Consider the following 143,552-nt stretch of genomic DNA (forward strand, 5'->3'; position numbering starts at 1 on the left):
TCCACAGACCACAAGAATTGCAGGAATTAACCCCTTTTGTTTACAGCCCTTAAAAAAGGATCCAGGGTGGGTCCAGTGGTGGAAAGGGAGAAGGCAGCAGCACCACAACCCAGCTCAAAGCCCTGAAAACACCAACCATGCACATTTGGAAACGTTTTGCACGTTCTAAATATAAAAGGAGATTCTCCTTTTTGTGTTTAAGTTGTCCTCATTAGGAGGAGCTGATTAAACAACTTATCTGGAGAGCCCAGTCCTGTAAACACAAGGCTGTTTGCTGGAGCAGAGGCTTCCTTCTCTCAGGGGGTTATTTTCCTTTCCTGGGATTGCTCATCCACCAGGGTAAACAGGTCAGGCAGGAGAGCTCCAATTCTCTGAGGCCAGATGGAATTTTTCACAGATCCACACCGAAGCAAGGCCCTTTCCACCATCTGAATGTTGGATATTGGTTCACTGCAGTGCTGTTTGTGTTGTCTTCCCATTCCCCTCCACTCCTCCCTTCCCTTTTTCTTTGTTTTTCCCCCTTCAGAATTATACCTAAATCCCTGGATTCCCAGAGAATCCAAACTCCAATTCTTTCACAGAAGGAGCAGCCCAAATAAATATGATTTGGGAGAAAAGCCACCCTCTCCTCCCCAGGCAGGGAACTCAGGGGTTTCCACAGCTCCAGCCGCTGTTCAGGGCTGATGTTGCCACATCTGTTTACACTGAGAACACAACGATTCACCAACATCACAGCCCGAGCTTTTTTTGCTATTTTAACTGAAGTTTAGGCTCTGCTGCTCCCACATGTGCCATCCACATCATAAATCCCTCAGGCAGAGGCAGCTCTGAGGGCAAATATCCAACACTTCTGCTCCAGAGCCTTCCACGCTGCTCTAAAATCTCAGCAATGACCCTCGGGTGTTTTATCTGGAGACTATTCCCTTTCATCCCAACACTTCCCTCCTGACTTCTGAATTAGCTTCAGATACAAACCTAATCTAAATGTTGGTATTCTCAGGCCACACCGAGTTTATTTTACGGTGCCGTCTCTCCCCCTGCACATAAATATACACATCCATATGTTTTTATACAAACACACACATGTATGGATTTAATTATGGTAAACAAAGGACAGCTGGATCCTCTGCAAGCCAACCTCGTGTGCCTGAGAAACTCTTGGAACCTGAAAAAGCAAAGGCACTTACCTCTGAGAAGAACGTGACTGATGTCATTTGTGTGAAACCACAAATATTTATTTTTAATGAAAAAATACTTAAAGTGTGCCACAGTGTCCATATATTCATTTGAATAGTAGTACAAAGATATGTATTTCTGAGAAAAAGTCTTAACACTGTAGAAAATAAATGTGGTTCTTAAATTATGTCAAAAGAAATCAGTAAAAAAGTAATGTTTTATACACTGGAATAAAATGAAACGATTAGAGAGAATAATAAATTATAATTACAGTATTTCAAATATTTGCCTCATGCTTTTTTTAAAATTTTTTTTTTTCTCTGTTCAGCATTAATTTCTAAATGTGCCACGTAGGATGGGCCCTCAGAAGCCAGCAGTCAGAATGGGCTTCCAATGTGGGGATAACTGGATGTGGAGCTGAATAAAGTCCTGGCAAAATGACACCACTGCTTGTTATTCACAGGTACATGAAACATCAGCACATGGCAGGTTTAGGTTTGTACTGAACATGTATTTTTTTTTTTTTGTTAATGAAAATCAATTTAGGTTTGGTTTGTTGTTGTTGTTGGTTTTTTTTTTTTTTAATCCACTTTTTTTTTTGTAATATTTTAATGAACTAAACAGCAATTATGGTCATTAACAAGGATGTCACCCAAGCACAACTGCTCACTGGATGCTACAATGCTGTCTTGGCTCTTTGTACAGTCCATGTTGACAGGAATTTGGAATCCTTTCAGGTCTAATTCAGCACTGCAAAACGTTGAAAACTATAAAGTGCTTTGAAATACAAATAACCTCTCCTCTTTAGAAATAGGAAAACCCCCCCAAACATGCACTTAAACCTGAAACCTCCGTGCCACAGGTCTCTGCAGTCAAACATCTGCTTTGTGCCATTGGTTTTTGAGGTTTCCTCTCCTGTCCCCAGTCAAAAATTCAAATGGTGTCTAAATTGGATTTGTCAGTCTCTTCTTGGTCTTGCTTGTACATGAAGGTGAGGAGGAAAAGGGCGATATCCAGAGATGACCAGTAAGCAGTGTGGGATGTGACTGCAGACCAGTACCTGCTCTCCACGAGACCTTCCCTGAGCTCAAAGTCGATCCTGTGCTCCAGTTCCACTGGAAAATGAAGGAGAAAAGCAACCAGAGGGATTGTCAGAGCTGCAAAAACACCGGAGTGCTTCGGGTTCTGATTCTGTCGCTGGACAAACAACACAATCTCTCTGTGTTTACATTTCACGGGGCACTCAACTAAATCAGGATTTCATAATATAGGAATACATTTCAAATGCACCTCGTGCATTTAGCACAAACCTAAGAGCGGTGCTGAGTTCAGTTTAAAAAAAAAAAAAGGAAACTAATTCTGCTCTTAGAGGTCTTTTCCAACCCGAATGATTCTGTGATTCTCAGCTTGGGAAAAGACAGGTTTTTTTTCAAGCAGCTGTTTTCCTTATAGTAACTCTATAAATATATTTATTTATACTTGTTACGCTAACTACAGAGAAATATCCAGCAAATGCTGAGGCCCCACTAGGAAACTTTTGGAAATAAATGAATTTCTTGCATTTTTAGTGTCTATACAAGGAGACTACACCCAACACTACAAGCCCTTCCTGCAAAGTCACCCCTCCACAGCTCTGCCCTTTTAATATCCTAATTATTCCAAGTATATTTCAGCAGTTACCCTTTTATTTCAATGGCTGCTTTGATTAATGCCACATCCAAAGCAATTACCACTGCATTTTAACTGGGCCAATGTTAACCTATTGCTAAGGCACTTCAGCAGTCAGAAAATCTCCACGAGGAGCAATAAAATAAAAAAAGACCAAAAAAAAAAAAAAAAAAAAAAAAAAAAAAAATCTAAAAGCCTGCTGAGCTACAAAAGCCAAAGCCCCAGACTGAGTCAAAAATGCAGCCGTTTATCAAAGGCAGTTTGAAGGAATTTTAATTCTTGGCTCGGGGAGCAGAGAAAGGGAGCATCGCACAAGCGCCGGCAGACTCGGCCCAGAGCTCCCTGTTTCCCCAGGAGCATCAAGCCCCACTTTGCAGCAAGGACAGGGAGCCAGAGCCTTGGAACACCAGCAGACAAGCAGAGTCATTTCCAAGAAGGAGAGTTTATCCAAAAAACCCCAGTGGCTGTGCAGGAAGGCCACTCTGAGAGGCCGTTACGGGAGCTTGGGCGGGAGCCAAACCCCAGCACAGCCCTCTGCGAGCAGAGCCTTTGGTGGGGATTGCATCATTCAGCTCCCAGCCTCTGCTCCACGCTCTCCTTCTATGGAGCAGGGATGGGTTTCCAGCAGGGAGGGATGTGGGATCCATGCAGGAAGCTCTCAGTGTGCCAACCCCCCCGAAAGGACCCCCTCGGCAGCTCCGTGATGTTCCCTGTCCTGCTTCTCCACTTCCCTCACGTCCAACCCAAAGTTTCCTGCCCTCAAACACTGACTCAGACAGGTTATCTGTTGCAATTAGTATGAACAGACAGCAATCCATCATGTGAATGCTGTCACAAGACATTTGTGACTCCCTCAATTACAAAAAAAAAAAAAAAAAACAAAAAAAAAAAAAAAAACACAAAAAAAACCCCTGTGTCCTGCAGCAGTGCCAAGGGGGAGCTCAGAAATAAATCCAAGGATGAATTTCCTGAGAGGAAGTACCTATGCTTTTCAAAAAACCCAGCTGCTAAAATTGCACTTTCTGCTCTGAGCAGTTCAGATCAGGACAAGGGCAGCTTCTGTTTCCAGTCATACGTGTCCTAAAAGCCAGATTGCTTCAGAATGGGAAATACATGGGGGAATTGGGAGCTTAGGTGGAAAAAAAGGGTTTAAACTGTCAGAGGGCAGGATTAGATTGGATACTGGGGAGAAACTCCTGGCTGTGAGGGTGGGCAGGCCCTGGCACAGGGTGCCCAGAGCAGCTGTGGCTGCCCCTGGATCCCTGGAATGTCCCAGGCCAGGTTGGACAGGGCTTGGAGCACCCTGGGATAGTGGAAGGGTGGAAGATGTCCCTGGCCATGGCAAGGGTGGGATGGGATGAGCTTTAAGGTCCCTTCCAACCCAACCCAGGAACAGATTCACAGAATCCCAGAATGGTTTGGGTTGGAAGGAACCTTTAAAATAATCTATTCCACCCCTGCCATGGCCAGGGACACCTTCCCCTATCCCAGGCTGCTCCAAGCTGGCCTTGATATTCAACGTTTATTAATTTACAGCAAACCCTGTCACGTGCAGTTATGGCATTTGCAGCCCCCCACCCCACTCCTCCCTGGATCCACAGGGTGGGCATCACTCACCTGTGGGTTCGAGGAATCCCGAGCTGCTGTGTGGCAGAGGTGGGGTCCCAACAGTCGTGGCCTTCTTCTCATCCCCTTCAGGTCCATCTTTTCCTGTCTCCATGGTCTGGGGGGTGGCACTGGACCGGCCAAACCTGGAGAAGAGCATCCCACCGAGGCCCTTCCCGATGCTCGCAGCTCCTGCATCCAGCACAGAGGGGAAAAAAACGACCCAAGATGCATCAATCAAACTGCAAATTAAAGTCCCTGCAAATTAAAGTCACTGCAGCACTGCAGTTAATTAGAGCTGAGGGATGGGAAACACTCCTGGTGCTTTCCCAGGGTGGGAACATCTGACTGGAGTGGGCTCTGTTTATCCCCAAACTCATCTGGTGTACAAGCAAAAGCTGTAATTTGGAAGCTGTATTTAGAGGGGAAAAAAAGATACATGAAATACATCTGCAGAGGGAAATCTGGTACTTTGAAGGATGTGTTGTGATTCCTCTTTCATCATTTCTAAAAGTGAGACAAAAATGCTTTCTAACAATGTTGGTGCCTTCTGCAATTAAAAACCCCAAAGCACATTTAAGACATTTCTATTATTATTTCTCTATTATATTCTTATTATTTCTTATATATTTATTATTTCTTATATTCTTATTATTTCTCTTATTATTCTCTTAGGTCCATTGCCCTAACAGACCTTTAAAAGTGTTACATCATCCTTTAAAAGGACTATTTTGGCTGCTCAGGAAGGGGGATATAAAAGTTAGAGTAGTTTTGTCCTGTTTTATCCCGACTCTGCTGCCACCTCATGGACAAGTCATTAAAGTTATTATAGAAGCCCCCCCAAAAAAGCCACTCTGCTCTGAAATACCACATATTTCTACTTGAGGAAAAACTGCTTTTATATTCTGATTTGATTGGGAAGACTCCTGGCACTAGGCTTCTCCCAAATCCCACACAGAGAGCTAAAGAAAAGCCTTGAGTCAACAAAAACTGCAAGTGCACGATCAAGTATAAGCTCCAGTGAAGGCAATTTAAGCTCACTTAAACCAGGGCTTATTTTGACTCAGAAAGCCAGAAAGGAACAGACTTTATATTAAACCAGCCTGAATTTCCTGTTGTAGAGTCATGAGTTAAAGGTAACTGCAATGGGTCACATGGTGTGATTTTTCTGCTATTTACCAATACCAGAAAATGGAATCAGAAGACAAGCTTTTATTTAGTTTTTTTTTGTCCCCATGAAGCAGAGTGAAAACTGTTAAATCACTGAATGTTACTTCAATAAGGGAGACAAAAAATAAGGCAGCAATAGCATGAACTGCATCATCTCCCCCAGGCTTTGACTCCAATGCATGTAAACTGGTTTTTGTTTCAAAGTAAATGTCAGCTGGGATTGAACCACGCCAGACACCTACAGAACTCACTGAAACCATCCTCTGCCAGCAGGGATTTTGGGGGCTGGAGTAGAAGATCTCCAGAGGTCATTTCCAACCTCAGCCACTCTTTGATTCTGTGCAAGGGACAGGAATAGAATGATGGAATAGTTTGGGTTGGAAGGGAGCTTAAAGCTCATCCAGTTTCAATTCCCTGCCATGGCAGGGACACCTTCCACTACCCCAGGGTGCTCCAAGCCCTGTCCAGCCTGGCCTTGGACACTTCCAGGGATCCAGGGGCAGCCACAGCTGCTCTGGAAAAGAGAAACCTCCCCATCCTCACAGAGAATTCCTTCCCAAAATCCCATCCATCATCCATCCCTGCCCTCTGGCAGTGGGAGCCATTCCCTGTGTCCTGTCCCTCCATCCCTTGTCCCCAGTCCCTCTCCAGCTCTCCTGGAGCCCCTCGAGGCACTGGAAGGAGCTTCAAGGTCTCCCTGGATTCTTCTCTTCTCCAGGTGAACAAGCCCAGCTCCCATCCCATCTCCAGAGCCGAGTTCCCTTAGGACTGCACCCCAACCCCAGGGAGCAGCAGAGCTCCCTGGGGATCTCCCATCCCAACCCAGGGACAGAGGGGACCTATCGGAGTTCTGGATGCTCAGATTTTCTGTGCTGACAGAGTCTGACCCCCAAGAGAGCTCTGCATTGACCTGAGGCTGTGGAGAAGCTTCCAAAATGGAATGGCAGAACTGGGATTGTGGGGGTGGAGTTTGAATAGAAGTGTGTGATGTCACAGGGTGGAAAACTCAAGAGTTTAAGGGTTTAGAATGCAGGAATAGATATAAAGCAAGATGGAGGTTTTAGGGTGGAGGCTGCTCCTTCTCCTCCTTCTCCATGGGTTTGGGTGGTTTTGTGTAATTGGATAAAAAAGTCCCCATTGTGGGCACGGGTGGTTGGTGATTGGGTTAAAAGTGAAAGTAACTGAGGTGTCATTTCTTAATTGGAAGAATTAATTAAGTTTATCCTTAAAAGGCCTTGTATAGAAAGACAGTTAGCCATTTTGCAGCTTGTTAGTAGGACACTGCAGAACTCACAACCTGTAGCACACAGCTAAGAACTAACAAACACCTGAGCCTGAACACAAAACATCGTCCCAAGCGCCTTCAATCCCGACCTCAGCAGAGGCAGAAAAAGAAGCCGAGAACTGGCAACTACCCAAAATGCTGCATGTCCCCTCCCAGCCCCGGGACAGAAGGGGACATTACCCAAAATGCTGGCTTTGCCAATGTTGGTGATGGACTCCCCGTAGTGGCGCCGCACCATGACCGGGGACGTGGTGGGGCTGGGCGCCGCCGAGGCGCTCTCGGTGTCCGGGGCTGAGGTAGGTTCTTTGCTGGGGTTGAGGAAACTTGGCTTCATGTGCTCGTAAGGGAGGGGGTTGGCCGTGTTGTACCAGTGGATCTGCACGGGTGAGATGTTGCTGTAGTGTTTCAGGATTAGGGGCTCTAATCTGTAGGCCTGAAAAGGGAATTCGGAGCAAAGATCAATCCTTGGGAGTCCAGACTGGGAAATAAAAAAAAAAAATCAGTTTTCCTTCCCATCCAGAGCTCCCTCCAACCTCAAATCCAGAATACCTCTCCGAAGCAAAGCCTAGAAGGTGACACAGTGGTGGGGTTATGGTGTGATGCACTTTTAGTTCCACAGCCTGGAAGATTTATCAGCTGCACAGCTGCTTGTGAGCTCACTTTTGCACATCTCTGCAACACCTGTATTACAACACTTGTGCTCCATGTTGTTACCAACACACAGGTTACTAACAGATGGTTTCACTGAGAGAACAAACTTCACGTAAAGTTAAGCTGATTCTAACACAATAAACAGGAATTGGCTGTGTAAATGTTTTGTTTGATGGCTCTTTGTTGATCCCTGTGCAAACCACGAGTTATGTTTATTTAAAAAATATTTTCCTGTTGATTATTTATTTATCTTTGTCCACTTAGATGTAGAAAAGCATCTTGCATTTCTTTATTTTAAAACTAAGTGAAGTTACTATTTGCAGAGTGGAACCAATTGTCCCAGATAATCCAGGAAAATTCTGGAGTAGCTGGAGCTGAACGTGACCACGTTTGGATTGAAGTCTGAATATACTTAAATTCAGCTACTTTAAATAGGAAAGTATCCCCAAATTGCTGTTGTACATGAAATTCCAAACCCAACTTGCATCAGAGAAGTTACCAAGGGGATGCAGATCAAAGGTTCCAGTAACTGATTTGGCAACAGCCAACATTGGCTGCTGTGGAATAAGGAAAAGGCAAAGCTACACCAATAATCCTCTCCCAAATACTATCAACAAACTTTTGCTTGTAGGATCCTTTGGGAAAAAAAAAAAAATCACTCTTTGCTTTTCTTTATTATCTTGTAAACTGCTTGTGAAGCCTTTTTTAACAGCAAAAATATCTTTGGACAGATAATGTTTTAATGGAAGCCAGGAAGTTAAACACAAAATCCTTGTCTGAAAAAGGATTATTTATTTAAATAAAAAAAAAAAGAAGAATCAGAATAATCCCGAATCTTATGCTTATTACTATGAAAAGAGAAGCAAAATAGATGTTATTTACAGCAATTATTTGTAGGAAATGTAATTCTACAGTTCCAAACCCCAAGCCATTGTATAATAACCATTAACAAATAATCCTCTGCTGGAACACACTGGTGTTGACTCACACACTTTGAAGATCCCACATTACCCCAGAGCTTAAAGCCAGGCAAGGTAAAAAAAGCCTGAGACTGCAATTAAAGACTCACCACTGGATCTGTTGGATGAAAAATGTTTAATAAGCGGTTACAAATCGTTCTGGGCAGGATGTGGTCCTGGCTGCCGCTGGTTCCGGGACGGATCCCACGCAAGGCCAGGAACACTGCCAGGGGGGATCCCATACAGAAGAAATTCTCAACCTGGGGAGAGATTTCACCCACGTTAATAAGGATGGAGATGATGTTTCCTACCACGGCTGGATTTGGTTTCTCTCTCCATTTGTAGGTTTCAATGGAGGGACTCAAAGTCTTGCTTGGTCCAAACACTGTAACATCGATAAATGAGGCTTAAACTGCCCTTGGCTGCTTGTTGAGAGTGCTAAAACCAAAAATCAAGTTGGATATTTGAACTCAGATATTGTAAATTCAGGTGAACCCGGTGGGAAGAAATGCTGATGTCTGCCTCCAGCTCAGAAGGCTGAATGATTTATTTATTATAACTATGCTATAATACAGTAATATACTATTTAAAGGAGATACTAAACATTACAAACCTACTTGTTCTAACTACCATATCTAACTCACAACTCGTGCCCCTCTCTGAGAGTGCAGCCACAGGTGGGTTGGATTGGCCACCAGGCTCAAACAATCCTCACCAGAATCCAACCCAGCAATCACCCCAGGTAAACAATTCTCCAAGCACATTCCACATGGGAAAAACAAGGAGCAGAAATAGAAATTGTTTTCTCTTTCTTCTCTCTGTGCTCCTCTGTGAAAAAAAAAACTGAGAGAGAGAGAAGAATGTGCCTGCCACACTCAGAGAGGTCCACCAGCACTGGAAAGGATGGAGCAAGAAGAGTTTGAAATGAATCTGATTTCCCCTGGAGCTTCCCAAACCTGCCAGACCTCCTCATTCTTATCCTAACCGAGTTCTCCATGATTTTCTTGCTACACACAGCTGGTGTTAAGTGAACAGAAGGGTGCTTGTCCCCAGTGCCACCATGTCCCAGGAGCAGGCACAGCCCACTGGGACACTCTGATGCCACCCAAAGCTGCTGTGACCTCGCTCTCAAGTCCTGCCTGCAACACCAACCGAGTAAATCTGAGCTGCCACGTCTGAGAAGTCACTGAACCTGCATTTTGGGGTCATTACAACCAACCTGAGGTCAGGATTCAACTCTGACCCCCCACTGCCAACCCTCAGGCATCGCCTCCTAAAACCATCCAATGGAAAACTCAGTGGTAAAAGACATTTCCCTAAGTCAAAATTACCTTTCAACCTTTATCTTCTTACTTGAAAAATTAATTTTACCATCGTTAGATGCTCAGCCAGCAAGAGAAATTGCTGAATTCTTGCTGAATGCACGTGGAGGATCCTTGGAATGCCATGTGCCTTCCCTGTATGTCAGCACATGGAATGAGGGCATAGGAATAATGGTCCCTTTCATCTCCTGGATTCCAGTGCTGCACAAAACATTCCTCCTCCTCTGTCTTGGCACTGGTACCACCCCTCTTCCTTCCAAAAGAAGTCCCAACTTGATGGAAAAAGTAAAAACTAGACCTTCAGCATGGTTATTCCATGTCCCATGCAGCACAGCACTGCTCTGTCATTACAATTGTCACTTGGTGCAAAGCTCTTTTCCTTTCCTCAGCCCAAGTTTTACACAGATCTTGTGTTTTGGCAGCTTGGACAAAAAGCTTTTTCATCTCCAAACACAACAGAAAGAGACATTCCCAGTGCAATCCCTTAAATTGAATAAGTAACCTCTAACCCTGTCCATCTGATATTCCTGTGTCAAGCATCTGAAAGGCACAATTATGTTTTTTTCTGGGAAAACCCTCAAAAGGTAATTGGTTTCAGTGGTTACATGGTGTGTGGCTTTTGTCCCACTGTTGTACCATCATTTCTATTGATAAACAGTGCTGGAGTCCCCATCCCTGTAGGGATTTAATGTGGATGTGGCACTTGAGGACATGGTTTAGTGCTGGACAGGTCTTTTCCAACCTTAATTCTGTGATTCTTAACCCCAAATCCTTTAAACTGCAGCCATTAGACTGTCAGTGCTGTTGCAAGGTGGCTGAAGATCAGGCTGCTGTATTATAAAACCTAGTGGGAATAGAAGATCAAAATCTTTCTAGAAAACATTTATTAATTTTGGTGCTTCGCCTGCAATCAGGAGTGGGGCATTCTCCTGTAAATGTTCAACAACAGAGGAGATGTGTTTATGAAATGACCTTTGAGAGAGCTCCTCTCCTGGTCATGATTCATAAACAGAAGACTTAATGAATTTATTTGTATTTTAAGCAGAAGCTGAGCCAAGCACTCATCCATTCAATTTAGCACTGCAGTATTTTCATAATTAAGAGGAAAAAAAAAAAAAAGCTGAATGAGTCAACAGAAGTGAGGCAGCAGAGCCCTTTTGTGCTGGGCACAAAGGGACATGAGGCACAGGCTGGACCTTCCTCCAGAGGAGTTTCTGCAGCCTTGGCTGAGTGAGAAGTGCTGAGGAACCCTGAAGTCTTTTGGGCCAGGACATTGCAAGGCCAGATTTAAATGGATTTCCATGTCAGTCCTAAGGAGCAACTGAGGCACATGCTGCTCTCCTCTTCCCTACCATGACTGAAATTCATCCTAGAACAAAGAATTTCCTGGTTTCATACACCAGAGGCTTGAAGGGGTTGGTGTCACACCATTCCCCATGCTCTTCTGCCCCTCACCCTTTAACCCCAACCCCTCTTACAAGGCTGGTGGGGAGAAGGCTGTGATTCTAAATCTTAAATTTACAAGGGGGTCTTGGCTCTGCTTTTAACTCCCACTGCTCCTGCTGGTCCAGCAGGTAATTCCATCATCCCACCTGAGGAGGAGCAGAGGAAAAGAGACAAAAGATCCCTCCCCTTCAAGTTCCCACTCTGGTGGCTTGTCCAGTATTTTATTAAGAGTGCAACACACCCCATATCTTCATGTTTTGTGGGGGTTTTCCTCCCCGTGGAGTCAATAATTTAATTTTCTCTAATATTAAGCATGAACCAAGCAAACTGCTGCATTTCTTCTTGCATTTGTCTTGCCAAAAACAACTTTGTGCTCGCTCAACATCAAGCTCAACTCTCCTTTACATGGCACCAGTGACTCTGTCCCACCCTGGGAACTCTTAGTTTTTTTTCAGTCCATAGGAGAGCTGGCATGAAGAGCCAAGGGATGGGTGGTTGGTTTCTGAACAAGGCTGTTCTCTTTCAACAAACCAGTCACCCTCAGTGAGCTGGACTGGTCTGCTGATGGGCAATCCTATTCCAGCCACTCTGCTGAAATCCTCCCTTGCCATCATTCCCATGGAAAGCTTCTCCCTCTGGAGCTCTGCCTCAAGCCATGGGAGTCACCAGGGTGAAGCTCCACAGAAACAAAACATCTCCCTGTCAGTAAGGGCAAGAAAAAGGAAGAACTGCAGTGGAAATGCTGCCTGAAGATTACAGATCCATCTCATCAATTTAGGTAGATAAAGTCACCTTTATCTAAAGTTTCTTCCCCCTTTCTATCCCTCTCTCCATCTAAAAAGCAACTGTCCAAAAACCCCTCAGTTTAAAACCAACTGAGTGAAGAATAATCTTTCCCAGAGCTGGGGGAGGACCAGCCTTGACTCCAGCTTCCTTGATGGGAGAGATAATAGCCTGACACATGCTTTCAAGCAGTGATGAAAAGGAGAAGGCTGTGACAACATGAATTATGGCTGGTTTCCTCTTTTTTTTATGGCTCAACATTGACCTTGGCTTCCAGGAGCCCTTCTGAACTCATAAGGAAAGAAAAATGGCAAGTTAAGAAACAAGAATCCATTTTATTCTCATCTATCATGTCACATTTTTATGGTTTAATACTTCAGGATGGAGTTGAGCAACTAGAAAGTGTTGCCCATCCCACCCAGGAGCTGGAAAATGCCTTCTCCCAAAGATAAGGAATTCTAGCAATTTGTACAGCTGATTAGCAAGCAATCTGCTTAGTGAGATTGAAAGTGTGCTAACTGTCAGAGCAGAATAATTTGGAAGGGAAATCCTCTGCTGGAGGAAATTCAATCAGATTTGCTCAGAGATGTGACATGTTAGAAGGAGTCCCCAAGGCAGATGGATTATTCAATGGAGTAGAAGTGAAGCTGTTTAAAATATGTGATTGATGTAATGTGCCAAATGGTTTTTACCTTCCCACAGAATTGTGTGTGTATAACAACTAGGTTTATGTATTAAAGATATTTATAATCTAGATATTCACATATATGTTTACATATAATTTCATATAAACATATCTAACAGAATCCCAGACTGGTTTGGGTTGGAAGGGACCTTTTAAAGCTCAGCTCATTCCAACCCCCTGCCATGGGCAGGGACACTTCACACTAGACCAGGCTGCTCAAAATGTATTACAAATAAAGAATTGCAATAAATAACAATAATCTATGAATACAGCAACATTTTTACATGTATGTACACACACTTCATCCAACATCCAAATTATTCTGCCAAAATCACCTCTAGAGACATGGGAAAAAATAAAAGTAAGCAGAATGACTCACACTGGAGGTGCATTTTTACAGCAAGCAGAAAAATTCAGTAGAAACCTCTCAAACATACATACCTTAAATTTTAAGACAGGTGGTTTTGATATGGTGGATGCCTTTAACTCATGTAACCTCTCTTCTATCTCTCTCAACCTAGAAAATAGAGATCTTTCTGAGATCCAATAAAAAATGCAGCTTTAACCTCTCTGATCCAAACAGGCATTCCTGTGGGGTCCAACAGTTTTGTCTGCTGGGAAGAGAGAGTGATGGTGTCAGTATTTCCTGGAGCAGCTCAATCGATTAAGAATCAGTGTCTGTCAATTCCTGTTTCTCTGGCCACAGAAGGAATCAATCAACACATGACAATTCCCCTGCTCACCAGCCCAAGCATCTGCCCACCCTCCTTCCTCAGGAGCAGCTGACTCACCTCCCGTTTCCGTGGTGATTTTGCAGCCAAATCACCTGCTTTATTTTGTTTTAAACCCCCCCAAACAACAACAAAGCCACAGGAAAAGGTCTGGGCATTGTGGAGTTCTGTATGGAGGTGGAATTTCTGGAGGATGGTGTCCCACCCTTTCAACTCCCATGAAAAATGCTGTTCACCTGCTTTTCTAGTTGGCCTGAATTAAAAAGGCAGCTACAACGTAAAGCACAAATATGGATGGGTAAAACTGTTCCCAGTCGCAGTGAATTCCAGAGGTTAGAGGATGTCAGCAGTCTATTTTCCATCATTTCACACTGAACTGCTCACTGAAGGGAGAGCCACTCGTTCTGTGCAGAAGTGCCAGTGTCAAATGATACCTGGGATTTCTGTGGAAGCACTTCAGAGGATGCCTAAGGAGCTGGAGCACGAGTGTGAAAGTGGCCATTTCTCCCTGATCATATGTTTGTCACATGCCTGAAGGGCCATCTTATCACTGCAACGCTTCATTAGGTTTCTAAACTTCCCTTTTCTCAGAAATCCTACACTGAGACCAGCCCTGCAGCTGACAGACACACCCTGCACCCATCCCCAGTGAGACACATCCTGACTCCCACCACAGCAGGGCTGCTGCTGAATCAATGCTTCCCAAGTACCACCAATACTCAGGTTGGTTTCAGGAAGGAACCAAAAACCTGTGATTCATGATTTGTCACGTCCCACTTGAACGACTGAAGTTGCTCATTTTAGATTCTCTAATGGGTGTCTCACAGCACCACAGTATCCCCCAGCCCTGGAAGTGTCCAAGGCCAGACTGGATGAGACTTGGGAGCACCCTGGGATAGTGGAAGGTGTCCCAGCCCACAGCAGGGGGTTGGAGCTGGATGTCTTGAAGGTCCCTTCCAACCCAAACCACTCCATGAAACTGTGTGGATTCAGAGCTCCCAGTGCTGTGTTTAGCATTTATCACCCAGCCCCAGCAGAAGAACACCAGCCACCAAAGATAACAGCCCTGGTGGGCTCTGGAAACACCCAGAGGGTGTTCTCCAGGGCTGTGGTTATCTCCTCTGATCCCTGGGAGTGGGGCATTACCGTTGTTTGGTTAGGTAAAGCTCCTCGAGCAAACGCCGCTCCTCGTAGCTCATCCAACTCTCCTCCAGCTCCTCCTCCTCCTTCTGCAGCAGCTGCTCATAGAGCCTGACTGGATTCCAGCCAGTCATGATGTCGTAGGTGATGACACAGCCCAGGGAGTGGGACACGATGGAGACCTTCCCTCCCTTCTCCTCGAACTCCGGGTTCCGGGAGCAGAAGAGGGAGTACAGCCGGTTCAGCTCCTGCTGCAGCCCCTTCACCAGCTGTGACAAGAGGGTGAGGACAGGGGGTTTAGTAGCCACATCTTATTGCTCCACTTGATGTTCAGGAACGTTCCCATCCCACACTGACCCGCTCCTCTTAAATCAGGCTGGGAAGATGAGCCCAACCCCACGGCCAGCAGCAACTGTCTGGCTGATGGTCACTGGCTCCAGAGGCTCATCCCTCCCTCCAGAGCCACCAGCAGCCACCACACAGGACATGAGGTGACCCTAAAACTGCTGCTCTGCACGGCCCAAGGCCTCAAATTGAAATAAACACTTCAACAAATGAAACACTCCAACACTTCAAACACTTCAAGCTGTGCTTGAAGTACTGAACAGAAGCCTCTGAGGTGAGCAACACCTGGTTTTCACTGGCACACCAGTGATTGCTGGCACTGTGGTTTTTCCCTTTTTGCTGGATTCTATTCCGTTTCCTGCAGCACTGAGCAGAAGAGCATTCCTCCTGTATCAAGAGGTTCAGCTCCTTTTTTAATTTAAAGAGGATGGAAGGAGCCTGAGCCACACATGACCTAGAATCAACTTGATGCCTTGTGAAGGCTGCCCTAGAACAGAGGCTGGGCAGAGTTAAAAGAATAAAGCAGGGATTTATTCAAAGGATCTCCTCCATGGATCCACCTTGGGCAGCACCAGAGCCCAGCCAGGGCTGCAGCCAAGAGGAACCAAAATGGTCCCAAAATGCACGAGCGCTCCCGGGGGCTCTCACTGGGATCAGCTCTGCTCCATTTGCACCTTGCAGTTCATTGTCCCATTCCAGCTTTAGCCCAGGCACTCCCATCCTGCTTGTTTTTCTCTCTCCAGCCCACGCTGTTTGTGCTCCTGGGCCTGAGCTTTGGATCATTTGTCCTTGGTGCCCAGCTGGAGCAGGAATTGTTTTGTCTCCCTGCCCTGTGCAGAGAGCTCAGCATCCCCTGATATGAAGCTCAGACCCACACACTGAAGCAGCACAGAATGAGAAAAATAGAAAAGCCAAAACCTGAGGCATCACATCTCTGCCATAACCTTGGCATCACCCTACTAAACAGCTCATACCCCCTTCTCCCTTCATCCCTGTGAGCAACAGGGGACTGGGAAGAGAGAAATCCACTAAAATGGATGTGCTCAGACACTGCAGTGAGAGCCTGGATGGGTTCTGGGAAAATATCCTCAAATTGCTTTTGGGCCTCAGTAAAACAGGCTTGAACTCATGAAGCTTTTCATTCTCCTCCCCACTGCCTGGCTGAAAGGAGAGGCAGCTTCCTGTCCTGCTTCCCTTCCTACACCTACACCTGCTGGAAATTATTCCCAAGGAATCAGAATGAAATGATGCTGCTAAAAAATGAAAAGCCTCATCCCAGGTAAGAGGACGATATGGGAGTAAAAAAGGGCAAAAAAGAGACAAACAGAGCCTGAATTTGAACATTTGATATAAACAATGCTTTAAAAGCCAGTTTTCTAGTTATAGGTTTCCAGGAGGGATTTTTGGGGGAAAGCAGGAGTGCAACATGGTTCTTAAACATGACAGACTAATCCTGTACTACTACAACAATAAACAAACAAACAAACAAATAAATAGCTGCTCCAAACCCTACACTGTAGGATAAAAAGGTACAGTGTTCCAGAAAGTATTTTAGAGAGAAACACTGGAAACCACGAAATTTGGGAACTGGCCAACAACAACAACAAAAAGCCACACAAAAAACCCCCAACCCCCCCCCCCCAAAAAAACCCAAAACAAAACAAAAAAAACCCCAACAAACAAACAAACAAAAAAACTCCCCCCAAAACCCCACCCCAAAATACATAAAAACAAACTAAAAAAAAAAAAAAAAAAAAAAAAAACAACCCAAAAACCAGCTTTGCCTGTGAAACTCAGCATGGAAACTCAGCAATGCTTCCAGGCTGTGGCAGGGAGGAGGACAAACAAGAGAGTGCAAATCATTCCCTTGTTAGCAAGAGGAAATTAAAGCTATGGAACATGTAATTTCAGCATGATTTTTCAAGAGCCTGAGTCATTACTGAATATAAATATGAATGGCACCAGAAGTGCCAGTGTTTGATACACATTTTACTGAGTGAGAATCCACACAACAAATCCTCTGCCTGAAGCACTGTGAGATGATTAACAGAGCCTTGCAGCAGCTTGGAGAAAGGAGTATCAGAACACCCCTTTTCAAGTATTTTTGACTGTGATGCTGCCTCTTCTTCCATTTGGGTCTGCACAGACTGTGGGCACAAACTTCCACATATGAAGAGGCAGAGGTTTCAGCAAGAGCTGGAGCTGAAAATGTCAATCAGGATGAGCTGTGGCTGGCTGGTATCCTCTCCATTTAAAAAGGTTTTGATTAAAACCCAGAACAAAATAGCAAGAATCAGTTGAAATCAAAGTGTTTGGGGATTCCTGCCAGGAATGGGTAAATAATCTTCTGGTATCATGGCATTTCCATTATAAATATCTGCTCTTGCAATCTGAGGGCATAAAAGAGAATATTTCTTGGAAAATCCTGGTTGGACACTGAGTCCAGCCCTGTTTTTAATCCTCCTCCTCCTTAAAAACTTGCTGTTACTGGGAAGTTCAGCACAAACATGGGTATTGTAAAAGCAGGTGGGAAGAAATGCTGATGTCTGCCTCCAGCTCAGAAGGCTGAATGATTTATTTATTATAACTATGCTATAATACACTAATATACTATTTAAAGGAGATACTAAATCTACAAACCTATTTGTTCTAACTCCCAAATCTAACTCCCAACTCGTGCCCCTCTCTGAGAGTGCAGCCACAGGTGGGTTGGATTGGCCACCAGGCTCAAACAATCCTCACCAGAATCCAACCAAGCAATCACCCCAGGTAAACAATTCTCCAAGCACATTCCACATGGGAAAAAACAAGGAGCAGAAATAGAAATTGTTTTCTCTCTCTTCTCTCTGTGCTCCTCTATGGAAAAATCCTGAGAGAGAGAAGAATGTGCTGCCACACATGAGCACAACTAAGAAATGGATTTCCAAATCGGCGCACATTTGCAATTTTGCAGACCAGAGTCCAAGCACTGAATTCAAGCAAATCATCTGATGGAGATCATTCCTAAACTCCAAACCCCTCAGGTAATTGTGGAGAGGAAGGTCTGCTGTGGGAAAGGCTCCAGATTTCCAGGCACTGGGAATGATCTGCTTTGCTGCTCTGCCAAAACCAGGAGCCCTCCACCTGCAGTGAGCACTTATGTGTGTTGCTGTCCTGCCAACAGTCCTGTGCCAGCCCTAAGATTAGAAACTGAACCTTTGTGGTGCAGAACAAGAAAAAAAAAAAAAAAAAGGAAAAAAATAAAAGGAACTTGAAAAAAAAAAAAAGTAATATTCATTTAAAGTCCCAGCTTAAAACCTGCTTGGTTAAGCAGTATATGAAGGTAAGGTAATATTTATTGGGGGATGGTGTTTAAGGTCTCTTCCAATCCAAGCCATTCTATGATTTAATCTTGATTTGCTTTCTTAGTCTTAAAAAAGTATAAAATATTCCAACTTGTGAAAAAAGTTTGAACAGGGTTTTAGCCCAGTAAATGCAACGTGAACTGCTTTCAAATCTTTTGTAGTTACAGCTCGATATGCCCATGTAAAAATACTTCTAAAACCACTAAGTGGCTTTACATTGCCTAAAATCAGTGAATTTTTGGTTGGATTTAAACATGAAAAATATGACTGCCTATCAAATTTTCTCTCCTAAATGGCATCACTGTAATCAATTTTTTAAGAGCTGATCTTTTTATGCACAGCTTGTCTTTCTACTCCCTCTGAAGGGTCTTAATTAAAGGTTCACTGTTAAATTAAAAAAAAAAAAAACAAACCCAAAACAAACAAAAACAAACCAACCAAAAAACCCAAATAACTCCTTCCTCAGCCTCCCAAACCCAGGACATCCAAGTGGCTGTTCCATGCATGGTTGGCTTGGAGGTAATGGGTGCCTCATCCTGAGCTTGCTGACAGCTTCTCCTGCTCCCACTGCAGCTCCATCCAAGGAATTCCTGCTGAAATCAGCCCTTTTCCCACTGCTTTCCCTGGTGGCCCCAAACCTCAGCACCTGCTGCTCCATGGGATCTATTATGTGCTTGGGAAGCACCTGAAAACAAGTTCTGGTTCTGCCTGAAAACAAGAGAGCAGGAATCACCCAAAAAATCCCAGGAATGGTGGAGACAGTGGAATGCAGCATAAGCAGACTCCTCTCTCTCTCTTTGCAGCTCCCCTGTTCCATCCTCCCTCCCAGTTCCCAGCTCATTTTGGGGACAGTGGGAGCTGTTTCTCCATCCCAGCTCTCCATGGGGTTTTCCATAAGCCTGGAGATTCCTTGGGTTCCCTAAGCCAGGGATTGTGGGGTCAGTCCCATCTGGGTCAGCAGAAATTGATGCCTTGTGAAAGCTGCCCTAGAGCAGAGGCTGGGCAGAGTTAAAAGAATAAAGCAGGGATTTATTCAAAGGATCTCCTCCATGGATCCACCTTGGGCAGCAGCAGAGCCCAGCCAGGGCTGCAGCCAAGAGGAACCAAAATGGTCCCAAAATGCACGAGCGCTCCCGGGGGCTCTCACTGGGATCAGCTCTGCTCCATTTGCACCTTGCAGTTCATTGTCCCATTCCAGCTTTAGCCCAGGCACTCCCATCCTGCTTGTTTTTCTCTCTCCAGCCCACGCTGTTTGTGCTCCCGGGCCTGAGCTTTGGATCATTTGTCCTTGGTGCCCAGCTGGAGCAGGAATTGTTTTGTCTCCCTGCTCTGTGCAGAGAGCTCGCCATCCCATAATATGGAGCCCAGACCCTCACACTAAAGCAGCACAGAATGGGAAAAATAGAAAAGCTCAAACCTGAGGCATCAGCCCCAACCCATTTCACCACCTCCTAAGTCTTCTCCCACAGACTAAACAAGCTCAAACACCTCCCAAAAGAATCAATGAGGCAGCTGTAAATTGAGTTGATGTTTTTCCCTGTCAGCTGCTCTGCTCCATCACCCCCAGCTCCTCCAGAGGGAGCAGGGAAATGCAGCACCTCCACCTGTCTGTTTCTGAGCACACCAAACACTGTAACAAAGGGAACAATTCCTATTTCTTCCAGAAAAGCTGCATCAAATCCCATCCTCCCAGCTGGCCCTCATTTAGCATCAGCCTGAGGACACTGGAATATTTCAAAGAAAGGGCCTGGAGTGAAAGGACAAGGGGGAATGGCTTCCCACGGATAGAGGGGAATATAGATGGGATATTGGGAAGGAATTCTTGGCTCTGAGGGTGGGGAGGCCCTGGCACAGAGGAGCTGGGGCTGCCCCTGGATCCCTGGAAGTGTCCAAGGTCAGGTTGGGCTTGGAGCACTCTGGGATAGTGGAAGGTGTTCCTGCCCATAGCAGGGGTTTGGAATGAGATGAGCTTTAAGATTCCTTCAAACCCAAACCATTCTGAGATTATCTCTCTCTATCAGCTGAAGTTTTGCCAATAAATCCTCCTTGCAGGAAACTCAAGCCTGCAGGATCAAGTTGCTCAGGAGGCAGCAGCTCATATTCAGATTAACTGAGGTTAGAAGCTCTCTGCCCTTCAGAAACCAAATAAAAGGCAGAGTAAGGAATGCACATGCATGGGGAGCTGGCTTGAGGGCCATGCAATTCCAGGGGGAAGCCAAAAACCAGAGAGCTGACCAAGGAGCAGGAGGCTGGACTTGATGAGGCCAAAATGCCCTTTGCTATTCCAGTTATGTGCCTGCCTGGCACATGGCTTCCAAGAAATCAAAAAATAACAGCCTACCCCATCCATTCAGGAATCCTGAATTGGCACAGGCCTGGGTTTTGTACAGATGGGGAGCCTGAGTCAGGTGACACGTCCCTGTCACCTCAGGCTGAAGGACACTGACAAAAAGGGCAGCAGAATCATGTCTTTTATCACCTCCTGGGTGTTGGGCAAGCCTGAACTGCTGGATCATGATGGGAACAAGAAATTGTGAAATGAGTGAGACACCCAGAGCTGCTGCCCTTTTGTGCAGAGCATTAACAGCATCCTGTGCCAGGCTGGAAAAGTCCAAACCTCTAAATTCCAGCACCAACATCCCAAGCAGCTGCTCAACCTCTGAATTCCAGCACCAACATCCCAAGCAGCTGCTCAACCTCTGAATTCCAGCACCAGCATCCCAAGCAGCCCAACCCTACTACTGAGGAAAAGCAGCCTTGAAGACACCAGCATAAATAAGCATGGATAGCATATTCCTGGCAAAGCAGAAGGAAACTGGGATGTGTGTGTGGACAAACACCTCCTGCATCCACACCAAGAAGATCCAGAACTCCATCCCCTGGTCCATTTTAGGGGCAGATTGTTGGGGTTGAAGGGGCTTTTCAGTGCACATCAAAATTACCAGTGTAGAAAATGACATTTTTCTCTCAATATCCAAGAAATGAGGGTTTTTTTTCAGGAAAACAAGGAGCAGAAAACCCCTGCAGGCACCTGAGCACAGCAGTAACACAGAGCTTGAGTGCTGCTCTTTTCTCTCTGCTGTCTCCTCACCCACTAAACAATCTTCCCACATGAACAGTTTGAAGAGAGATAAAAACAAGAGACAGGTACCTATGGAGAGGGAGTGCAGGACAGCTGACCTGTGCACCCCCTCCAGCCTGAAGAGCAGGACTGTTCCTGCAGGCTTTGTGGGGCAGGAACGTGAAGGAGATCTGAGGAACGGTGAGTTCTGCAAGCAGCTCTTCCCAAATGTGAAGAGAACTTCAGGAGGAAGTGCAAACTTGTTTGGGATTCAGCCAGCAGGCAACAGGAGCCTGAGCCAGCTGGAGGGGGCAAGAGGGTCCTTGAGAGCCAAGGGAGGAGCTGCAGCTCAAGGGTGGATTGGGAAGGATTGGGAGAGCAAAGATGAGGAGTTTTTGCTCCACGTGGCCCAGGAGAATGTGCCAGCAGAGCTGGTGAGGCTGCTGACCCCCAAGGAGACAACAGTTGTCACATTCCCTGATGGAATCACTGATGAATGCCAGAGGAGTGTCACAACAATAGATGAGAGGCCAGAATGAGCTGTGGCTGTGGGAACAGATGGGAAGGGCTCTGGCTCAGGGATGACACAGAAAAAGGATCTGTGGATCTGCCTGAGCCTCTCTCCCAGGACCCCTCTTGCTGTTGAAAAGCTGAGTCTAACCCATTCCTAACAAGTCACTGTGCTCAAGATGAAGTCTAAGATCAGGCACAGCTACTAAGCAATGACTTTATAAAGCTGAGAATACATTCAAGGGCAATCAAATTCATTAAATCAGCCATTAATTAAACCAGCCAAGCAGCTCCTTCACTATTAGGTTCAACAGGATATGCAAAACCAGACCCTGAAATAGTCTCAGCTTAAAATTTCCTGCTTCCCATCTTGTTTTCAGACACACCTGAACCAGCTGCCTCTCATTGCTGAAAGGAGTGCACAGGAGAATGGCATTTCCATTGCAAAACAACCCAAGAGGGATGAAAGCTCTGCTAAAAGTTAACACTTGTGCCAAATTTCAAGAGGTTAGTCCTTAATTCTCTTTTTAAATATATGTATAAGGACAAACCATGAAGCCATTCAAGGTCAGGACTCTGAGCAAGCTGTTCTAGTGGAAGATGAGGGATCTAGGGAGTGGAATGAGATTATCCTTAATTTCCCTTCCAACAGAAACTATTCCATGATTCTAAGGTGGACAGTGAAGTTTCTCCACTTCCATAGTGCAATATTTGCACTAAATCCTTAGAAATCTTGGGATGATGGATGGAAATTAACATTTATCCTGCACTAAAGGCATTTTCTGCCAAGACATATATCAATAATTTACAGAATTACAATTAGCCTGCAAGTAAGTAAGTACAGGGAAGATCAGTAAAAAAAAGGCACTTAACAGTATAATGAAGGTGACAACTCTGCATTTACTATGCAGCAATTGGTCTTTCTAATCTCTGCTGCAGCCATTTATTATTAAAGAAATATGAAGCTACAGTGACACAGATGTGAAACAAAGTCCCCCAGTGAGGACACTAAAACCCAAGATTATGTTACCCAAGATGGAGCAGCAAGGTCAGGGGCAGAATGTGGAATGTCTGCTCATTTAGAAATAGGCCTGTGTGCATCAGAATATCAATTTATTGCTTTTCCTTACATCTGGGCAATGCTTACAGAGGGATTTGGTACAGAGGAGGGTAGAGCAGAGTTCTCTCCCACAAAAACACCCCAGCTGGATCTGACTGGGATGTGCACGGGGCTGTGCTGAATTATTCATTAATGCCTGCCTGGTATCACATCACATGCCAGGAGGCAGAGGCACCTTTTGGTGCCACACTGGAGAAGAAACAATACCTGAAATCAGAGAGGGGGTCACCCACCACGCCCTGGGAGGGCTCAAATGAGCAATGCAGGGCCCCTGGCACAGCTCTGTGCTCTCCTGTGACACAGGAGACAGGACAAGGCTCCTTCCCCTGCGAGGAGAGAGGGGCTGCCACTTGCAAACCCCTTCACGAGCTGCTTAAAGAGCGGTCAGGTGCCGGAATCACCCCCAGATTGGGGTGACCCCGGGTGGTGGAAAAGTCTCTCCTCTAACCTGTGCCTTCAAAGAAAGACTCAGCAGTCTTCAGTCATCTGGTCTCAAGGCAGTTTATTGTGTGTTATCTCAAGGCACACACACTCCCTGGCATTCTCTCTGACTCCTTCTCCCTCTGCGTCTCTCTCCGTCTCCCTTTGTCTTCGTCTCCCCTGCCCAAGGGGCTGGTGCCATCTTTTATATCACACATTAAGTATTAAGTATTTATAGTTTTTCCCCAATGCCTATCACCTACATTGAACAGTGGCTTTCTACTCTAAACCAATCTGTGAGTGCCAACATCACCAAGAACATGGGGAATAGGAAGGAGAAAGAAGGAGGACAGGGCACGCCCAAATCCCCCCATCTTAGAACCTCTGACCCCCATGTACAAAACTCAGACCCCTCTGTACAAGGCCTAAAACCCCCCTGTACAGCACTCAAAAATCCTACCTTTTACTTTGTGATTACTTCTATTATAATATCTAAACTTTTGTGATTTCTTGTTCTTCCTGCAAAGTTGGTAAATTGTTCCATGGGTCAAACTCAAAACCACAGGGGTTTCTGGCTGCCTGCCAGGGTCTCAGAGGCTTCTGCCCTGGACCTGGAACATCCAAGAGTGTCTGAGGGACACCTTGGGTTCCGACAGTCAGGAGCTTTAAAGAAGAGGTTGTGATACTTCTACGTGGGGAAAATCCTTGAAAGGGGAAAGAAAATCCGTATGCAAGCACCGTGCCCCGGGTGCTCGCAGCCCAGAGTGCCAGCGGGGTCCTGGGGTGCTCCCCTGGCACTGAGGGGAGCAGGGAGAGAATTCTGTCCCTGCCTTGGGCACACGAGTGACCTGGTCACTGCAGGTCACCTGGAATGCTCTGCCAGCTCTGGGGCTCCCAGCAGCAGGAGGAGCTGCTGGAGAGAGTCCAGAGGAGCTGCTCCAAGGGCTGGAGCCAGGCTGGGAGAGCTGGGGGTGCTCACCTGGAGAGGAGAAGGCTCCAGGGAGAGCTGAGAGCCCCTTGCAGGGCCTGAAGGGGCTCCAGGAGAGCTGGAGAGGGACTGGGGACAAGGCATGGAGGGACAGGACCCAGGGAATGGCTCCCAGTGCCAGAGGGCAGGGATGGATGGGAAATTGGGAAGGAATTCCTGATGTGAGGGTGGGCAAGCCCTGGCACAGGGTGCCCAGAGCAGCTGTGGCTGCCCCTGGATCCCTGGAAGTGCCCAAAGCCAGGTTGGACAGGGCTGGGAGCCACCTGGGATAGTGGAAGGGTTCTCTGCCATGGCAGGGGGTGGAACAGGATGGTTTTTCAGATCCCTTCCAACCCAAACCAGGCTGGGATTCTGTGGCTGCTCTGAGCCATCAGCTGAATGGCAGCTTCCCTCTTCTCCAGGAGCTCACCACGTTCCTCAGTTTATTTCCCAGGGGCACAGGAAAGTTTAGTGAGCTCCTTTTGAGATCCCCTGAGGATTTCTGGGTGGAAAGCACTGGAAGTGCCCAGAGTACACAAAGAATTGTGTTGGGGTGACAAAGCAGTGAGCAGGGACATGAATTCTGAGCAATGTGTGGATCCTCAAAGACAAGGCTCATTTCTGAGCTGGAAGGAGCAAAGTGGCACAAGAAAAACACACTGAAAATGGGAAAACCACCCAGAAGAATGCTCCATCTGACACTGCTGGGTTAAACTCTGCCAAGTTAGGTCACAGAAAATAAAATGGGATAAGGAAGAGTAACTTGGGTGTAGTGTGGGAAACATTTCAAGGAAATCAATTTGATTTGATGAAAAAAAAAAACCAATGGAGTATTTTGTAATCGGATCTGAGCACGCTCCTTCTATGTCAGTTCTCCCAGCCAGGGGATGGTGATAAACCTGTAAAACTGCAATTCTCCTGAGCAATGAATTACATTTTCATGCACTGCTGGCCAGCACACCTGAACTTTACTCACTAATCCATTTCCCATAAGATGTCCACAGACATGCCAAGCCTCTAATGTAGTTTAGAAGTATCTGTTTTCAAGCTGCCAGAGAGATTTCCATGGCTTGCCACAAAAATTTGTGTTGGCTTCAGGCACACAAGAGACAGGGAAACCTGAGAGATGGTGGAGAGCCCTGATCAATGAACTCTGCATTACTGAGCAGGAAGGGAGGTACAGATTTCAGTTTGAAAATTGTGTTGCCAGTCTAAAGGACTTAAACACACCTAATTTGACATTAAATACCCAAGTAAGACTTAAAAGTCCCACCTTGCCCCAGTCTAACCATGCTCAGGGTACCAAGGCTGCAAAAGGATGAACACTACTCCATACATAACACAGCCAACACAGAAAAAAAGCTACAATCCCTGCAGAAATTAATCCCAAAACAGCCCCACAGGGCTCTTCCAGTAAGTGGGATACACAAGGGATGCTACTGGGGTGAAGCACTGTCCATGTTTTATGGGCTACTTCAATTATTCAGGTTGTTATGATTTATTCAAGGCTTATCATTATTTACAGGCCACTGTAATTTATGCTGGCTTTTCTCCTCTGGGTAATGGGGTCACTCAGCAGCTACACAGATGGGTCAAGGTAGGATGGGAGCATCCAGGATATGAACAGTGCCCTAATGAACCGAGTAATTGGGGATCATTTTGGTTTCCCTGCAAGGCAAGTGCACACAAATGCATTCACACTGGCCTGGGCACGTTTTGCTCGTGCTGCCATCCCACCTGTGCTCAGAAACAGCAGAAATGAAGTGACAAATACCCATGGATTTTGTCAAGAGGTAAAAAGAACCTCAGCTCTATGGACTCCCATTGCTCTAGATATGCAGAAATTCAGAACATTAATTCCCTTCCCATCGCTCAGCTGTTGATACAGAACCATTTTAGACATTTCTGCTCTGAATAAATGACATGGATTGTTGTTTTTGCTGTCTTCTCACTCTTAAAACTCTGATTCCTGTGGGTGACCATGACACACCCACAAAGTGTTAACTCCCTTCATGCAGGGAACTTTCCTGACATTCCCAAATCCAGATTTTTTTCAGCCTCCATGCCCTGCTCCAGTGAATTTCCATAAAACCACATTTCCCACTCTTACCTCATCCCTGTAAAGAGGGCTGGTGTAGTACATGATGTCCATGGCACTGCTGTTGAGCATATCCCGTAAACCCCGCACTTTGTCCGGAGTGATGGAGTCCACAGTGTCTGGGAAAAATATATTAAAAAAAAAAAAAAAGGGAATTAAATTACATCCAGGAGAATGATAAGATGGCAGGGACACCTTCCACTGTCCCAGGCTGCTCCAAGCCCCAGTTTCCAGCCTGGCCTTGGGCACTGCCAGGGATGGAAATGTTCAAAGTTGTGCAAACAAAACCAAAGGAAAGGCACAAGCAGAGAACACAGATGAGATTTCTGGGGAGAACTCTGCAGCTGCTGGAACAGCAGAAGAACAGAATCCTGTACCTCCATCGAGGGTCAGCTTTGATCTCCACTCCACTGGAAGGAATTCCACGTGTGTTGCAAGATTGGAAAAATACTTTTCTTCAACTTTTCTTGCTGTATCTCGCATCCTACAACAAAGAAATGAGTGTTTGCCTGTGCAGACGACTCTTGGCACAACACATTTCCTGGATTACTGCTTTTCCATCCCTACTGAAACATGTAATTCCCTCAATTTCAAGCTTTTATTATGAAATGCTTAAACTCCCATACAATGAAAGAATCCTGTGCATTGCATGCTCAGAAGAGTCTGACTGTATCAGTTTGGGCATAACATAATCCACCTAAATTCAATCCAAAGGTATCTGTTAATTCTGCTGGGTTTGGGGCTGACTGTGAAAGGGAAGGATTAGAAAATTAGAAAAGAATTAGAAAGTCAGAAAAAAGAAAATTAAGAATTTCACCTCTGCTTTGAAATCTAGAATCCACTGAAATCAACCACTTGATCAGTATAGACAGGAAGACAGTTCAGTGCTTTTAAACACAAAGAAAACTCTTAAGAATATGGCTTGAAAGAGCAGAATTTTTATTTCATTCTGCATACTGAATTGGAAGGCTTGAGAGCTCCAAGGGTGAGAAACAGGATCACTTGTGAGTGTTTCAACTTGCAGGAGCAGATGGAGAGGCTTTTAAAAGACTTTTCATTTTTACAGCATATCTGAGCATGAACATTGCTGCACCTCTCTCAAGGGATGAGAAAAACTTAAAATACCTCAACCCCAAAGTATCTCTCTGTTGTTTGGGGGAAAATGGGAATAATGGTAAGTGATGTTATTTTAAAAATATTACTTTATTTGTGTTGTGTGAAAAACCCATCATTGAAAAAGGAAAAGCAGCAAGAAATCAGACCAAATATTAAATATCCAGGCATTCTTTAATTAATGAGAACCTTTACCTTTGAACAGCTCATCTTTAAAAAAATATCCCAGAAGTAAACATAACCCATAAACACAACTGTAAAAAAAGCTTGTGAAAAATAGGAGAGATTTCCCAAGAACAGATTTCCCCAAGCAGCTGCAATTTGTAAAAATTAAGAACCACAAATGAACTATTTTCTCGTAGAGAAATCTCCATGACATAAACAAGAGGGACTTCTCTCCCTAAGTAAAGAAAGGCTATTTTAGAGGTAGTAAACTGACTAAAATTTTAAGTTTTATTTCCTTACATCATCAGTAAAAAAGAAAAGGTTGTAAGAGGAGGAAAAGTATCCTAAAGGTTTTGTTCTAATTCTTATTACTCTTTCTTTTAATTACTATTAATAAATATTTCTTTGTACCCTTTTAAAGTTTTAAACCTATTTTACTTGTCTTCTAGCCCTACCTCACAAGAGGAAGTAAATGAGTGCATTCTAGTAAGAACACTGATAATTAACCAACACTAAACCCACCACACTCATTAGTAACCAAAACATCTCAAAAATTAACAAACCAAAACCACTACAGGCACTCAGCATCCAAAGCAAGGAAGTGTTTTATTTTCCTTTCTTTCCTTTACCTGACTCCTGGCCCCAGCAGTATTCCTATTTTTGAAGATGAGCACAACAAACCAAATCCGAGTTCCCAGTTGCAAGCATCAAGTTTTTTTTATTTATTTCAATGTGTTTTTCACCCTATTTTCAAAACACCCCCCTTTTAAGCAAATTAATCATGTACCACATTTTTGAGAGAGGTGTTGAAAACACTTTTCCATCACTGACATTTATTTTCTGATGAAAGAAAAGGAAAAAAGGAGGAATGTGGAGAAAAAAGGGGGCAGGGAAATGAAATGGTGAAAGGGGGAAAGAAAAGTTGGGGAAAGGGGAAGAAAAGGAGAAAGGAATAAAAAGGGGGAAGGGGAAAAGGGGGAGAAAAAGGGGAGAAAAGGGGGAGAAAAGGGGGAGAAAAGGGGGAGAAAAGGGGGAGAAAAGGAAAAAAGGGGGAAGGAAAAAAAAGGGTAAAGGGGAAAAAAGGGGGAAGAAAAAAATGAGAAGAAAAAAGGAGGAAGGAAAAAAGGGAAAGAGAAAAAATAAGGGAAAGGAAAAAAGAGGGGAAGGGAGAAAAAGGGGAAAGAGAAAAAATGGGGGAAGAAAAGGGGGGAAGGAAAAAAGGGGGAAGGGAAAAAAAAGCAGGAGAAGGAAAAAAGGGGGGAAAGGGAGTGAAAAAGGGGGAAAGGGAGAGAAAAATGAGGAAAGGGAGAGAAAAATGAGGAAAGGGAGAGAAAAAGGAGGAAAGAAAAGGGAAGCAGCATCCTTGACATCCTTTTTTCCAAAGCAGTTACTGCAGGCCTGTGCAAACAGCCAAGAAATGCAACTGCTCAGCATCTCTATTTTTAAAGCCTGGTGTGATTGCAGTCCTAATCTCCTGGATTCTTGTCCAAAGAGATGGCAAAGGTTTAAATAAAGCAGAAAATCCTGCCCATGATAAGGGGAAAAAAAAAAAACTTCAGCAGGAGGATCTGCTTAAATCAGGGTTGATTTAAGGCTTGAGCTGACCCATCCTTACCAAGCACAAAACCCTCCCTGCCACCCCCACACACAACAGGACATGTGAGAGTCCAACTTCAGCATGGAAATTCTGGATTATAAAGGAAATAAAATTCCAGTGAATACATGAACGTTCCTGGAGTCCCTGAGTGAGCAGAATAAAGGAGATTTTTGAAAATGCCCACAGCTCCTCGGTATTGCCAAGTCAGCTTCACTTTCTCTGCATGAAGGAGGTGGTTTTGGCTGGGATAGAGTTAATTTCCCTCCTGGGAGTTGGTATAGCATGATTTGGATTTAGGATGAGGATAATGTTGATATTTTGGTTGTTTTGGTTGTGCTCACCCTAAATCAGGGACTTTTCAGTGTCTCATGCTCTGCCAACAAGGAGCTGCACAAGAAGCTGGGGGAATATGGCCAGACCCTGACTGATTTATTATTATTATTATTATTATTATTATTATTATTGTCTTCATAATAATCTGGATTAATTCCTCCATTATTATTATTATTATTTTAATGATTAATCAGTTCTCATCTCAACCTATGGGTTTTACCTTTTCCCAGTTCTCCTCCTCCCATCCCACTGCAGCAGCAGGCTGGGGTTAAAGCTTGACACCAGCAAAGAGGAATTCAGAAACAGTGAAATTAAGGAGGAAATTAGCCAAGCAGCAAATTAAAGCTGCTCAGCTTAAAAGCATAAAAATATTGCCTGAACAAAGCACAGAATTTTACACAGCAACAACTACTTGAAGTGAGGGAAATGGTAAATAACCTGGTTCTATTAGAGCAGGAAAAACCACCCACATTATTTATTATTATCAGTAGAAGCTGGAAATATTGTGGAGGAACACCTATTAGACATCCCTAAATCTTTAAATATATAAATACAATAACTACAGAGCTTTTTGCTGTTTGAAAGGGTCCAGTTCTTACTAGAGCTGTTCACAAACTGACTCGGAGAGGATTTTTTAAATAAAAGTCAAAGCAAGAAACAGGAGTTTGGAGAAAATAATGTGGCCTCGCAATTCTGCCAGACCTTTTGGGAAAAGCTTCAGGTCCCTCCTAAAAACTGTGCTGGCTTTGTGTCTTCATCCAGAACTTTGGAAATGCCAAGGCTGATTTGAGTCAGATGTGGGCTCACCTTAGGGAAGCTGAGGTTGTCCAGCTGTGCTCCATCACAAAGGTCCCAAATTTGTAAAATCCCAGAAGGGTCTGATTTGGAAGGGACTTTAAATATCAGCCAGTGCCACCCCCTGCCATGGCAGGGACACCTTCCACTGTCCCAGGCTGCTCCAAGCCCTGTCCAGCCTGGCTTTGGGCACTCCCAGGGGCACCCACAGCTTCTCTGGGCAACCTTCAACCCTCACAGGGCACAATTCCTAATTCCCAACATCCCATCCATCCCTGCCCTCTGGCACTGGGAGCCATTCCCTGGGTCCTGTCCCTCCATCCCTTGTCCCCAGTCCCTCTCCAGCTCTCCTGGAGCCCCTCCAGGCCCTGCAAGGGGCTCTGAGCTCTCCCTGGAGCTTCTCTCCTGCTGGAATGATCCTGCCCCAAACAGAAGCACTCAGGTCCATGAGAAAACCAAACTGCAGCTCTGCAGGTTTCTTCCCTGGGCCCCACAAAACTCATCCTGGTACAAGTGCACAAAAGCTCTGTTTCAAGGTCACCTGTCACCTCACGGGTGTCCCAGGCTGCCAGAGCTGCACTTACCCCCCTCTCATTATCTCCCAGCATCCATCTCCTGCTCCCAGGAATCACTGGAATTCCCAGTGCAACACACCCCATCTACATCCAGTGGCCCTGCACCACATCCCCCACCGATTTTGATCAGCAGTTTGACAGAAATTCTGAAGAAAATTGGGTGTAATTTCCAGGCAACGCAGCTGCAGACACGTGCAAACCCCCAGCACACGCACACCTGCTCATCTCTTCTGCTGCAAAGGTGAGGTTATTAATTCTTTTTCTTCTTCTACCTCTTCCAAATAAATTTCATTTAAAAATTTTATTAGATGGCAAATCCCTCTGCTCACTTGTTAAATTAGCACCAACTGAAGTCATAAATCCTCATCTAAACAGGCAGAGAATTCACCTGATGTTGAAATACTGACCCCAGAGCAACAATTACTTGAAGCTTTGCATTGAAACACAAGGAAACAACTCTAATTTATGGTTCTTCTAAGAAAAAAAAAAAAACACTCATGCACAGATGCAATGCACGCCTTAGAAAGAATTCTGACATATTGCTATTTTCCACGCAAGAAGTAATGGCCTGAAAATAGGTACTTTGAGATTCACCATGAATAAAATGTGCCTGGCTGCCTTTCTCTGATTAAAAGAATAAATAACAAACCCAGATTTTCACAGATATACATCCTTGCTTAATTGGAGTGTATTCCAGAGGTATGTTAACTTATTTAGAATTATTACTGCAGCTTTTTTTAAATCTCATGCTATCAGTTTTGTGTAGGATTTACAAATACTCCATTAAAAACAGGGGAGCTGCAAACTGAGTTAGCTTCAGCTACTTCCCAAATTTTGCAGAATGATGCTGATGTTAACAGAGCAAAATGCTGAAGAAAAGCCTGAAGAAACGATTCATTTTAATTTCAAGTTGTCTTTGCAGACTTTCTTCAGTCAGATGATCCATGAGAGAGAAACAGGGAATGGTCTTTAAGCCTTAAACGTGCCAGCTTCTTACTCTGAACTCCTGATCTCATAAAATCACAGAATCCCAGAATGGTTTGGGTTGGAAGGGACCTTAAAGCTCATCCAGCTCCACCCCCTGCCATGGCAGGGACACCTTCCACCATCCCAGGGTGCTCCAAGCCCTGTCCAACCTGGCCTGGGACATTCCAGGGATCCAGGGGCAGCCACTTGGGCAACCTCTTCCTCAGTTCCAGGGCCTCAGCATCCTCACAGTGAGGAATTTCTTCCTAATATTTCATCTAAACCTCCCCTTTGTGTCAGTTTAAAGTCATAACCCTTTATCCCATCACCCTGATTCTAAGAGAAAGAGCTATGCATGTAGGAATGTGTCCCCTGTTGATGGAATAAACAAGTTCCCCTTTGTCTCCTTAAAAAGGACAAAAGCCCAGAAGTTTCTCTCCTCAATTTGGTTAAAAGACACCTCATAAGACTTTAGGGACTTCACCTCAAACTTAAGGACAGCCAATTGGACAGAAGCTAAAAAGTCCCACCTGAGCAATTCCCTAGAAAAAGAAGAGAACAAAAGCAGTAATGGCTTTTGTGAAGTGTTTTAGCAGGAGCAAGAACCTCTTGCCCTGGCTGGGTTTTTCTCTGTAAAGAGCTTTTTTATTTTGCCTTTTATTAAAACTTTTTGTTCCCAACACTGTCACAGGAGCCATCCTGCTTCTTTTAAGGCACCTGAGGTAGCTGAGCTATCAAAGGTATAATGCTTATCTCTGAGAGCTTATGAGACCTGGCTTGAAGAGAAAAAGCATTATATGGGATGTTCCCTGGAAAAACCACCTCAACTCTGACTATTCCCTGCAAAGCCATGTGGATCCATTCCTGGATTTTGGTCACAGAACTGGGGAATGATGCTCTCAACCATTCCCCAGCTGGAAGCTGGAGTTCCCTCAAAGGGAGGGCAGCACTCACTGCCTCTTTGAGGAAATAATACCACTTTATTTATGAGGAAATTTAGGGCTGGTTTGGGCTAAGTTTGCTAAGCAGAAGTGAGCAATGAAAAAGGAGATGTGCTGAGAGATGAGGAAATGGGAGGGTGGCTCCTTCCCAAAGCTGAGCTGCACAAATGCCAACCCCAGCCTCGCCACGGGCACGTTTCAAAGAGCAGCTGCAAGCCTCAAGCCGTGTTCTGCCACTGCTGCTCTCAGAGAACTGCTGTGAGAATTGCTGCTCCACCACACACAGACTCATCCTGCTTCAGAGCAGAGATGGAAGCCCCAGGATGCAAACAAAGGAAGCATGACTGGGATCCACACCTCATCCTTTTGAAGATCAACAGGATTTGGCACGGTCAGAGGCACTGAAGCTGCTTTGCTGGTTGCTCACAGGATCCTGGGGCAATCCTGGGAGATCCAGGTGCTCCAGACTCTCCTCCAGCACTGCTTTCCCAAGGGCAGGAAGGTTTGTCTGCTGGCACAGAGCACTGCAGGCACTCCCTGTCCCTGCTGCCTGCTCCCAGCTCCACCTTCCAGATGGAATCCCACTTTTTCAGACCAGCTGGAGTGATGCAGCTTCCAGCTGTGATGGGGTGGGCAGGGAAAGGGCAGAAACAAGGCATGGGGGGAGGCTGGGAATGGGATACACCCAAATCCTGACCAGGCTGCTACAGCTCCTGCCCAACACGCAGCCATGGGTTAGGTAATAAATACACACAAAACAAGCTGTTCCAAAAGCATTTCATGCCCTAACTGTCACCTTTTACCTCTTGGCCTGAACTTCTCTTGCAAGACAGGCTCAAGGTGAAATCTGTAAGCCAATATTTACCAGCTGGGTGCTTAATTCGGAATTAAAACCTGCACCAAAGGATGAAAAGCAAGCATTTAATATGCATTTAATGCAATGCAAGCTTTTAAATGGAACATAAAGCTGCCAAATACCTGAAGAGCTAAAATTATAGGAAAGATTTTACAGGAAAATCTTCATTTGAGATTCCAGCAGCACACATTAATGCAGTGAAAAGCTTCTGAGAGGCTCTGCCCAGGCTCGCATATCAATGGAAATGTACCAAAATTGCTATTCCAAAGTAATTATCCTAATGATAATCCACAATTAAAATGCTTTCTAGTGGGACTTGCAATAAAAATGTAATTGGTGAATAGGCCAAGATGCTGTGCTTGTGCAGACAGCAATTTCTGGGCCGTGAACAGCAGCACAGACAAAAGTGATTTTGGAATCCAAAGAGGAGATTCAGACAGAGGCAGAGCCCAGAAGTGACACAACACTGCAGCTGCTCTGGAAAAGCACAGGAGAGTCACTTCACTCATTCCCCAAGCACAGGAGATGATGAAATTTAGTTCAGCCTAAAGGTCTGAACCCTGCCTAAGGCAGGTGAAAGGGCTGAGCTGTAGTAAGCACATTCTTCTCTCTTTCAGGATTTTTTAATAGAGAAACACAGAGAGGAGAAAGAGAAAACAATTTCTATTTCTGCTCCTTGTTTTTCCTATGTAGAATGTGTTTGGAGAATTGTTTACCTGGGGTAATTACTTAATTAAATTCTAGTGAGGATTGTTTGAGCCTGATAACCAATCCAATCCACCTGTGGCTGGACTCTCAGAGAGGGTCACAAGTTGTAAATTAGTTAAATATAGTAGTTAAAAAAATTATATAGTTTCAGTATCTCCTTTAAATAGTAGATTAATGTATTATAGCAGAGTTATAATAAAAAAATCATTCAGCCTTCTGAACTGGAGTCAGACATTATCATTTCTTCCCACCAAGTTCACCTGCATTTACAACACTGACCTTCACCTGGGTCAGGTAAAACAACAGGAGCTTTGAAGAGGAGGTTGGGAACATGGATAAGAACATTCCTAGAAGTGCAGAGGAGGCCACCAAGATGGGATGGAGCAGCTGGGATTGTCCAGCCTGGAGAAGAGAAGGATCTGGGGTGACATAAATGTGGCACTGAAGGGAGAGCTGCAGAGGGACTGGGGACAAGGGATGGAGGGACAGGAGCCAGGGAATGGCTCCCACTGCCAGAGGGCAGGGATGGATGGGAGATTGGGAACTGGGAATTCCTGGCTGGGAGGGTGGGGAGGCCCTGGCACAGGGTACCCAGAGCAGCTGTGGCTGCCCCTGGATCCCTGGGAGTGTCCAAGGCCAGGCTGGACAGGCCTGGGACAGTGGAAGGTGTCCCTGCCAAAGGAATGAGATGAGTTTTAAGCTCCCTTCTAACCCAAACCATTCCATGATTCTAAATTATACTCAAGATGTTGGAGTTCTGGATGCTCAGAATTTCAGACTTTCTGTGCTGACAGGCTCTGACCCCCAAGAGAACTCTGCATTGACCTGAGGCTGTGGAGAAGCTTCCAAAATTAACTGATAGCACTAAAATGAGGAGTGTGTGGTTTGAATAGAAGTGTGTAATATTACAAGGTGAAAAACTTAAGAGTTTCAAGTTTTAGAATATAATAATATATATAAAACAAGACAGAAGTTTTAAGACAGAAGCTAGTCCTTCTTTACCTTCTTCTTCATGGGTTTGGGTGGTAGAACCAACACTCAACATGTGTAACATCATCTCTCCCTCCCATTCACCCACAAATTCAACAAAACCACAGATCAACTTCCACGAAAAAAAAAAATACATTCCAAATAAAAATACATGAGTGTGTGCAGCAAAGAGACATCCCAAAGAGATTTGTTTTAAAGCTAACACTCTGCCTTATCACAAACCAAGGAATTCCAGGATTCTGCACCTGATGGCAAATAAAACCCCCTCCAATTAAGGACATTCTGCCATGACACCTTGGTTTGTATTAGGCAGAAATACAGATTGTAAAGCCTTCTCCCTTTAAAGCACCATCCCTGTGGTACCAACACAGCTCAGAGCTCCTGCTGGGGCAGCTGAATCCCTGCTCCAGCCTGGAGGAGGGACTGTCTCTTCCCAGACAAGCTCCCAGGGAATATCAGTGCTGACAGGAGCAGCTCCTTGCACCAGCTGCCGTGCTACATTCAGATAATAAATGTGTTTAACTACACAGAGAAGAAACAGAATTATGTCACATCCACCACAGAGCTGCTCATCCAAGCATCCCTAAGATGCACCTTTTGCATTTACCTACTCACAGGACACCCTGCAACCACAGCATCCAGCCACGCTAACGAGGGGATTGAGCTGCAGTCCTTAATGAAATTAGCATGGATAATTTGGATTTTCCCCAGACAAGGGGTCTGTTTTCAGCTCTGCAACCAGCAGGATGTGCCTAATGATGCAGCAGCATCGTGGGAGCTGCACCAGCTTCTTCTCAAGGTGCTAAACTGAGGACAGAACGTGTCAAATGAGCTCAGCTACAGGTTTCCTACTAAAAAATGTGCATTTAAAAGCAAAAAAAATATCCCACTGACATCTTCTCTCCTTAGTTTTGACTTGAAAGTGTGAATGGTCAAAAAAAAAAAGAAACTTTTCCTTATTAATTTTATTTTTCAAAAGGCACCACTGTGTCCCTAATGGAAAAGCACGTAAAAAACCACCCCAAAAACCAAACAGCACATAAATATCATGGCTGAAGGTGCTAACAGAAAGTGCCAGCATGGCTTGTGAGAGCTTGGCAGACATTCCTTCTGAAATCTCTCCCTGCAACATATGGGATGTTCCTCACTGATAAGTTTTAAGTCGTTATTTGAAAAAAAAAAAAAAAAAAAGGAAAAGAAAAAAAAAAAGATACTTCAATCTAAAATGATGCTTTAATTTGAAAATTTTGTGCAGAATGCACAATTTATGCCAATAATTAGCATTTTAAAAGGCTATGCAATGCTGTCTGGTATTTCTTGAGGATATGAGTGAGAATTACTGAAGCACATTAAATCTTGTGTCCCTTTTTGAGAAAGCATTTCATATGCTGGGCTGCCAATTAGAGCAGGACTTATGGAATGAACACCTCTGCACTGTGACCTGAGCTGAAGTTAATCCACCCATTTAACCCCTGTACCTATGGAAAATGGAGGAGGGAGAAAGATAAAGCAGAAAAATTGAATGATTCCAAGGCTGCAGTTTGATTTCTGGTCACTGTTAAAACAGCAGCTTATGCTGAGGCTATGTGCATTCCCAGTGTAACTCCATCCCACAAAAACTGAAGTTTTTACATTTATTTTGGTGACTAACTTTGAGCCAAGGGCTGTGGATCCTTTTTCTCTTTGCTTTGGATTTCTGGCTCTTCAACAACGTGAATAACAGAGCAGTGAAGTGGCAGGAAAGGGCGGGGGGGGGGAGCTGCAGGTTGGTGCTTTGAGGTGACAAATGACACACAAGTGACATCAAAAGGTGTACCCAGAGGAGGCTGGAGTGGCACAAAGAGCTGGGGGGACACAGGAGGTTGATAACACGACGGCACAGAGCACACAGGCACTGACCTAGAGTGACAAAGGGAGGGTGGCAAAGCTCCCACCACAAAATCCCAGCCATCCCAGCTCTTCTCACAGGAGCCACTGGGTTTGTCAGTGCTGAGGGAACCTGGAGCTATTTGGGACCTATTGAACCACCCAGATCTGTAATTAAGGCATTTTTAGCCTCCTCTTCCAGCTAATGAGGGATTCCTCAGTGCCACTTTGACCCCCACACAGCTGCCACCAGGACTTGATAAATTTTCTAAGACTCAAAACCATCTTTTCAGGTGCATAAAATCACAGATTGCTTTGGGTTGGAAAGGACTTAAGAGATCATGAAGTACCAACCCCTGGCATAAGTGAGGATGCCACCCACTAAACCAGGGCTCCAACCTGGCCTTGAACACTCCCAGGAATGGAGCAGCCACAGCTCTGGGCAACATCCTTCCCAAGAGCCATTTGCAAACCCAAAGCCATTCAGTGAAGAGATTTCACAGCCTTTTTGGTCACATTTTGCTTTTCAGCCAGGCTCTGTGCACAGAACTCCATGTGCAGTCTCACAGCTTCATTCATGGAGGCCTTCTGTCCTGTTAGGAATGACAACATTCCTGCATCCCCCCGTTCCCCCTCTTTCACAGGATGCAATTTGCTTGCCCACCATCCCAACAACCAGCTCTGAGAGATTCCACTCCAAAATTAACTTTCCAGTTCCACTTAATCAAAAATGTTCAGCTCAGTCCCTTCCCAGTCGTTACACACTGAATTCACCCGGGCACCACTGAGAAACAACACTCCCCAAATGAGAAATCTCTCCCTGCTCAGCAAAGCCACTGTGACAGATGAGTAATGCCATGACTGACTCTCACAATTAACAGACAAAAATCGTGTATATAGGTTAAGAAAAGTTCTTTTTTACCCCCTGAGTTGTTATCAAGGGACAGCTGGGGTTGGAATATTTGGGAGGGTTGGCTTGTCACTATGGTGACATCTGACCCCCAGTCAGGATTTGAGGAAGTCATCTCCACCACTGGACTGCAAAGAAGGGGTTGATGGACAGAATTTTGAGAGGGGCAAAAGGGTTAAAAGGCAAAACCTCCACTGTGTGGGTGAAAAATCCTTTCCCCACATGGTGAGGAAAAATCCTTTGCTCCCGGCACCGTAACCTTTTCTCTATTCAGTCTTCTGTTGTATTTTTGATAAGGTTTAATAAACCTTTCTGAATTTATGAAAAGTGAGTGCCTATTTCTCACACCACTGACCACAGGAGCCAGAATTTCACACAGAATCCTTCAGGCTGGAAAAGACCTCCAAGGTCAATGAGTCCAATTTCCACCTTGTCCCCAGCCCTGAGTGCCACATCCAGGAATTCCTTTGACACCTCCAGGGATGGGGACTCCAAACCTCCCTGGGCAGCCCTTTCCAATGGTTAACAACCCTTTCCATGGAGAAATTCCTGCTGATGTCCAGGCTGAACCTCCCCTGGTGCAACTTGAGGCTACGTCTTCTTCACCAGCTCCCCAAAAGCCACAAGTGCTGGTGATAAAATCAGAATAAATCTTTGCTCTTCTGGCTCACAGCTGCTCTCCCTAAGTTCATACATCCCAACTAACATAAAAAACAGAATCATGACTCAGGAGAAGAGGAGGAGAAGGAAAACAGGGAAACATTCAGCCCAAACCAAAGGCTCTGCTGTCACTAACATCAAGGCTGCTTCAAACATTCCAAAGCACTCACATGGCTGTGTTTTTGATGATCCTCCCTTGGTCCATTTTCTGCCCAATGCCATGCACAACAAACACGATGTGACTAGTCTGGGGTGGCTTGTCCTCTAATGTGGCTTCTTCTACATAGCCTCTGTGTAGCCTTGTCCCACTGCTTGAAGCTGCAGAAAGAACATTATCCCACATCAGTGACATTCTGCCAAGCTGCAGCGCTCTCCTCTGCTGACAGAAGCTTGGCTTTTCTCAGGCCAACACGTTGAAAATCAGATTATATAACACAGAATCAGAAAACCAAAGGATTAGCATCTATTTTGAAATATAGGCACTTTTAAAACCCTGAAAGATTCGAGCAGCCAGGTGATAGCAATAGCCATCTCCACTGCAAAGGGAATTAATTTCAGGTATGTTTTGAAGAACAACTCTTCAGAAAACAGTTGTGTAACTGTACACCTACTTTGACAACACAGAACCCTTCTCCTGGCTGTCTCAATCAATGAAATTCCTTCTGTCTCCACCTTATTCCAACAGCATGGAAGGATCATGGAAATGACCTGGCCACATAAGTGATTAAGTGTTGTCACTTTATCCACCCCAATTAAAAGAGCTGGTTGAAAACCTTTAAAATTTATCATTTTGATAGGGAAAACTTGCTTTATTTTGAGCTGATCCAACCTGAAATTCCCCCCTTGTTCTCCAGCTCAGTGACCAAACCCAAAATCAATTCCCCAGGGTAAATGTGGGCATTTTCTCCCTGCTGTGCTGACAAACCCACAGGCACAATGTGCCTCCATCCCCCTCTAGTGACACTCAGGGGACCACACCAGGCACCAGTGCTGGCCTCAAAAACTGGAACTAACAGCTTATTTTGTTTTTAAAGAGGAGGAAAACACCCCAAACCCACGAAGGGCATTTTTTACCCAAGACAGGTTTTGTTTACCAAGTGAGCTTCTCTTTGGTATTTCTCCCCCACAAATCATTTGGGACAGATCTCATTATTTATTACTCATTATCCCAAAGGTGTTCTGGATAAATTACTCCATTTCTTCTGGAATTGAAGCACTGAATGATATTTTTTTTTTTTAGGAAGCATTAATTAAGTGCTCACCCAGGAGTCCTGGAGGGTAAGAGGGCATTAATTACAGGGCAGAGGGATGCAGAATAAAGTCAGACCTGTGACCTGACCTTGTCTCTTCAAGGAACAAACCAGATGTGTAAGTTCTTGTTCTGGTGTCCTGCACAGGACAAGTTCCCATTTTCTAGGCTGGAAATAATCTGCTTTTTCCTTGAGAGACACCACCTTCTCTTCCAACCATCACAGCTTTGCTGCCTTTCTGACTGGGAGTGTTGAATTTAAATGAGCCTGAATTTCTACTGGAAATAATTTCTGTCTAAATGCCCTTTCCTGTCAGTTCATACTTCTGTTTCATGGACAGAAAAAAAGGCTGGATGGAGGTGGAGAGAGGGAAGGTATGGTCATGTATTTAAGGAATGCATCACAATATCTAAGCACCCAGCAGTAAAATTAAGGTTGCAAAAGGAACTGTAATCCTTATATTATTACAGGAATAATTCTAATTTTACAGTAGCTTCTGGACTCTGCCACTGTAATATTTTCATGTATTTGTTATGTAGTGCTAACTGCTGCATCCAAACCCATCAAAATATGGAATAAAATTAAAATACAGTAAGTCAAATATATAATGCACATAAAATAAAATTTAAAAAATATTCACATCTAGTTAAAATTATTTACACAAGCTAAGGACTCTGAATACTCATATAAAGTAAAAAATGCAATGGCTAAAGTGGGCTACTCACATTAAAACCTGAAATATCCTCCTGGAGTTAAAGCAACAAACTTCAAATGCTGGCACTTACAATATTCTTTACAAAGTCTGGGCAAGATTTACCTTTGGAAAACCCCAACTTTTGTGTAACAGTCCTTGCAATTTTGGATGTTGTGGCATCACTGTACAGGTACACTTCATCCACACTGTGCCAGTCCACGTGGTTACGGCTCAGCTTTAGACTATGAATAGCTGCAGCAAAAAGGAATAAATAAATTGAATTTAGGTGGGGAAGAGGGGAAAAAGAAAACAAAGACAGAGAGAGAGAAGGGTGATTTACACACAGGTTAAAATCTAGAGCTCCATTGTGCCTAAATTTGTGTTATTTCTTACCTTGAGGAATTTTTACAGCTGGGTTTAACCTGAGCAGGACAAGCAGCAGTTTGAAGAGCACCTGTGAGGACACCACATCATTCCCCTCCCTCCCTCATTTTGGGGTGGGAAGTACCCAAAATATTCCCTTAAAGGGGGCAGAGTAATGGATCCTGAAATACTAGAGGTGGGTGTGATGAGCAGGTGGCTGCCCCAGGTATTTCCATCATTAAAAAATGGAATTTCAGCCCTCTCTCCCACGAGAGCTGCTCTGCTCTAACACAGAGGCTCCCCAAAGATCTGTTGCATTTCTTCCCTTTCAGAAATACCTCAGAGCTGGAAATGCAGCTCATTGAGCCTCTGAATGGGCAATTTCTGGCACAGAACAGAATTTAGCTCTTTCAAAAGCCACTAAGAGCTCTGGTGGTTGGGCTTTTTTTTTTTTTTTTTTTTTTTTCTGCGTGCTGATTGTGTTTTTCCAGATTTGGAACTGATTGAGCTCCGGGCCAGACCTCATGACACACAGCCTGACTGTCAGGATTAAACAACAGGCACGTTGTGATGCAAATCACAATCATCTCAGCCTTGGAGCTTGCAGGAGCCAAGCAGTGCCACAGCTGAGTTACAGTAATTTGGATTTCACCAAAATTTGCTGCTGAGGTCTCGTCAAGTGTGGGGTGCACAGCTGACAACAGCAATAACCCTGTGACCAAAAAAATGGTGATTTAACTGTCACTGCTCTTGCTGGGAAGTCCAAAGTCATGGAAAACCCCCAGAGGGGCTCTTTGGGGGTTGTTTTTTCCAATACCAAGCAGAGCTCTAACCTGTCTCCTCCTTGAATCACCCAAATGAATTTTTTACACTCTTCTAAAAACATTCTGAGAAAGCCTGAGCCATCACAATTTCCAGTTTTAACTCTGCTACAGCACAAACCAGCCACGCTCAGCCAGATGTTGTGGCCTTTCTCCTGCTGTGCTTTTTGTTTCTTTGCCAAAGCAGACAGACTTAGACTGATGAAAAACTGAACGAAATCTGTAAGGAACACGGGGATTAAGAGAGGATTAGCCCCTGTGTTGTGGTAAACAACTGATTCACCAAAACAACTGGAATTACATCGTTGTTTTACACTGCCAGAGCAGGAAGAGGAAAGAAATAAGCCTGACTTTGAAGAGCAGAGATGGTCTAGTCCAGGAGGTCTTCAAGAATTGTTCCATCTGAAAAATGGATCCATTGGATCTGAAAAATCCATTCTGAAAAATCCCTCTGAGAGTATGATCCTGGGGAAGCTGACAGAGGAGGGATGGAAGTTTGTTTCCTTTGGAGGGTGTTGTGTTCAACACCCCAAAAAAAAAAAAAAAAAAAAAAAAGAGGAAGAAAGATGGTTGAGTCTCTTATTACCACAGGAAAAACAGCAGTTTGTGGTGGAGTGATCCTCAAATTCCTTCTGGAATCGAGTCCAGCCTCTCTATTGGAAGGAACATAAAGGAACAAGTGGCTTTTCCCTACCCTGCATCAATTATTCCCACTTGGGAAGAACAAATTCCTCACTTTTGGACAGGGAAGGAACATCAATGTCAACTACAAGACGTGGAAGCAGCAAAGTACTTCCAGTGAAGTTCAGCAGGGCCAAGTGCAAGGTCCTGCACCTGACTCAGGGCAACCCCAAGCACAAATTCAGGCTGGAGGAAGAATGGATTGAGAGCAGCCCCAAGGAGGAGGATTTGGGGGTGCTGGTGGATGAGAAGATCAACACGACCCAGCCATGTGTGTCTGCAGCCCAAATGTGCAAAGAAATGTCACCAGCAGAGAGCTGGGGGTGCTCAGACTGGAGAAGAAAAGGATCCAGGGAGAGCTCAGAGCTGTTGGAACCCTCATTATTGAGAATTTCAGACTTTCTGTGCTGACAGGCTCTGACCCCCAAGAGAACTCTGCATTGACCTGAGGCCGTGGAGAAGCTTCCAAAATGGAATGGCAGAACTGGGATTGTGGGGGTGGAGTTTGGATAGAAGTGTGTGATGTCACAGGGTGGGAAACTCAGAGTTTAAGGGTTTAGAATGCAGGAATAGATATAAAGCAAGATGGAGGTTTTAGGGTGGAGGCTGCTCCTTCTTCTTCCCCTCCTTCTCCATGGGTTTGGGTGGTTTTGTATAATTGGATAAAAAAGTCCCCATTGCGGGCAGGGGTGGTTGGTGATTGGGTTAAAAGTGAAAATAATTGAGGTGTCATTTCTTAATTGGGCAGTTTATCCTTAAAAGGCCTTGCAGAGAGAGAGATGGGGCTCCATTTTTAGTTTGTTGAAGTGCTGCAGAACTCAGGGTTTGTGAGACTGTGACAGAGATAAGAACCAACAAACATCTGAGTCCCAACAAGAAATTCCATCTCACACATCTAATCCCAACCCTGGAGAAAAAAAGAAGATAAACCTCAACACAGAGCCTCTTCCAGTGCCTAAAGGGGCTTCAGGAGAGCTGGAGAGGAACTGGGGACACGGGATGGAGGGACAGGACACAGGGAATGGCTTCTAACTGGAAAAGAGTAGGTTCAGGTTGGATATTGGGAAGGAATTCCTGGCTGTGAGGGTGGGGAGGCCCTGGCACAGGGTGCCCAGAGCAGCTGTGGCTGCCCCTGGATCCCTGGCAGTGTCCAAGGCCAGGCTGGACAGGGCTTGGAGCAGCCTGGGATAGTGGAAGGTGTCCCTGCCATGGCAGGGGTGGAACTGGATGACCTTTAAGGTCCCTTCCAAACCAAACCATTCTGGGATTCCAGGGAATATTCAGCACTATTTCTCTGCATGTTTAGTTGCCCTTTCAAAAGACAGCCTTAAAAATTTGGCCTACTGTTAACAAAACACCACCTGCAAGTGGCAGTGACCTTCAGCAGGACCAAACCTGTCCCCTGCCTGCAGAGTGCCCTCTCTGGGATGTGCTCTTCATGTACACGTTGCACTCAAGCTCAGATCAATTTCTTACAGCACCTGGACTATGAGCTCTTCCTTTCTACACAGAAACAGAAGAAAACAAAAAAAAAAAATTCATGTGTTGGTCCTTGTTTCCCCAATTTTCCTTTAGCCACGAAATATCAGGAGTTGTTTAGGTAAGTGGCAGGATCCGGAAAAGGCAAATGGACAAAGCTTTCCAGAAAATCTACCTTTTGCCAGTGAGTTAATACATTTTGCAATTTTAATTGATATGTTTACATTTCATTTTGATTCTCTCAGTAAGTTTTGCTTACCAACACATTCCCTGCTTTACTTTGGAGCAATTTTGCCTCTTTTTTTTACAACAACAAAAAAAAAAATCTTTGGTAATATTCTTGTCTTTACTTTTTAATTTCTATAAACCCTGTGATGTCTGTTCATCCTCAAAGCCTGGATGTGATTTCCACAAACATTTCTGCCTCAGGCTGGATGGGGCTTGGAGCAACCTGGACTAGTGGGAGGTGTCCCTGCCCATGGCAGGAGGCTGGAATGAGATGGGCTTTAAGGTCCCTTCCAACCTAAATATTTCTGGGATTTGATTCTGTGACTATTTGACAGTGAAGAGATTGTTAAAACCCTTGAGAGTTCAACCAAAAGCAGCTTCTGCTGCTGACAGCCCCAGGGGGTGTTAATAGTGAGACAGGGAACACAAAAATGTGTCTTTGGGGAGGATTTGACAGCAGTCTGAAAAGAAACATCCTGAAAAATTTAAAAAAAAAAAAGAAGAAAAAATTTCAAACTGTGCTCTGCAGGCATCACGGACTGGCACTGCTGGTTTGAAACTGAGCCTGAGGAAGGGAAAGTGCTGTTTCCTGAGGATGAGGAGAGCACAGGATTGGCATTGTCTGTGCAGAAGGACTGTCCTGTGAAGCTCCAGAGGGGCTCAGAGTGGCAGCTCGGGGTGTCCCAGGGGTCAGGGAGCCACCAGGGCGTGTCACAGAATTCAGATGAGGCAGCAGGACAGGCACAGAGGGAAATCTCCTCTTGCTCATCCCTCTGTGTCCTCCAGGAGCACAAATTCCACACCTGAGGGGTCTCTCCAGGGCACCAGGCTGGGACGGTGCCGAGCTTCACTGAGACCTGACTGTCCAGGACATCTCTGCCATAAATCCACAGGGACAGAAATCTCCCCCTGCACCTGACTTTTTGTGGATTTGCTCCCAGGTGGCACTTCCCTGGCACTGAGAGCATTCCCACAGACCTCCCTCTGCAGGTGCATCCTCCCCAGCTGCAGAAAAGCCCCGCAGAAAACCCCAGCACGCTTTTCTGGAGAAGAGAAGGCTCTGGGGAGAGCTTGCAGCAGCCTCCAAGAACTTGCAGGGGATTTTAAAAGAGGGGGAGCAACTTTTTACACGGGGAGATAGAGGGAGGACAAGAGGGAAGGGTTTTAAACTAAAGGAGGAGGGATTTAGATTAGATTTAAGGAAGAAATTCCTTACTCAGAGTGCTGAAGCCCTGAGGCTGCCCCTGGATCCCTGGAAGTGTCCAAGGCCAGGCTGGACAGGGCTTGGAGCAGCCTGGGACAGTGGAAGGTGTGGAATGAGATGGGATTTAAGATCCCACCAAGGCCAAGCCCTTCTGGGATTTTAGTTATGGATTAAAGGCCAAGTGCTTGGAGACTAGGCCAGATTTTGGGTTCTTCTGTAGCCAGAACTTAGAGATGAAACATTTTTCAGGAATACCAACCAAGACACACTCCTGCAGTGTGTGTACATGAAAAGCTCAGCCCTGCTGGAGATGGAGGATGGGATCAAGAAAGGATTTCTTTCAGCTGAAGAAATCAATGGTTACTATCACACAAACCTCCAGTTTCACCAAGATAGATGAACACTGAGGGGGAAAAAAAAAATCCCCCTAAAAAGTTGAAATCTGAAAAATGAACCTTAAAACGCAGAACAGATATTCCTAAAGCCTGGCAGAACCTGATCTCAGTGAGGCTTTTGACTCAAGGAGTCAAAGAAATGGAGAATAAGTGCAGAGCAGAAACCCTGCACTGTGTTTTGCTCATGTGCACATGGAAACATCCTCCCAGCCCGAGGAGTGAGCACCTCCTGGGGCCAACTGCTCACAATTAAACACCTTTTTTAGCTAAATACCTGCTTCTCTACTTGATGCTTTCATCCACCTGCCAAGAGCAAAGCACGGGGTGGATCTTTTCTCCCCAGAGCTTGATGGTGCTCAAGTCAAAATCAATCCAGGGAAAAGCATCTTTGAAGTGCTCAGGGCTGACACTGCCTCCAAGGACAAAGGCTCTGTCATTCCAGCCAGGATAAAGGCCAGAGGAGGGATACAGACTGTCTTAAAACCTCTCCTGTTTTTTTTTTTTTTTCCCTCAAAGATTTTTAAATTAATCTGTCTTGCAAGCAGCAGGTGCCACACAAAAGCCTGACACATGGCACAGGGAGCTGAGAGCATAATTTGGCTGCTGTTTTTCCCTTCTGAAATGAATCTCAGGTTCTGATACATAAACCTGTAGATTTAAAAACCTTTTCTTTTTTTTTTTTTTTTTTGAAGAGCCATTAAAAAGGCCATTGCTCTTAATTAAAAACGTCTCACATTGCTGTCATTTTTACATTGCACTTCACCACCTCTCAATTCATCACCGTCACTATTTGTCACACAACCACCTAATTTCAAGTTTTTTTTAATTTGAGCACGTTCATTACCACAACTGAGCATGATCTGAGGGGAAAAAAAATGCACAATGTAATTTCAAAATTTCAATTTACAAAAGAAAAGGCAGAAGTCCTTTCTTATTGCTTGAGTTACACTGATTCACCTGTAACAGACTTGGGTTCACTGTGTGAGAAAAGGCAGGAGAAAGTTTACTACAAAACATTTTGATTTCAGGCATTTTCCATTAGGACCCAATCACATAAAAAAATAATTAAAGGAAGTGAAAAGGCAAACATTATGCACATCAAAATGAATTCTCAAGAGCTCACAACATCCCCAGGAGCTACAAGAATACAAGATATGACAAGAACAACTCCAAAGCCACCACGTGCATTTGCATTTTAAATTAAAGGTTTTAGAAGTCAGTGAAAGTTGAATCACTCCTGGCTTTAATGGTGGCACACAGAGCCCAGTGACAAGAACTTTGGAGCCTCTTGCAATCATTAATGGCTCCTGTAAGATCTCCCCCCACTTTCTGAAATAAATGTGCATGGCATCAGCTGCTGCAAAGGTCAGGGCTGTTTTCTGCAGCTCAGCAGCCTTTATGTATATCCCACACAGCTCCCCCTTTTACAGCCCATGTCCAGGGACTCATTTCACTCCAAAGCTGCAGCAAAAATGAATTATAATGTAAAATTAAAGATTATTGTCCAAAAGAAGGCAGCAAACAGAACATTATCTGCAAGGAACCCTCCGTTCCTTCTCTGACAGAATTAATCTCATACCAGGCCTGCTGCAATCCTAAAAAAAGTCCCTTTTATTTTATTGAAAAAGCCAAACCACACACGAAGAGTGCAAGAAACAGATGTTCACAGTTTTCATCAGCCACAAACAATTCTAATAAGAATTACTGCATGACACTATGAGCACCGACTTCTCTCTAGGACTCACAACACTTCTACTTTCCCCCTAAGCTTTAGGATGCTTTTTCCTTCCCCTTGGAAGGAAATGGCATGGATACAGCTCAAAAAACTGAAGCATGTAAATCTAACATTTAACTGAGACAAGCAAACTGGAATTTAAAGCTTCCTAAGCCAGGAGCACTACAAAAAAAATTTGAAAAAAAAAAAAGAAATCTGCAGTTACTGTACCTTGGGAATGCTTTCTCTTAAGACATGCAGCATCTGATTTCTCCTTATATCCTCTCCATTTGAACAAAGAAGGGAGGGAGAAGGGAGGGAGGTAGTAGAGAACTAAAAGTAAAAACACTGAGCTTCAAAGTAAAATTTTTAAAAGGGGTGTCATTTTTTTTTTTCATTAGTATCACCATTTTTAGGAAAAAAAAAAAAAAGAAAGAAAGAAGTCACATTTTCTAGAAAGAACTAAAATGTATATATATTAAAAAAAACCAAAATATTTTGTAGCAGAAGTGTCAGGTCCCAAACTCAATTTCTTCACTCTTCACAACCAGTTTTGGCATCACAACAGGGCTAAAGGCAGCAGTAGGAGGCAGCTGGGACATGGTGCCACCAGAGTCACCTAAAACATCATCCCCCTCCCTTGGCACAGGGTAGAACACACTGACCCTTCCTAAATTTACACTAAAAACCTCCATTTTAAGCACAGCTCTGGTTTTTTTTTTATTTTTTTATTTTTTTTTTCCCCCAAAGAATGTAAAAGGATGGTTGCACATCACTTCTCTGGAGTGGGGAGGAAAATCAGGTTCAGAGCTACAGCACTTGGGATTCCACAGAATAATTTAATCTGCAATGTTGTACTGGCTTTTTACTTCCCTCAGGAAGAATCAACACAGGAAGCTCAAGGAAAGTAGAAGAAAAATTGCTTTTCATGGTGAGGGTGGTAAAATACTGATCAGGCTGCTCAGAGAGGTTGTGAAGTCTGCAAATCCCACAGGAAGCACCCTGAGCAACCCGCTCTCATCAGAGCAGGGAGGTTGGATTTGAGCATCCCCAGAGATCCCTCCTGACCTGCACGAGTCTCCAATTCTATGAACAGGAGCTTCCCATCTAAAGGTTAACTTAGCTGTGCCAAAAATCTACATTAATTTTTTATACAGTGAGAAAATACTATTTGAAAGCTAAGACAAAAAAAAAATCAGCTCTTCCAAATGCAATTTTTAGAGGTTTTGTGGCCTTGACCACACACTGAAATTCTGTAAGAAAAAACCCAATAGAGTTCTGCTGTCTCAAAACCAATGCATTGAAATACTAATTCTAACTGACAGGATTTTTTTTAATTTCTGTATGTCTATGATGGAATCACAGACTTGATCACAGGGTATTTTTTGGCAGAGGGACTGCTGGGGTTCATCTGCTCCAATCCTCTTCACAGATCAGGATCAACTTCAAAGTCAGATCCAATTTCAGGTTTAATCAGGTCGCTTGGGTGATTTCCAGCTGAATTTTGAGCACCTCTCTGTGCAAATACAAAGAACTGGATCTGCTCCTATCCTGCCTTCCTATCACATAGATAAAGCTTTCAGCTTCACTCCATCTTCACTAAATGAATGCACCTGAAACAGGTCATGGAGCAGTGGATGATAGGAACTTAAGTGCTCTTGTTTTATCTCACAGCAGCCTGGATATGCCAGAAATCTCTGGAAAATGCTGCTCCTTTGATGGGCTACTTCAGATAGGTGCTGAACTCACTGTCTGCCTAAGTATGAAGAAAAAGCAGCTTCTAAATCTTCTGTCGTTCTGTAAATTTTAAGTTTATTCACTGCTACATGGGTGTCCCTCTCCAGCTCTCCTGGAGCCCCTTCAGGCCCTGCAAGGGGCTCTGAGCTCTCCCTGGAGCTTCTCCTCTCCAGGTGAGCATTCCCAGCCTGGCTCCAGAGGGCTCCCAGCAGAGCAGAGGGAGACAATCCCTCCCTTCACCTGCTGGCCAAGCTCCTTTGGATCAAAAAGTGCCCCCATTTCTGCATCCTGCCATTCCAATCATAATTTATCTGATGCACTGAAGGGCATCAGGCACCAAGAGGAGTCACTGGCATCAGGCATCATAAACCAAGCCCATTTTGCAAGGCACGAAATGAATTGCTTTGTGAGGATGAAAATCAAAATGCAAGCTGCAGTTTGCTCAGCAAAGGAGTGATCTCCAGGCTGCCCTGTGGAGAACAGAGCTTGGGGAATCATTCCCTGCCATCTGTGCTTTCTGTTCCCTTCTGCATTTAAAGCTCCTTGTGCTCCCAAAAAAAAAACAAAAAAAAAAAACACAACAAACTTTTGTTTGTAAAGAATAACACAACCAAATGTCAGCATGGGCATTATGTTATTTTCAGGCTGCAGGTTGGAGCCTCCTGAATAATTCTGCACTTTCAGAGGAAGGTTTGCTTGGATTAGGAGGTTAATAATGGGCCATTTATCCCTCCTATCACCACCAAAAGCCCTGGATGAAGCCTGGTGATTTCCTTGTTAACACGCTGCAATCCAGGATTAATAAATTAATTGGAATTAATAAATTTAACAAAATGAATAGAATTAATAAATTTAATCACTGGAGTAATTCTTGGTACAAAGGGGCTGTTACAGCACCTTGTATTAATTTTGCTGAGGAATCAGAGGACATGGCCAGCTTTTCAACCCTCACAATTTTATCACAGCACTGGGAAGAGTCACCCAGTGGATATTTACAGATTTAGCTCAACTTCCACTGATCATAAATAACAGGTACCTGCAAACCTTGATGGCACCAAAAACTCTTCCATACAGGATGCAACTACAACAAAATGGAGCGTTTAAGAAATTTATAAACTGAATTCAGCTGATTTTGTTTATTTCACCAGCAATAATTCAAGTTGCAGAGCTTCTCCCAGTGCCACTGCAGATGGCATTTGTGGATGCCAGAGGATCCAAGAGGTATTGAGAGGAAAATCAGAGTGACAAAAGCACTTTTCACACACTGTCAGCTGTAATTGTCCTGCAACTCTTCTATTATTACCAAAAAACCCACTGGTGACTTGACATATATACCACTGAAGTGATGCCATACAGAGCTTGGGGTTTTTGTTTGGTTTTTTCTTTTTTCTGATCTTTTATATTTTCATAAATATCAGTGGTTTTATCTTTCTCATCACTCTCCCCAGTCCATCCTACATCAAATCTGAAAGTTTCTGTTCCACAGTTCAGACTTTCTCTGAAAAAAAACCCCAACCCTGATCTCTCTTATTTACTCTATAAGGAGAATCCAAGTACCACTGCAGCCTTCCTTCAAAAATTAAACTACCAAAGGCTGGGAGCACTCAGGAACCACAAAGATTTGCTTTCCATGTAAGAAACCATAAATCCCTGCCAGTAACAACCCTGAGCTTTGTGCCTGTGGGACAATAAATCAGAAATAGAGGTAGAAGTGCCTTCCAGAAGGATGTTTGTACAGGCACAGTGCTGTGGCTCAGGGCTCACACCACTCCATGCACCTTTTGGACAGAAGCAGAAGATTATTCTGCAGCCCTGGCAGGAGAAAAGATCTTTTAAAGTAGCACAAGTAAGGAAAAAAAAAATATTCATAAAGTCCTCGCAAGTTTTAAAGGGGCGTTAGAAACTCTCTGTAATGCTGAAAAAACTCCCTAAATCAACAAATGACATTCTGATTTTCCTTACAGTGATTGCAGAATTACCCTGAGCATTGCTGTGCTCCCAATTTATGAACAAGGTTTTTTTCACTCGTGCAGCTCACACATGAGGAGTCATGGCCAAAACACAGCCATTCCTACACTGTGTGACTGCTTTGCACAAAGCCCCACTTCAAAAATAAAGTTTCTTTGTAAGGAATAACACAACTAAATCCTTACTGGAATATCCTGAGGGCCCTGTGTACTTGCAGCTTGTGGTTTGTAGATTGTTCAAGCAAGAGACAACCAGAAGAGTGAAGGGCAAAAAATACTGAATTTTTGCTGTGCAATACCTGCTCTGAGCAATCAGTTAAACTGTGTACATTAAATAATAGACCAGTAATTTCATTAATTTAAAAAATGCTCCATGCAGCAGACCAAATTCCCAGCAACACTACCTGAACATCCTCAGCCTGCTCTTTAAAATGTAAGGACTTCCCCAACAGAATGAGTGCCCAAGATTTACTGCAGCTGAAAACTAATAAATCCAGCCTGAATAAAAATGGAAAATGGAATGTGATTTGTAAAAATGACCCTACTCCCTTTAGGGCAGAGTTAGGGATGCTGGCCAGAGAGCAATCAGCCAGCTTGCCTTTGGACACTGACTCCTCTTGTCCCAGCAAGAGATTTTAGTTTGAAATGAGATTTCAAACACATTAAAAAGATACCAAACACAACGGGAACAAGATGTTTCTGTAATTTTTACAGCATTCCCCAAAGGTGCTGCAGCAGGAAACCCTGCACTGGAAAATGGGAGAACAAACTGATGTTCCCCAATTCATAGGAAGCAAAACCAAAGCAGATCACATTCTTACTTAGGAAAAGCAGACCCCATGCATCCAAAAAGATGTATTAGAGTGATCTAAACAATCTTACCCTCCTTCCCATCAACAGGTTTGGATATTTCCATATCAAAGCTCTCCTGCAGCTGCTGGCCTTTGAAGCGGTTGAGATGCTCCTGCTCTATTAAATTACTTTCCTCCTCTTCCAGGGGTTGCCAAGTCCCATCAATAAACCACTGTCCACGCATTACAGGGATCTTTTCCGTCTCTAAAAAAATAAAAATACAAAAAAAAGAAAAAAAAAAAAAAAAAAAAAAAAAAAAAAAAAGAGAGGGTTTTTAAACGCAACAAGTCACAAACTGAGAGCAGGAAATGTAGTGTAATTGCAAACCTGAGCTAAGGAGATTTCCCAGCTGTGTGTGAGGGTGTGAGAGATGGACAGAAAAACAAGAATTCCAGAATGGTTTGGGTTGGAAGAGACTTTAAAATGCATCCAGAGCCACCCCTGCCATGGGCAGGGACACCTTCCACTATCCCAGTACTCCAAGCCCTGTCCAACCTGGCCTTGGACACTTCCAGGGCATTTCCAACAACCCAAATTACACATCAATTAGCAGAAATGGTGGTATTTAAAAATGCAAGTTGTTTTTTTTTTAATTAAAATCAGTGTTTTACTGAGGGCTGGTTTTGGTTACTGCTGTTCTCGTTTCAGTTTCGGTTCTCCAAACGAGGAAAGTGGGGGCTCAGCATTTGCTGTGCACGTGGCAAAAGAGAAATCTCTTAATAAAAAAAGTAACTTGGTGCTTATCCTATATCAAACTGTGCTTAATTGCTGCCCACACTAATTACAGGGAGCAAAAATTCCCCTCTTCTGCCCAGGACAGTGACATCCATTGGAACTCAGCTCTGAATTTCTCCTCCTACATTGGGAAAATCAAGGAGAAATTCGCTGTGTGCCTGTGCCCCACAAGCCTCAAAGATCCCAAATCCAGGTTTTTATGGGATTAGCACAGATTTGGGTCTGCTGAGAGCATGGAGCAGTGGGACCAGTGACCTCCAGTGCACATATATTTATAAAATATAAATAAATAAACATATTTAAAATATATATTAAAACATATATACACATATATAAAACACATATATATTTATACATATATATATACATTTATACATATATACACACATTTATACTCACACATATATATATATATTTATATATGTATGTATGTATAGACTGACTCAGCCAAAACCAAATATCCTGTGTGTGTTATACTGACCACAAAGATTTAGCTCCACAAAGCAAATAAGAACTCAACCACAAAAAAAAAAAGGTTTAAAAAAAAAGGGGATGAGGGGGGGAAAAAATAGGCTTCACTGCTCCAAGATCTGCTCTGACCTGGAACAGGGTAGAAAAAAACCTGGCAAGGACAAACTGGAGAAGAAACAATAGATGCAAACGTGCAGTAAATGAAATTCGGGTGAAAATTAAACGTGAAACAATAGATTTCAGAGTTGCTGAGCACACGAGGGATCTCTTTGGTCTGGGTGAGGTGACCCAGCCACGGGCAGTGGTTTTTGGTCTGGTCCAAATGCTCTGTGAGCACAAGCTCAGCTCCCAAAAACTCCTGGTTCTGCACTGCCCTCCACTACAGACACACCACGAGGGCTGGCTGTGCCCAAAAGCCATTTCCACACCAACTGCTGGCAGCTGAGAACGTGACAGAGAACTGCAAACACCTCCACAATTCACTCAGAACCTCTGAACTCCTCTGAATTTTTCATCCCTCAGACCACTGAATGCACAAGCCACGAAAACAAAAGGAAAACCACCTCGAAATAATCTCCCCACGGGGCAAGTAACGCTCCAGAGGTCCCAAAGCCAATTTTGAAAGCTTTGCTGTACCAGGTTTACAGGAAAATACCATTTCCACAGCTCCAGCAGTGCCAACCAGCTCCCAGCTCTGTGGCAGGGGGAGGGCACACAGCTGGGTGATGGCACCTTGGCACAGCTGGCAGGGAGGGGTGAGCAGCTGGAAAACACAACTCCCAGAGCAGCTGTTCCAGGTAGGAGCCAATCCTGCTGAATTCCAGCTGCTGGGGGGGGGTCATGGTCCATAAAGAGGTTGGGGTGGTCTAAGGGCGTGGCTGTGTAGTGGAAATGAATCCTCGAGAATATGAGAAAAACCAAAGTTCTGAGTGGCTGTAAAATGCACCTGAAGTCACACAGAAAATTCAGTATTTTCATGAAGATTTAGATTAAGTTTGGAGTCTACATCCCACCAATGGAGGGTGAAAGATGAATATTCAGTTTTCACGAACTGAAAGTTAACCACACCAGTCTCTTTCCTAAACCTTTGCTGTATTCCCAGACATTTTACACCTGTCAGAAATCCACATTTTCCAGGGCACACAGATCCAGGCAGGCTGCCCTCCCAAACAAAGCTCTGTCTGTAGGAAGAAATGAAATGTGAGGGGAAATAAAGGCTCCCATTGTGGCTGCAGCAGTGACAGGGCTACGTCAGATGTTAATCCTCACTGGGAAAATCTGGGAGCAATTCCTTAATTCTTGACTGAGCAGTCTGATGAGGCTCCATTCACTGAATCCACAGGCAGAGATATGTTTGGTTTTTTTTTTAATAATAATCATATGAATACTATTTTGTACTCCAAACTAAGTGAATACAAGACACCTCTTTTCCAGTTTTGAAGGGCTTCAAGTTTTTCACATGGGAATTACCACCTACAGGTTTCTAAAATTCTAACCATCAAGTATTAAAATAAATATTTGCAGGCTCTTTTTGCCTGAGAGAAACTTTCCCAGAGTGGTTCCTTACAAGAGCAGTCCATAGCACTCAACAGCAGCTCTCAAACATAACTTGAGCCCTTCCCAGAAAGGCTCAGCCAGGAAAAACTGAGAAAAATTTTCACATAAAATCACTGCAGAACAGTTGAGTTTGGGAATAAATAATACATCTGACTTTGGAAAGGGTGTTCATATGCAAATATAAATAATTTTCAGATCCAAGGACAATTATGGAGGTTTGAAAACCAGAGTGAGGCAGTTCTGTTTTCCAGCTCTGTGGGATTTTGGGGGGACACCAAGGAATTGCCGTTTTTTCTTTTTCCCATTCCCTCCCTTAAACAGTTGCACACTCTCAGAGCAGCCAAAGCAGCCTGAACCACAAACTGCTTTTATTTCCCATCACAAGCTGGAGGGGGGGGGACAGCTTTGAACCCTGAGCTACAGGAAAACCTCAAGAGAAAACCACCTGGAAGGGGAGGAGGAGGAAGCCAGAAAATGACATTTCCTGCCACCAGCAGCGGTTTGGCTCCCAGAAACCTGAACGTGGCCCTGCAGAACCAAGATAATCAAATCTGGGATCACAGCACTCAAAACCACATTAGGGTAGAGCCAGGCTGGGAGAAGAGAAGATCCAGGGAGAGCTCAGAGCCCCTTGCAGGACCTGAAGGGGCTCCAGGAGAGCTGGAGAGGGACTGAGGACAAGGGATGGAGGGACAGGGCACAGGGAATGGCTTTAACCTAAAAGAGGGGAGATTAGGAGGGAATATTAGGGAGAAATTAGGGTGGGGAGGCCCTGGCACAGGGTGCCCAGAGCAGCTGTGGCTGCCCCTGGATCCCTGGAAATGTCCAAGGCCAGGTTGGATGGGGTTTGGAGCAAGCTGGGATGGTGGAAGGTGTCCCTGCCATGGCAGGGGTGGAATGGGATGGGATTTAAGGTCCCATCCCATGACTCTGACAACCTCCAGTTCTGTGACAACTTGTTGAGAGACTTAACTAGAAACAAGTTTCAAAATAATAGCCTTGCAAGAAGACCAGATATTTCAGAGAATTAGAGCTGTGAAAGATGCACTCTAGTAGGACCACGTGGGATAAAAATACAAGTGATTGGTGTTAGAAGTAGTAACAACACTGTGTAGCAAAAGCTAATAGGCTAAAGAACATTTATAAAGTATTTTAACTAAGAAATAAGTTGCCTTCTGATAAAACAGCTTTAAGTTTTACATCTCTTGTATCTCATTACTCATGGAGACTGATAATGGAATAAAATAATTTAAAACGCCTCTCAGTTACCCCATCCCTCTAAAAGCTGAGAAAATCAACAACAACCAAATTTCTGAAGGCCACCAGCTCCAAAAGCAAGTGAGACTTCAGCCAATGAAGACAGGGAAGTGCACGAGTGGTAATTCCATGGAACTCTCTGGATGGGTTGGGGAAATGATTTCACACAGGAGATTTTTCAGTAAAATCTGTGACTGTGGGAAAGAGGTTCCTAACCACAGTTCCTCTGTTTAATCCTGCACAGGAGCTGTCACTGAAAAATTCCCAGAAGATTTAATGCAAACTTATGACAGTAAAGAGCATTAAAAAGTGATGAACCAGAACTGCCATTTCAGCACCTAATTTCAGCAATTTTTTAGCACTCACTTATCCATCTTCAACAAATTCTTTCATATCTTGCACACTCAGATATTTCAGAAAGCTTTAACTACATTCTTTCAGTTACTTTTGTTTTATGGAAGAGTTAAAGACACTGGAATTACATCATGTTGTAATTTAATTTATTTTTTTTGTCAATAGAGAATTCCAAATCTATAACATGAAGTGTTAGTTATCCTTATCCCTACAATCTCAATCCCTAGGAAAGGATTTGCCTTGATTTCTTTGCTGCCTTAAGTCTTGCACCATATAATCTACAGCTGGCAGTGCTTCAGGCTGAAGGATATCAACATATTTGACTGGTTATACACTTCCATGGTTTATTTATAAAAGAATTTCTAAATAAATCTGAATGGTGGAGATTAAAAGTAGATGAAAACCACTTAATTTTAATTAGTCACACTTATTTTACCACTTTTAGAGAAAATCAGTTTAAGATATTTACTCTGCAATAAAGGATTTATTTATTTTTTCACAAATGGGTCTTTTTTTTCCTCACTGAAAATCCAAAGATAAAAGAATACAAGTGCTGTAATTAATGGTGTGATAAGAACACGAGTGATTTGCATTATGATAATCACCAGAATCCTCTGAATAACAAGAATTATGTTAAAATAAAAACTGTAGGCAACATAGAAACTACTGCATGTGTGTGTAGTGTATGTGTATAAACCAGCTACTCCTCCTTCATGAAGATCTTTAAAACTGTGTGATCACATCTAATAGAAATTGGCATAAAAAACTGGTTAACCCATCACAACAACGTCTTAACTGAGCCTTAATTTCCCTTCTAAAACATCAATTCCATCATTCATTTCCTGCCACCACATTGCTGCATGGGGCATAGCCTTAAATTTCAATTTTTGCACAGCTCAAAGGACCCTTCTTCACCTGCCTTGATTCAGGAGAACAAAACTGAGATAACACAGAGATAAGAACTGGACTGCTGGCCAAGTCCTGGCACTCTGCAGCCATCAGTCCCAAGACACTCATGATGATTTACCCACAAATGAGATCTAAAAGGTTCAGAGGCTCAGGAATTTAAACTAAAGCTGAGGCTCAGGAATTTAAACTAAAGCTGGTGCTTTGCTCAGATTGACAATTCTCAGCTCTCCAAGCCCAAAGCCAAGAGCTTAGGCAAGAAACACAAGCTCATAAAACACTGCCAAATTGAGATGTTTTTCAGTGTAGTAATTTCAGGTTCCTGCTTTTTGGTGTTGTAACATTTCCTTAAATTTGATTTCCTTCTCGCTGCAGTGGCAAACAATTTGCAGCATGTGAGAATAATATCTGCACAAGCTGAAGGCAACTTCGAGGCTGCAAATGTGACATCTAAAACTGAAAGTTATTCAAATAATGAAGTGCTCAAACATTTACCAAGGTCCTGGCCTGAAACACTTCCAGGGATGGGGCACCCACACTTCTCTGGGCAACCTGTGGCAGTGCCTATCTATATAAATACAAATAAATAAATGTATAAAAATATATTCCAGAATAACATCAAGGGTGCTGTTAGAGAATTTTTTAAAAATGTGTCATCCATTCCTATTATACCAAGCCTAAAATCATGTTCTGGGTATATTTCATCAGGAACTTTAGGGATAGTACAAGGACATATGAGTTCAAACTGAAAGAACTGGAATTAAGTTTGGATAAGTGGAAAAAATTCTTGTCGGTGAGGATGGTGATGTTGTAGTAAAACAGCCCCAAACTAAAATTGCATTATTTCATGTTTGCTACCTAATATAACACACTTAAACTTAAAAAAAAAAAAAAAAAAAAGAAAAAAAAAAAGATTAACATTGCACACCTTTCTAGCTCTCCTTCAGTTTATTTCAGAACACAGCAGGTGACTGACTCTTAAATTAATGGAACCACTTGTTTGGCCCCAGCCTGGTGCCCTCCCTTTGTTCAACCACAAACACGCGTGACCTGTCCTGCTCTTCCAAAAGGAAAAATCCTGCAGAGGAGTTCCAGGCTGAAGCCTCAGAAAGCTTCAGAGGGACACAGAGCCTGTGACTGAACTGAAGAGAGATTTCACTCACTGAGCAGTAAAAATCATCATTTTGCTGGTTCATCCAGTAACTCCCAGTTGCTTCACTGAAGCAATTTGTAAATTCCAGGTGCAAGTTCCATTTGAGTTTCAATCCCACTGGCACAAGTGGGATTTTCCTTCCAGAGCAGTTCAGCCTGTGAGCCTCAGTGTTTGCTCCCCTGCTGGATCCCAGAGGCAGGAATAGATGTTTTTTCTCTGCTGCAAACAGGGAATTGCCTCTGATTTACCAAGACTGCCTGAAGTATTCCAGCAACAGACTAAAAGTGTTTTTCCCTGAACTGTTTTTAATCCATTTACACTATGAATTGAGCAACCAGGAATTAAAGGCTGCTCTGTGGGGCTGGTTCCAGTCAAACACAGAAGGAACCCCACAAAAAGTGATGAACATGCTCCAAGTCACCAACACTGTAAATCATCCCAAAACACAGAATCACAAAATGGGTTAGGAGGGAAATTCAAGATCATTTTGTTCCACCCCCTGCCACGGCAGGGACACCTTCCACTGTCCCAGGTGGCTCCAAGCCCTGTCCAGCCTGGTCTTGGGCACTGCCAGGGATCCAGGGGCAGCCAAAGCTGCTCTGGGAATTCCATCCCAGCCAGGAATTCCCAGTTCCCAGTCTCCCATCCATCCCTGCCCTCTGGCAGTGGGAGCCATTCCCTGTGTCCTGTCCCTCCATCCCTTGTCCCCAGTCCCTCTCCAGCTCTCCTGGAGCCCCTCCAGGCCCTGCAAGGGGCTCTGAGCTCTCCCTGGAGCCTTCTCCTCTCCAGGTGAGCACCCCCAGCTCTCCCAGCCTGGCTCCAGGACATAAGTTTAAATCCTTAAATCAGGAAGGATTTTCCTGCTTTAAGGTAACAGTTTAATTTCCATATCCACAATTACTCTTTCCACAGTCCTGATCCTGACGGCCCAAGCCAAAATCCTAAAGCTCACTTTACAGGCCATGTCAAGCAGGAAGCACTCATCAAAAAAAAAAAAAAAAAAACCCTTGGACTGTCAAAACATGAAATGGGCTGCACTTTTAAACCTAGAATTGTATTTTTATTGAATTCTTATCCATTAAAACAGTTCACTAAACTTCAATCCTAGTGCTCTGAAGCACTTCCACCACTGACATTTGCTGCTGGAACCACTGAGTTTGTCCTTTATCAGCTCTTTTCCCCCCAGGGAGACCTGAATATTTTAAAAACCACAAAAGAACAACTCCTGTGCCACACGACCAACACGTGAGCACCTCCCAAAAGCAAGTGTGTGCTCCCAGCCCATCTCCAAAAAGCCAGGGGGCTTTTGCACAATGCCACCCTCCCACCCTGAGTGTGCTCTCCTGGAAACCCTGCTGTGCTCCCCAGCTCCACCAGCACAGACCAACAGGTTCCTGCAATATCTTCCAAAATAAAGAAAAGCAGGATTGTTTCAGCACAGACCAACGGGTTCCTGCAATATCTTCCAAAATAAAGAAGAGCAGGATTGTCTCAGTGCACACCTCGGACCTGCCACTAATAAACAAGATGACAGCAAAGGTTATTATGCCCTTGCATGGCTTCAACTCCTCCCTTCTCCACCACAGGGATTATTTTTCTGTGCTTTCCTCCTGAACTCACTTCATTCTTTCATCTTCTCCAGGCCAGCTCCAGAATTCCCTATCCCTTCATCCCCATGTTTAAATTTTCCTTCATTTTTTTTTCTAACCCTGTAGTTTTTCCCCTACCAGAAAACCAGTATGATTTTCACAGAAATCCAGAATGGTTTTGTTTGGGAGGGACCTTGAAGACCTTCCCCTGCCATGGCAGGGACACTTTCCACTGTCCCAGGCTGCTCCAACCTGGCCTTGGGCACTCCCAGGGATCCAGGGGCAGCCCCAGCTTCTCTTGGCAACACTTTTCGTTTCTTTCATTGTAAATTTCACTGCCTGGGATCCCACTTGAACCTCGTGTTCGTGATCCCAGTGCTCACTAATCCTGCTGTTTACAACATTTATTATCTGTGGAGTTTCTCCTCTCCAGCCACTCACACAGATCACATCACACCAGTGATCTTTTCTCCAGCCAACACCCACGCCACTCCCTCACCCTCACTGTTTGCAACCTGACAGATTCTACTGCTCCTGCTTCTTATTTTAATTTCTTGCTCTTTTGCAGATTTTTTTTTTTCCCATCTAGGCCTTCTGCTCACTAACTGGCACGGCTCTTACACATCCTTGTGCTCCTCCAAGAGCTCTGGACAAGGTGTTGGTTGGTGCTTTCAGTGTTGTTTTTCCCTAAAAGAGCATCACACACACAAAAATTCACCTGTCCTTAATTCAACTCTGTCACCTCCAAATTAAATCCCACCCTATTCCTTTGATCTCAACACTGTCCAACCCGTGTTCAAGCCTGAATGAAGTCAGAGCAGAACTCGTCCTTCTCATCCCACAAACATTTCCTGCTGCCACAGTTGCAGCAGAAAACACCCCTCTTACCCACAACTTGTAATCCAAATATTCCCTGCATCTCTGCCTTCATCCTTGTGGATAAATCCAGCAGGAAAAGTGCTGGACCACATTAAAGGACAAGCACAACTCTTGTTGTCATGTCCATCTTCATGTCCATCCTCAGCTACTCTGCTGTAGCTGAACCATCCACTGGAGAATTATTTTGGTCCCATTTGAAGGGGAAAGACAACAGATTAATTTTGATTAAATATGCTTAAATAAAACACAAAAGCTGAGCTCAGGGAAGAAACTTGCCCTCAGAGACACATCCCAAGTGCTGCCACCTCAACCCTGGCCTAGTGAAAACATCCCAAAATTTCCAAGCTCTCTCTACTGAGAGGCCACAAAAAAAAACCCTGACCACACACAGAAACAAATGTGATTTAATACATGGAACACTGCAAATCTGAAAGTTATTTCACCTAGGTGTGTTAGGTCACAGAATCCCAGAGTGGTTTGGGTTGGAAAGAGCCTTAAAGCCCATCCCATTCCTTCCCCTGCCATGGCAGGGACAACTTCCACTGTCCCAGGCTGCTCCAAGCCCTGTCCAGCCTGGCCCTGGACACTTCCAGGCCTTTTGGTCAGGAAGGAATTGGCCAAAAACTGAGCTACAAGATGTTTTTGAAAGGATGATACAGTGAAAACAGCACAAAAAAGAACCCAGAAAGATTTTGAGTAGTGAAAGCAACATTTCACCTTTGCAAAGTAAACTGTCTGTGTTTTATTTGCAAAAGAATTACACACCTGGAGATAAAAAAAAAGCTATAAAATAGCACTCAGGACTTCAGCCTTCAATCAAAAGGTCATTTATATAAAGGAAATTGTTATCAACCAACTTCAAAGACTGTCCAACACACCAAAACCAAGTAAATGTGCTTAAAATTACTAAAAACACTGCTAAAAGCAGACTAAACCAAATGAAAGTCACAAACAGTGATCAGCTCTTGATTTCATTCCCTTAATTTTCATCTTGATCAAGAAGGCAGCTAAAATGGTTTTTTAAAGCAGCCCAATTCCAGCCTGAGCAGAAAGATCTTAATTTTAAGACCAAGTGGTCCACTCTGTATTCACAGGTATTTCCAGATTAAAGTCAGTAAAATATCTGTTATATCAGTACATCTTCACTCGGGGATGGTTCTAGTGAATAAATTTGTTTTAAAATACAAAAATAGGCTTTTTACTTAATAGACTTCAGCAGCTGCTAGGCAGAAAAATAATATACATTACAAAAACAAACAAGCAAAAAAAAAACCCGGCCTTACCAAACCTTTGTCTGGAAGTGGAATAATTTAAATTAATACAGGCAACTTTACAAAGTACCCATGAAAAATAACCTGGAAAAAGCAAATACCTGACAGATTTAAACAGAAGACCCTTGTATAAAATATCACACTTGTCATCTCCACAAAAAAACAAGAAACAGCCCTGCTCCAAATTACTGACTTATCTGAAAGCCTACACTAATAATTTTCATCCTCTTGAACCATCTTTGCTGGTTCTACAGCACTAATTAAATAAATCCCAGAGGTCACAAGGTAAGGATGAAATTCTCAGTAATTAATCTGCTCAAATTGTAGCTCGGGCTGATATTCCTGATGTTACCGACGAATCCTGCAGCGAGCTTAAAATGCAGATATAAAAGAAATACTCCTGCACATGCCAAGCTACAACCAACATTTCCCTGGCATTGTGATTGTGATGATTTCCCCAGGAACTGCCAGCTGAGGAACAACTGCTCAGCGTGGTGGCTGTGTGACAGCAGCCTCCCCTGGAGCCCAGCACATACAGGAAAAAGGGCAAAATAACAAAGAGAAAGGCTTTTGACCTTTGCTCTGAGCTGAACCATGAATCAGCAAAACCCAGCCAGTAGTTTCTGCACTCTTCAGCAGGCACCTCAGCACATTTTAAGGCAGTTGTACTCATCATACCTCGTGCCTGTGTGGTCAGAGAGGAGGATTCTCCTGCCTCACTCACGGCTAGTTTGACACGTCCACGTCAGGGCAACAGCCACCCTTTGGATCCAGAATTACTGGACATGCTACCAAATGGGAATATTATGGGAATTATGGCTCCACCAAGGCCTTCAAAGGCACAGATAAGACTGAATCCTGGGATCTGTTTTCTCAGATCTGGACGCAGCAGTCAGGAAGAATGGGAGAAAGGCACTCATGGGGAATAGAGGCAAGGAAATGTGAAGTGAGGAAGTTAAGCCAGAAGGCACCAGAAGCCCCTTGAAAGACCAAAAGTTGATCTCAGCCTTGCAAAGGACTGGACCTGCTAATAAGAAAAGACTTGAGCACTCCCCTTAATCAGCTTTCTGAGGGCTAGAAATCATCCCCGTCATTAGTCTGCTCAGGCCCAGGAGTTTACTCCTCCCCTGCCTCTGGTGCTAACCTCTGGGAATCTCTCCTTCCCAGCACCAGAAATCGTCTCTGCACAGCCTATGCTGTCCTCTGGAACATCTGCTCCTCGAGCTTAATGAGACTGAATCAGCTTCCAAAATGGACAAGGCACGGTGTCAAGAAATTAAACCTTTAAGCTGCTGACGAGTGCAGCCTCTTGCTCCCATTACCAGGAGCAATCCTGCCTCACCTGACAGCTCTGCTCGCTCCTTCCCCTCTCTCCCTAGGCACAGTTACAGGGATGGCAGCAGTTTCCTCCTCCCTTGGGTGTCCTGCACCATCTCTTCCCAGGAACCATGTGGCAGCTGCACCCAGTGCCAACAGCAAGGGGCTTCAGCGTGGTGACGGGGAGAAGCAGCTCCAGTTTCTGCTCAAGGAGCTGTGCCCAGGCTCCTCCAGCTCAGAGCTTGTGTGGGCTGAGACCTCTGCTTGCTCCTGCAGCTCAGTGTCTGTCTGCTGGGGTGATGGTTTGAAAGACAAATTGTCACACAAGTGAACTGTGCCACACAGCATTTATGTGATTTATTGTCATTTATGGACCTCCCTCCTGTAAAGAGGTTGACAAGTAAAGAGGGAAAACAACAGAAAGCCCTGGTTTTCATCTCTGAAACAGCTCTGCTGTTCCCCTGAGACCCCCACCTGAGTCTCAAGATGAGGGAAACCTGCCTGCCCCTCTGCCAAGCCCATGCCAGGACATGCTCAGCTCCTCTGCAGCTCACTCTACTCCACGACATCTCCCTTGTCCTTGAGGGAATGCAGTTGGAAAGCAAGTCCTCAGGAAGAGCAGGTGAGCACAGCTTGTCACCCCCAGGAAAACGGGGGTTCACTTGTCCAGCAAGACCCTTGAGCCCTTCCCAGCAGGGGAAAAGTGCAGGGAGATGGGGTTTTTGGCCCTCTTTCACTTCTGCTGTCATTTGTCCCAGCAAAGGACACACAAATGCAAGGGGAAGGGTGGCACAGGGGGTGTATTCCCACCTCATTTTGGAGTTGAAGGGTGAAACGAATTTCCCTCTATTGGAAGGGTAGGAATTAAGGACTATGTACGTATGAGGTGCCTGTTGCAATTCCTCCAAGAGAAAGGAGGAGAAATCCCACTTCATGCCTCCTCCCAGTGGGCAGGTGATGAGAAATGAAATAGAAAGCACAACATCATCATTGCCCTAGTGGAGAGGACAAGGGTCACAAAGGGGAAAACAGGAACAACCCTTGCTTCCATCATTCCTCACTGAAAATGAGGATCAAAGACATGTCTGTGGGGAGGAGGGAGTGGACAAACAACTGATGTTTCTACTCTGCTCCTTCTGAAGGAGAGGTGTGCAGGGAGGGAATTGGGAGAGTGCTGAAGGCAAACACCCACCCTCACTCACCCTCTGCTTAGGAAAAGCAGGGCACAAGAAGTTTCCCTGCCACCTTCCCTCCCACTTTCTTCCACACATGCCAAGAAACGAGCAGATGCCCAGACCTCTCTTTCCCAAGCCTCAGGTGCCAGGTGTGCACCCCCCAGATCGTGTCCTTCATGTTTGTGTGCACGGGGAGGTGAGAAGGGGAAAGATGCTCAGTTCCTGTGCTGCTGGAGGTGCCTGATGTGCTCAGCACACCCTGAGCGGGGGGTACCGCTCATCCTCGGGGAGGGGGATTGCCCAGAGTCCCCTCTCTCAGCGATGCCCAAGTCTTTTCCCCTGCAAGTGTCCCTGGCAGGGTGCGATGCCCAGCGCCGCGTCCCTGAGCCTTGGAAGGGGAATGCCCACTCCCTCCTCGCTCAGGTACGTGCTGGAGATGGGCACCGCGGGTCCTCTCCCCCTGGACAATTTGTCCTATATATCCCTTATACAGGAACACACCGGCAGCGAGCGCGGCCGGGGCAGCGAAGGCCACCCGGTGTCCCAGCCGGTGTCCCCGCGGCGGGGTCACCCGTGCGCACACGGGGGATGCCCAGCATCCCTCGTGGGGACCACGGGGCACCGCGGCCACCTCCCCCGCCCCACGGCCGGCACTCACGGTTCCAATAGACGGGGTAGCTCTCGGCGCTGGCCACGTCCACCTCGTAGAGCCCGCTCCGCACGCACACCGGCTCCACGGCCGCTGGCTCCCCCGCGCCGCCGCCGCTGCCCAGGGCGCGGAACGCCAGCTCGATGCGCAGCGAGTCGTAGCCGATGAAGGGCTTCCAGGTCTTGCGGTCCTCGCGGTAGAACCAGCGCACCTCCTCGGCGCCCAGCTCCCGCACCACCTCATAGCGGGGCCGGCCGCCGCCCGGCCGCCGCCTCTCGGGCAGCGCGGTGGCCGCCAGCGAGAAGCCGCTGCCGCCGCTGTCGCTGCTGCCCAGCCCCGCGCCCTCGCCCTCGCTGCCCTCGCCGCCCGTGCCCGTCGAGTACCGCAGCGACGCGCCGGACTCGGCCGAGTCGAAGTCTCCGGCGGCGGCCTCGTCGCTGAGGCTGCGCTCCCGCGGCGGCGCCGCCGGCTCGGGGTCGCCCTCGGAGGAGGAGGTGGAGAGCGCGGCGCGGAGCGGCTGCGGGCGGCGGGGCGGGCGGGCGCGGGCAGCCGCCTCCTCCTCCTCTTCCTCCTGCTCCGCCGCTTCCTCCTCCTCGCCGCGGCTCGGCCGCTCGTAGCCGCCGCTGCCGTAGCCGCCGGCTTGGCCGGGCAGGTGCCGAGCGCCCTGCGGCGAGCCGGGCTCGGGGTAATCCATGCCGCAGCGCGCCCTGCCCGGCGGGGCCGCCTGGCCTCGCCCCGCCCGCCCCCGCTCCCGCCCCGCGCCCGCCCCGCTCCGCTCCGCTCCGCCGCCCCGGCCCGGCCGCGCTGCCGCAGCCGCCGCCGGCTCCGAGCGGGGGCGGCGCCGCTTCGTCACGCGCGGCGCGACGCGGGCGGGGGCGGAGCGGCGGGCACGGCACGGCACGGGGACACGGGGACACGGCCGGACAGCGGAGTGTGGCACAGAGCGAGCGACACTGAGAGCGTGGGATGGAGTGTGGGACACTGAGAGTGTGGGACAATGTGAGTGACACTGAGAGCGTGTGACACGGACAGCGAGTGACACGGACAGCGGGTGACACTGAGACTGTGAGACACTGAGAGCGTGGGACAATGTGAGTGACACTGAGAGCGTGTGACACTGAGTGTGTGACACTGAGTATGTGACACGGACAGCAGGTGACACGGACAGAGGGTGACACTGAGACTGTGAGACACTGAGAGCGTGGGATGGAGTGTGGGACACTGAGAGTGTGGGACAATGTGAGTGACACTGAGTGTGTGACACCGAGTGTGTGACACGGACAGCGGGTGACACTGAGACTGTGAGACACTGAGAGCGTGGGATGTAGTGTGTGACATGGACAGCAGGTGACACCGAGAGTGTGGGATGTAGTGTGGGACACTGACAGTGGGTGACACTGAGAGTGTGGGACAATGTGGGTGACACTGAGAGCGTGTGACACTGAGTGTGTGACACGGACAGCGGGTGACACTGAGAGTGTGGGATGTAGTGTGGGACACTGAGAGTGTGGGACAATGTGAGTGACACTGAGAGCGTGTGACACTGTGTGACACTGAGTGTGTGACACGGACAGTGGGTGACACCGAGAGCGTGGGATGTAGTGTGGGACACTGACAGTGGGTGACACTGAGAGTGTGGGACAACGTGAGCGTGTGACACAGTGTGACACTGAGTGTGTGACACGGACAGTGGGTGACACAGACAGAGGGTGACACTGAGAGTGTGGGACAACATGAGCGTGGCATGTAGTGTGTGACACAGCGGGTGACACTGAGAGTGTGGGACACAGTGTGTGACACTGAGTGTGTGACACGGACAGTGGGTGACACAAAGAGTGTGGCACATAGTGTTGGACAATGTGAGTGGGACATAGTGTGTGATACTGAGAGTGTGTGACACAGAATGACACTGAGTGTGTGACATAGCGGGTGACACTGAGAGTGTGGGACAATGTGAGTGTGTGACACGGTGTGACTCTGACTGTGTGACATGGACAGCGGGTGACACTGAGTGTGGGACAATGTGTGACATAGTGTGTGACACTGAGAGCGTGACAGCCTCTGACACTGTGTGACATGGAGTGTCACACTGAGTGTGTGACAGTGTGACACTGACAGTGTGACATGGAGTGTGACACTGTGAGTGTGTGACAGAGACAGCATGTGACACCGAGAGTGTGTGACACAGCATGTGACACTGAGCGTGTGACATAGCGTGTGACACTGTGTGACAGAGACAGTGTGACACTGAGAGTGTGTGGCACGGACAGCAGGTGACACGGAGTGTGTGTGAGATAGCATGTAAAACAGTGAGTATGACACTGTGTGACACTGTGTGACGCGCTCAGACAGTGTGTGACACTGAGAGTGTGACAGTGACACTGAGTGTGTGACATAGCATGTAACAATGAGAGTGGCAGAGACAGCATGACAGCATGTGACATAGCGTGGGGCATTGTGTGTGACATAGCGTGTGACATGGGGAGTGTGTGACAGCGTGCGTGACACTGAGAGTGTGTGTGACGCAGCGTGTGACAGCGTGGCACAGAGTGTAACACTGTGTGACGCCCACAGACACAATGTGTAACACTGAGTGTGTGACATCTTCAGACACAGAACGTCACACCCTGTGTGTGACGTAGCGTGTGACACTGTGACGTGCTCAGAGAGCGTAAAACTGTGAGACACCCTCAGACACAGCCTGTGGCTCTGTCCCTGTGTGTGACACCCTCAGGTCTGTGTGTGACACCCTCAGACACAGCCTGTGGCCCTGTCCCTGTGTGTGTGTGACAGTCCCAGGTCTGTGTGACACCCTCATACACAGCCTGTGGCCCTGTCCCTGTGTGTGTGTGACACCCCCAGGTCTGTGTGTGACACCCTCCATCACAGCCTGTGTCCCTGTGTGTGTGACACCCTCAGACACAGTCTGTGGCCCTTTGTGTGTGTGACACCCTCCATCACAGCCTGTGGCCCTGTCCCTGTGTGTGTGACACCCTCAGACACAGCCTGTGTCCCTGTCTCTGTGTGTGTGACACCCCCAGGTGTGTGTGACACCCTCTGTCACAGCCTGTGGCCCTGTCCCTGTGTGTGTGACACCCTCTGTCACAGCCAGCAGCCGTGTCTGGTGTGAGACCCCCTCAGACACAGCCCTGGGCTCCGTGCCTGACCCCAAACCATGCCCTGTGTGTGACACCCCGAAATCCCACCCTGCTGCCGTGGTGATGGCCCGAAGCCCTGTGTGGGTGACACACCCTGTGACACTGCAGCACAGCCTGGGGCAGTGTCACAACAGCCTCGGACGCCACCTGTGGCCTCACAGCGGGTGACACCCCTGTGCCCCGATGTGTGCCCCAAAACACATCCCACACTCCGTGTGCTCCTGGCACAACCCTCGGTGACGCGACCAACAACACGGGGCTGTCCCCATGAGGGTGACGGGTGCTCTTAAAGCACTTTGTGTGCCCTTGTGTGTGGGACCACATCCTACAGCTCCGTGGGGGATTGAGGAGGGGGGTGAGACACCCCCAAAACTCATCCTGCTGCCTCTTGGGGGTTCCTGATACCCCTGAAACTCATCCTGCTGCCTTGTGGGGTTCCTGATACCCCCAAAACTCATCCTGCTGCCTCGTGGGGTTCCTGAAACCCCCAAAACTAATCCTGCTGCCTTGTGGGGTTCCTGACACCCCTGAAACTCATCCTGCTGCCTTGTGGGGTTCCTGATACCCCCAAAACTCATCCTGCTGCCTTTTGGGGTTCTTGACACCCCCCAAAACTCATCCTGCTGCCTTGTGGGGTTCCTGATACCCCCAGCACTCATCCTGCTGCCTTGTGGGGTTCCTGGCACCCCTGAAATTCATCATGCTGCCTTGTGGGGGATACCCAACATACCCAGCACTCATCCTGCTGCCTTGTGGGGTTCCTGACACCCCTGAAACTCATCCTGCTGCCTTGTGGGGTTCCTGATACCCCCAAAACTCATCCTGCTGTCACCCTGCACAGGAGCACAGGGTCAACAACCTGCAGTCACCCTGGTGTGAGAGAAACCCCACTCCTCCAAATTCTCGCTATGCCCCCCCAAAAGTGAAAAAGGTGGGGTTCACCTGTGCTTGTTTGTGTGTGTGAGAGAGAGAGAAAGTTGCTTCCACCCCCAATCCACACCTGCTGATCAGCAGGAGGGGGTGTTGAAATGCTTATCTGTGTGATAAAACACCTGGCAGCCCGAAAAGAGGAGGGAAGGTTCCCAGGATTTACACCTGTGTGGGACAACTCCCCGTCCCAACACACGCCCCACAGCTGACGAGGGGCAGCCATGGATCACCTCCAGGGTGCCAGCTCCCCCCCAGCACCCTTTCCCATGGGCTGAGGGCTGGTGTGGGAAGGAGAGACTCCCAGAAACACACCCTGGCTTACTGGGGTGGGGTCACCTGTTTATGAGACACCCCCCACTTTTTGCAACATGCCCAGGAGGGAGGAGGGCAGAGTGATACCGCTGTCTTGGGGACACCTGGATGGGCAGGGAGCTGATACCTGCACCTCTGTCACCCCTGTGTGTGAGCAGTGTCCCCACACACACATCACAGCCAGGCCAGGCTGCTGCTCTGTGCCCACGAGCCAGACACACCCTACAGCATCACGGAATCATTTAGGATGGAAAAGACCTCCAAGACCGCTGAGTCCCCACCTTGTCACCCAGCCCAGAGCCACGTCCAGTCCTTCCCTGGACATCTCCAGGGATGGGGACTCCAACATCTTCCTTGAGAGACTATTCCAATGCCTGACAAGCCTTTCTGTGAAGAAATTCCTCCTCGTATACAACCTAAACCCTCTCTGGCACAACCTGAGGTCATTTCCCCTTGTCCTGTCCCTGTTCCCTGGAGCAGAGCCCGACCCCCCCGGCTGTCCCCTCCTGGCAGGAGCTGTGCAGAGCCACAGTGTCCCCCCTGAGCCTCCTTTTCTCCAGGCTGAGCCCCTTCCCAGCTCCCTCAGCCTCTCCTGGTGCTCCATACCCTTCCCCAGCTCTGTTCCCTTCCTTGGACACGCTCCAGCCCCTCCATGTCTTGTTCTGAGGAACCCAAAATTGCCCCAGGGCTGGAGGTGCCTCACCATGCCCAGCACAGGGGACAGTCACTGCCCTGCTCCTGTGGCCACTCTGTGGCTGGTACAAGCCAGGTGCCCTTGGCCTTCTTGCCTACCTGGGCACGCTCTGGCTCATGTTCAACCAGCACCTCCAGATCCTTTTGCACAGGGCAGTTCTGCAGCCTGGAGCAGCCCACGGGGTTGTTGTGACCAACAACCTGGCAGGGGCTGTAGCTGTGCACTGATTGTACCCCCAGCCCCACCTCCCCACACCTGCACACCTTTTCTGGGGCAAGAACAGGGGAAAGGGGATGGCTGGAATTCCCCTCTGCCTGTGAATTACCCTGTGCTGGCCTATGGTGGAAAAGACATCAAAAAAAGACAGCTAATGTGTGTGTGAGCGTCCTGTACATCCTTGTGCCCCCACCCCACAAAGTCTGTGTGTGTGAGTCTCCTGAATTTTCAGCAAAACCCCTCTCACAGCCCCACTGTCAGTTGTGGGGGGGAAAAACCCCACGGTACAGAGCGTGTGTTCCCTAAATCCCCCTTCTCCCACCCCACACATCCTGCTTGTCTCCATCCTCCAGCCTGCAGAGACAAGGGGACTTCTGTGCATTGCACGGTGCTGGATGTCCAAAAATAGGCTTCTGCTCCACCTCCTACGTTCTCTTTCAGCCGGGGAATCCTGTTAATGGAGTGTGTTAAAACCCAGAGAGAGGCCAGGTTGAGTTCAGGCTGGGAAGGGGAGGTGAAGCTTTTAAAAATGTTCACTGCTGGCGTGGTGTTTCCCTGAGTCATTAAAATCCTGCTGAAACACTGCACGCGGATCCTTGGATGCATCAGCAGCGCTTCCCAACCCTAAAAGCTCCAAGAACATTGTGAAGAATTCAACTGAAGGAGCTCTGAGCGTGCCTCTTCTACCTTTCCAAATGGAGAAAGAGGGAAAAGAGAGGACACAAAGAACAAGCAAGAAGCCAGGAGAGGAGGCTGCGCCAGGGTGTTTGGCCGCTTTGTTTTAGCAACTGGGACATGATCTGTTTGTTTAACTTATCTTTTGCATTTCTAATGAGCTGCATGAGGTAACCTCACCCTGAAGCCTTGTCCCAGATTTGTCTCCACAGTGGGGAAGAAGCAGGGAATGTTTCATTAGGTTGTAGATTGATTTTTAGACACAGATTGTAGGATTCTCACTTTTTATCCCCATTTCCATCAATGCCAGAGTGATTTCAACTTCATCTTCTTCATTTTCATCTTCTCCTCTGACAAGAGTTTCACCCTTCATGTCATCCTACTCAAATTCTCCTTCCTTTTTCTCCTTGTCTGAGGTCAGGGGAAGATTTTCCAAATGGACAAGGGGCACTCCAAATGTTCTTCACCTGTCTTATGTATTCTTTCAGATCATGGAATAGTTTGGGTTGGGAGGGAAATTCAAGATCATTTTGTTCTACCTCCTGCCTTGGGCAGGGACACCTTCCACTATCCCAGGTTGCTCCAAGCCCTGTCCAACCTGGCCTTGGACACTTCCAGGGATCCAGGGGCAGCCACAGCTGCTCTGGGCACCCTGTGCCAGAGCCTCCACATTCTCATAGCCAGGAATTCCTTCCCAATCTCCCATCCATCCCTGCCCTCTGGCACTGGGAGCCATTCCCTGTGTCCTGTCCCTCCATGCCTTGTCCCCAGTCCCTCTCCAGCTCTCCTGGGAGGCTCTGAGCTCTCCCTGGAGCCTTCTCCAGGATGAAGAACCTTAGACTTGACTGAGCACCAGGTGTTCATCACAATCATCATCATCATCATCATCATCATCATCATCATCATCATCATCAACCGAACCACAGCATGGAGAGTTGTGATGTGCCTGCTCTTCCTTGGAGACCTATGGGGACACATGGCCTCAAAACCAGTTTATCAAAGGCAAAATTGAGGGAACTCCAGAGGCTGGAGCCCCTCCTGAAGGATTTCTGATGGATTTCACTTTGATTTTGGGAGGTCTTGGCTGGGTTGGGCTGGTATGGAATGCTGGAATCTCAGACTTCCCTCATTTGAGCTCAAAAATGGACTATTTCCCCATTTTTACTTCTGGCAGCTCTGAGCTCACAGATGTGGAGGAGCTTGAAACTTTCTGGCATGACATGGGACTTGGGTTCCATCAGCACCTAGTTCCATGAAACGAAAAATAAGACCAGAAGTAGAAATTTTATTTACCATCAGAAGGGGAAATTTGCATTTGAGTGGAATAAATGTGGAAGTCTTAAAGCCAAGTTACCTTTACTTTGAAAAGTCATTTATAGAGCACTGTGAATTTCCATAGAGGTCCCTTCCAACTCAGGATATTCTATCCTAGGATAAAGAGTGGTGGATCCTGGGATCCTTCTATAATGAGACCTTCACAGAAGACTTCCAAAGCTATATATATATATTTATATATATTTATATATATTTATATGTATCCATGTTTTCTCTCTGCAGAGTTAATACAGTTGGGAATTTCCTGGCAAAGAGGTGAGGAGGTCCATGAGAAGCTCCTAAGGATCTCCCTTTGTCCAAGGGGAAAAGGAAAAGTGGTGAGAATGTGCGTAACTGAAAGAGTAATGCACTGCAAATCATCTCTGAATATCCACCGATTTTTTAATGTTACTTTTTAAAAAAAGTTTGTACAAGAAATGGACTCCTCTCTGGAGGGATTCAAAATCCATGTGGATGTGGCACTTGGGGACCTTGGCAGTGCTGGGGGAAATTATTGGACTCTATGATCCCAGAGGATTGGATTTTCCAAACTTAATGATTCCATGACTCTGAACTCATTTTACCACATTCTTCTAATTTCCCTCATAATTTTCAGCACTTAGTTTACAAATAAACTGCTCTGATCAGTTCAATTTTAAGTAGTGAAACTATTTACAGTTTGGAAACTCTCTCATGATGTGAACATCTTTTATTTTCCTGCAGTTCCTACATAAAGTACAATGAATGGCACAAGTGAAAGTGCTTGCAAGAGTCCATTGGAAACAGCTTTTATTCATTGATGAATCCTTTATTTCCAAGCCACTTTAAGATCTTTCCATTAGCTATTTTTAGACCATTTGTTATGCACTCACATTGATTTTGTCTATTTTTTTTCCCCCTCAAATCAGGGTATTGCACAGGACTGAGTCAACACCACTCCTGATAACAACTGTGCTTGTGATTTTATTAAAGAACAAGATGAAGTTTGTTCTGTGACAGGAACCACTTGCCATGAAAACTGCTGATTGCTGTCCCATTACATTCCCTACTCTCCATCTTCTCAGCTGGTACAAACCACTTCATCACACCAGGAGCGGTGCTGGACGAGCCAGACTGAAACTTTGTGGACTTACCTGAGTCACGCTCTTCAAATATTGACTCAGTGCTGTTTTTCTTCTTGGAAATGCTCTCCTGGGCTGTTCATAAACTCTCACATCCCCACCTGGTGTGAGAAGAGCTGTCTGAAGAGCCAGCTCTGCAAATGATGACACACATGCCCTCTAGACTCGCTGGCTTCAAAATGTTAGTTGTGCTTTTGATGTTTTTTTTTTAAAGTTGCTTGGGTAGGAAGCATTTCATCATCATTATATAACGCGGAAATGGCATTCAACTCTGTCCCAAATACAGGCAGAAAATATTTATCAAACACTTCTCCTTTTTTTTTCTTTTTCTTCTGTTTTGTTTCACAGCTATCCAAATATATTTGGATACACAGAGAGTATTGGTAACTGGACTCTGCTAAAATATTGTTCATCAAATTAAGCAGAGTTCCAAAAAATCTTTGTGTACAATGTGTTAATTTCTGCACAGGGAATATTAACTGTGTGACTGGTTTAGAAAGGATGTTGAATGGTTTAAAAATCCCCTTTGTGAGTGTTTTCTCTGCTGCCAGACGTATGAGGCTTGTCTGTCTGTTTACATTTTTTTTCCCTTGAACACCAGAACTATTGGCACTATTCTTATGCCAAGGTCAAAGTGCCTTTTGCTGGATCTGAAATGTTCTTCCAAAGCCACAGATCCACATTCCCTTACTCCTGCTCCAAGCAGCAGCAGAATATCCCCCTTGCTCCAAAAGACAAGGATTAGGAGGCAGGGGGAGGGTCATTCCTGGGGTATCAAATCCTGTCTCTCTCAATGCAGCTTTGTTAAATTGTGCAGGCTTCTTTTTCCCCCCCTCCATTGTTCCAGGGCAAACAAAAGAAGAAAGCAATGATCCCTGACAGAAATATTTACCCTTTCAGGCTTTGATCTGGCAAAATCCTGGTGTTAAGAGTTCACCTTTGTGCAGGAGAGGCTCATGGAAAGCCAGGCACAGAGAGATTCCTGGCAAAGGAAGGGCTGAGCTGGAGATGTGCTGCTGCTGTGGGCTCAGCCACCACTCCGGGCTCCTCCTCACCTCATCCTGCATCTCCAGGGTTGTGGATTTTGTCCTTGGAGTAAGGTAACCTGGCCAACATGACAAAGTTGGTGGGATAAAGGAAAAGTTTCTGACTGTGAGCCTGGAAAATAATATTGTCAGAGAGATGTGGGACATGAATTATTGCTCCCTCTTTTTCTAAAAAAATTGCCCTGCGTTGTCCCCCTGGAAAGAAGGGGACAAGGATGTGAAAGGTATAAAAGCCTCAAACGTGGGGCTGCACTCCATCTTCTAGCCAAGACCCCTCAAGCATTTTTCTGCTACAGAGAAGTTGGTTGCAAGGTAGGCTGACAGAGAGGTTAAATAATAAATCCCATAAATGGGATTGCAATCCAGAAGCATCTCTGGGGTCACAGAATCCCAGATTGGTTCAGGTTGGAAGGGACCACTGGAAATCACCTGGCCCAAGCCCCCTGCTCAAGCAGGGCCCCTCCCAGAGCCTCTTAGTCAGGATTGAGTGCAGGTGGCTCTTGGATACCTCCAGTGAGGGAGACTCCAGAGCCTTTCTGGGCAGCGTTCAGTGCGGGGTCACTGCACAATAAAATTCCTCATCACATTCAGATGGAGTTTTATGTGTTCCATTCTCTGGCCGTTGCCTCTTGTCTTGTTGTTCAGCACCACTGAGAAGAGCCTGGTCCATCTCTGGTCCCCTCCTTCAGGTACTTAAAGCCCTTCAAACCCTTCAAACCCTTCAAACCCTTCAAACCCAGGTTCCTCCCCACTTCCCCTCGCAGAGCATTGTGGTGTCCCATGTCCAAGGATGCCAACAGCTGCTCTGTGAGCAGGGTTAGGTGATGCCATCTCACTCCTAAACTCCCTTCTTTGCAAACTGCTCTTCCAGGAGAGCTTTGTCACCTGTCTCTTGGCCCTGAGATTGGGGCAGTTGCCAGTGTTAGAGGGGTTGTTACCACTGATCCGTTTTCCTTGCTAGAGATGCTGAATAGATGGATGAAAATAATGAATGATGGTTCTGGTGTTTTCAACAAGATGCAGAAATTCCTCAAAAGCCTCACTTCAGGTCTTTCATTTAGCCAAAGCCCTTAAAATATAATCTGAGAGTAAACTTATTTCTTTGCATTTTGTTTTTCTTTTTGCTATTTTTATTTCCAGAGAAGACACTGAGAGTTTGGGCACAAAGGGGGCAGATAGTTTTGTAGGTCCAAGAACAATAAATGAAGGTGACAGAAATACATTTTAGGGACAAAGGGAGAGGTGGTGTGTAACATTCCAGTCAGTGTTGCCCGTGGACTTGAAGGGATTAAGGCTGGAATCAAAGGCTCTGTATTCTCACAGTGCCAACCACTAAGCCAGGAGACAAAGCACTGAGATCCTCCAGAGGAAACCATCCCAGAACTTTGGGAAAATGGGAAGCTGGCTCCTTTCTGTAGATGCTGAAGTCAAGAGTAAGAGGTCACTGTCTCTCCCACACACGTTGCTTATTGGGCATCTGAAAGAGATGAGAAGAGCAAGAGCTGGAAGCACCACAAGGAAAAATAAAACCCCTTTTATTCTGCACAAAACCCTCTGTCTGATGAGTGGCTGAGAAGCCAAGAACAAGACATGGTTACAAGTTGTGAAAAGCTCCTGCACACAGAGATTAAAAAAGGAACAAACGAAAATTCCTCCCTCATTCCATATGGAACAGGGTTGGAATACACAGGGACAGGGTGAGGAGGGTTTTGTGGGGCTGTGCCAGAGTTCACAGCTGAGGATCTTGAGAGCGGGGCCAGATGAGGAAAAATGACATTTTAATGCCCTCAGGGCCAGAGTCACAAGGCCTGGAAGGTTACACACAAATGGTTTGTCTCATAGTAACACCCCAAAGTGCTGCTGGAGCTGCAGGACCCTGGGAACACTTGGCACTAAAAGTGACTTTGAGGTCACTGTCAGCATGATCACGTGTGAAATCCTGGCTTTGCTGGCCCTTGTGTGAGATTTTCCACTGATTTCAGCAGGGTTAAAAATTCACCTGCTCTCTGGGGGTTCATCCTTTCCCTTCCCAAACGTTTATTATTGTCAATCCCAATGCACTGGGTGTATTTCTGGCTCAAACCTGCCACGACTGTTATGCACAATGAATCATAAGAGATGTTAAATGTCTCACCCAACCCTCGTGGCACGCTCTGTTCCAGGAAAGCATGGTAGCAATGCTCATCATCCCATTCTCCATGGAAGCACTGAGGGAAATGTCCCCCAGCATGAGACCTGCACTGGAAATTCTCACATACAGCCAGGTACCACTGAAATACCGACTGAAATAGCCCCTGATTGAGAAGACCTTTAGGCCTGCACGAATCTGTGGGGATGAAGACGTTGCAGTCTCTGTGAAGTGTCACCTGACAGCAGGTGAGTGACCCCGGATCATCACGAGGGAATGGCCTCGTGACTCCTGCTTTAGGGGGTAGAAGGGGACCTTTGCTGCCTGTGTGTCACTGTGCAGGAGGGCTGTGCAGCCAAAGCCACCCTGCTGTCATCTGTCCTGAGCTGCTGGGCTGTCAGGTGGTGGCTGGGACCACATTTCAGCTATAAATCTTTCACTTGTTACATGCAAACACTTCCATCAAAGGCCTCCGACTCCTACAGGACACTCCACTTTTGCTCTTTGATGAATATTCCAGCTGCTTTGTTCTGCTTCATGTGCCAATTTATTAATTCTCTTCCACTGTGAAGAGGCCCCCTCTTTTATGTCATAGCTGGAAGGTGGATTGAGCTGTAGTTTTGAGAGGGACTAAAGGCCAGCTGTTCCTTCAGCCAGGCCAGTGGGGCAGGCAGGAGATCTCCTTTCTATTTATAGTGAAAGTTCTATTTTAGTGAAGAGCCTGGCAAGGAAAGTCAGGAGAGGTGAGCTGTTCCAGTTAAACTTATTTAACTTTCACATTTTCCAAGATCCTATGGGCTGAATTGAGGCAGTCTGTGCTCATACAGTACAGAGGGGTCAAAAGGGGGAAAAAAAATTAAAAAAAAGAGAGAGAAAGAACAAACATCTGATGTGGAAAATCCTCCTGTGTAGAAAATATGACTCTGGTAGGAAACCTGACTGTGGTGGAAAACTTCCAAGGACTTGGATTGTGGAAGAGGCCACTTGAGGAGATTTCCTCCCTGTTTCTTTGCAGAGCCAGACAATCATCTCCCCATGAAACAAACCTTTTGCTTCCCATCAACTTGCACTCACTTCCATCCATGTACAGTCCCAGAATTTCTCATTTATGTAATTAACAGTGACATACAAGAGTATTTCCAGCACCTCCTGTCCGAGTGCCAGGGATGGGGACACGTGTGGACAATTCAGAGGGCTGAGTTCCTCCTGCTTCTGGCCCGTGGATCTGTCCCTGGGCTGGCACAAATGCAGTAACCCAAACCTTTCAGAGTTTTTTCCCTTCTTTAGTGGGTTAAATCATCCCCCAAAGTATCCCAAAGGCTTCCAAGGAAAGGCTGGTTGTTTATTTAAGTCCCAGGTCACAGTAGCCCTCTCCCTCCAGGGAGAAACTTTCAGTCATGTTCATCATGTTTGTCCAGCAGGGTGGATCTGCAAAGCAGGGCTGCCTTTAATGATCATTTCTCTGCTCCCCAAGGAGCTGCTTGCTCAGGAAAAAAAAGGCACCTGCCCTCTCAGATTGGCTCAGAACGGGTGTGGAATTTCAGGTGGGTGAGGGAGGAGCACGTGTTTGGTGTCACTCTCACTGCAGCTGATCTCACGCCCTGATCTGAGGGTTTGTTTGTGCCACTTTCATCCCTGGGTTGTTACCTGGGATTTGTGTTTCGGGAGGGAGGTTCTGGTGACACAGTGCCACATCCAGAGCTGCTCTCAGCACTGCCATCAGCCTGGTGAGCAGCACGAGCAGTGACAGGTTTAGTGAAGTGAACATCCTTATCCAGGTGTAGTGGGTTTGGCCTGTTAATTAGAGATTTTATTCATTTTTTCGATTTTCTAGCTAATGCACTAATTAGTGTGGTGGTTTTAGTGTTGGTTAATTATTAGTGTACTCCTTGTTGTGAGATAGGACTAGGACAAAGGTAAAGTAGGTTTAAAATTTTAAAAGGGTATAAAAAATTTTTATTAACTGTAACTAAAAGAAAGTAATCAGAATTAAAATAAACTCTTTAGAATACTTTTTTTCTCTATATAACCTTTTTTTTTACTGACAATGTAAAGAAACAAAAGTTAAAATTTCTAGTCAGTTTATTACTTTTAAAATAGGGTTTGTTTTTTGGGGTTTTTTTAGTTTCCTTAGGGAGAGAAGTTTTTTTTTTTTGTTAATGTTATGGAGATTTTTCTATAAGAAAAAAGTAAAAATGAACATCAGGCCATGGTGTCCTGTGCCTCGCTCTCTCTTTTCACATTGATTTTAAGTCAGCAGTTCTGGATGGGGAGAGAATAAAACCAAAATTACATGGTGTATTCCCAGCCCTCCTGGCCTGAGTGGCAGCCAGGGTCACAGGCTGTGGCCTGGGGAGGAAAAGCAGAGTCAGACAAGGTGGATATGGGGCAGGTAGAGCTCTGTGGGCAGAGAAAACCCCGAGCAGAGTTTGTCCATCAATTTCTGTCCAGGTCTTCAAGAAAATGGAGAGAGGATTTGACCTTTCACTGCCTCGTGCCTGAGCCAGAGCTCAGTAAGAGTCACCCAGCAAAAGGTTCTGCCCTTTCTGCTGCCTTTTCTGTGACCTGCACGTGGCTCAAAGTGAGAGGCACAACTCCTCTTGCTCCAGGAGAGCCCTTTCCTCCTCACAGGCAGTGCTGTGCCCACCTCTGGGGTCCCCAGCACAGGAAGGACATGGAGATCTTGGAGAGAGTCCACCAAGGAGGACCAAAGGGATGGAGCATCTCTCCCACAAGGAAAGGCTGGGAGAACTGGGATTGTTCAGCCTGGAGAGGAGAAGGCTCCAAGGAGAGCTCAGAGCCCTTCCAGAGCCTGAAGGGGCTCCAGGAGAGCTGGAGAGGGACTGGGGACAAGGGATGGAGGGACAGGACACAGGGAATGGTTCCCACTGCCAGAGGGCAGGGATGGATGGGAGATTGGGAATTGGGAATTCCTGGCTGGGAGGATGGTGAGGCCCTGGCACAGGGTGCCCAGAGCAGCTGTGGCTGACCCTGAATCTTTGGAAGTGTCCAAGGCCAGGCTGGACAAGGACTGGAGCAATCTGGGATGGTGGAAGGTGTCCCTGCCCGTGGTGGGGGGTTGGAACAAGATGGGCTTTAAGGTCTCTTCTAAGCCCCACCATTCTCAAATTCTAGGATTGTTACTAGTCTTGTGAATTTTTAAAAATTCTCCATTAATTCCATATGCTTCCCTTCTCTCCTTTCTCAAGGCCCAGGCAAAGCCAGCCAAGAACACACATTTTGCAACTGTTGTAACTCTTGTCACTGTTTTGGATGCTGGAAAAGCAATACCCCAGGAAAGAGGCCAAAGCTAGCAAAAATGTGTCAGGTTTCAGGGCTGCTGATAAGATGGGGAAAGGATCTGTTTCCCTGGCAGCCAAATCATAAATGACAGCCGAAATCAAGCAGTGATTTCTATTTTTATTCATCTTTACTCTTCACTTTACCTTGCTCTCACCAAATCTTTTTGTAGAAAGAAAGGAAGGGCCTATTGCAAAGGGTTCTGGACTTTTTCCATGGATCCTCTGTCAGTTACACAAGGAAACTGCAAACACATTATCCCTCCTCCTTTATTGGTCACTTCATGGCAAACACAGGTGCAAAAGGCCTTTGGCAATTAATATTTCCTCATTTTCTTGGTCTGCTCAAGCTCATTTATCTTATCCAAACTAAACACTATGCTTAGGGAAAACATCCTTGTGACTTTCCCCAAGGGCCATGCAGCCTCCCTTTCCCTCACATCCAGCTTTTCCCCTCTATGTGGCCTGTGGGTGCTTCAGCTCATGGATGTAGTGGGCAACAAAAACCATCTCTGTGTCTCCTCATCATCAACAAAACGCTCCCCCCAAGCTCTGCTGCTCCTGGGTTTGGGGGTGGCCTCATCCTCTGACTAAAAGCTCATTCCCTCTGGGGTCACTCCATTGGCTCAGTTTGAAAACATTTTGCTCACAGCAGACACATTTTGCAGAAAACATTTTGCTCACCACCTGTGCCTGTTATGAATCAGCTGATGGAGCTCGAGTGGAAAGATGCTTTGGCTTGAGGTGGATCCATCCTCAGCTTCTCTGAGGGTTTGATTCAGTCAAGGGAGCAGGAGTCCCTCCAAGAGCTCTGTGGGCTCTTGCTTTATTTTATTTTACTCAGCTGTTGTCTTCACCCTGAAGAGAGAATCACAGAATTCTAGAACCACAAAATCATAGAACCACAGAATCACAGAATGGTTTGGGCTGGAAGGGACCTTAAAAACCATCTCATTCCAACCCCTGCCGTGGGCAGGGACATGTTCCACTATCCCAGGCTGCTCCAAGCCTGGTCCAACCTGGCATGGAACATTCCAGGGATGGGAAAATGACATGGGGGTCTTTTCTTTTGTCTTCATCAAAGCTTGCTGTGGGTTTACCTCCACACCCACTGCAAAAGTCAAAGATGGCCCTTTGCAACCGTTCCCCATCCAGTGCCCTGGAGGCACGAAACTGGTGGAGGAAGGATTGGCCCACAAGCACCCAGCCCTCTCCCCTGCTGGAGGAAGGACTGGAAGGATTGCCCCACAAGCACCCAGCCCTCTCCCCTGCTGGAGGAAGGATTGGAAGGATTGCCCCACAAGGACTCAGCCCTCTCCCCTGCTGGAGGAAGGATTGGAAGGATTGCCCCACAAGGACTCAGCCCTCTCCCCTGCTGGAGGAAGGACTGGAAGGATTGCCCCACAAGCACCCAGCCCTCTCCCCTGCTGGAGGAAGGACTGGAAGGATTGCCCCACAAGGACTCAGCCCTCTCCCCTGCTGGAGGAAGGACTGGAAGGATTGCCCCACAAGCACCCAGCCCTCTCCCCTGCTGGAGGAAGGACTGGAAGGATTGCCCCACAAGCACCCAGCCCTCTCCCCTGCTGGAGGAAGGACTGGAAGGATTGCCCCACAAGCACCCAGCCCTCTCCCCTGCTGGAGGAAGGATTGGAAGGATTGCCCCACAAGCACCCAGCCCTCTCCCCTGCTGGAGGAAGGATTGGAAGGATTGCCCCACAAGCACCCAGCCCTCTCCCCTGCTGGAGGAAGGATTGGAAGGATTGCCCCACAGGCACCCAGCCCTCTCCCCTGCTGGAGGAAGGATTGGAAGGATTGCCCCACAAGCACCCAGCCCTCTCCCCTGCTCGAGGAAGGATTGGAAGGATTGCCCCACAGGCACCCAGCCCTCCTCTGCCCCCACTCCTGGAGGAAGGAGGGCTCCCCTGGGAGCTGGTCCTTGGAGCTAGGGACCAGAAGGACAGGGAAGCACAAGGAGCAAACACAGCCACCCTAAATCCAAACCCTTTGATGCTGCAGAGCAGCACAGATCACCCAAACCATCTCCATACAGCCCCTTCCTCCTAAACCCCAGCAACCCACCACAACTACAAGGATGTCTCAAGGCAGTGCATTTTGGAAATTCAGCTTCCTCCTGCCTTGATTTCAGCCTGGATTAACTCTTCTTTAAGATCTGAAATAGCTTTTGTGCCAAATTTGATTTGTACAGGTGATGTTTATTAATTTCATATCGTTCTTTCTCCCTTTTTTGGCAACAACATAGCTGTTGATCCAGATACACCTGCTCAAATTATAATGTATCTAGAATGTTCAGAAAGCTTTAATAGCTCTTAATAAATATGATTATGTATGATTTAAAGGTCTTAACCAAGACAGAGAATCAGTGGCTTGGTGTGGTGCCAAACAAAGAAGTGCAACCATGTTTGCTCCCCAAAATGTGCAAACTCCAAGGAGAAACTGAAAAAATCATGAAAAAGGAAATGTTTGAACATATTGGCAGAGAGTAAAGCAAAACACTGAATGATCAAATGGTCTGTGGGAGGGCACATGGGGCTCTGACAGAGTCTGGATATAAATTCAGATCAGAAGGTATCCCCAAGCCAAGTAACAGCTGCTCCCTCTCACATCTGTCTTCAGGGCCCCTCTTAGAGAAGGATTAGGGAAAAACCACCGTGGTGAAAACACCACTGCAAGAAAGGGCTGAGGGAAAGGGCTCGTGTCTCCTGCAGCCCTGCTCCTGCTCTGTCCTCTCCCCTCTTGGCAGGAGGAGAGCATTAATGCTGGGGAGGCAGGAGATGCATGCACAGACCTTCCAGCCAGCTCAGGCTGGAGGTTTGGTTGGTTTTGGTTGGAACTGTGTCCATGCCCCATGAAAAGCAAGCTCAGACATGTGTCAGTACAGCTGAGCTGGCTGCACTTGCATTGTAGATAAATAGTGATTGATAAAAAGCTGACAATTGTCTAAATGACTGCCATAGGAGTTGTATTTAATTTTTTTTTTTTTTTTTTTTTTTTTTTTTTTGTGTTGGAGTTTGCTAGTTTTTCTGCAGCAAGACCATCCCAAGCATTTGGAACCCATCTGCAGCCACTGCACATCCAACATTGTCCCTAAAGGATGTGATGGAGGGATCAGAGATTTAAACTTCCTATCCCCTGTGGCTCCTTACGAGAGTCATTAAAAGCAGACTTTTCAAACTTATCCTCTGATGATGAGACACTGCTTTTTTCCCATCCAATCTCCACATTTTCATTTCCACATCTGCCCTTTGGCAGAAAGAACGGCTCATGGAAAGGCAGTCCTGCATCACTGTTGGTAAAATGCTGATTTTTTTTCAAGCCATGAAGCTTCAATGAGACAGGAAATATCACAGCCTTTAGAAATCCATATAGAAATTGTAGTAGTAGGGCTAATTAGAAAAAACAGCCACTTTTCTGGGCCTCACATACAAATCTGTGCTTTTCAGATGTGCCTTTTGTCTCTGCAGGAGTCTGACTCTTTAAGTGAAAGAAAAGAAATATACAAGCAATTAGAACCCTTTTCTTTTCTTTTTTTTTTTTTGTGGAGGTTTTTTCCTAAAAGAATCCATCCTAAAGACATCGTATACAGCATAAAATACATTGAAAATGTAAAATAAAACACATTGAAAATAAAATATATTGAAAATAAAATACATTGAAAATATAAATGCATTGTAGTTGTGAGGAATTGGAATTGCACCTGAATCCTTGCTCTGCAAAGAGCATGTAGACATATTTCAGTGCAAAAACTGGAATTTCTTGAAGGTCAATGACCGCAGATAGAAATTATTTTATTAGGCAACGCTTATCAGCCTGAGGCTGCTCTAATCAAAGGTGTGAGGAGTCGGCTTTGGCAGCGCAGAGCCCATTAATCCGAGTGCCAGAGATGCTGAAACATTCCTTCATACAGCATGAGCCAAGCCCCTCAGGCTGCCAAGAGCTGCCTCTGAAATTCATGGGAACTGGGAGTGTGTGGCACCTGGCAAGACGAAGCTTGCTGTAAAATCCTCTTTGGAAAGGAAGGGAGTTGCATACCAGGGGCTGGTGCAGTAAACTGGCTGTGTCCTTGGCCAGCACGAGGCAGCACTGGGATCATGGTGTAGGGAACTCATAAAGCAGCGTGGGGAGCGTGCAGCCCGAGCTTTTACAGGCTGGAATTTCATTCATACATCCCATGGCTCGCCCTTCCATGGTTTTACAATAAAACCTTGGGTCGTGTCTCAGGAATGTCTGTTTTGCCCAGAGAAAGGAGGAGATTCCCCACTCTCAGGGTCTGCAGTGTCAGGATGACCCAAGATTGTAAAAGTCCTTGTTCTCCTGGCCCGTGCAGCCAAAGGAGTCGGAATGCGAAGGATCAGCTTCTCAAGGTTGTTTATTTTCACTTATCTATAACATTCTTTCTCTGACCTGCCGAGCTCTGTCTAGCAAGCAGGCCATGGCATTCTGCGTGTTGCCTCGGGTGGCATTTACATTTTATACTAGAAATGATGTATATTATATTTACAATATTGTGCCAATACCTATCATCTATGTTGGATAGTGTGTCTCTACCATAAACCAATAGAAAAGTGTCACCATCACAAGACATGGAGGGCAAGGAGAAGGAGAAGAAGGTCAGGACACGCCCAAATCCCTCCATCTTGTACCCCTGAAGCCCATTCTAAAAAAGCCCCAAAATTCCACTTTTTCACCCTGTATTAACTCAACCACCACTACTCAAACCCTCGTGGCTTGTAATTCCTCACACAAAGTTGGCAGCTTTTCCCACAGGCTAAAATCGAAGCCACAGATGTTTTTGACTTTGTGCCAAGGTCTCCAAGCCCCCTGCCAGGGTCTCGAGACAGCCAGGGCAGCCAGAGGGATGTCCTGGACTCCGACACCCCACCACTGGCACTGAAAAACATCAGTGTCTTTGCACAGCCCTGCTGGGAAATGGGCAGAGGCTCCCAGCAACTGCTGAGCCAGTGCCCAGCCTTGGCATTGACCTGGAGAGCGCTGCAAGAGACTTGAGCTTGGTTAAACCTCCACACCAAGTCCAGAGAGAGGATGGAAGGAGGCAGATTTTCCCTCTGCCACCTGTTTAAGCTCCAAAGTCAAGATGCACGAAGCCAAACATGCTGATGGGGTGTGCACCCGCATATTCCCACTGTGCTGGCACTGCTGAGGCACCTCCAGTCCTGGGGGCAGTTTTGGGTCCCTCATGATGAGACACTGAGGGGCTGGAGCGTGTCTGGAGAAGGGAAAGGAGCTGAGGTAAGGTCTGGAACCCCAGGAGAGGCTGAGGGAGCTGGAAAGGGGCTCAGCCTGGAGAAAAGGAGGTTCAGGGGGGACCTTGTGGCTCTGCACAGCTCCTGACAGGAGGGGACAGTCATGGGGAATTTCAGGCTCTGCTCCCAAGGGACAGGACAAGAGGAAATTACCCCAGATTGCACCAGGGGAGGTTTAGACTGGGTATTAGGGAAAATTTCCTCATGGAAAGGGTGGTCAGGCACTGGAAGGGGATGTGCAGGGCAGTGGTGGAGTCCCCATCTTTGGAGGGATTTAAAAGCTGTGTGGATGTGACACTTGGGGACATGAATCAATGGTGGCCTTTGCAGTGCTGGGGGAATGGTTGAACTCCACGATGTTAGAGGGCTTTTCCAGCCCTAATGAGTTCATGATTCTGTCTTCCAAGAGGTTCCTCACAGCTCACCAGCCCCTCAGCTCTGCAGGAGGGTAGCTCAGAAATTGTTAGAGCTGTTGTAGTGGCTGGAAATCACCAGGAAAGGATGAGGTCTCATGGCCAAGACCACTGGCAGAACAAAAAAACCAAAGGGCAGAAATCTTTTTGCTGATATTTTGTGTTTTGAAGCTCATCCCTGCAGGTATTTTCCTGAAGCCAAATTCACTGGTGTTGTCATGAGTGTTTTTTCAGCCATTCCTGCAGCAAACCTTGCTTACCTGGCATCTGACCTCCTTTCTTACTGGTGATTCTTATCTCTGAGTTGAGCAAAGCACATGAAATATGATTTCATCTGCTGGGGAAGCAGGTAAGAAGGATAAGAAGAGATAAGAAGGAGCTGGTTGGCCAGTGTGAGATGCAAAGGAGATTACAGGAACTTTGTATCACTCCTGCACAAACAAGGCGGCTGATGAAGCCTGTGAGAAGCAATGATCAGGGCTCACCCCAGAATATCTGGTGCACCGGATGTGAGTTTTGAAAAATACCCCATTTTCTGCCCTATTCCAGCCTCCATGACCGGACAATGAAATTTCCTGGAATCACAGAATGTCCTGACTTGGAAGGGACACTCAAGGATCATCGAGTCCAACTCCTGGCCTTGCACAGGGCACCCAAGTGCCACACCACATGCCTGAGAGTGTTGTCCAAATGCTCCTGGAGCCCTGGCAGCTTTGGGGCCATGACCACTTCCCTGGGGAGCCTGTTCTGTGCCCAACCACCCTCTGTGGGAAGAAATTTGGCCCAATTCTGAAGACATCTAACCCAGTCCAGCTCTCTGGGGCATTAGAAGTCAGTTTAAGTGATCTCTTCTCTCCCTACACATTTACTTCCCTATTTCAACCAGTAGGTCCCATTAATTTTATTGTTTTCAGATCCCAGTTTTACAGGGGAAAAATGTTTGGATTTTATTGTTATCATATGCTGTGAAGGTTTGACCCAAAATCTACTCTAAACAATAACACTGTACAAAAAGAAAGTGGCCTTTTCTGATCTGAGGACCTTGCACAACAAGCCATGAACATTTTGTAACAGCAGCTGGTCCAGGGGTCCTGCCAGGACATGATCCTGGCTTGGCTTTTGAAAAGGAATTCTTGGCTCTGAGGGTGCTGAGGCCCTGGCACAGGGTGCCCAGAGAAGCTGTGGTTGCCCCTGGATCCCTGGAAAAGTTCCAGGCCAGGTTGGACAGGGCTTGGAGCAGCCTGGGGCAGTGGAAGGTGTCCCTGCTCATGGCAGGGGATGGATTTTAAAGGTTCCTTGCAATCCAAGCCATTCTGTGATTCCATGACAAGGGAGCAGAGTACCACGTGGTGTTTAGTCATGCTAGGTAATTTCAGGAGCAGAGCAGCTTTTGGAACGTGCCTTGCTTTATGCCCAGAGCAGCTGTAGGTCCTGCTGACACCCTGAGTCACACTGAACAAGGCTGGAAAAAAAAAATCTTGGTCCTGCTGCAAACCCAGCCAAGCTCCCATCATCTTCCCCAGAGCCAGGATGTTACCCTGGGACTCTCCATACTGGAAGCTGTTCCATGCAGATGCACCTCTGATCTTCTTCAAAGCTCCTCTGGTTTTCCTGGGGCTGCAGATGGCTCTGGGATCTGCTGCTGGAGCAGGGCTGGAGCAAGTGCTCAGAGGAAGGAGCCAACAAACAGCGAGTCCAGCTCAGAGGGGCTGCTCTGGCTGCCCACTGGCTTTGCAGATCCTAAATCCCTCCAGAGCCCCCCTGCCTGGGGGGTGGGCAAGAGGAGATCCATCAGGGGAAGACAGGAGCAAAATTCAAAGCTGAGAGTGTTGCTGAACACCGCTTGAAATGCCCTGGAGATTTCAAGGATGAGGAGGGATGTTAAACATCCTAAAGTCCCCCTTTTCCAAACATCTTTATTATTCACATGATGGAAAATAAAGTATCCTCTCTAAAGCGTGGTGAAAAGGTCAAACCCACTGCAATTTGGGAATATAATACTTCCGACCAGGGCTTTCCTGGGGAAAACATTTCCCAGAAATTTTTGACGTTACCAGTCTTGGAAAAGTACTGCTTGAGCCATGAATGGTGGTGATCAGAGGAAAAAAATTAGGCAGATGTCTTGTATGACCACGAGATGGCAGCTGGAGCCTGGGAAGTCCTTTGCAGACACAGTAGCTCCTATGGAAAGCCAAGTCCTTTGCCAGCCCAGTCCACATTTGGGAATATGCACCTGCACCGTGTTGGCTTTGAACATTTTGCATGTGTGCTCCGAGCTCTGGAATATCTGATTACCCCTTTCATTTCCCTGCTCCTCTGAGCCTTCCTCCATTAGTCAGTATCAAATAAATGGCTTTAAGCGAAGTAATCCCTGCTGATATGAAAACAGCAGCACATCTGGTCTAACACCGCTGTTAGGCTCCAGTCTGCTCTGACACCTAATTCAACAGAGACCCGGAGCCCGACGCTCTGCCCTCCTCGTGCCACCACCACTCCTGCCTGCAATTTCTTCTGGAGCTGGACTTTAAATGGCTGATTATGTGTGGCCACATTTAAGCAGGCCCTTGGATGCCCTTCATCCCTGCTGTGCAATTTGCTTGGGCTCGGGCTCTGCAAAGCTCTGGTGGAGATGCCCCACCAAGATTTGAGAGAGGATTCACAAGCAGTCGAACAGCACCTGGATGAAGGCAGTGTGAGGCTTGAGGTTTCTCAGCCTTGTTAAAGTCCTCACAGAGAGACCAGAGAAATGTGAACTGGAAAGTGGTGCTTTAGGGCAGAAATTAATTATCCTGGAAGAAGGAAGGAATGATCACTTACACAGGTGGATTTTAAGACTGTGGAAGAAGCACATGGAGTGGTCAAGGTAGTAATTTGGAAATCCTGCTGTGAAACCATTTGGTTTGGAGTCAGCCTTCCTGAGAAGTGTCACTGCACTTGGCTGCTTTCCCCAGAAGTGACAGCTTGGTACACTCCATCCCCACCTTCCCCAGCTGTTCTGCATATGCCAATGCTGCACAGGAATTCTGCCCTTTGCATAATGGAAAACATGCTAGAATTTCCATATTTCTGCCTGTGGGACATCTTCATGTGTTGTTCAGCCATCACTGCCCATCTTTACTCCCTTCCAGCTCCGTAATTCTCTGCTGAGCTGTTGTTCTCCCAGCTGGGGAGTTGATAATCATGACAAAACTGAGCAATTTCTCAGCTGAGCCAGGTAACAGCACCTGCCACTTCAGAACCACCTTAAAGAACAAAGGAAAATGGCATTCAGTTTGTAATTCCTGTTATTGTGCTGGTTGGCACAACTGGAGCTAGAGGAAGATGGAATGATTTACCCACATCCCAAGCTAGGGCAGACCCAGCCCCTAAAGCCTGGTACCCCCCAAGATGACCACATTGCCCATGATATCTCCTGCTAGAAGAAAACATCTCTGCTCCTCTCCCCCCTTGCTTTCACATACCACGAGGAGATATTTCCTAGGAACTCTCATGTTTCTCACAACAGCAGGAGGGATTTCTTGGCAATTGGGAGGCGGTAGGAAGGAGTTGCAGGGGGAATGCTGAGCAGAACAAGGAGGAAATTGTTATGGGCCCTGGAAAAAGGTGAAGAAACATCACAATGATTTCTGCACTTCTCAAACAGTTTGGTTTGTGGGATGGGGGCTGCCACGGCTGTGGGTGAATTTTAGTGTGCTTTCCTCTTTCCAAAGGGCGTAAGCTGATTTTATAGGACAGGGGAACACAGCCAGATAAGAGCTGTTCAATTCTCTCTCCCCTGACCCATTGTGAGTCATTTACAAAGGTTTAGACCAAGTTAAATCAAAGATGAATTTCAGAGCCTGTGGGTTTATGTTTTGCAGCTGCTTTTCTGAGGCCTGATCCAAGGACCAGCTACGTTACCAGGCATCTTCCCTCTGACATCAGAGGGCATTAGGATGGGATTTATGCATTTGGGAGAGGTTTTCTAATAATTTATTTTAACACTGGAGAGAGCTGCAGTGATTCAAGTCAGGCTGAGTGTTCAAGATTAGCATTCAAGAAGAATGCCAAGACCTGTGGATTTGAATGTAGTTTGGAAATGGGGCATTAACCTTGGGAATGGTACAGTCCTCAGGAGGAAGGGACAATTCCCACCCCATTCTCCCCTCATTTCAAAGCTTCTGTATCCCAGTGACATCCCCTTGCTGTCCCTGGGGCTCTCAGGAGGCGGATCATAGAATCATGGGATGGTTTGAGTTGGAAGGGACTTTAAGGACCATCTCATGCCAACCCTCTGCCATAGGCAGGGACACCTCCCACTATTCCAGATTGCTGCAGCCTGGCATTGAACATTTCCAGGGATGCGGCAGCCACAGCTTCTCTGGGCACCCTGTGCCAGGGCCTCAGCACCCTCACAGGGAAGAATTTCTTCCTAATCAGGTCTCACACTGTTGGATTCATACTGTTCCTGTCCTGCTGCTTTCAGGGCATTGTCCATAACCATCAGCTGCCCGTGGATGCAGACAAACCTCAGCTTCTGGAGATGGTTCACCTGTGCAATGGAATACATTGGGTCTGTGTGTGTTAATGTGAAAGTGCTTTTGCAGCCAGCAGCTGGGATGCCACTCGACGTCCCATGCAGGAGAAGGAGGGAATTGAAAAACAGGAAAGTGATCCTATAGATCACACCAGGGATCATGAACTGCAGAATATGAAAGCCAGGAAAGCTTTGAAAATTTGAAAGTAAGGAATCATAGAATCATTTAAGTTTTAAAAACCCTCTAAGATCATTGAATCCCACGGTTCCCCCAGCACTGCCAAGGCCACCACTAACCCATGTCCCCAAGTGCCACATCTACAAGAAACTGAAAGGATGCATTGAGAAAAGTTAACCAAGGTAATGTCTTGGTCATTGCAGAGGGCAGTGTCTCCCTGCAGCAGAGCTGTTTGCAGGCTCCAGTGATGTCACTGGGAATGCCTGGCTTGCTGTGGGATGGAAAGGGAATGAGCCTTTGCTGTGCTAGAACATACAGATCAAGTGACACTTCGGGGTTTCCCTCAGCAGTTCCTAAGCTCCCCTCCCCTGCTCAGTATGAGGCAGGCCTGTTCCATCACAGCAGTGCCTGTAGCTGAGAGCTCACAGGTGCACAGGGAGCTCCCAGCACAGCAAAACTGCTCCGGTTCTGCTCCCCCAGGGCAGATGCAGTGAGAGGATCAGAGGGAAGAGCTGTGGGCTGTAACATCCCAATTATACCCTCTGCTAGAGAAGATCCAGTGTGAGACTGATGGAGTGCTTCATGGAAGTGGGGTCAGAACTAGGTGATCTTTAACATCTCTTCCAACCCAAACCATTCTGATTATTTTTGCTTTCCTGTCTGAGTAGCATGGACAAAATCTTGGAAGATCTCCTGGCTTAAGACCAGGAGCATGCAAAGAGTAGCTCCATCATGCAACCTGCTCTCCTGAAGCTGTTGAGGCAGCTGAGATCTCTTCAGACACAAGCATCCGTCTCTTGCTGGGATGTTGCTTCTGCAGCCTGGCTGAGGGAAGCGCTTGCACAACTTGCCAGCCCATCCCCTGGCCCAGCTCACAGAACTTGAGCTGCCATGGATCCTGCCTGACCAGGGGAAGGCTCACAGCTGTGCCCCACTTGTGTGGAGAACTTGGGATCATAAAAAGAGCTGAAAACTGGGACACCCCTGAGGGTTTGTTTCCACAGTCATCCCCAGCCATAAATATGAGGGCTGTGATTTCTAAATCCCATCCTCCAGATTTCTTTCTGGCAGATGTCTGGGTCCTTTTCTCATTGCACTCTTTCAGTTTTGCAGTGCCTGGTCACAAATTCCTGTGCACAGCATGGGATGAATTTGTAGACCCAGGGTCTGCAGTGAGCAGGGTTCTGTCAACCAAAGCAAGAGGCTGCTGAAAGCAAGAGGAGTGAAAGGCCAGGCTGGATGTGGCTTGGAGCAACCTGGGCTAGTAGAAGATGTCCCTTCTACTTGGAACGAGATAAACTTTAAGGTCCCTTCCAATATTCAAATCTTTCTGTGAAACAGAGTCATTCTCACCCTTGGGAAACCGGGCCAGTGGATTTCTTCTCTGAAGATGTGCCCATTGATGCCACTTCCTTATCTCTTTCCATGAGCAATAAATAGAAAGATAAACCAGTGTTTTGTCTGCAGTGCCCACAGGCAGAGTGAAATTCCCGGTGTGGAAATGTCACCACTGTGACGGTCCTTTGACCTCCGGAGGACAGTGCACTCCTGCCATCTCATGGACATTTCATGAACAGGGAGGAATTCCTCAAAAGGAAGAGGGGATTATGATGAATTTTTCTTCGAATCTATTTCAACAGTTGAGAATTTAGCTAAGTATTAAATAGATTAATTTTTTTTTTTTTGCCTTTTTGCAGGCTTTTGATTATGCAGTTTTCATAATGAACTCAGTGTGGTTGTTTCCGATTTGGCCCCGTAGCATCTGGCAGAGAGCCTCTGTCTGAATGCGAGACTTGCTGCATCCAGATTTGATTCCTTTTCCTTGGCACGGCTTTGCCTCCTGCTGATGGAAGCTTTAAAGAAAAAAAAATACCATGACATCTGAAACACTGCCAAAAAACATCAACATGCTTTCTGGCTGCCATCTATTGTGCAATACAAACCTCTTAAGATTTAATATTTCTAAGACTGTGGTGCACCTGCTTACAAGAGAAACTACCTTGTCACATGATGACATGTTTTGCCAAATCACTTAAAAAAAAAATTATTTATTAGCTTTAGAGTGTGAGTTCCCTCCCTTCCCTCCCTCTTTTTCCTTCTCCACCCCAAATTTCTCCATGCAAAAGTCCTTCTTCCAAGAATTGCTATCTGTAATTATATGATGCATTTCCCACCCTCTGGTTTTGACCGATCCTTTTCTTCTACCTACAGTGAGAGCTGCAATGACTGGGTGCATTTGTCTGGAAGACACTGGTGCCTGTAGCACCCAATTTATACCTGATAAACCCCAGTTTGGCCTAGCTGGGAGCTTGCCAGCGCCTGCAAGGTCACGTTGGTTCGACCAGCTCTTCACTACCCATCACCAGACTGAAGAGGGCTCTGCTGTCTGGCCAAACCTCTCTGTCTGCCACAAAAGAAAGTTTCTTCTTCAGCTTGAGTTTATTTCAGCTGTTTTTCAAGGTAGATTTCAGCTCCACAGCTGCTTGGCTGGGATAGGAATCTGAGACAGAGCTGGATGTCGCAGGTGGGCTCGGGTGGGCCAGGAGAGCTTGGAGTGAAGAACTCTCTTGAAAAACGAGTGGCATCACTTCATTTTGCTCCCACCTGGTAGATCAAAGTATTGCTCAGTGATAACGTCTCTCAAGTCGCCTTCCAGGTGTCACAGAGATAAGGTGCTTTGCTCAGGTTACACTTGCTTGTTGCTGGTCTTGCTGTCACTAGAGCGAGCACAGAGTGTGCTCACTTCAGGGATTGCTCTTGAGAAACCTTCTCCTAATTTTCAGAAGAGTGGCTCTTGAGAAACCTTCTCCTAATTTTCAGAAGAGTGGCAGCATGGTCCCACTTCCACCTCCCTTTGCCCAATTGTTTTTCCTCTCTTCAGGGAGCAGAAGGGCTGGGTGCAAATTGGCTTAATTTCAGATCAGAACCAATTCAGCACTGTAGGTGTGGTTGAGTTCAAGCAGAACTTGCACAGTCTAGATTCTGGAAGAGCACAAGTTAGAGAAAGACCAGGAAAGATGGTTTTCTTTTTCATTGTGTTCCTTTTCTTGATCAATTCCCTAAAGTTTGCTGCCTTCTACCTAATTTCTGGCCTATACCTAAACATTTAAAACCCATCTAGTTAGTTATTATTTAGCAAAATTCCTCTTGCCTCTCTTTCATACTTCCTCCTGCTGGAGTTCTTGTGTCCTCTGCTTCAGCTCTCCTGGCCTCAGCTCAAGCTCTCCTGGCCTCTGCTCTCTGCCTCATTGCTTCTGTTGTGTAGATACTCCACAGCCCTGAGAGCAGGAGCAGCACTTCAGCAGCAGTCCAGAAGGGACACGTGTGTGCAGGAATAAAGAACACCTTTCCCTCAGACGGGATCTGTTGTGGCTAGGCCCCTCTGTTTTTCTTCCATGGAGCAGTTTGGATTCAGAGTATGGACAGATGTAACCTTGGCCTCCTCTTCATCCTTAGGTTCTCCTTGCAGAGCGTCTGCCCCTGCGTTCTGTCAGGGCCCCTGGGGAGGTGGGATATTCCCAGAGGAGAGGGGCCTGCTGTGTCCCCGTTCCCTCTGTCCCTTATGTCGCTGTGTTCAGGTGGGCACAGAGAGGACGGGGACTCCTGCCTGCCCCGCGTCCTGTCTGCCCGTCGGGCCTGTCCCAGGGCAGCCTGGCTGTGTCCTGCTGTCCCTGCTGTCCCTGCTGTGTCTGCTGTCCCTGCTGTCCCTGCTCCTGCCGCCCTGTCCCAGGGCAGCCTGGCTGTGTCCTGCTGTCCCTGCTGTCCCTGCTGTGTCTGCTGTCCCTGCTGTCCCTGCTCCTGCCGCCCTGTCCCTGGGCACAGCCCCATGGAGCGCTCCCTGCTGCGGCCTGGGCTGGCCCCAGAGCTGGGTCACCTGCAGGGTGGTCAAGTGTCCCCGGCCGGCTGTGCCCGGGCAGCTGCCTCAGCCGTGAGGGCTGCAGAGCTGCAGGAGCCCACGGCTCTCTGCCGGCCCCGCTCCAGAGCTGTGAGGGCTGCAGAGCTGGCAGAGCCCACGGCTCTCTGCCGGCCCCACTCCAGAGCTCCCAGCTCCAGCTGGCAGGGCCTCAGCGCCCGCCCTGTGCCCTCCCGCATGGACAGAGAGCCCAGGCCCCGCTTGCTGCCCTCATGGCGGCATTCCTGGCCCCTGCGCTCTGCAAGGGCTTCTCCGGGGCACCTTCCTGCGGCCTTTTTGTCCCTGCGTGAGGCCCAGCAGAGGGGCTGTTGGCAAGGACAGTGCCAGGGCCAGTGGCTTCCCACTGCCACAGGGCTGAGATGGGCTGTGGGGAAGGACATCTTGGCTCTGAGGGCCATGAGGCCCTGGCACAGGTTGCTCAGAGCAGCTGTGGCTGCCCTGTCCTTGCAAATGTTCCAGGCTGGATGGGCATTGGAGAAACTCTACCCAGAGAGGTAGAACTGGATGGCCCTGGAGGTCACTCTGGACACGCACAGACACAGCGTTTGTTCAAGCACTGCCTTTATTGGAACTTTGCACTGACTGCAGCTCCCAGAGGGAACAGAGTCCCCAAGGAAGGGAAGGCAGGCAGTGTCATTTTGAAAAAACTGTTCACGTATATAGTTTAAAAAACTATTCACGTACAAAACTGTATCACATATTTTAAACATTTTCAATAACAAATCACAGTTATAATCATCCTTATGCTAAGAATTCTTTTCTACACTGTTATAAATTATATATGAATTAATACAAGGACAAAGTTTTCTGAATACTGAAGATTATGAAAAATTACGGTATGGTAAAAATTTAACATCAGTTATGGTTCATTCACATAATTTGCAGATTTTATTATTCATTATAATATATATATATAATATAATATAATATAATATAATATAATATAATATAATATAATATAATATAATATAATATAATATAATATATAATTCATTATTACTATGAATGTATAATTACTATATAGTAGAATGTATAATTGTTTTAACAGAATTAGTATTTGTTCCTATTATAATTACTACTATATTTAACAATAGTATTACTATACAATAAAGTCATTCTAGGAGAAAATAGTAAAATATCCAAATTATTTCTAAACTAATCAAGAAGTTAAATCAGTGTCTATCAATCTGGCCCAATCCTCCTTCAAAAACCTCCATCCAGGAGCAAGTGCAATGTTATGGCAGGGGAAATCATTAATAGATGCAGTTAATATAGATGCAATGAAGAGACAGAGGGAAGAGGGGCAGGGTCTGGCAGAGCCCTGAGCCTCTGCCCCGGCGCAGGGCTGAGCTCGGCAGCGAGCGCAGCTCTGTGGGCTGGCTGCTCACAAAGATGTGAGGCTCATCCCCTTGGCCAGCCCAAAGAGCATCTTGTTCACCTTCCTATTCATTCAAAACAGCCTGGCCATTTTCTTCTTTACAGTTTTCATGGTCCTCCACATTTCCTTTAAGTCATTGCATCTCCTCTTGAACCGAAGCCTTCTCTGCTCGGTTTTCATCCTCTGCCTACTGGCCTCTTCTTCAGCTCGCTGGTCCGCTGCTCTCTGCTTCATGGCCGCCCTTCTGCGCCTGAACCAGAAGCACAAAGGCAGGAACAGCAGTTCAGCAGCAGCCCAGAAGGGCCCCTGGTGCACGGCTGCCGTGAGCAGGGGTCCCCAGCCAGGCTCAGGTGGCTCTGGGGTAGCCTGCTCCAGGTCCTCTTCGCTCAGCTCTACATCCTCATCCAAACCGTTCACCACGGGCCGTGGGAAGTGGAAGAGGAGCAGCACAGTCAGGACAAGGAGTGATTTGGACACCATGGTCTGCAGGAGGAGAGAGATAAGGGCAGGAAGCAGAGGGCCCCAGACAGCTGGCAGGCAGCAGGGCCTGTCCCAGTGGGCCAGCAGCAACCCCGTGCCCTGGCCAAGGCGCTGGCACGAGGGGCTGGCCCTGGATGCAGGGGGACAATGCAGGCCCGGGTGTGGCGCTTGTGCCCTGGCCCAGCCCAGCCCAGCCCCGCCACGTGCGCACTCACCGCTTGCCCAGGCTGAACTGGGCCAGCGTTACCTGCGGGGCACCTTTTCCAGCTGCCCCCATTGTGACACGTCCCCCTGATGTCACACGTGCCACAGGCATCACAGCCGGGCCAGCCCCGCCCTTGGTCCCCAGCCCAGCTCAGGGGCTCCGAGTGGGCCCAGGAATGAAAGCCCTGGCACCCACCAAGTGCAGCCCCTCTGGGAGGGAATGGCCCCAGGGGCTCCCTTCACAAAGCAGGCAGAAGCCCCCACTGGTAAGTTTTCAAAGAGAAAAGATTATAATCAATAATGTCGAATATGGTACATACTATCAACGATGAAAACACCAGAGGTGCTTTTGTAATGGGACCCATTCTTCTACCACTGGGGTTGGGTGAGGATTGCCCAGCTTTTCCTGCTTGACTATTCCTGGATCCAGTTCCTCCAAGACCTCTGTGAAACCTTCCCATTATCAGACATCAGAAATACAGAACTGTAGCCAAACCACTTCCAGTCCCCTTCAGATCAAGAAGATGCAGAGGGAAGGTTCTGGCAGAGAATTTGAGCAGCTTTGGACAAGAGTCACACTGCTGTGTTAGCAGGGACTGGCTGCTTGTGTTGTTCTTTGAATGAACAGAATCTTCATTGTGTCCCCAGTGAACACATGGAGGTCACAACAGCAGTGCTTCTTGTCTGCTCCCTGCCCAGCCAGGCCTTCCAGCCCAGGTGAAATGCCCAGCATGGCCTTTGAGTACAAAGGGATTGCAGAGCAAAAAGCATCTGTGTAGTCACCGTGGTCTTCAGCGGCTGCTGCACTGAGGAGGCCACTGAGAGGAGGCCACTGCTGCTCTTGTCAGAGCGCTGCTGTGCAGGGATATCCCCTGCCTTGCTGAGTCCCACATCTGCCTGTCTTTTTTCTGTGGTCTGAGGTCAGGTGGATGCCATCTGCTCCCAACAGACCCAGCTGCTCCACGGTAGATGCACAGACATGGAATCCAAAACATTGAGTATCCCCTGAGTAGCCAGGCATTCAGTTGTTCAGTTTGTCCCAGCCCATGTCAGGGGCTGAAACGAGATGGTTTTTAAGGTTCCTTCAAAGCCAAACCATTCCAGGATTCTATGATTTCCCCATGATTGACTTTGGTCCCCTCAAAAGACCTCCTATCTCCTCTCTTCCCCCCACTTGTGGAGAGCACATTCTGATGTGCTGGTGGTGCTGGGACAGGTTGGTGGATATTCTTCCTGCCATCCCGTGGGTGTAAACATGACTCCTCTCTGAAGTCTTTGTCCCTGAATCAGTGCCTTCAAATAACAGCTATCTCGTCTCCTTCCTTTTCCATTCAGCATTTGAGTAGACACAACATTTCTCATCGTTTTCCACAGAACAGCACAGGTCCCAGTTCCCATATTGTGGAGCCCTCTGCCATAAATCAGCCTGATAGGTTTATTCTCTACGTAATGGGAAATTATGACAAATGCAGCTGTATAATCTAGTTAGTAACTCACCATAATGACTGCTTCTGGGGTGATTTATGGGTTTTGTCATATGTGAGCTTTCAGAACTTTAGAGATTACATTTTTCACACTTTTTTGTTGGATTCTCAGTTTATTAGACTTTACTGCAGCATTAATCACTTGCAGTACAACCCTGGACTTCACAAATGTATCACATCAGCATGAAAAAGGCAGAGAAAACAAGAACTGTTGTGAATTAATGAGCCGGGTAACACATGTCTCACAACCAGTGATGAAACAACCTGTGTTCTTCTTCAAGCCGCAACAGAAAATCCCAAAGTCTGGCTATTTAATTTTTTTTTTTTTTTTTTCTTCACAAAACATAGGCAGCAGCAAAGAACTGAAACAACACAGCCAGGCTTGAAACCTGAAAGATCTGCAAGGCTAGGTCTATCCTAGTTAATGGTGAAATGATGTGTGAATCTGTCCTAGATGTTCAAATAAAGAAGATTGATTCACAGTTATAATATGGCTTATAAGCAAAACACTGGGATTATACAGGAGAAATGCATGTGTCATGAAACAACCAATAAATCAGAGAGACAGTTCCAAGCTCTACTATGAAGGTCTGGGAAATGTTCAGAGTTGCCATCTATGGAGTTTGATGCAGGATAAACTGGAACAAAAGGCCATCATTACCCAAATTGTTTTGATTTGGGCTGGTTTTTTGTGTGTGATGTTTGTTTTTTTTTTTTTTTTTTTTTTTTTTTTTTTTTGTCGGATAATGTTTTATAATACTCCAATAAATATGTTGAAAAGGTCACCATGATCCATCAGACACAAGCAGGGGGGCTGGGGTTGATGCAACATATTCCTTGAACTGGGAGGGTGGACAGAGGGAAGATCTCTTTTGGGGTAAATCAGCATGGATCAGGAAGGTGGCTGAAACCTGGGCTGGCCAAAGCCTTAGAATCACAAAATATCCTGGGTTGGAAAGGACCCACAAGGATCACCAAGTCCAACTCCTGGCCCTGCAGAGGACATCTCCCCAGGAATCCCATCCTGTGCCTTGGCACATGCTGGTGGGCAGGAGCACACAGCTGGCTGTGGTTTTGGGTGGATGGATCTGCAGGTGGTGAGGAGCATCCCGGTTCCCTGAGCTCCTGGAGAGCTGCAGACACTGATAACTGGTAAGGACACCCGCCAGGGGCATGACCTGGGGCTGGTGATCTGGTGTCTCCTTTCTGCTGCTGCTTTCTGCTGAAGATAACAGCCTGTTACCAAGGTCTTGTTGCTGAGCTGATAAATGGCTGGCGAGATTCCCTCCCTGGTTTTGTCTGCACAACTTTTTATGCTCAGCACCAGGAAGGACTGGGCCAGAATGGAAGCATTTAGGGTCTCATAGCTGAGGCTGAGACAGCCAGGCAGAGGAGCTGCTCCTGGCTGATGCAAACATTAGCCCTGTGCTGGCCAGGCCAGTGAGCCATAGTTATGGATCCATAGTTTTGGTGGTGTTGGGTATTCACTGGGAGAAGAGGAGGTGTAAAATGAAGCTCCCAAAGCTGGTTGGTGTCCTGGAAGCTGGTCAGACCCCACCTAACCACGGTGGTTGTTTGGCCAGCTGAGGTGATGGAATTTACTGGGCTGTGCAAGGACAGTTGTCTGTGGAAACATGAAGGACCTTCAGGAGGGATGAAATACGGGCTCATAGTAGAAAGAGCTGGGCTGAACACTCTTTATTCCAGCTACGAATCTTTCCTCTCAGGAGCAACAGATTCCACCTTTCATTAAACCAGAACTTTTTTGATTGTTGTTGTTATTTATTATTATTATTATTATTATTATTATTATTATTACTATTATTACTATTATTACTATTATTATTTTGAGGAACATAAAGGACCTTTCTTGTTTATTTTATTAGCATTTTAAGTCATCTTGTCACCTATTGCATGAGAAGCATGAAACATTAGATGTTACCAAAGTATGGCACCTGCAATGAGATGTAAATGCTTAATCTCCTTTTGGAGATGTGGGAGTCACAGGCTCAGGTTTTTAGTGACCAGCAGGAGATGGGAAACAGGCATTGCACATATACAGAAGGTAACAGACATCATGGCCAGAGCTTCCCTGTTGGGTAAAAGCAATTCTGCTTGTACATATTTTGATTTTAAAAACACAAAATGAGGCAAAGCCATGCTCTTGTGTTTTCTACCTTTGGCTTGATACAGGCTGGGACAGATTGTTTCCATGAGTATGTTGCACCCATTCCAGACTTCAGGCACCAATGCTGGTCCTCAGCAGATAAAACTCTGCTTTGTAGGAGGCATCACCACCTCAAATGGAATTTGGAGCAGAAGTGTTTGGTTTTAAGGCCTGGTCAGAGACAACCCTGCTGGGCAGCCCAGGGCTGGGAGAATCATCTGTGTCCTGCTGGGAAAGTGTGGTGGCAAGAAGGTGAAGGCAATTATGGAAACAAATCCAGTTTTGGGGAACACTTTGGTCATTTGGATTGAGATGGTCAATACAGAAAAAGTGGAGACCTCAGTGGATAAACCCCAGCAAGTGCCATCCTCTGCAGGTCCTGGATGATGTCAGCAGAATTTCCATGGAAACCCAGGGATGAGGCAAGCAAAAAGAGCATCCCAGTGACTACAAAGCTGCAGGTGCTCACTCCAGTATCACCTTGAGCCCAGGGGACCAACAAAGCCTCACCTGTGCCTGCTCCTGTGAACAGCCAGAAGCAGGGGCTGGACAAGGTCTTGGACCAGTTCAGCCCAGCTCTGTCTAACCCATCTGTACCCAGTCAAGAATAGGGTCCAACCCCAGGCTCAGCCTGTGTGATGTGGGAGAGATTTTAGCCTTGATCATCGCAAACACACTGTATGCTTTACATCCAGAAATGACCTGTGGATGGAGGATGAAGGACATGGACATGGCAGAAAACCCAAAAAAATCCACCATGCAGCACGAGACCTTTTGGTCTAAGCAGTGTGGCAAGGGACAAATCCAGCTCAGAGCTTCTCAGTCTATGCCTGTTGGTCTTCAGGAGGAGAATCAGGGTGAGGAAGGGGAGTGGGAGAAGATCTTCGTGTGCTGCCCTGGTGGCTGCTGGTGCAGGAAGTGATGGATGCTCATTCCCAGACCTCCCTCAGTGGAAGAGCCCAGGGGTGTTCCAGCACAGGCAGGGAGGCCCTGGCTACTTTGGGCAGCTGCCTGATTTCCCTGTGCCTTGAGCCGTCCCGGCTGGATGCTCTCAGCTCCGACATGGTCTGGAGGAGAGAAAACAAGAGACATTCCTGGTGTGTGAGGGGAGCACAGGGAGCAGAGCTGTCCCACAGCGCTGTACGTCACGTCCCGCTGACAGATCCTGGCCGCAGCAAAGAGGCTGCAACCCAAGAACAGCCCCTTCCCTCACACATGAAATGGACAGATGGGAAGGCCTACGTGCACCCACACCTCTGTGTCCTGTGCTGTGCCCCAGCAGAGGAGCATCAGGAAAGGGATGCTCACTGTGGCCTCCCAGGAATGGGGTGGATGTGGCAAGGCTGGTGCAAAGATGCCAGCCTGGTCTGCTCCTACATCTACCCACTGTATGTCCCAGCTCTTGGCCTGCAGCACCATGTGCATCTCCCATCTTCCACCACCTCTGGGGCCTGTCCCCATCATCTCAGAGAGCTTCTTCTCCTGGAAGGTGTTTGTAGTAAGTCCCATGTCATGTTTTACACATATTTTTGTCTTCACACTGATAGAGGGCAGGGTTAGATTAGATTTCAGGAAGAAATTCTTCCCTGTGAGGGTGGGGAGGCCCTGGCACAGGGTGCCCAGAGAAGCTGTGGCTGCCCCTGGATTCCTGGAAGTGTTTCAGGCCAGGTTGGATGGGGCTTGGGGCACCCTGGTCTAGTGGAAGGTGTCCCTGCCCACGGTAAGGGGTTGGAATGAGATGATCCTTCCAACCCAAATCATTCCATGATTATGATCTTAAGATTTTACGATTTTCTATCGTAGCACAGAGCAAAATGTCCCCATTAGGCTTGCTGGCATCTTCCTGTTGCTGTGCTGAAAGGTTGTTCCTGCTCTGCTTCTTCCCTTCATCTTCCTTGGAGGAAAACTGTCTTTTATTTCCTGCTGGAGAAAATGGAGACCACTTTTCATCCCCAGCCCTGAACACTGGGGAGTGGAACATAGGTGGTGGACTAATGCCATTAAAATTTCTTTGTCCCCATGCCTGTATCTCCATGTCTGCTCCCAGCCCAGGGGTGCTGGGTTTCCTCCTGGGTAGCAGTGCCCAGAGGGTGGAAAATTGGGGATGAATTGTTGAAAAGGCTCCGTTTGCAGCTCAAGTTGACGGCTCTGCTCTGAGGTCAAGGACCTGCTGCTTTTGCCAGCAAAAAGAGCCCAGATGTTTTTCAATTTACACAGGCGAGCTCGCCGAAGGCAGGTTAGCACTGTCATGCTGCACGTTTGGGAAGGACCCCTTCTTCTCCAAGTCCCTGGCATAAAATGCACTCTGTGAAACAGGAGGTCAGAGTGCTGAAGTGATTTAAGAGCCTTTGCTCTGACTCAAGGATTTTGAAGGGGTCTTCGTGTTTGTTGTGTTTCTGGATTCTAATATCAATGAGAGAATTAAATCATTATATTAAAACATCAAAACACTAATGCTTTGTTTTCATTGGCATGAACCAAAATGATCTAACTCAAAAGCCATGAAATATCAGCCTTTTTTTTGCTGATGAATAATAAGATCTCTGGCTGCATGTGATAGTAAATTTAATAATGTCAGTGATTTGAAAGGTTTGAGTCCTAAACGTGAAGAAATGTGTTTTACCCCCTCCACCCTCTACCTTTTTTCTCCCTTCCCCCTGCACTACTGTCAGGAAGTTTTGTGGTAAATAAGCCAAAATGTGTACATTAGAGCCCATCTCATGTACCAGGTGAGTGCCAAATTCCACATACCCAGTGCAAACCTCCATCTCCCAGGTGGTCTGAATTTGCTTATAGCTGGGTCCTGTAAGCAGATTTAATATTTCATAAGCACTGCTCCATCTCATGCCTATATTATTGACACCACATGGAAGTCAGGAAATTGGTTCTTTCTGGGAACAGTTTGCAGAAATATGCAGCCTGTCAGCTCCTTTCTCATGGGGTGCATTAACAGAGGGGCTCGCAATTACAAGTAATGAACCCTCTCCAGATGTCTGCAGCGACTCAGCTCCAACTTTATCTTCGACGGACGAGATGGACTTGACAAGATGGATTATTTGTGGATATAATGTAACAACTTTGCAAAACGTGGAATTCCCAATTATTGCAAGGCAAGGCGAAGTATTCGGTAGAAGCGAGAACGCCGAGGTTTATCCACTGGATAAACAACAACCCAAAAGGAAAGAAGCTGTGCCATTTCCCCCCTCTTGAAACCACCAATGTTCCCATGCTGTTTTAATTCTTCCTCTTTACGATGCCGTTTATGTTACACACATTAAAGTTAAGTCATGTCTTTAATAAGATGGAAACTGGAAGTGAGATTTTGAAGAAAAAGGAGCTCGGAGTCCTAAATTTACTCTGCGCTTGGAGGGAACAGAAAAAACAACAGAAAGGATGGGATATACCAAAGAAAGCAATTTTAATTGTCATCTTCCATGGAAAATTGAATCCAGTCGTTCCCCACCGCTGTGAGTGCCAACGTACTGTGCTATATATGGCTGGGTGCTTATTTTAGCAGTTCAGCTGCACAGAAAAAGTGCAACCAAAGTGAGATTTCTCGGGTAAAGTTCTGCCTGCAAATGATGCATGGGGTTTTCTGGGTTGTAAATTTAAAAGCAGGTATTTCAAGGCCTACACCAGATAATTGGGACAAATCTCTTTTACTTTGGGTTTGACTAAGAGCGATAATTTCATGCTAATTCCCTCTTAAGGAAAACTTGTCAGGTGTGGGTAAAGAGATGCTGAATTATCTTTCTTTCAAATCTGAGGTCTCCTGGTACCCGAGTTGTATGATGGGGATCTCCTTGGGGAAGTATTTGTAGATCTTCTCGGGCTGAGCTGCAGGTTTGTTTGATGTGGATCTTCAAGATAAAATTACTGTGCTCCAGATGTTCCAGTTTAAATGTTTGTACATAGGGATTTCCTTGGTTGTTGAAGAGAGGAGACTCAAAACAGATTTGATCATTCATGCATCTATTCCTAGCACATGTTTTGCTATGTTTGAGGAGGCAAATGTCAAGAGGAGCTTTTATAAACAGGCCTTTCTTTCTCAGAGCACGGTTTGTTTACCAGGTAATGTGCAGAGCAGGCTTCTGCAGTGCTAACAGCAAACTGTTGATTTAAACTATCACTCCTCTCCCACCAGCTCCAAAAATCATCCTTTCTGATCAGGATGAGAAAATAAAAGGAGAAATTCTGCTCCCTACCTGTTGCCTGCCAAGAGTGAGATGTGCTCTGCCTGCATCCCCACTGGCGGTTGGTGCATCTTCTGCAGTGCCTTTTTCCAGATGTGGGAAAGACTGAGCTCTGGGGATGCTGGACCCAGCTCAGCCCCAGGTGGTGTTGATCCATGAAACCCTGCTCCCATCCCTGCTGCAATCAGGCTCTTTTGTTCCCTCAGGGTCTCCTGGGGCTCAGGACATTAATGCTTTCTCAACAAGAAGAACTCACTCAATATTTGTGTCCTGCAGGACACAAACTCTGTTGGCACTTGGGAGTTTTGTCCCAGTTTAGGAAGGAGCAGAGACCTTTCCCATGTGGTTTAGTGCCAGGGAGGAGACAGTGGGCTTGCTTCCCTACCGTGACTCTTCATGGGTGTCCTCAGCAATTTGGGACAGTAACATGTCTCCAGGCAGCAGCAAACATCTGTGGAGACAAATGACTTCAAAGGGTGGCTGATAATTATCAAAAGGAAGAGCCAGCTCTTTGTAAATAATGAGACAACCCACTGCAGGATGGGGTCTATCCTGATGCCAATTCTGGTGGCATTACATGCAGCAGTGGGGGAGCAGGGCTGGTCCCCTCTTTTGGGTGTCTGCAGAAGTCAGTGTAGGGGGTTGTGCTGCTTGAGGGGGAGCCAGGGGCTGGCTCAGCAGTTCCTATTCTCATCTGGTCATTTGGGTTGGCCTTGACATCCCAAGTATGGCTTTGTCAGCCTGAGATGCAGAAGAGGGGTTTAATTCTTCACTTCCATGTATCCACAAGCCCCGGTTTTGACAATAATTCAGAAATTTGGGGAAGAACAGACAAATTAATTAAACAGTGTGGCAAAGCAGATGCAGAGACAGGGAGATGAGCAACAGGGTGGTGGAAAGGAGCCCTGCTCTGAGGCTGATCCAATCCTCTGTGCCCCTCGGCCAGGTGGGGAAGGGGCTGTAAAGCCCTGTTTGAGCTGAAAGCACGAAGCAACTGCAGTTCTCCCCATCTTCCGAGGGAAGCGAGCACCGCATGGATTTGCAAAACACAGCCCTGCCGCACCACACTCCCCTCTCCCTCCTTCTCCATGCGCGCAGCCCAGCGGCGGCCACAGGGCAAGGTCACCCTGCTTGCCTGCGCCCGACACAGGTGGCGATCTCCAGCCGGAGCATCTGGGGCTCAGGCTGCCTCTTTCCGGGCACCTCGTCGCTCTCCATCCGTGGTGGTGGTCTGGGATGAGCTGCGGCCGCACAGCGCAGCATCTGCCGGGCCCGGAGCAGCGCTGCCGGCCCGGGCTGCGAGCGGGCGGCCTCGGAGGATGTTTCCCAAGCGGCTCGAGGCGTTTGTAGTGAGGAAGGAATGTTCTTCCTGTCCCGCCCCATTCCCTTTCAAAGCCCTGCGTTTCCCAGTCAGCCCATATGATTCCCTTCCCAATATATTCTTCCCTTCAGCTGTATGTCACTGTTTTACGGGTTTCTCTAGCCTGTAGTAACATAGGCAGTCTTTATGCTGTCTTTGGGGAAACATTTCCCTGCAAGAGTCACCAGAGAAGAGCTCACCTCCTTGCCCAAGTGAGGATTCACCTGCAAAGTGCATGCAGACACTTCCATGACCTTTTTGGATACAGCTCTTGGAAGAGTTTGCCCAGAGAAGCTGTGGCTGCCCCTGGATCCCTGGAAGTGTCCAGGGCCAAGTTGGAAGGAGCTTGGAGCCACCTGGGATAGTGAGAGGTGGTGGAATGAGATGATCTTTAAGGTCCCTTCCCACCTAAACCATTCTGGGATTCTGTGATTTGTCCTTGCTTGGGCATGTCCCTGTGGACACCTGAGACTTGGGTTTTCATTCCACCCTTTCCCACTGGAGTGGCAGGAAATGTGCTGGCTTGGTGGTCTTTTAAGTGCTGCTGAAATCCAGACACAGCAGCCCTCACCCTGAAGAAAAGCAAGGCTGTTCCGTTTTCTTATTACTGCTGCTAGATTTTGGACCCTCATTCTCTGCAGCCAGAAAAAGAAACTCTTCACCCACTGAGTGGCCAGCACGGAGGGAAGCAGAGCAGCTGTGTGCTGGTGCCTGTCCTCTGGAAGGTGACACTGTGCAGGGTGACAGCCCTGCCCCAGTCCTTGTGAGCCAGTCCCTGGAGAGCTGCTCTGGGCATTGCCACAAGCTCCTGGAGTTTGGTCCAAGGTTTGTTGCAGTGCTATGCATGTCAAATCCTGCCTGGCTAGATGATGGCTTAATAAACTGAAGACCTAAGAATAATTAAAAAAAAAAAAAAAAAGAAATTAAGAAATAAAGAAGAAACAAGGAGCATAAGAAGGGGTTTAGCCCAGAGAAGTGATCTTTCCAAAGCTGGGCAAGGAAAGCTTCTTGATGCTGCAGGATCTTAGACTTACTTGTGGATGATAAGATGCATTTTTTTTTTTGGTTTAATTCTGACTTTAGCTTGCAGCATGTGATGATTTTTAAACCAAAAATATGCTGGAAACTGAGCTGCACTTTTGCTATCCTGCACAGGCTCTCTCCAAATCCTCTCTACAACATCACTCTGCAGCTCTCAGTAGTGCTGTTTTAGGCACAGAAACATTTGGTGTGTGCAGGTGCTGACAAAAACAGTGGGAAAGTCACAGGCTAGGCTCCAAAAACTTGAAAGCTCTGTTTTACAGTGATCACAGTGACCTCACATGGGTGAGAGAGAGGAGGTTTGAACCTCTTCAAAATATCCTCTTCAACTGCAGTTTCCCAAAGAGGAAGATCTTCCCTGGGAGACTCCCACAGGGTGAAATACTCTCGCTGCAGCTGAGGGCAGAGGTTGTGTTTAAACAGGAGGGTGAGGAGCAGGCGGAGCAGGCTCACTCAGCCATCCCATGTGCATGAAAAGCAGCTTCAGACCTTCTTGCCTGATTTTTCAGCAGCTCACGAGGCCATGGAGTTGCTGGATGTGTTTTTGTAACCCCCATCACCCAGAGCATGAGCCCTCTGCCCATTTGGCAGAGAGAGCAAGTGACCAAGGCATCTGGTGGATCTTCAGGGTGAGCTTTGAGAGCAAAGCCCTTGGACACACACGCACACAAAAGTGGTGCCTGCCAGCAATAACCTTGGATTTTTTTAGTATGGGAAGATACATCTCAGCATTGCCTTGTTCCCACAACCTCAGCACAAACCCAGGGCAACACAGGGGAGTACTCTGAAAAGAATGGGCTTTGCATTTTTGACACCTCTCAAAGCTCATGCGAAGGATTCCCTGGGGAATGTACTCCTGGCTCCATCCATCCTGACTGCACAGTCACTGCTGGCATTGCCACAGCTTGCTTTGTCCAAGTGTGGATGTCTGTGGCTTTTGTGTCCCAAAGGGGACAGTCTTCCACTCCATAGCTGTCTTTTCTTCACTGAGTGGATTATTTGCTTCACTCCTGAGGTGAAAACTGGCATGCAGGCAAAATTGGTTTGGGGGATAGAATCAGCCAGGGAATGATGGGGTGGAATAATGGCAAAAACAGGCAGAAAACCAGCCTGACAGTATAAATATAATTCTTAGGGCTAAGAACCAGCAGGTGACAAACAGGTGCAGTTTTTCTGGGATAAAAGGATTTGTCCCGCTTCAAATAGCATTAAAAACTTGCCTGTGGCTGGGTCTCCATGGGCTGTGCCTCTCTCCCTTTAAGCCGTCCGTGTGGGAGACTGACACCACGAAGGACGGTCCCAGGTGTCCGTGTGCCTCGTGTCACTGTCCTTGGCTGGCCAGCTGTCCCCTTTGTGGCCTGGCATGTGGCACAGGGGGCTCAGACCCCGGCACGGCCGCGCAGCCGGAGCAGCAGGGCTCCCACTGCCCCGTCCCGGAACACTTTGTCCTTGGATGCCGCTCTCGGTGCGAGGACAAAGACCTACGAGCCAACATAAATCATCGTTTGAAGTCTGCAATGACAGCATGGAGAAACACTAATGGGATCATTTAATAAAATCCACATTGTTTCCTTCGGGAAGCTGTATAAACAGCGCTATCAGGAGCTGCCTCAGCCAGCCCTTGAAGGCCAGCAGTGCGTGCTGTTCGGATCGTGCTCCTTGCACGTGGAGGGAGGCAGGGAGCTGGATCGAAGGGTTGATTAATCAAACGGTAGTTTGGCTCTGGTTTGGCCCACATGGAAGCTGGGATGCTGCACAAACACACCCTTCCCTTCTGCGGTGAGCTGGCCACCTCCTCAGGCGCAGCTGTAGGTGAGGGATGCACAGAGGAATGTGTGACGCCTCTTGTTTGCATTCACCCTCACATCCAGGGAGGACCCCGTGTCCCTCTGTGGCTGGTCCTGGCTGAGAATCCCCCTCACTGCTCTTTCTGGGAAAAGCAGCTCAGTTAATCTGTGCCAGCTTCGTCTCTTCCTGCCCGCTGTTGTTTGGGGACTGCCAACCCCCTGCCCCTGCTTGACATGTTTGGAGTAAGGCTGGGTGTGGACATGTTCATGGAATCACAGGATCCCAGAATGGTTCAGGTTGGAAGGGATCTTCAAGCTCATCCAGCCCCACCCCCTGCCACAGGCAGGGACACCTTCCACTATCCCAGCATGCTCCAAGCCCATCCAGCCTGGCATTGAAAACTTCCAGGGATGGGGCAGCCACAACATCCACATCCACAAATATTAATGAGTTTTGGCCTTGAGCCAGCACCTAAATCCATCCCTCCTTTATTAACCTGATGCTAAGATGCCTTATGATCCAGAGGAATCAAGGAGGTCTCAGTTCTTGGAGTCATGTGACTGACAATTTCAGTGTTTGTTTAAAAACATTTCTCAAATAAGGTATGAAGCCTGAGATCACTTTCAAGACTCAAAATTTTGCTATCAAGACCAGAAAATTAGCTTTTAAAAAATGCTGTGGTATGAGCAAGTGTCACAGTTTCAGGGAGTTTCAGGTGAGGAGTCCACAGCCCCATCAATGCCAAGCCTTCCCTTCTCCTAATAACATTTTCCCCCCTTTTCCTCCTTTCCCACCTTAAAGAAGTAACTGAGGAAGCTGGAGCCAGTGCTGCTGTTGTCATCACTGCTTCTGGAATTTCCTTGGCAAGTATGGCTTTTCTCCTGTTTCTCCTGTTTCACTTCATCTTTTCAGCCCCTCTCCTACTTCTGGAGGTCTTGGTGGACTCCATCCTCCAAAACCTCAACTGGCCTTTTAGGAAATCTAACATTTCTTCCTGTGAGTCCTCAGTCGAAACCTTGTGGCCATTGCTCCTTTCAGTGAGACCAAAAACCTCAATTTATATCACTTCAACTCATTTCTGCCTCCCAAAATTAGTTTATCTTGCATTGATGACTGCCCATTCTGAGTCATGGATCTGTTGCTGTGACATTCACTGCATTGAGCTACACTCTGATTCCCAAGGGGTCTCCTGACTTTCCTTAGTGTTTGGGTTTGGACTCTGTCCTGGTGCATTTTTTCATCAGATTTGGACCAGAGGGTGCAGGACGCTGGAACAGACTCCCCAGGGAATGGTCACAGCCCCTGTGAATTCAAGGAGTGTTGGACAAGGCTCTCAGACATGTGGTGGGATGTCCTGTGCAGGGCCATGAGTCAGACTCATGCTCCTTGTGAGTCCCTTCCAGCTCAGGATATTCTTGGATTTGTTGGAGTCAGTCATGGATATGGACAGGCCACCTCAGGGTGGATCCCCTTCCCTGCTCTCTGGTATTCTGCTGTTTCCTGGCTATCTCCAAGAAAATTGCTCTGCACTAATCTTTTTTTATCAATTGCAGCAGCTTGCTGGGTTTTCTTCTAAATCTTCCAGATGTCTTTGATCAGCCATGCAAAACACTTTTTATTTTCTCCTGAACTTTGCTTTTCTCTTGAATAAAAAGTGCAGCCACGCTTGCTTAAGAGGCTTTCTTGAGACTGGACCACCTTCTTTTCTATCTTATGGACCATGTTTTGCCTTTTAATTTCCCCAAAGTGACACCTTGGTTGGTCAGGGTCAGGTGATTGCTGCAGGTGGGGCTAGGATTTCCAGCCCCTAAACTCCTTGGACTCTGGTACCAAAATTGGATCATAACATCACACAGCAACACACACACAAAAAAAAAAAAAAAAAAAAAAAAAAAAAAGAAAGCAATTTACTTCCTGGGTCCATCATTAAACCCAGACACAAATCCAGGGGATTTAGACAATGCTGTCAGCAAGGTGGAGGTTGTTCCTACCCTGCTCCACCTCCCCAGAGCTCTGGGAACAGCACACAGCAGAATAAGCTGATCTTTATGAGAATTTGCTGGTTGGTTTATTAACTGTTTGGCAGCCTTCATCTGCCCAAAATGACACTGTAACTTAGAAGAGCATAAAGGAAAACAGAAGAGAGAAAGAAAAATCGTTGTTGAATCTAATTAGTTGAATCTAATCAAGGGCTACAAACGCAACCATACTCGAATTATAACTGCGTCATTATTTCTTGACTGTAGGGCAGAGTTAAAGAAAGAATATCCTGAATGAGCACACCCTGGACTGGTTTGGATTTCTTTCCCATTGCAATTTAATTCTGATTTTTCTGACCCTAGCTCCTGGGGCTTGGGATGAGTCCAACATCTCTGTAATGGTGTTACTCCACCTGCAGCTTCCACTTCAGCCTGGATCTCTGTTTAAGACTGCTTATTTTTCAAAATTCCAACAAAAATATGGAATCACAGAACGGTTTGGCTTGGAAGGGACCATAAAGATCGTCTTGTTACAATCCGCCTACCACGGTCAAGGGTGCCACTCACTTGATCAAGCTGCTCAGGGCACCAGATTCCAAAGACCCGCTCCAGGACCAGACCCCACTGTGGCAGAATGGGCACACCTGCTCCCTTCAGTACCCTCTCTCTGCTTCATCCTTCTGCTCTCATGGTGACTTGGATCCCACTGCACCGTGCACATCCCCACCTGTCACTAAATCCCACTTTGTGCCTCTGCTCTGGATAAAAGTGGCAGCAGAAGGGTCAGTAGAGATAGCACTGAGGTCTTAGGATTCATTTAGGCCTGTGTCTAGGTTTGGGGACTGAGTAAGTCACACTGTGATCCATGAATATGATTTCTGGATACATAGAAGAACCTTTCTCATGATGAGGAGAGTCAACCATCGGCACGAGTGACCCAAGGAGGCCGTGCAGTCTCCATCCTTGGAAGTTCTTAAGACTGACTGGATAAAAGTCTGTGTTGAGCTCAGAGGTCAGATTAGGGACCTCCTGATGCTCCTTTCAGCCCAAGTGGACTTGTTTTTATCAGCTAATGGGTTGGACTTGATGGTCTTCAGGTATTTTCCAACCGAAAAGATTTTGTGGTTCCACAATTTTCCGGACCATGTACAGTTGATGGACCCTGTGACACCTTCAGCTTGATCCCTAAATGTGGGGGAGTCCAGCATAGCAAGTGCATGAACTTCATCTTGTGCCCTGATCCCAGCTGGGAACTTCCCTGGGCATCTGGGCCTAGAGATCAGGGCTCCCACCCAGTGGTGGCCATCCCATCACTCCTCCTTCACAGCTGTCTCAGGCCAGGACAGGCCTGAAGGGAAGAACAGACAGAATCCAAGAGGTCACCACATCCCAGGGCTGAAGGTAGTCCTTAAGATGTGTTGGCATGGCATGGAAAACACGGATGGGATGAGCACAGACTCAAAAATCAAGCCAGCATAGCATCCATAGCATCTCTCTGGGATTTGGGTACAACTGCACCAGGGAAGGAAACAAGGCCTGGGAGAATTCTCACCCTCTTGGGCCAAATCTTTTCGGGTTTTGAAGCAAAAAACTGGTTTGAGTTGGATGGGACCTTAAGACTATCTTGTTCCAACCCCCTGCCATGGGGCAGGGACACCTTCCACTGAACCAGGTTGCTCCAAGGAATGTTTGATGGGAATCCATGACATTATGCTTAAAGGCTGTCTTCCCTCCCTCAGCAGCAGCATGGCCCTGGAACACTCAAACCTCCAGGGATTGCTCCCACATTGCTGAAAGTGCCAAAGCTCAGCACAAGCAGCAAAAAGAGCCAAAAACTCTTCAATCAGAGAGGACCCTGCTGATAAGAACAGACCCTGTCTGGGGCTGGGGTGCACGGGAGGAGGGCGTGGGGTATCATGGGCTGAAGAGGAGCCAGCAGTGCTCTGCCTTTTGTGAGCAAAACACACATCAGGCTTGCAGGAAGTCATGCAAAGTTATCCATCTGCTCCACACAGCTCCAGGAAGACCTCGGCTGGATATTGAATCCAGCTTTTGGCACCACACTTGAGAAAAGATGCGGAATCCTTGGAGAGGATCCAGAGGGGAAGAACAAAGGGGAACAGCGCTCTAGAAAACATGACCTGTGAGGAGACACTGAGAAATTTGGGGTTGTTTAGTCTAGAAAACTGAGGGAAAATACGATAACAGCCTTCAAATAGTTTGGATTTCCCCACTGGATGGGAGATAGGAAGCAGTTTCCCTGTGTCTGCTGGGGCCAGGAGATAAAGTGATTAGGCTAAGAGCAAGGGTGACCAAGGTCAGACTTTGGAAAACATTTTCCAAGGGCGAGAACCAGGATTCCTGGTGTGGGAGGAGGTGGAAACTCCATCACTGGAGGTTTTCAAGAACAAGTTATTTAGCCATGTGTCTGGACAGACTGGTGGATGAGAAGACCTGCAGGGATTGGATCTCTTGAAGTCTCTCTGACCAACCCTGTCCCACACGAATTCCCTCTTGCTTTGTCCATGGGGACTTCTGAAAGTGCCGGGGGATCATCCTGTCCTCTGGAAATCACATCAACAGCTTCTTCCACTTCTCACATAAGTGCTACCCCAGCAGCTCTGAAGAAGGAGTGAGGACAGGGCTTCCCAAAGCACCAATCCTTGGGCCACCTGCAGTCAACATCTCCAGGCAGGAATGCTGAGGCTTGCAGGGAAGCTGGACGCTGCCGCTGCACAGACGGGTGTTGGAGGAAAACAGTCGTGTCAGGGACGGGAGGTGCTGTGGGTGGTTTCATTGTAGTTGTTTTTGTAATTTATGGCTGGTGAGCCTGGAGTCTGGGAGGAGTGTTCCTTTTTATGCTCTTTTGAATAAATCCAAATAAATAAATTCAGGGAGAATCTCTTAGGCAACCAGGGCCCGGCCAGCATATAGCTGTTAAGATTAATATCTGCCTCTTGGACTGCGCCAGAGGACCAGAGAGGGAGCTGGCAGGGATCTCAAAGCACTTTGTAGAATGTGTTGGAAATTCTGGCGAGTTATATGGTGCTCCGGTGGGAACTGAGGCGTTGGGCAAAACCGGTCCCAGTGGAGGGTGAAATATGGGACATTCCAGCCCAGAGTGTTTTCCTTGAGCAAAAGCTATGAGCATTTTTAAAAGCAGAGGACATCCCAGCTGGGAAAGTCACACTTTGGGCTCTGCTCAGCCCTTGAAATGCCACCATTATGTGGGGTGAGGGGAAATATCATCCCCCTCTGTCCCTTTGGATGTGCTGGGAAGGGGAGGGAGAGATAAACCGGGCAGTCCCAGGCTCATTGCATCCCCACCATGGTTTTAACAGATGGAGGAGGACACCAAGGGTTGAGCAGAACAGCCAAAAGACCAAATTCTTTTGGAGGGGAACAGGGTGCCGCCAGTAAAATGTCACCGCCCAGCTGAAGCAGTGACAGAATAATGGATAAGGGTGAGCCCTGAGGAAATTTTGGATCCTGAACGCTCTCAGACGCTGTGTTCAATAATTTTATGACACGGGTGTTCAGGGGAGTTTCTCCCGGAAACATTTGTTTTATAAATGGCTCATTTTCTAATTACATTCTGCAGGACTGAGCAGCAACAAGAAAAAGGAAGGGGAAAAAAAAAAAAAAAATAAAGGGAGGGCCACAAGTCCTGCCAAAGCTGACTTGACGCACGCTTGCTGCAGCTTTCACTTTGATGTGAATGAGAAACATCCCCCGAACGCAAGTGATAGCCCTGGAGGGAGATCTCCCACACAGGGACCCCTGCACCTGTGGGACCAGGAGCAGTGGGGTGGCCGAGATGGCTTTAACAGGGAGTGCCCGTGGTAGGGGGCCCTCGCTGCGGGCGGTCACGGCCGCTCTTCCCAGCGAGCCTGGTTCCCTCCCACACAAACCATCTCTGTGGTGTCTTGCTTTTGATTGAAGAGGGCATTTGCAAATGAATCCCATCATGGGGTGGTGAAGGAAGAGTTAACCACTTCCTTCCAAAGAAACCAAGGAAAAGGCCACCGTTTGCTGACATGGGGCAAGCTGAGCCCAGCCGAGCAGCAGGGGATGGCGGGGAGACCCTCGCCCATCCCCTTCAAAGGAGATGGGAGAGGTTAGAGCTGTGCTGGCCCCAACCACCTCCTTCCAGCCCTTTACAGAGGAGTTTTTGACTCGGTGCTGTGAGCCCAGGTATCCCGCAAAGCCGGGAAAGAGCAGCTTTAAAGGATGGGGGAAAGAAGGGAGGTGAAGGATGCGACCCGTCTTCCCACTGGAAGGGAATCTGGTGGCCACATGTATCCGCGTCCTCCGGCTTGATGATGATGATGAAAGATGTCATGCTAGGAAACTCTGGAGATCAGAGGCACGCGGACCACATACCGGCATTTCAACACGAGAACACAGCTCCCAGCGCCTGCCCAACCTCGGAATTTGCACCTTGTAACACTAGGAACGGACATCTGTAGACGAAAGGAAACCCCTGGTGTACACACGGGTTTTATGGAGCAAAGGGGGGGCTCTTTCATCCCTCCAACGCTGCCCTGCTGCCAGCTCTTCCCTGTTGGATGAGAAACCCAAGTTCCAGCAGCACTGGTGTGTGTGTTTGTGTGTGTGCCTACGTGCATGGGTGCACGCGCGTGTTATTCTGGGATTAGGAATCTTTTCCAGGCTCAACAACAAAGGGTGGCACATGGCAGCTATTGTCCTCGCTCAGCCAGGGTGAAGTCGGGGGAGGTCACAGATGTCCTGACCATATTTAGCTCTCAGAACAGGATTCGTTTAGTTTAGCTAATTTTTTTTTTCTTCTTCTTTTCTTCTTCTTCTTCTTCTTCTTCTTCTTCTTTTTTTTTTTTTTTTTTTTTTTTTTCCTCTAAGGAAGAAATTTCTGTCTGGCTGACAGGGAATGCAAGTCACAAGTTTCAGGACCAGTAAAGTTATTGCTCATCCTGGAGAAAGGCTCAAGAAGTGGTTGCTTCTCAGGGGAAGGGCAAGATCCTGGTGCTCACCGGAGCCAGTCTGGTTCACTGGTCACCTCTGATAATGAGGGAGCTGTTTCATACAAAATCAAGGATTTTAGCTGGGCCCTTTCTGAGCAAGCACTGCCATCTTCTCCTGACCCTCCATTCATGTGAGGGGACAGCATTCCCCAGAGCAATTCCTTCCACCAACTGTTTGCAAGCCTGCCCCCTTAATGAAAATATGAGGGAGGAAAAAATAATCCCCAACGCAGTGACCCTCCTTCTCCTCACCAGATGAGCTGTTCCTCAGAAACACCTGTCTGGTAAATTAGAGTGGGAATTGTAAACGCCAAGCACAGCATATTTTCCTTCGCCACCAATATATTGAAGTTGCATATGGTGCCCTGGGGGAAAGGGGATTGTTTCAAGTCAGATTTTCAAATCGTGAGCAAATCCTTGGGAGAGAGATTCGCTGATTTACAGAGGAGATTGAGAACATATCACCATCCCATGCTTCCAGTAAGGAAAACACAGAGCAGGAGCTGGGGGCATTCACCAGGACCAGGACCAGGACCAGGACCAGGACCAGGACCAGGATCACCTTTCTGGCCAGGTCAGTGCAGAGGAGGATGGTACCAAACAAGCGGAGGCTGGAATTAGAACTGGGGTGATTTCCAACTCAAACACATGTGAATTTTAATCATTATGAATTCAAAACCAGGAGGGGTCCCCTCTGCATTCAGATGTTCAGGTTTAAGGCCAGGGAATGGATTCAGCCACATGCAAATTGCCAACCCTGGTGGGAAGGGAAGTAGCAGAGAAACCAAGGGGTGGTTTAATGTCCCCCTTTTTGTCCCCTTTTTCCTGTCCCCATAAGTGATGAGTCTGATCAACCCCACCATCCTGGAGATGAGAATTTCCATCCAGGAGCCGTGCAGGAACACTTCATATAAATACAAAGTGACCGAGGCTTTCGGATCATTCCTGAATAAATGTTAATGCAAATAAAAAGCATTTAGGTAAGTGTTTTGTCGTTGGGTCCCTTCCTGGCTGGAGTAAGTGATTGTTCCAGATTTATGCACTACGTGTTGTTTTTCTTGGCACTTCGTGCAGCGCCGTGGTCTCTGAAGGCTTGCAATTTTAGGGATACTTTTTTGATATTTAAAGAGAGCCTTTTGGCTGAGTTCCACACACTGCCTACAGTCACAGATGCTAAAACTTCTTTCCAGTGACTGCCACTAATCAGGCAACACCTTTGTGCTTAACATCTTGCCCTGGAGTTGACCCAGGGACCAATGGATCCCCATTCCTGCACGCTGAGGTTGTGGCATCCCCAAAAAATGGTGTGTGGATAAGTCCGGTAAAGCTGGAGCAGCTGGAAAGCTGCTGCCTCTAACTGGCTGCAAGAATTCAATAAAAAATAATAATTATTCAATTTAAAAAATCGTTATAGGTTGTTCAGTGAAAAAGAGAGTAAATACCTATATATGTATTTATATATATTAAATGAGATTATTAATTTCTTTCTGACTATGGAACATTGGTGGGGTTCAGTGGAAGGGAATAATGGAAAAGCAACATGGAAATGTAGAATCATAGAATCTTCTAAGTTGGAAGAGCCCTCCAAGGTCGTTAAGTCCAACAATTAACCCAGCATGGCCAAGCCCACCACTAAACCATATCCCTAAGTAATAATACAATAATAATAATAATGCAATAACATAATAGAATATATTGGGAAGTATTATAATAATGCATAATAATATAATATAATATAGAACAATATGTACAGTGTAATAAAGGTAGGGAGGAATCAAGGGAAGGACAGGTATTTTCAGTTATTACCAAAAATGGTGTAGCAGATTATTTTTCAGATTTGAGTTTGTTAAAAGGACTTTGTATGTCAAGTTCAGGCATTTATATCTCTGCCAAAACCTCCAAGGGGAAGGAGCAAACATGGATGCTGCTCCCACCTATCCCAGCTCCCAGAGCCAGGCCACGCTGCTCCATCCACTCATTACCAACCCTGCTAATTTTGTTCCTGATTATTTATGTTTTTTCATGAGCGGCCATTAAATGTTCATTTGTTAAAGGCTTAACACATTCCATTACACCACAAAATTTATATTTGTAACAAAACGATGTCTCAGAGTGATTCAGAATTAAATTAATGTGACATGGACTATTTATCAATATGGCAGCTGGGCTGCTCAGGAACGAGGGATGATTTAGTGGCCTGGATGTGTGCAAACCTATGGGCTCTGCCCTGGTATTTCTCTCATACTGCAGAGAAACTGATAAAATAATCCTCCAAAGTACCTCGACATATGGTTTAGATCATCAAAGAGAAAAATACTTGTAAAAGCACAAAGAAGGAAACCAATAAACATGTACATCTTACCAGTTAACTCCCTCTGTAGGAAATGTAAACCATGAAGGATGGTGGGGTTTGAGTCAAATTCTGTCATTTGTGTATTTTTTTAATTACAGTAACATGCTGGCTTAAATTACAGCGTGTCCATGCAGACAATGGCAGTGCAGGGAGGAGGCAGGAGCTGGTGCAGATCAGCAGCTGATTTACACCAGCAAATGACTATTCCAAACCTGGAATAGAATGGTTTGGGTTGGGAGGCACTTCTAGAGGTCATCTGGTCCAAACCTGTGTGGGTTTGTCACTCTCTCAGACCTCACTGGGTTGTTTTTACTAAAAGAAGAAATTCACACCACAGTGCTAAGTTCTGCAGTCTTTTTATATTTTTAAATAAGCATGGTTTCCTTGTATGCAAGATTTAATGTTTCTTTTTAGAGGGGAGCAAGGCTAAATTCAACCTGTGGAGTGGCAGATTCACACCAACATGCATTTTATCAGCTTCCTATTTTTTAAAAGAAATTGGAAATCTTCATTTTCTTGTGATTTACTCTACCACCTACCAGACTTTAGGTAGTAATATAGACTAAGCATATTAAGATTATTATTAAAAAATAGATCCATTTTGGCTACACAGCATTAAGTCAGCAACCTGTTTTCAAGTGTGCTATGAGGTAAAAATAAAACTCTCCTTGCATTTATTCTCATATTCCAGCACCAAATTAAAGCAGGAAATTGAGTGAAGCACATCAAGACACCTGAGGCACTGCTACAGCACACTTGAATTAATAATACCCTGAATTTTCCAAAATAAGCTGGATGATTGCCAAACACTGACCAAATTTCAAGTGTCAGACAATGTTCTTAGTACAGATGAGTCCAGGAACAGATAAATCTTTCTTTTGGTGGAATTGTCTTTATTTTCCCATATCTTTTTAGCCACATGGAAATTATTCTCACCCTTGAATTTCAATGTGTTGGAAGATCTTCTTTGCCATGACATGTTTCAAATACTTTTTACTCTTTTGAAGGAGTATCTAGAATTCTTCATGGCTAAATCAGACATTTCCCACTGATTATTCTCTGGATCCTTTTATATTTTTTCATGTCAAACTTTTTGGTTATAGCAGTGCAGGACTTATTTATGGTTTCCCTGAACACTCTCCATTTCCTAGAAGACAATGTCTGTCACCTGCAGCAAGCAGAGAAATTTATGGAGAGCATCCCAAGCTCCATTTGGGATGATGTCACTCTCTCTAAATGGAATGACTCCTCCACCTATTGTCAATATTTCAAGTGGGAAGTACCAAGCTCAACCTTAAATGGATTCCACTTGGATTTCTTTCTCATCGATCACATAGATAAGCTCCATCATTTTGTTGTCCCACAATCTCAGTCTTCTGGAATAAAGAAATTGGATTCCTTCCAGCTCTGTTCTGCACACGTCAGTCTGAGCTCAGCCAAAAAATTTCTCCTTTGTACCCCTCCATTGCACCCCAAATCCCAGGACAGATCCAGGATGTGAGCCCAGACCTCACAGGGACCCCACCACATGTTTTAGCCTGGAGCAAAGGAGGCTCAGGGGGGACCTTGTGGCTCTGCACAGCTCCTGACAGGAGGGGACAGCCAGAGGTAGGTCAGGCTCTGCTCCCAGGGAACAGGGACAGGACAAGGGGAAACGGCCTCAAGTTGTGCCCGGGGAAGTTTAGATTGGCTATTAGGAAAAAAAATGTCATGGAAAGGGTCGTAAAACATTAAAACAGACCGGGCAGTGTTGCAGTCACTGTCCCTGGAAGTGTTCAAAACACATGTGGATGTGGCACTTGAGGACAGGGTTTAATTGTGAGCATGGGGGTGGTGCTGCACTGATGGCTGGACTTGATTATCCTAAAGGTTTTTTCCAACCTTAACAATTCTGTGAGTCTGTCTCTTGTTTGCTCATTTTAGTTACCTACTAAAGTAGGTAACTAAAGATGTTGCTTTTACATCACCTTTGTCTTTGATTTTATTATGGAATCCCAGAATGGATTGTGTTGGAAAGGACCTTAAATCCCATCTCATCTCACCCCTGCCATGGGCAGGGACACTTTCCACTATCCCAGGCTGCTCCAAGCCCTGTCCAACCTGGCCTTGGACACTTCCAGGGACCCAGGGGCAACCACAGGCCACAGCTTCTCTGGGCTCCCTGTGCCAGGGCCCCCCCCACCCTCACAGGGAAGATTATGTAACCTGCTGGTCTCTGAAGGAGATGGGAAATTCTTGGGCAATGAAAAGAAATATGACTGAGAAGTGTTTTTTAGCAGGAATATACAGTTTTGCCATCAAATCTACTGAAAAACATGGCTTTTATTTACCCAGGATAACGTTTAGAGATCCCAAACCGAGGCACAGAGCGAAGTTTGGCAGCGCAGTTTCTACGCTCAACGATTTCACACCAAAATGAGGAAAATCCATTAGCAGCTGGAAATCCTCCTGACCCAGGGATTTCACCTACAATTAGAGAAAGCCGACAACTGTGTTAACCATCTGCTATTTCTTTTCTAAGGACGATCAAACACTCGACAAAAATGCTCCTTTTGTAAAGTGTTGTCGGGGGAACAAGTGCATGACGTGGGTCCGTATTTATCTAGGAAAGCAAATAAACCGCTCGTCTCGCAAAGGGAATTAGCTGGAAACTCCCAAGGACAGAAATCATGTGTGAAGTCAGCTGCAAACCCCCTTTTGGGGTGTTCATGGCCTCAGCGTGTTGCTGTTGAGTTTTTCTTCAGCGCACACCTGATGGGACCAACGTCATTCAAAGGCTCTGCAGTTGCTCGTTCTCCAGCCAGGCCCCCACGTCAGGACGTGCACCTTGAAGTCTTTAAATCCTCAGTGCCTTCTCGTGTCTTAATTTTTGCTTTCTGCTCTTATCTTGGGGCAACTTCCTTTAGCAACTTATTTTTCTGGACAAAATTCACACAGTATTCCATGACTGCCAGTGCTTAACCATGGTGCTGTAAGAAAACTGGTGAACACTTGCTGGAAGAAAAAGGGGAGCATATGTTTGGGTTTTTTTTAACCCAAACACCAGATTTTTCATAAATTCTTTTTTCTTCTTTTTTATTTCTTTTTAATTTAAGATATTTATTTGTTCTCCTCTCCTCCCAGCTGCCTTCATCTGCCTGATGCTCCAGGCAGCCCCAGCTCCCAACAATGCAATTATGCAGCTTTTGTGTCCTCAGTCTGCTGTGGATAAAATCCCTTCTGGTGGTGTCTGAGATAATTCTTGCTCATTTTTTCTATGAAATGAGGCCTTTGGACTGGGGTTTCTTGCATTTCAGGTCTCTTTTGTGAAGACACAGAGCATCTTCCCTGGGTCAGGGACGGAGGGTAGTTGTTCCGCCCCCAGATTTGGGAAGAGATGGATTTCCTGCTAACATGAGCTTTTAATGATTTGCCTGGAAAGCCTGCAGGCATCACGAGCTTCCACACTCAACCCCAAGCCAGGAGCTCTTGCCATGCAGGCTGGTGGCATCTCCAGCCACCAGGGATTGCTTGAACAGTGGGTATCTCTCTCTAGCACTGCTCAAACTCCGGCTGCCTCCATGGGACATCACATCTCCTCAAAGAAGGACCTTACAACCCAAACACTGTGGGCAACAGGAGAGCGGGTGGGGTGCTCTACTGGGGGAAGCCATGGGCAGGTGGCCAAGGGACACCCCGTGGTAGCCCAGCTGTGTCCACACCACGTGGAGGTGAGTCTGGGTGTGTGTCTGGCCAAGCCAGAGGAGCACAGATGAAACCTCTTTCCAATACATAATAAAAGGAGAGTGAAGCCAGCTGGAATATCCTGTACATTAAGTGTGATGACTAACTGTAGCAGATGTTGGTGCATTTGTTAAAGTTTCCACCAGAGAAGGAGGGACTGGAATATGAGCATTTGAAAATCAAAGGTAGCCCATGAGGGAGGCGAAACGGGAGATGAAAGGGGAGCAGAGCTGAAGGGAGGGGCAGAAAGAAGATGGAGAAAATTGTGGTGTGGGGTGAGGGGCCAGGGGGAGCATGTGGGGCTGGGGCTGTGTGTGGGGCTCCTTCCCCAGGAGGGAAGAGCCACGGAGCCTCCTGCAGCAGGAGGATAAATGGCTGCATTCCCAAGGGTGGAAGAGATGGAAAATCAGACACACGGCTCTGGGCAGATGTGGAAAGCAGTGCTGGGGAGCTGTGCAGGCATCACCCACCCTGAGCCAGCCCCAAGGGAAGCTTTGAGGTCCCTTGTCACACCTGGAGCCCCAAGAACCTCCCTGGCAAGGAATCTCCTTTGCCTGCTGTGGAATTTCAGGTCCTCCTCCTTAACAGGGATATTCATCTTGGTGGAGTTACACTATTCCCAAGCGTGACCCCCAAAGTCACATCCTATTTACAGAAGAAAGGATAAAGTAATTCAGTCCATTTTATCACTATGTAAAGGTCATAAGTGTCCTTTCTTGTCAGTACAGTTTTCTGAGGAGAATCCATCCAGGAATTTGGATCCAACTTCTTAAAACACAACATGAGCTTTCCTGACCTTTCTTTCTGACAAAAAAAAAAAAGAAGAGTGGATTGTAGAGTTGCTCAAAAAAAGCAAAACCTGTTTCAAATAGGTGCTAAAAGACATATATTTTTTTGTACCTTAAAAGAGACCTACATAATGCTGTTTTATCTATTTTGTTATTTCCCCAACTCTGTCACAGAATCAATGTTCTGCTTCCAGAAAAAAAAAAAAAATTGTCTTGCAGAAAACTCAGTTCCCAGTGAGCAAAATTAGCCATGCAAAGAAAATCACAGTTTTATGGAGAGATTTGCAAACGCTTTATTTTTTCAAATTCTGTTTGTAATTTTTAAAAAAAGCTATAAGTGGTTTTTAAAACTGCTGAAGACCATAACCAGTTCTTGACTTCCCCCTTCCCTATTCACCAGTCAAATACTTTGCAAGCATAGGTGTGTTGGACAGTATTTCAGCAAAATTCAAAGAGAAGTCTTATCCCCTGAGGAAAGGCTAATGCAAATGGAGCAGGAAGCACCCAAAAATAATTTATTAATACGGCTGCACACCTATCCAAACTGATCTTTCCCCTTTTAATGTTAAAATAATTACAACATGATGTATCAACTGATGTATGAAGCAATTTCCCTCAATAATTAGTAATTGCCTGTTGCGGGTCTGATGTAACAGTTTGTCAGGTTTATTCAGCCAAGTGTTCCCCTCCACTCAGGGCAGCACAACCCAGAGTTTAAATTCCTTATACACAAAATTATAAATGGCAACGAGTAGAGAATGCATGTAACTGATCTACTTGTTCCTGAAAAAAAAAACCCCTTCTGGTTATTCCACAAAAAATAGATTTGTCTGTGTTACATGACACTGCTGGTGCTTATATATGAGTAGTTTCAGCAAGACCAAAAAACCCCAAATCTCTCAATTTAATTCTTTTTTTCTTTTTCTTTTTCTTTTTTTTTTTTTCAGAAACTAACCAGATCCAGCATTTTCAGTTCTTGTGTCACAGTTACCAAAGTTAAAAGGCAAGGTGGGTGTTTAGCTCTGGTTAAGACAAGTTCTTCTCTTAGACCAGTGCACTGCACTAATAAAATAATTTTCACATGGAATATAATGCAGTGGTGCCTTAGCCTTCCCTTGGCAAATGAGATGAACATCAGGGGAATAAAAAAACACAGCACCAAGGTTCTGCTTGGAAAAAATGGAATTTCTGGAAGAAAGATTAAAATAAATGAAATATCACTGGCTTGGCGAGCAGCAACTGGGGGAGAATGAAACAAATATTGGAATGACATAAATCCTGAGGAATTACAGTGTTATAAGGAAGGGCTGAAAGTGAAGAAGGTAAAATTTTGGCTGTCTAGCCACAGAAGTTTCCTGGTGCAGATATCCATTAGTGAAGTGGTCTCTACGAGGAAATAGTGAAGGATATATAACGTATGACATTTATAACCAGACTAAACAAAAACTGCACAGTCCTTCCTTCACAGACAAGTGGCCCACAAATCCACCTCTACATCCCATGGATCCCATGCACTGCATGAGCAGCCACATTCCACAGGAAGCACAACATGGAGCAGGGACTTTTTTAGTTTGAACCACAGCCCAGCCAAACCTGGGCTTTAAATGATGCTGGACTCTGATTAGAGTGGTTTGAGCTTGAACTTCAGTCAGAACCAGTCCTGAAGATAAATATCCCCTGGCTCAAGTTCCTCATACCAAGCCAGGGCTTGAGAGGAGGTCAATAAAACAGCAAGGGTGATTCCACCCCTTCTTGATACTTCTTGCACCAAAGATCTTTGATGATGTGTTGGTATGGCCGTGGGTTTGGGCTGTGCTGGAAAACCCTGTAAGCTTTGGGATTTAGGAAAGTCTTCTTCTGTCTCTGGCAAAGATTTAGGTTCTGCTACATTTAGGGTCTCATTAGACCCCGCTACCACCAGAGCTGAGCGTGCTCCAGGAACACAGCTCATGGGTGACCTTCCTTTCCCCACTCTCTGGTGGGGTCAGGAGGTCACTGGAGTGACACCATTTGCTCTGTGAGGGTCAAGGTGGGACACTTGCCCTGCCAGTTAGAAAGGTTAGAAATCTGCTTAATTCAGATTTGTCCTTGTTCTTCCACTGTCCACGGCCTGGAGAAGGTTTTATCCAAGGAGACCAACAGAAGTGTGATGTCCTCCTCATGGAACACTGAAGAGATCAGCTGGGAGAGATTCCTGCAGGGATAACCCAGCTCTCAGCCCCACATCCCTGGTGCTGGTGGTCTTCTACAAGTCTGCTCCTTGTTAAACATCCTGGAACAGCTTTTATTGTACCTCAAGGCCTAAATTTTTTTTTTTTTTTATCCAGAATTTGGAAGTAACTCTCCTCATTTTAGCCTGCTTCTTGGAGGTTTTCTTTACTTTAGAAACCAGAGACACACTTGCAGAGCAGGATGAAGCTCTTGGGAGCTATTTTTCTCTTCAGTTTTTCTGGCCTGTATGAAGCAAACTTGGCAAAAAGCTGAAGGGCAACATGCATGGTGTGACCATTTGGGAGAGGGATGCAAGCATGCAACCAGCTGGAATGGCTCCTCTGGAACTATTTGGATGCCAGGACAGTGTCATCTTGTGGTCATCGTGCAAGGACAGTGACCAAGACTGAGAAGGTGGGAAGGACAGGATTATAAAATCGTTAAGGTTGGAAAAGACCTCTGAGATTGAGCCCATCAAGTCCAGAGCTGCCAAACCCACCACTAAGCAGGCAAAGCTTCATCATCAACAGCAGCTTCATTTCCTTTCCCCTTTGTCAATGACTTTTCCATGAGGGAGAAAAATTCTGTCCCTCTGATAACCAAACCAGATAAGCACCCAGCAGTACAGCAAGCTGACCTTCACAGATTGTTCATGGCTAAAGTGAGGTTTCCACTTCCAAAATCATCCCTGGACACAAAGCAGAGGAGAATCCAGCTCTCTGTGACACAGCAAGAGAAGCCTCACACATCTTCCACACATGTCTCCTGAAAGCGAGGGGAGACAATGGGGCCCAGCTATTGTCTTGCAGTTGCTCAGGATTTTTTTTCTTCCCAGCCAGAAAAGAACTGCATTTTGTATGGTGACTCCTCTGCATCCCAAGGGGCAGCAGTGGGAGAAATGTTCTCATTCCTGGAATATTACTGCACTGAGGTTCCCTCTGCAGCCTGTGCTCCAAAGCTGGTGGGACATCTCTCCATGATGCTGGCAGTTCCACCTCCTCCAAGAATGGATGGGAAAAGATCTGTGCTGCTCCTCTCCACAGGAGTATTGTTAAATAAGAGTTAAACACAGAGCCAGGCTTACTGGCCTCTGGAGGAAGCCCTGACAGAGCTTTCAGACATCAGATGTGTTTCACATTCCCTCTGTGCCACAGGATCCTCAAACAGCATCTCTTAACGCTGATGGGGACAGCAGAGAGGCGTGATTTGGTTGAGTCCAGTTTCCACGTTCAGGAAAGCTCCTCATGGACTGAATTTTAGAAATCCAGTGTGTTTGTGTAGAGAAAAAGTGTTTGCATTAACATAGGAGGTATCTCAAATAAAATGTCAGTGGAAATTCCACTCTTGGTCAGCCACGCAAGCCAGAACTGGTGAGTTTGTCTTGCCTCTTGTTCCTACTCCAAAATGTCCCTTTTTGGGATCTCTTGCCACCACTTTATCAGAGGTCACCAGTATTGTGGCTGGTGGCACAAACATAACCCCCACGTGGGCTGATCACCTCCCCAAAAGCCACTCTCCTGGGGACCCCACATGTGATCACTGAGTCCATGATCCAGGTGGAAAGTCCTAGGAAGAAAACCATAATGCCCCTGTGGACACTGCCCAGGAGAGTTTTAGTCTGGGGCTGTGGTGTTCTCATAAACATGAAAAGCAGATAGTCCTGAAATTGATGGTTTTCTGGCAATTTGATCTGGACTCTCTGAGCTGAGTGACCACCAGTCTAAAGGTGAATATTGGGATAAGAGCAATTCTGGTCCCAGGCAGAAGCCCCTGCTGTCAGGATCTCCAGGGTGTTTCTTTAATGGGTGACCACTTTGTTCCTTAAAGGTTTCCTTCAGCGTGACAGAGAATTGCCAAGAATTAATGCCAGTGTTTGTCAGAGATGACTCAAGGCCAGCTGTCACTGTCTCTGTTACTGATGTTGCAGATGATGGCAGGATCCCAGAAGTCTGTCCTGCTCATCTGGGAAGTCCAAAGCAGAATGGTCAAATCATGGAATCACAGCATGGTTGGATTGTAAGGGACCTTAAAGCTCGTCCTATTCCAAATCCCTGCCATAGGCAGGGACACCTTCCACTGTCTCAGATGGCTCCAAGCTCCAACCAACCTTTCCTTGGACACTTCCAGGGATGGGGCAACAACAAATTTTCCAAAATTACCTTTCTAACACCAAGTCTTTTCTCCCTGTCTAGCCATTTCCACCCCACACTACAGGGAGAGGGCAGCATCCTGTGGCCTGGCATTCCCTGGAGTGCAGAGGGACAGGGAATTTAGCTGTTGGCATGGTTGGAGTGACAAACCCTTCCCTGCTTTCATTAGGCATCTGAATTGCTGACATTCCTGTCAAATGCTAAGTGGGGACCTTTTCAAGAGTGGCAGCTGGGTCAAGATGTGCAGCCTTAATGAGTTGATGCAATTTGTGCCTTGGCACAGAAATTACTTCTCTGTGGGGAGGTCTTTGGGTTGTTCCTCCAGAAAGGGGAGCATGGATCCAGCTGGGTGGAATGAGCACAGGAAGAATGTGAGGCAGCTGAAAACCAACCCCCTGTGGCCACAGTGTGTCATCTTCCCAAAGGGGATGGCTGGGCATGGGGGAAAGAACAAGGACACTGATGGCAAACATGGGGGTCTACCTGATCCTCGTGCAGTGGATGGAGGGAGTTTGGTGAAAAGTGAAATGAGACAGGCTGGGGAGGCAGTTCCCAAGACTTCTGCAGCTGTAGCTAAAAAGCAGAGTCGTGGCTCGGCCCCCTGTGTTATGGCAGGGTGGCTCTGGGGCACGGTGATGCCACAGGTGCCTCACAGAGGGCACACAGGCCAGGTGAGAGGTCCTGATGATTTCCAGCTCTGTTTCAGAACATTTACTTTGGACTTTTTCCTTTTTTTCTTTTTTCTTTCTGTCTTGACGATATAAATACCTCCTGAGAGCAGAACACTTTCCTTTCCTGGTAATCCTTCTTCTTGTAGTAATAGATTCAGCAAGGACTAGAGAGACAGAGGGAGCAGCTCCCAGCTGACTCTTAGGGATACAAAAGGTGATGGCAACTCAGGTGCTGGTGGCAGAAAGGTCTTGGATGCAGTGATGGGTGTCCTGGCCAACAAGATAAACTCATTGCACCCAGTCTCAATAGCTGTAGCATGAATAGAAGGAAGAACATAGCAAATCCCTTTGTTATCCTTTTTCCTTCCAGGCTCTGATGTCTGCAAAGCCTGAGCTGACTTGGGCATCAACTGAGAGACAGAAGTGTGAGGAGGTTTGGGGCTTTTCCACCATTATCTGGATTGAGACCTGGAAGAGTAGAGCTTAACGGGAGAGTTTTAAAAGGCTCTGAATTGCTGGAACAGCAATAAAACCCACTGGAGTCTATGTTATAGAGGCAGCTAATACACACCTCGGGTGGTGAGACGCAGTCAGGCCATTGCTGTGTGGATTAATGTCCCCATAAAACACGTCCCGTGGTGTGACATTGTTGTGAGGAGAATGGAGCAATAACTCTGCCCCAGCCCCAGCTCCGTGCCGGCACACGGATCCCCACCATGGGGCTGGAGGCTCTCGGGGCTAACACAAAACATTTGTTATGGAGCTGCCCCTGTCCTCCCATTGGAACAGCCCAGCCCAGCCCAGGGCCCCCTTCCCCGCCGGGTGCTCTTCCATCCATTCCTGCTGCACCTCCGGCATCGCTGGCTCCCGGGTCCCCATCTGGGGCTGCCTGCGTGGCCAGCTCCAGGCAATCCTTCAGCAGCCTGGACAAGCCCAGGCCATGGCAAACAACAGGTTTGGCAGGGCTGAGGGTGTAAATAAAAGAGCCTGACTCAGCCAGGGCTGCTGAGCGGCCGCCACCGAGAGCCTTGAAAACTGGAAAGTATTATTTCATTTATTAATAGGCATTTCTGTTACACTCCCCACCAGAGTGTGCGTGTCCCTGATGACAGAAGTGCTTACTGGTGCTAATGAGGCAGAACGGAGAGGAAAAAATGGCCCTGTGGGTCGGGGACTGGCTGGGGAGCCGGGAGATGTGAGCTCAGCTCCTGGCGCTGCCACCGCCTCCGCCGATGACCTTCCCCGGCTGCCTGAGCCGGTGCCTCCAGCCCTCCCTGCCAGCTGCAGGATGGGGATGCTCTGCCTTCACCTGTGGGTTTTGGGCTCTATAATTAATGGGGGGGAATGATTCCTGTGGATTTGATCACGAGCTGTGCTCTCTTCCCCCTCGCTTCTCTTGTAAGTATTTCTGGGACCAAAGTCTTCTCTGTCTTGGGCTTTGCACCACCACAGAAAGGTTTTTTCTGTAAAGGTGAGAATGCAAAATGCAAAGGGGAGACACATAAATGGGGGTTGGGAAAGGCAGACACTGTCTCTCAGCCATCCACCCTTTGGTTGCTCCCAGCTAACACAGGTTGATGGCTCAGCCCCAAAGGTGTATCCCAGGGATTTGCCTTTTCTTCCCAGGTGCCATTTGATAGATCAGACACCAAAATATCCCCTAGAAATACCCATCACCACTTCAGGGCTCCAGACCTGAACTGTGCCCAAGATGTGTCCAGAGCATACCAAGGAACAGTGACTCATGCACCTGGAAAGCTGGGAGGGAGTAATTGTTTTCTGGATGGGATCACAGATGTCTGTGGGGGATTTGTGGGTGTTATTTCAAGGCCTGATCCCAAGGCACCTTTTAGAATCTACAGAGAGCCCATTAGGATGGGATGAGATACTCCACATGGTGTGGAAAAGCAGGGCTGGGCTGTGTTTGTCCCACAATCCCTGCTCAGTCAGGTGCAGGGATTTCCTTGGAGAGGGATGCTCCAGGACACCCACTCTGGTCCACCCCAGGGCTACAGAAGCTCCTTCCTGTCTATCCCTCTGCTCTGGAGCTTCCTCAGTGGGTGCCAAGTTGGGACAGAGAACCTGGTGCAAGGTGGGACTTTCACCTCATGGACAAAATCCTCATGCAGTGCCCTGGGGAAAGCTGCAAGTGATGTGTGCGGGGTCTTAAAGAACCACAGTGCAGTTCCTTTGTTGCTGTTGGTTCTGGTGAGCTCCAGAACCACACAAGAAGATGTGAGGGCTTATTCCACAACCACCGGAGATATCCAGAGGCCAGGCTGGCACAGGCAGGCATGAGACTCATGTATTACATGCTGGGAAAGGCAAATAATGAGCAGGCTGCAGTGAATTTCCACATCTTTAATTTTCTCCCCTTCCTCAGAGTGGCAATGTCTGCTCAGCACATCTTGTGAGCAGAAAGCAGATGAAGTAGAGCAAAAATAAACTGGAGAGCTGAAACAGGAGAAGAGAGCACAGCTACAGCACAGCTTTGTGTAAAACTTCATTCCTTACTGGTAGTAAATAAAAATAGTTTTGTTTTTTTTTTTTTTCTCAGTGACTCACGGCACAGACATTGCATGGAAAGGGCACTAGAATCAACAGCCAGGGGAAAAAAAATAGAGAAATGGAAAAATGATCATCACAGTGCATTTTTCCCATTCCCCTTTCATCTCTTACACCTGTGTTTGACTTCAGCCAACCTTACATAAATCCTTTAAACATCTGTCTAAGACACTTATGAAATAAGCTGGAATGGCCTCAGCCAGGCTAACAGCTCGTTCTGCTGGATATCTGAGTGTTTAATCCCAAGCAGGGCTGTGGGGTTTGCCAAGCCAGACGGGCAGCAGGCTCTTCCCATCAAACCCTGCTCATTCAGAGTGTTCCACACTGTTTGTGCCAGGACTTGTGCAGGCACTGCCGTATGAAAGCCCCTATTTATAGCTGTGAACTGCAGACGGAGGCTCCGGGAGTGTGCCGGAGTGCAGCACCTGACCTCTGTAAAGTCACACAGGCTGAACGTGTGTTCACGTGCCCCTAGCAGGGGCTGGGGCCATGGGGTGGCCAAATGTGAGTCTGGGGTAATCTTGGGTAGAGTATCAGTGTCAGTGTCATCCTCGGAGGGGCAGGGGGTGGGATGGATGTGGCCCCACAGGAGGTCAGGGCACGGGGTTGTGACCGTGGTGGGGACTTTGTGCTGACAAAAGGCAGGGTTGTGCTGTTGCTCTTCCCCTTCTGTGTTTCAGGAGTGATTATTTCCTGGAATCACAAAATCCTTGAGGTTGGAAAAGGCCTCCAAGATCACAGAGTAGAACTTCTGGACAATCTCCACCTTGTTATCCAGCCCAGAACACTGAGTGCCACATCCAGTCATTCCTTGGACACCTCTGGGATGGTGACTCCTAGACCTCTCTGAACAGCCCATTCCAGTGCTTGACCACCCTTTCAGGGAAGGAATTCTTCCTGATGTCCAAGCTGAGCCTCCCCTGGCACACCTTGTGGCCGTTTCCCCTTGTCCTGTCCCTGTTCCCTGGAGCAGAGCCCGGCCCCCCCGGCTGTCCCCTCTTGTCAGGAGCTGTGCAGAGCCACAAGGTCCCCCCTGAGCCTCCTTTGCTCCAGGCTGAGCCCCTTCCCAGCTCCCTCAGCCTCTCCTGGGGCTCCAGACCCTTCCCCAACTCTGTTCCCTTCTCTGGACACACTCCAGCTCCTCAAAAGATATTTCATGATTCTGTAATTTCTTTCTTGCCATGAGGACCCCAAAACTGACCCCATTATTCAAGGTTCCTCATCAGTGCCCAGAACAGGGGGACAGTCACTGCTTGGTTCTGCTTCCACACTATTCCTGGTGTGATTCAGACCATTTGTGTGACCATACCTGAAAATCTCTTTGCAGCCACCAGTTCTGCTGCCTGGAGAAATTCATTGCATCTGGGAAGATGATTCCCTTCCTTTCCAGATTCTTGGCACTCCACTGAATGAGTCTCCACAGTGGAAGACAAGGAGTAACAGTTTGAGTTTGTATTTTGGGTCTTGACTTATCTTTTGGGCTCCTTGAGTTGTGAGAACTTCTGTTCTGGCATGGAGCTTGATCTGGAACTGGCCTGGCTCCCTGCCAGTGACTCAGTCACAGTCTATCTGGGGATTGATTTTATATTAAAATACATTGAAATCTGCTGCTGAGCAAGGTTAGTCCCTGGCTGGTGGGTGCTGGTGCTGCCAGGCTGGAGTCAGTGGGACCACAGGCAGTGTGGGGAGAGAGGCTCCTGGCCATGCCACCCACTTTGGGACCTTGGGCAGTGCCAGTCTGCTCCTCAAAATGCCCCTGGCACTGCATGGGCCTTGTGCAGAGCTGGTCCTGCTGCTTTGCACAAGCACAGGCCCCCCAAAAGCTGAGACCCCCCCCCCCCCCTGAGCAAAGAGAACGAGGACCAGCGGCTGCCAAGTTGAGATCTCCAGCTTGTCTTGATTTACTGGTGAGTTTAGAAGGAGCTGTAAGAGTTTTCTTTCAGGGACAAAATATATTTTTCCCTTGACACAAGTCAGGAATCACCAAAGGGATTTGTTTAAACACATCTGATAAAAGCCTTCCTTGGGCTGTGATCAAGGCAGGTCAAGCTCTGCTTTGGGTTTATCTCGGCTCGTGAATTTGAGCTGTCTGCTTGCCTCTGCATTGGTTTCTGCTTCTGCACCAGTACCTGCTGCTCTCCAGTATTTATTGTTGTTTGTGATGTGGGTTTTGCTGATCCCTTTGCTTTATTGTGTGTATTCACACCAGCGGCACTTCAAAAGCTGAGGATGTTTCTCTTCCCCTGAGTCAAGATGCTTTTCTGACCCACAATCCTATCAGGAGCTCCTCCCACACTTTAAAACTTATTTTATTCTGACCCACAATCCTAACAGGAGCTCCTCACTGGAGGATTCTTATTCTAGAAATCAGAAACCAGGCAAAATTCATATCACTTTCCTGATGCCAGGATGGGAAAGCTGCCAGCCAGCTGAGGGTCCAGGTGGGATCTCCAAAAGATCTTCAGCCAACAAGGAGAGCTGCAACATGAGCCACGGGTGGAAGGTGCATGGAATGGGTTGGGTTGGAAGAGATCTTCACCCCCCATGGCAGGGACACCTTTCACTATCTCAAGTTGCTCCAAACCCCATCCAGCCTGGCCTTGGACAATTCCAGGGATCCAGGAGCAGCCTCAGCTTCTCTGGGCACCCTGTGCCAGGGCCTGCCCACCCTCACAGGGAACAATTCCTTCCCAATATCCCATCTAACCCTGCCCTCTGGCAGTTTGAAGTCATTACCCCTCATTTTATCCCTACACACCCTGAAGGTTTGGGTATTCCCATGTGTCCTCTCCAGCACTGGGCTTTCCCAAGCTTTGCCTGTGTAACATCACAGCAGAAGGTGAGGTGGGGATCAGAGTCTGCAGGCAGTGAGTTTGATTATTGATAAGGTCACCCTGGGTTTGCTGATCCACCTCATAAATCTTGTTTAGTCCCTTCTGAAGACAACAGCACCTGCTCTGTGTGTCCTTGCAGAGGAGGTGGCTGGGATGTACCAACAATCAATTAACTTGCCAGACTTTTACCAGCAGGATGTTTCTCTTTGCTGGCATGTGAAGCTCGCTTTCCCTGGATGGGCAGAGCTGTGAAGGAATCTGGAATCAGACCATGATGAAAACACACAAAGCCTCAGTGTCCTGATTCCTTGCACAAAAAAAAAAAAAAAAAAAAAAGGCATGTTGGCCCTAAACTACCCAAAATCACATGAACTGAGGTGCCTACAGTTGTGTTGGGGGTGGGGATAAGCTTTGATATTAGGAAAATACGAAACATTTGGAAAAGGCTCTTTCCCCAGATGGTGGTTGGGTGGTTGGGCACTGCAACAGGCTCCCCAGGGAAGTGGCCACAGATCAAGACAGAGCTCAAGGAGCATTTGGACATTCAGGCACCTGCTCAACATTAAATGGGACATGGAATGGCAAAACCTGCCAGGCAGAGCAGTTATTCCTCAAGAGTTTTGTCATATTTTCCATGGGACCACCACAATGGCAAATTCCCTCAAGAGATGTGACACTGCAGGTGAAGTGCACAGCCTGGTGTGGCTGCTCCTGCAGGAGTTTGTGGAGATGCCTGGATCATCAGGAAGAGTTGCAAAGTTGGATAAGAAGCTGCAGTAAAATATAAAAATCTGTACAAAAATCAGAATTCCTTTTTTTTTTTTTTTTTTTTTTTTGAGACATCAGTAAATAGACTCCAGGGGAAAACAATGTCACTGTGGAACAACATCTGTTCCAGCTTTGCTGAGAACACCCTGGTCTCCTTGTTTTACCAAGCATCTGTTCCCAGCCACTTATCCATACTGTGCCTCTAAGAAGGATGTTGCATTCCTTGGGGATGAGATCACTGGTCCAAGGGAAAGGACTTTGTAGATTAAGGATGCAGAAGTTCAGAGATGTTTTGTTCTCAAGTCCTGAAGCAACTCAAGGTGAGGCATCACATCCTTCAGAACCTTGTCTTTCCTTGGTAGAGCAGAGATAGACTTTTTTGTCTTCTTTAAGTTTTTGACTGTGTTTTTTTGCTGCACTTCACACAGTGAAGAGGTGGATTATAGCTGGGAACACAGTAAATAAAAGAATAAAATAAGAAGTTCATGAGAGAAAGAAAGGGAAATTTAGCAGAGATGAGTTTGGGCACTTAGAGATATTCACTGGACTGAAGATTTTTAAATTGGCATTCCTATCAAAAGCAGTAACAGTAGCAAAAGCTCCTATTGGTAATGATTTTTTTATTCTTGAATTAGAATAATTCAAGGGGCTGCTGGAATGTGCCAAAAAATTAGACAGGACAGAATCCTGCAGTGCCACCAAGTATAAAACGGTGCATTGAACAGGTCACTTTAACAAGTCTGTGCCAGTTGGGTGCATGAAAAAAAGAAACCAAACATCTGGACAACAAAAATGGGCAAAACCCTGGTGTAGAAGCACAGTCACTGCCAAAACATCTCATCTCTACGGGATGACACCACAGGTAAGGCAGTCACCAACTGTCTGCCACCTTCTCCTGGGGTGCAGGAGAGGGCTGGAGCGTTTTGTGGCAGCTTTTCAGGGATGTGCACTTCAGGAACAGGGAGACAGACATGTTTGCTGGCTCAGCTGGGCCCCAGACAAGGCAGCCCTCTGGAAAAACCCTGAATGAACATCCAGGGCCTTGCTTTAGAAATATGCTTCTCCTCACAGCCCATCCATATCACAAAGTGATTTTTCAGCCCATCTGTTCAGTGATTAGGCCTTGCTGCTGATACAAAGGGCTCTGCCAAAACCATGAACCGAGTGCCTCGGTGTGGACAGACCTTTTCTGAATTCCACCACAATTTCCTTCTGTCCTAAAGCTCCCTTGATTGAATTACTTGGTGGCTCCAGTCCTGCAGCTCAGGAAGGTGCAGACTGCACTGCATCATCACCAGATGTGAGTTTCTGAGGTGTGACAGAGCTGGGCAGACTGCGGGGACACAAAAACCATTCCTCTCCCCGTGTGCTCAGGTGCCTGCCCATGATCTTGCCAGAGGTGGTGAGGGAATGATGACCCTGAGACATCAGCTGTGTCCTGCTGCAGGGGAAGGGACCACACGGCTCTCTGGTTTTCAGGGAGCAAAGGGAATGAAGAATCCCCTGAGTGAGAACCAGCAGATTGCCCAGAGACATTCCCTAAACAGGTTCAGCTGACAATGAGCATGGCCTGTCCCTGTCAGGAAAGCTTCTCCAGGGCTGGGAAGATGCCTGTTTAGGGCAAACAGCTCATAACAAAGTGTCAGTAGCTCACATCCACGGATCCTGGGGTTTGCAGCATGAAGAGCACTTCATTCCCTCCATGCTGATCTTTTCCATCTGCTCTTTACTGCCTGCAAGGTATTCCCATGTGGAAAGCAGCTCGAGCCTGCCGTTTCCGAGCCTCTTCCAAAAATTATGTCAAGCACGAGCATTTCATCATTAAGGGCACTAATACTTTGCACATACACAAAATTTGTCTTCTGATTATCCCCAGCTTGTATTACAATGCATTTTGTAGGCACTTAGCCAAACATTTTACCTTCAGTCAGATATATGACCTGCTGCTTTGGAGAGGCTGGAGGCTGGTCCAAAGCCTATTAGACCAGGGCAAACCTCTGTGCTGGTTTAGCAGAATTTGGATCAGTCCCTAAAGGCATCACAGATGATCTGAATTATCAGAAGTGATCCCAGGCAGTTGCAAGTAGGTAGGGATCAGCTTGCCAAGGTATCTGAAGAAGCTGTATCGGGTTGTTTTCAAATCATCTGATGAGAATTAGCTCAACTTAATCAAATCACAAGGCAGTTGGAAATTCAGTCTAGACTAGATGGAATAGGGTTGTAGGGTAGATGGAAAGCTAAATGCATTAGAAGAAAAACAATTAAACATAAACAAAAAAAAAGATTCATTTGCTGGAAAATGCAACTAAATAAATTTCTGACCAGAAACCAGGTGTGTATTTTTTCCATTTGCCTAAAGTGACATATTGTCAGCTATGCAGAGTTTTGATTTGACACTGAATGTCTTTTCAAAGGAGATCCTTTACACATTCATTTTGTCCTTACTGGCCTTACAATCTCTGATTTGCACAATGGTACTCAGTGGATCATGATTATTTCTTTTTAGGTTAAAAAGTTCAAGTTACAAGAATCTGAAGACAGTGAGTGTGAAAGAGGTAAAGCTGCTATTTTTAGAAGACCAAAGCTTTCCTGGGAGAAGCCAAGTACGTGCAGAACTTTGACATGGCACACGTTGAGCCAGTCACTTTGTCAGATGAAACCATTGATGGGTCTCACTCCAGTCACAGTTCATCCTCATCCAGTTAATATTTCCCCTAGAAATTTAGCCCATATGAAGGGCAGGTGATTGCCTAGATGGGTTCATCGTATCCAAATCATCCTACCTTGGTATAATTTCCTTTTAATCCAAAGGACTGTGATTACTGCCGTGTCTTTCATCCTGCCTGCTCCAGTTTTGCTCTCCGTGTCACCAGATACCTGTTGGAGAAGGGTGGCTTGCCATGCATTCCTGCCCTTTTTATAGGGAATTTGAAAGAATTACAGCAAGGTCATCTCTACCCTGAAGCAATATTTAAAAAGGTATCAGGTTTTACTTCCTTCATCTTCCCACCTTCCTCGACCCTGAGCGCCAGACCCAAATTTCCTGTGTAATTTGTGGCCCATTGATTTATTCTGCACAACTACATCTCTGCTATACCAGTTAAATCAGCTCACCTCTTGCCAAGTTAAATACGAGAGTTTTCCCATGTTTGGTGGTGAACTCTTGGAATCAGCACAGAGCCATGTGCCATTTGATGCCTGGTGGATGCTTTGCTCCTTGTCCCACTCTGGTGAAGCCCTACTTGGAGAGGTGCCTCTCTCTTCTTAGATTTTATTGTTCTGGCCACCGTTCAATACTTCCCCACAAATCCTTCTCATCTACATCCTCCCAAGCCTTACAGCCACCTACAGTGCTTGTGGTATGAAATAAATCCTCAGATGTTTTCCCGGGCAACCGGTGGTTTCTGTACTTCGGCTGCATTCCCTCCAAAAGGAGGCTGAGGTGACCGAGGCAGGGAAATGACAGGGAGCAGGACTTCAGGAGCAAACCTTTGGGTCATGCCATCAAATATCCTCCCTCTGGAAGTGACCAAAGCCTCTACAGGCCTGGGGAAGAGTATGAGATTTGTACAACCTCCCCGAAGAATCGGAGAATGTTAAGGGTTGGAAGGGAGCTTAAAGGTCATCCCTCCCTTCCATGGGCAGGGACACCTCTCTCTACACCAGGCTGAACCTATTCAGCTCCCAAATATTTGCAGATCAGGGACTTTCTGAGCCAGACATGGCTGCCTGTAGTTCCCTTTGGAGGGTTTCTGCTCCTGTGATCCTCTGGCACCCCATCTGCAACCTGGTCTTGGGACAGGAGTCCCCCTCTCCAGGCTGGCAATGGTGAGAGATGGAAAAGCTCTTCACCAGTGCGCTCTTCATTTACAGATTGGCCAAAATCCGTGCCCTCTCCATCAATCCTCCTTTCCACAGCAAATTCCTGAGTGTCTAATAAAGTTAAATCACATCCATTCTTCACCACCAGGCATCGACACGCATTGGCAGCCCCCCCTGCGTTTCAGAGGAAGCTGCTATAAATGGACTTCCTTCCTTCCTTCCTTCTCCCTGCTCTTCCCTCCTCCGGCTCTCCCCATCCCTTGCAGTAACCAGCCCCACAGCCATCATCATCAGCCCCACCCCTGCAGGCTTTCTGCAGGAAACCCGAGCTCCCTGCTCCCTGTGCAAGGCCTGAGGCTCTTCTCTCTCCCCTGCCTTTTGACCATCTGTGTGCATCCAGCAGCAGAAGTGCCACGCACTCACTCGCTCTCCCACCAACTCACCCTCAGCCCCTACCATCTGGAGATGATCTGTTTGTCTATTTAGACTCCAAGCTCTCCGGGGCAGGAACTGTCTCTAATTGCATGTTTGTACCGTACCTACAGCTGTGTTGGACTGAATACACCCACTGTCATCTTCTCTTGGAAACTCAGTTCCTCCTGGGAGTGTCCAGCACTGAAAAGTAAGACCACTTGGAAATCCAACTTGCTGGAGGCACATGCCAGAGTTCCTTGGTTGCACTTATATTAGACCACAGAAAAATTCTTCCAGTGGCTGCAATAATCATCCAGCCCAATTTTTACTGCCAAGCTGACAAAAAGGACTTAAAAGCAGTGAAAATGTTGCTTAGCATGGTGGAGCTCACATCTGGCTGAAGCTCCAAACGTGCCTTAAAAAATACTGTATTTCACCAGGGAAATGCCTGAGGAGCCCAGATTTGCCTGTGCCTTGTTTGGTGACCCCTGGCCAACGCCACCAGGGAGCCAGGTGGACAGAACAGGAGCCTCCCAGCCAGATTTCACAGCCTGAATTGATTTCATCTTCACTCCAGCACAGCAGGATGACCTCACCTGTACATACCTGCTGCTCACTGCCTCCCTGCTTTGGAAGATGAAGACCTAAGGTGTTTTTATTTGTAAAAAGTACAAAATTTAATTGTTTTTCTCCCCTTGCTATTTAACAGCTTTAATTAAAAACCTTCTGTAACTGAGTTTAGGCCTCTGAGCTCCAGTCTTTTCATAGCACCCCTTGTAACACATTTTTCAAGCTCTGTATTTTCACTGAAACAGGGCAGGTGGTAGAAAACGGAGGTGCTATCACAAAAAAAGTAGGTTTTTGAGAAAAGAAAAAAAGCTTAATAAAGTTTCCAGACTGATCCAAGAGAAAGAATGAATGTATCACCACAGTTAGCCTCCTGCAGATGGTGAAAAATATCCCAATTCAAGAATACAATAAAATTTAAAAGTGCATCTATATATTTTCCCATTTGGTTAACTCTGGAACACCATTTCTGCTTGTTTTGGCTGCTTTTTATTCCTGCCTTTGAGTGTAAAGAAACGGTAAGGAAGTTTATGAATGAGGTCCTGCTCACATTCCAGACTCTGCTATGTACATGGGCTGTTTTCTGCTGGGATCCTGGGATGAGATCATTCCAAAACCACCTCGTTTGCCCACTGTGCTCACTCAAAAAAGATTCAAATGGACAGTTTTGCACTTTCTGCAATGCAAACACACATACTGTAGTTTTCCTGCATGCCAGCATCCACCAAACTCCTGGAATAAATGAAAAATAAAAAAAGAAAAAAGGAAAAAAAAAACACCAAAAAACCAGTCCTTTTCCACTACCAAAGGCTGTTTATAAAATCAGTTTGATCAGCTCAGGAATGAGCTGAGATAATGTTTATCCACACAAACACTGAAGATCATGCAACTATCTTGACGTGCCAAGCTAAGATAACTACTGGGCTGAAAAAAAAGAGGTTAGAACAACAGGAAATTACTCATTTACTACCAGTTGCTTAGGTATTTTAAAGAGCTCCCAGAACATTTGCTTTTGTGTACCTAAGAGGAAAAAAAAAAGCCTCTGAGGGTGGGGGAAGCTCAGATGGGTAACATAAAAGTGACTTTCCTTGCTGAAAGAGCAAAGGCAGGAGAAGGGGGTTGTGACAAGAGGATATAAAATACCCTGCAATTCATCAGCAAGGAGAATCAAACTCTGCCGGAGCGATCGGCATTCCTGGGGATTATGGAAAGGATTACGGTGAGTTGTTAGCAGGGCGAGGGAGCCACTGAAAGATGGGCTTTCCTACTGCCCTGAAATAAATGGGACAATTAAGGCTTTGGGAAAGTTAATGAGGTTTTTTTTCCCCTTGAATTTTCAGAGCAGCTGGCCAGCCCGTGTGTAGGAAAAGCCATTTATTGAGGAGGAAAGAAAAATAGGCAGTGAAAATAAAAATGTTTGCGTTCCCTAAAAATATACTTCAAGCCTTCCGAGGGGGAAATCAATTATCCACAAGGCCATCCTGCTGTCGGGGAGAAAAATCTAAGGCATTTTCCAGCTCGGCTGCCCTGGGTTTAGCTGATCTCTCTGTCAGATGGGTCTCATCACCGCGGCATTTGGTGCCTCCGAGTCTTTCATGTGTTTAATCTCACAACCCACCTGTGAGAAGAGGAATTACAGTGAAGGAGCTGAGGAAAGGGCCCAGACTTTTAAAGGGATTTAGCTGCCCAATTACCTGGCTCAGGGTTAGGCTGGAAATCCCCAGGGGAGAAGGATGTTGCACCTGGGTCTGCCAAGAGCCGGGTCAGTGCAGTTCTCAGTAGCAATGCCCGCTTGGACCTGGGACAAGGGAGAGCTCAGTGCCCCCGTGAATGGGCCATTGTTTCTCCCTCGATTACTGTTGAGAAATATTTTGAGCCCGAAAGGAAATAAATGAATAATCAGAGTCTGAGTTCAGAGCATGAAGAGCAATTCTTTTTCCCGAGGCTGAGCAGGGTCTCACATCACTGGTGCTTGTGTTTATTCTCAGGGAGAGGATTTACAATTAACCTCCAAGCACCATGAAGAAGTAGAGCTCCTCTCCTGGGTCACGATTTTGCTGCCTCCTCATGCCCCAACACTGCTCACTACTCAGCCACCCCAGACCCCAGCAGAATCCTGCTAAGGGGGTCAGCGTAGGACACGTGCAAAAATCCATATTCATCTTTCTCCGTCGGTGAATCTCTGTTCGGCACATGCAAAAAGCCACCACGATCAGTTCTGGCTTCAGCAGAGGAATTTCAGCTGTGTGACAGCCCAGGGTCACACTGCAGGGCTGGCCCCTGGCAGGGGGTAGGACAGGTGGACATTCTCTGTGATCCCTCCTTTTGTAGGGTGATTGTGGTAAAAGATTCAAGCAGGAAAGGACAGATGACAAATAACAGAGATGACAAATAGCAGAGAGCTGTTGGCATCTTATGTGAACTTGCTTGAGTGTCAAGATGTATATTTGATTTTAATTGTTATAAATCATCATTCATTCATCTCAGGGTCTCCACATACTTCATTCTCTCTCATGTCTTAACTCAGGAAGTGCATTTCATCCTTCAGGAGCTCTGAGGCAACATCACAGCACTCTCTAGATCCTATTTTATAAGTCAGTTTTCCCCACGAAGGGCTGCCATGGGTGGTGCATTTTGACTTTTTGCCACGGCTTTGCTATCAGCTTCCGGCGAGCCACAAACCCCCTCCAAATTCCCCCAATCTGCAAATCTGCCTGACACAGAGCAGTCAGTGCCTTATAAATCCACACTGGCACTGAGGCAGCTCCCTCCCCATGCCCTGTTTCTTATTAACGAGATATCCATTGGCTGCTCACACATGCTGTGTTCCATAGCCAGGTATCCAGGCAACCTACTCAAAACTTGCCCGAGTCAACGGAAAGAGTCTGCTGTCCCTGCACCACCACTTTAAAATGCTTTGAAATGAGGTTGAACTCTTCTTTAGGAACCAGCAGGATTCTCCGTGCTATGCCAGCTACTTGCAGGTGCATGGAGCAGGGACTGAAGAGGAAAAGCATCCAGAAAGGGTAGAATGAGGGGGAATGGTTTTAAACTGAAAGAGGGGAGAATCAGATAGGTATGAAGAAGAAAATTTATGCAATGAGGGTGGTGAGGCCCTGGCAAAGAGGGGTGGTGGATGCCCCATCACTGGAAACAAAACATTCAGTGTCAGGCTGGATGGGGCTCTGAGGAACTTGGCCTAGTGGAAGAAGTCTCTGCTCTTTGTGGATGAGAAGGCCTTTAAAGCTCCCTTCCAACCCATTCTGTGATCCTGCAGTGTGAAAATTCCAGCAGGTCCGAGTAGTGAGCCCGCCTGAGTGCACGTGGCTGCTGTTCCCAGTGGGATTTCTCCCACTTTGCCCATGGCGAGCAGATCTGATCGGCAGCGGGGCCGGGCGCGGCCTGCGCCGGCTCCGCGGGCCAGGCCGGGCCGAGAGGTGGAGTTTGAGACAATCGGCACCCGCCTGCCAGCTGAAGTACAAAGCCTAATTGAAGAAAGCTGTTCTTTCATCCCCACAAAGCATAAACAGGCAGTGTTATGGTGACAAACTCCAGCAGCTCCGTAGCTGCCGCTCCGAGCGCTCGCGTACATCGATGCTGAAAGCACAAAAAAAAGGAAAGGCGACGTTCCTCCTTTTTGCAAATCTCCTCTGGCTGGTTCCAGAATGGGCTTGGGAGTTCACGCCCAAAATCTACACATCTGTGATGGTCCTGAATCATGTAGCAGATAATTCCTGCTTGGGAACTGTGGAAAAATTGCTCTTTTACATAAGCTCTTTATTTCCCACCATTATTAGATAAGGTTTTAGGGTTTCTTTTTTCCAAAATTTCTGCTGCTTTCTCCTCTTTCCTGATGGCTCCATGGACACTATACCTTGGCCAAAGCAATTCTCTGTCACAGACTGTCCCCTCAACAAGGGGCATTTCTCCAAACACCACCTCAAGCTCTCTCAAGGGGCTGACAGTACCACTTCCCCATTAAATGGACCTGATCCAGCAGGATCTGCTTCAACACTGGGATGCAGGAACCACTCTGAGGGGCTTTGTGTGACGATCCAAGACTCTATTTTTGGGTTTGGTGAGTGCTGGGAGGAGTGGCAGAAGGTTAGGCTTTTCCCATCACCTTCCTGCCAGAGATACGCCCGGCCCCGACACTCTGCGCTGTTGGCTGCTCATCACAAGGCCCCCTGTCAAAACCAGGATGGCTGATGAGCTACGAACAAGCTCACAGTTAGATAATAGATGAAAGAGCCTCAAGATAAATTAGGTGCCTCCAGAAAACCTGGCCAAATGTGTTTAAAACAGGAGATCCAACACCATTAATTCTCATCAAGCAGCTTTAAAAAAAGGCAACCCGGCACTTGACTTATGCTTAGAAAACGTTATCTTCCCTTTTAACAGGGGTTTTATAGTGTATTTTGAGAAGATGACAAACAATAGGGTTATTTTGAAGTCATGCCAAACACTACATTCGCCGGAGGGGAAGAACAATGTTACCTCCTATCTGTCAACTGACCCTGCAGCCATTAAGCCATTTCACCAACAAACAATATTAATAAAAAAAGGGAAAGTGATGTTCTTAACTTCCTTACAACCAGAGCTTGGGAGATGTCTTTGAATGAGATATTTGTTCCTTTCAGGAAAGATCGTTTTGTCGAAAGTGAAACATTTTAGAAGAGAGCTGCAAGAGGGACTTTAGACAAGGGCCTGAGGTGACAGGACGAGAGGGGAATGGCTTCCCACTGCCAGAGGGCAGGG

The 143,552-nt window shown here is 46.6% G+C and overlaps 1 protein-coding gene and 2 long non-coding RNA genes across 4 annotated transcripts in view; 1 reads left to right on the top strand and 2 right to left on the bottom strand.

The window, feature by feature from the left end:
- Positions 1–1,213: 1,213 nt before the first annotated feature.
- Positions 1,214–66,380, bottom strand: DDHD1 (DDHD domain containing 1). Of its 2 annotated transcripts, XM_053981300.1 has the most exons (13): positions 65,669–66,380; positions 52,377–52,550; positions 48,022–48,123; positions 41,029–41,157; positions 39,132–39,279; positions 26,864–26,970; positions 26,499–26,605; positions 14,628–14,890; positions 13,192–13,267; positions 8,625–8,774; positions 7,085–7,337; positions 4,462–4,641; positions 1,214–2,291 (listed from the first exon to the last, which is right to left on the bottom strand). In XM_053981300.1, the coding sequence occupies exons 1-13, from the start codon at positions 66,351–66,353 to the stop codon at positions 2,110–2,112; spliced, it is 2,556 nt and encodes an 851-aa protein (XP_053837275.1). In that variant the 5' UTR covers positions 66,354–66,380; the 3' UTR covers positions 1,214–2,109. The 2 variants fall into 2 exon arrangements, with proteins under 2 accessions (XP_053837275.1, XP_053837276.1); XM_053981301.1 differs by lacking the exon at positions 48,022–48,123.
- A 30,652-nt stretch (positions 66,381–97,032) lies between these two features.
- On the top strand, positions 97,033–98,889 carry LOC128809177 (uncharacterized). The gene is made up of 2 exons (XR_008437644.1): positions 97,033–97,182; positions 98,749–98,889. It is a non-coding gene; the product is annotated as an uncharacterized LOC128809177 (long non-coding RNA).
- Positions 98,890–140,153: 41,264 nt separating this feature from the next.
- LOC128808853 (uncharacterized) overlaps positions 140,154–143,552 on the bottom strand; it is a 3,402-nt gene continuing 3 nt past the window's right edge. Inside the window, exons 1-2 of the long non-coding RNA XR_008437552.1 lie at positions 140,489–143,552; positions 140,154–140,412 (exon numbers count right to left, since the gene is read on the bottom strand). The exon at positions 140,489–143,552 is cut by the window's right edge and continues 3 nt beyond it. This is a non-coding gene — a long non-coding RNA (uncharacterized LOC128808853). The remainder of the gene's footprint in view (positions 140,413–140,488) is intronic.

This window comes from Vidua macroura, chromosome 6 (genome assembly GCF_024509145.1).
Source record: "Vidua macroura isolate BioBank_ID:100142 chromosome 6, ASM2450914v1, whole genome shotgun sequence".
In the NCBI taxonomy this organism is placed as follows: Eukaryota; Metazoa; Chordata; class Aves; order Passeriformes; family Viduidae; genus Vidua; species Vidua macroura.

What these genes read in the sequence shown, in the direction of transcription:
- DDHD1 (XM_053981300.1), bottom strand. Translation starts at nt 66,353, where the DNA reads ATGGATTACCCCGAGCCCGGCTCGCCGCAGGGCGCTCGGCACCTGCCC. An exon ending in CTTTACCTAACCAAACAACG is followed by an intron (nt 13,268 to 14,627) that starts GTAATGCCCCAC and finishes TCTATTTTCTAG; the next exon opens with GTTGAGAGAGATAGAAGAGA. An exon ending in TTCATCCAACAGATCCAGTG is followed by an intron (nt 7,338 to 8,624) that starts GTGAGTCTTTAA and finishes TTCCCTTTTCAG; the next exon opens with GCCTACAGATTAGAGCCCCT.